Below are 142,890 nucleotides of genomic sequence, written 5' to 3'. Positions count from 1 at the left end.
GACCTACAGGCAGTAAAGATGTGCATCACGCATGTCATGACCTGAGGCTGCACTCATTTTAATATCAGTGTGTCCTCCCTCCCGCTCTGTTTCTCTCTCTCTCTCTCCCTCAGTTAAAGTCACCTGGCAGCTGTAGCTCACACGTGGCCAGCAGCGCCTGGCCAGAGTCAGCACATCCTCCAATCCTGCTACCATGGCATTTTCAGGAGAACCCTAGCAGGCTGGGAGCCTGCCTCATAAACCCAAGGGAGAGAGGGAGGGAAGGAGGGAGGAAGGGAGGGAGGGAGTGCTGTGCTGACCTGGCTGGTATAGTTTTATCAGCTGGAAGTAGTAGGGCTACATATGCCCACTGCAACACCGATAACCTCCCGCAGCCCTCCTAAACCCAAACACGTCAGTCTACAGCATCCATCTCTGATCCCATCTGTAGAGAGTTTTGTTTAAAAAAGAGCAGCTCAAACTGTGCAGTGTCTTTACTTTAGGATGATGGACATTTTCTTTCTGTTGACTAATAGTGCTGTACTGCCAGAATATAAAATTACGTCAATCACGCTCAAAGTGCACAAAAATCCCCCGCTGAGAACAGTGTGCGCATGCTATAACGGGAGACGGTGGCGATGTGTTCAAAGAGGACTTGTGGTTATTTCTGTCTAGCTGCAGTAAGCGTATGGACCGAGCCTCCCTCCAGCTGCAGTGAGGTCTGGAGACTGATCTGGGGGAGGCAGATCAATAAGGCCTGGCCACTGCCACTGCTCTCGATGGAAGCAAACCCTATTTATATCCTGCCGGGGGAGAAATGAAGGGAAGGGGGGAAACTGAGAAAGAGAAAGACAGGAGAGCGGCTGACAACCGGGATGAGAGAAAGTGATGAAGATGCGTCTCCCCACCCACCTTTAGATCTCGATAGACCACGTTCCTTTCAGCATGCAGGTAGTCCAGCGCTGACACTATCTCTGCACCGTAGAACCGTGCCCGCTCCTCTGAGAATACACGGTCCCTTGACAGATGGAAGAAAAGCTGAGGGGAAACAGGGGAGATTGACAGTAAGAGGGCAGAGGGAAGATGAAGAGAAAGTTGGTCAGTCCAAGAAAAACAGGAACACTAACAAGTATTCTTATTCACCTGCAGGTGCAGATTTTGTGATGGTTAAAATGGTTTACCTCACCACCGTTTGCATACTCCATGACAAAGCACAAGCGGTCATGTGTCTGGAAGGAGTATTTCAGTCCCTGCAGACAGAGAACAAGAACGCTCAAAGCAGAACTTGGTGATGTTTTTCAGCGAATTCAAGAGGAAGCTGGCCTTTAAACAGCTGATTGTAACATGAAACATCACAGTGCGTGTTGCAGCTTTGACCCCTCAGTTACATTTTTAAACACAAATGTAATGATAAAGGAATTTAAAAAAAAAACTACAGCATAGTGTTTCCAGTGTGTAAGGTCTTTTCATCGACTGTTGTGAGGCAAACATTGGTCCCATTCATTGCACAGAGCACATCACATTATGTGTTGCCTCCACCCACCACTCAGACCTCACATTTTGGAGGAGCTTTTCACTACAACCCACCTCAGACTTACAGAGAAAGAGTTAACTGATAAAAAAAAGAACGTCCAGTGTGGCTATAAAAGGCCCAACTCGACTGCTGCCTTTGTGCAAACAGCTCTTCAAAACATTCCTGGTACAACTGCGCCTTTTTTTCTGAATGGATGCTGCTGGGTTGGATTGAAGAGGCACCCGAGGATCTGTGTGAGTTAAAATAAGGTTTGGTTTAGGTATATGGAGGGGCTCCTTACTGTCAAGAACGGATGCTTTGAGTTCTGGAGGACTCTGTTCTCTGTGAGTGTGTGCGCCACTTCATCCTGAAAAAAAAAAAAAAGCCACAAAGACTGTTTGTGTAACTCTTACAATGGCTAACCATTTAGGTATCAGTCATTGCTGCACTGCCCTCCCACCAGTGTCTTCCCTCCCCTTCACTTGCTCATTGGCATCCACTCACTTTTGCTACGATCACCTCCTTCTTTAGGATCTTCATGGCGTAGTAGCGTCCTGTGGCCTTCTCCTTTACCAGGATAACTTTGCCAAAAGTGCCTTTTCCCAGGAGCTTGAGGTATTCAAAGTCGTGCATAGTCTGGAGAGCCAGAGGAGAGAAAGTGGCATCTGGTTACAAACAGAAGCATTAACAAACTCATGCTCTAACTAGCCAAGGCACACAATCCTGCTGACAACAACACAGAAGCATTTAAAGCACCATTTCACCCACCATGCAATTTCCACCCCTTTAATGGTTCGGCCTAAATGTGGTTGTGTCTCAGTTAACCTCTGACCCTGGCGCTAAGGAGAATGTTGAAAATGGTTGTGTGGGGGACATCCAATCCTGCAGCCTTGGACCTTTATGTCATGACACATGTGGGGGTTGTGAAACCTGGTAGACATACTATCTGGTGTTAAGCCACCCACGGCTGATGTTGGGAAAGCAGAAAGTAGCTGTGGAGAGGCGAAGGAAGGTGGGCTGAAGTGGTGCAAGTGCAAATAAGGCAGAGCTGGACGAAGGGGCAGAGTAATGGTCAGCGTGAAAGACTTAGGCTGTATTTGAATGCTCTTTTTTGCTTAAGAAGATTCTTAAGTAAGTGATATAACCCAGAAGTATCTAAGTGGCAGCCATGATAAGAGTGTGCAAATTCTCTAACTGCTAATGAAAGGTGCTTCAATGCTTCATTTCCTTCCTCCTTTAGCACAGAGTACACTGGACCATCCTTTACGAAAGGAAAGGAGATAATGCCGTCCCACATTTCCTTGTGGCAGCAACATTTAAAGCGAAGCACCATTCAGCTGTTCATGAAAACACTTCATGCCTATCTTGCATAAATTTAACAATTATTTTTATACAATTACACAAATTGGGATTCATGTGGATCAGCAGTTCTCAAACTTTTTCTGCCATCCTTCAGAAGCTGAAAAAGTTCACCTCCCTCCCCACAATTCTTTTTTAATCAATCATTAATAATAATTGGGGAACAACTTATAAAAAAGGATCCATGTTGAATTGCAGTGAAGTAAAGGTCAGTGTGACAGCATCAACAAACTCTTTTGTTTACTTTCCCTACATAAATCACATTCATTCAACTTTATTTCCAAATTTTTCCCATGGTCATCCATACCACACGTGCACAGGCTCTGTGTCCCCCCCACAGTATGAGAACCACTGATGTGAATTAATATCAGTGGGCAGGAGGGTAAGCATGAGCGACCATTCTCAATGTGACAACTATTTCATTTCACTTTTGTGACTGGTAGCCTATACCTAAACCTTAACCTTTGTAATGAAGTAATATTTTTCACTGGCTGGGTTGTCCACATTTATATAGTCTGAATGAAATGACGTCAAATTGCACAGGGCAAAGTATTTAAGATTATAGTAGTCTATCTTCAGAACATTGTAGTTTTACCACAGCAGACCCTCTTCAATAACCTCTACTGTTGCATAATTATGGAGCCTAGTGTAACTGTCAGTTTCTCATAGCACCACGGTTGTCTTTTTCTAAGTCCTTATGAATTCTCCTTCACATCTTTCTTTCATCACATTAGTTTTTCCATTGAGGTCAAGAGAAAGTGTTTAGGGAAAAGACCCAGGACAATTTTTTTGACGATTTGTCCAGGACATACTCAGGGTGGGGAGGAATAAAGGTGGTTGACTTAAAAGTCTGTGGTGATGGTCACAGAGAGGGACAGCAGAGAGCAGAAGACACAAAGCAGAGTGTACATGGGCCGTACCACTTTCTGTCTGGGTTTGGTCAGGTAGACCTCCATGTCCATGGGGTCCGGAGAGGAGTCCATCATCTCCTCCTCTTGTTTCTGCAGGCCTTCAGCCACTGCTTGGATGGCTTTAGTCCATTCTTCCCTGAGGGAGGCACAGGCAGCAGAAAGATTACATCAGCCCATTTACCATCATGCAAGCCCAGCAGCCCAATCATGTAATTGTCTTCTTATCAACAGGAAGGCAATTTGAAGTGTGAGTTCTGCCAATAGCCAGTGGACCTTGCGCGAGGGCATAACAATGATTGAATGTGTACGTTTGTGTGTGCTGCTACATGTTAGAAAAACAGAGCTGTTTAACTGCTTTCTAGCAACAGGGGCAAATTCTCTGCATGTAAATGATTTGTGTTTTACTGCTTTGTGAGCCGAGAGGTGTGTGCTTCTCGCTTGCCTCTCCTCGGGGGTCTCCACGTGGAAGGTGCGCTCGATGACAGTGGTCCACTGCAGGCAGCGGATGATAAATGTGTTGGGCTTGGGCCGTTCCGTCTTCATCAGCTGGCACTCTGACCACAGCCAGGGAGGGAGGGAGGGAGGGAGGGAGGGAGGGAAGGAGGGAGGGAGACAGCGAGAAGGGCCAGTGTATAGGGGAGCAGAGGGGAGAGACAGACCCACAGTTATAGCCATTTATCTTTATCGCCACCCTAACAGACACTGTCGGCCAATTTGGAAAAGAACAGGTGCACTTTGGTGGAGGAAAACAGCTCCGATCCGTAACTTGTCAGCGCCTTTAAAACTTAAAATTCGGCCCTAACCACTTGGCTATTGGACGACCCAATAGCCAAGTGGTTAGGGAACGTACCACGTGAGTGCTAATGCCCTGAGCAGCAAGTCCCCGGGATGATTCCCTGCTGGCTGGAATGTTTGCTGAATGTCATTCTCCTGCTCTTCCCCAACATTTCCTGTCTACCTCCATTATCACTTTCAAATAAAGGCATAAAAATGCCAAAAAACAATCTTGACAAACAAAATACAACTTACAGAAGTATTTTACTGTTGGGAAGATAGTCTTTTCATAAAGTTGTCTATGTAGTAGATACTTTTGATATTGGTTTTAAGTGACCAGAACAGTGACCAGTGAACAGAAAAAAGGGCTGTGAAATTTGCTTTTGCTCAAGAGGTAGAAAACCTACAACTGCCACAATGCACTGCACCACAGAGCAATAAACCCTTCTGCTGGTGGCCGACGTAAATCAAGCTTGGCCGTTTTGACACAGGAAACAATATGGCAGCCGGCTGGAAACAAACAACCTCAAATTACAGTCAAACAATTTTCCTAATATAGCACCTTTTACACTGCCAGATTTTTGGCGAATGTTGGGCCGTTTTGCCGGCAAGCTGCGAGTGTTTAGACACACAGAGTCGAATTGGTGAGTTGATCCGAGGTGCCCAATTTTCCGCCTCGTAGAGTAGTCATATTGGCGGAACCCTTTTAGTTTAAACAGACCAAGGCGGCCTTCAGTAATGGGAGGGTCTGTTGAAGACTTGTGGGAGGAGCTGTTGATGATGCCGCACGTGCGACCCACTGGTGGTGGAAAAACAGGAAACAGCTGATAGTAGGAATGAACGAGCAGCAAGTAGCAAGACGGAAACGCAAACCTGACAGACACTGTAAAGATGAGCAACTGGGGAGATAAAGAATTGCGCGCCCTCCTTGTCCTCGCAAACGAAGAGGCCATTAATTGTCAAGTGACGGGGACGGTGAAGAACGGGCCAACTTATGAGAAAATCGCAGAAGGACTGACCAGCCGCGGCTTCCCTCCCACGTCACTGTTTACGTCACACGCTGAGCCACACGTTTTGTTACTTGCTCACGCCCCCCATTGACCCGAAAAAGGCACATTCTGTATAAACAAAAGTAGGCAGGTGGCATTTTGCTGCACTCCCCGATTTTGCTTTTATACTGCCAATGCTGAAAGAAGACTGATTGGGCTTTCCTGCAAATTTGCACAATTCCTGTTTAAAAAGGGCTTATGTTTCTGAAAACATTTTAAGCGAGAAATAGGCACCGCAGTAACAGAATCTTGGTTTATATTTACTTAGCACTGCCTAGTTTTACAGTTTGATCAGAGCTTGAAAAAGAAACGCCATCCAGCGGATTCGAGTTGAGAGATGAGCAGGGAAATCTGGGTGCTGGTAAAATGTAGGGAAGTTTACCAAAGCTTCTTTAGACATATTACCCACATTGTTATGATACAAAGCTGGTTGAAAATTGGCAAAGTATCCCTTTAACATTTGGTAACATAGGGTCAGATAAAAATTGGAGTCTGTGTAGTATCACATAAAACCCTCAACTCACTAGCATTAATAAAGACATCAATAAATACAAATTCTAATATTAAATACAGTCAAGTATGTAATTCTACAATTGATCACTTGTTTTCCCCCAAAGATAAATAACGAGGAATGAAATCTTCAAAGTGTTCGTTTTTCTCAGACCAACATGTCAAAACCCAAATTTATTAAATCTACAGTGAACAGCTTAAGAGAGGCTGAAACCAGAAAATATTTGACGTGTACAAGTTTTACTTATTCTTATCATGGAGCTTTTAAAAAGCAAATCATCATCGCATCCTTTCCCTCTGTTTGCTCCATTCTCACACTTTTGCAGCAAATAGTTGTCTTGTAAGCAGTTTGCAAAACAATTACTCACAACAGTCTAATAACTGAATTTAGAAAGCAGAGATTTCCATCTGCACCTCCTTCACATTAACATCTGTTCCCAAATGAAACATGTCAGCAAATATGTCAGAACGTGACACAAAATGGCCTCTGTCTGATAGATGGAGGACAGGGGAGTGGACCACCACTGAGATCCAACATGGCTCCATCAGGCTGAATATGTAATCCAGCTGCAGCAGCCCCGTCAGCAGCAGCGCACCATGTGTCCTCTGTGGTGGGGTCGCAATGGTGACAAAAAGCAAAGCCACCGCTGATGGAGACAGAGCCTCAGAGCGGCGCCCAGATAAATACTTGAAATCAGGCGGCTAATAGCCACGATAACTCAAGAGTGTCGGAGAGGAAACATTTTGTTAAACAAACAGTATGCTGTCTAATTGCTGTGTTCAGTCATCTGCACAGCTTATCACAGCAACTTTCTCTGATGTGAAGATGGAGTGGGCTGGGCTGCTCTGGGCATTTTGTTGTTGTTGTGATTTTCTGTCACAGCATAAAAACCGAGAGTTTGGGGGGGAAACACACACAGAGAAGAAGAATGGCATCCGATGTATTAATGTCAAGAGCCAAACATCTTGCATGCACATTCAGTGACAGAGCTTGCTTTGCCCTGGAGCGGTGCCCCTATTGAACGAAACTTGCAGTGAAGCTGTTGCGATGACACTACAGCCAATTTGCTAATGTCTCTATTCATAATCATTTAGGATGACACACAATGATAAAGGGATACTTTGTTGTAATATAAGGGAGGACTCCCTTTCATACTTTTACCTCACATGCATTTGGGCATGCTTTTCTAAACAGTTTCTTCCTGTTAATGATTACTTTCCAGGGTGGATAGGAAAGACATGTAAAATCAAAACAAGTATGCGAACATATTTGTTACAACAATGCAAGTAAAAACAAGAAAGAAGCAAACAAAAAAAGGGGTAAAACAAGCTGCCAAGAAACAGAGGGGAAAAAATGCAGTGGTTTCTCTGAAGCAGATACTCACGTGCAACAGAGAAGTTATTTAAGGGGGTTTCCAGCTGGTCAACATCTTGCGGTCGCTCTTTGTAGCCAATGAATGTACCATCACTCTTCAGGAGAAAATACCTCGGCCTCCAGGTCTTGATGTATTCTCCTGATATGAGAAAGAGATTGAAAAGGACTGCTGAGTTACAGGAGATGAGATGAAAACAACTTAAAGCAATAGATATTTTCAGAGGGTTTCTGCTCACGCACAACCCCCTAAATGAAACATTCTCAAAATGCTGACCCACGCACAACCATTTTGTTTACATTGTGGTTTCATGATTAATGACAAAACAGTCCTTTCTCTCTCGGTTTTAATTCCCAGAGGTGCAACTCATTTCCTGCAATCTAATTACTATGCTGTTCACTAGTGCTCCCTAAAATGACCACCTTGTCACCGTCTTTCTTTTAGTGTAGGTCAGCTGCAGGACAAATGGTGGTTTTAGTAGGAGTCAGGACCCTTTCCCCCGCCCCGTCTGTCCTCTTTCCAGCAGTCACTTGCTATGGAGACTCTCAGGAAACATTCAAACTGTCCAAAAACTGTTCTATCCTCCTACTGTTTCCTCGAACTGGCAAGGTAGAGTTTAAGATCCAAGATGACAAACACTACCAGGAAGGAAAGAAATGCTCTCTTCCAAAAGAGTTATTGTCTACTTCAGACAAAACTCTTATTTACAGTTAATATTCTGTGTATTTAAAGATGCAGTGTGAGGGATATATAGGAATCTATTGGCAAAAATGGAATATATTTTTCATAACTGTGTGTAGTGTATAATCACTTGAAAATAAGAATTGTTGTTTATTCATTAGTTTAGAATGAGCCCTTCTAATCTATATAGGGAACAAGTCAGCCACGTTGCACCACCATGTTTCTCTAGATGCTCAGTGTGGACAAACCAAACACTGACTCTAGAGAGGGCATTTCATGTTTTTGCAGGACCTGAAGGCTACCATAGGTGGGACGGACGGCTTTCAGTTGGTTGGGATCTGCAACCTCACTGCTAGGTGCCACTAAATCCTACTGGTCTTTTACAAGAGTACTCCACCAGATAACATTGCACTTCTCGAACACTGTTACACTCAACATGAACAGTTTAAAACAAAAACTATCAAAATCAAAGCAGCAGAACCAGAGATTGTTGTTTTATTCTACACATTCTTCTTCCTTGTCAAAATTAAAGCTATTCAATGAAGGCTGGGAAACGCTCTTTGACTTAGAACTTTTTGGGTATGTTCGAATGGATGGCGGCCGATATACAATAGAACGTTTGCATACAGAAAGCATTTGTTTCAGGTCTATTATTAAACACGTTTTCAGTAATTGCAGAATTGTAATTGTCACCCATATCTTTTAAATATATACCAAACCAAGGCAGACTGTGGACGCATCAGTGAAACAAATCAATCATCCTCATGTTCTATGATAGTGCGCCAACTATTGAGCTTCTTGGCAACTGCAGGCCAAATTTTTCCGCACGTGTTACACCCTAATGATAAGACACAATATGATGCTGTGACTTCTCCTCTTTTTAACCATCTTGGTCAAAAATGGTAGTTAAAGATTTCCGCACACTTCCATATATGCAGTGTTTCACCCTATTGCTGAGCTTTCGGTCTATTTGACCTTCATCAGAACAAACATCTGATGAATGTATGCTCTGATGGACGTCAAATAGACTGAAAGCTCAGCAATAAAGTGAAACACTGCATAGGTGTAAGTGTGCGGAAATCTTTTTCTACCACTTTGGACTTATTGATGTTTCCAGCACCTTGCCAAGACCAAGCTGGGTGGAGCGGTGGTTGTTCTGCAACCATATTGGTCAAAACAGGGCACCAACATTAACCACAATGCAACTTGACCGTCAACAGTTCGATTGGAGATTTGCCTGTGTTATACTGGTAGTCGGGTGGGAATCACCAAAGGCTCCACAATACGATATTATCACCATACTTAAGGCACATTACAATATTACTGCGATTTTAAATGTGTTGCAATATGCTGAGTATTGCGATAAAATATATTGCAATATATCGTGATTTATTTCTTTTTTTGAACTGCAAATTTTGTCCCGAAAGGAAAACTTTGTCAACATCAGTTTTATCTAATTAGATAAAGTTTTCAGTCTGTTCATCTAATTTCAATGATTTTTATTGCAGCAAAATGTATCTAGTGGACTCTTATTTGCAATCTAAATAACTGATAGAATTTAAAAAAAAAATCAAAACTTGGTGTCCATTTGACAATAAGATATTGCCATACAAAAATATCACAGGACTATGCTGTATTGATTTTTCCCCCACCGGTCATTAGTAGCAGGTAATGTGGCCTCAATCTGCTATTTTTTATGATTTGATGTATCTGACATTATTAAACAAATACATACAAGGTCATACATACATTGCACCAAATTCATATCAACTTAAAATGCAGAGGATAACACAGTAAAGTTAAATTAATAACTTTTTCTATTGTGGTCCTTGCTTCAAGAAGATGAGGAGCAGCCTAAAGAGCTCACTTCTTTACATCTTCATACACCCAGGGTTTTTATATTATCAAACTTTTCAAACTTTTTTTTGGCCCTAACTAACCTTGCTTCATTTTCAAATTACATCAACTGAGGCAATTTATTAACTTTTGTACAGCTATCTCTGAAGCCACAAATATGTAGTAGTGCTCCCTAGGACCTGTAAAAAGGCATCAAAGCATTGGCATCTATATTTTAGGTTACTGTTTTATGAACCGCGGCCGCTCTTCTGTCTCTTCCCTATCAATCATTTTCTCACACCAGCCTCGTGTTTGCCAAAACCTCAATTTGATTTTCAAATAAAACTTTCCACAATTCCAATTTTCTGGACAACACCCATAACCTCAAGCCATGCGTGTGCATCCCATTCACTTAGACACACCAGCGTCGCACAAATGAATCTCTCGTAGGCAGACAAAACTCAATTTATTCCGGTGATGCTTCAGGAAATGTCGCGCCAGATGTTGTGCAGACGGGGAAAAAAATAGCTTACATACCATAACAAGGCAGTGGCACACAGTGGAGAGGGACTTGAATATTTATACAGGAAAAGTGTAATTTATTTTTAATTACGGAGCCGCATATTAACCCCATGCAGAGCTGTAGCAAGCTGTCCTTAATTGCCCCATTTCCGCTAACACAGAAGTGTGGCGTGTGTGTGTGAGAGAGGGGGTGTGTGTGTCTGTAAGGGAGAGGTAGAAGATCTGTCAATATGAGCTTCTGTTACTCTCCTTCAAACGCACGCTTATGAAACTGATATCAGATCATGCCTGAGACATCACAGACCAAACAACAGCTAGTGATGTCTCGTCTGTTTAGTGTACGTCCTAAAATATTTAAGGAGAGGACAAGAATTTGCAACACTGCCTGAATGTAACTTTAAGATTTGTCACTTTTGTCACCTCAAAATTATGAACTTCCTCTTCCTGCTTCTTATATAAATTTTTTTTGGAGAACGTGATGACATGAGCAGCAAAGTCATACGGGAGATTTTCCATTTGGCTTTTTTTCTGTCAACATTTAAGGTGGAGAGGAAAGGAAAAGGACACTTCAGTTGACCATATGCAGCTGGATGAAGCCTTGTACGGCTGAACCGAATATCATTTTTCTTTTTAAATTTTTTTTTTTTTAACATTCAAAGCTTCTATTGAAGTTTTCAAATGAAGCTTTGAATGTCTTTTGTAATATTTGACATCATCATCACCCCCCCAAAAAATGAAATAAAATTCTCAAACAAAATCCTCAATTTGAAAAAAATCATTCATCAAATAAAATGAGTTAGTCTTTTTATTAAATCAACTTTCTTAATGAATAAATGGAATTTAAGGTGCTGCTAGACCACCCTATTAATACGGGTGCATGCCTTCTTTTGTGTGAGATAAGCAAAGTTTTTTGACAGCAGGGAAAAATGAATTTTGGAAATAATTGCATCTTTTTTTTCCCAATAAATTTGGACTTTCAACACTCTGGAGTTATTGGAAATATTTGGATAATACAAGGCGATCACAAATCCTACGCAGCTGCCACTGGAATGTAGAATAATTCCGATATAATATAATATAATTATGGCCAAATCTTTTTCTGCAACTGTGCAGAGAAGGTTTAAACAGAATGAAAAGACTTGCAAAGAAAAAAAAAAGCTGTACAGCATTCACATGTTAATTTAGAATTTGAATGTCCACATTATGAATGAAGCTTCAAACTATTCGGTACAGCCTTACGCTGGCTGTCTGTACATCGCCTTCCAGCAGAGCATCACACCGTCCACCCCAAAGCAAACATCCAAGTGTAAAAACACCTGATTTACAGCGACTGGCAAGGTGGTGGCACCAATCACCACCACAGAGGAAACATCTGCCCCGGAGCACAACATACTTTAGTCCTTAATCCACAGCAGATGTCTAATATGTTATTACATTTTTCATCATGGCACAGGAGGAGATTTTTCATCTGGTTTTCTGCAGAGTAAGTGTTTTCACACCAAACGTAGCTCATTTAGAAATTAGCTAACTGTAGACTTTGTCAGCCGTCAGATTGCTGTGCTCCCACCTTCCGACAAAGTCACTTGTATTGGTTGTGCGGTCCTAATTAAAACACAAACCGGCAGGAATCCGATTGGTGGATTTACCTCATGTCTGTTTCAATGCAAGAAAATTACTGTGATGAGTCGTTTGTCTGTTTTAAACAAGTCCCACCAATCTACATTCACATCAGTCACCTACATGTGCACACTAGCCTCCAGGGAATCCACATGCACAGCGTTATTTATCACAGGCCTTCAGGAGTACCAGACTTCCTTACTTCAGCATAAAATCTAAATAATCAAAGCACAGAAAAGGTGTCGTTTAAGAGTACATGTAGCCATACAAGTATCAGCTGTTACTGTTCAACACAGAAAATAAGTTGCCCAAATCTTTCACACCGCGGCCAGAAAGTCTCCTGAGCCTTGCGTACCGATCCTTGCTTTCCTCAGCTGGGCCCCAGCTGGTGCCTCGTTCTGTGGTCAGGTTTTGGCTGACCCATATCCCCCAGCTATAGTCCATGCCAGCCCACAGTGAGGACAGTATGTGCACAATGCAGAGAGAGCATAATGAGCCCCCTACCTGACACCATGACACCAGATGAAGGTACATGCTTGTCTCTTCGGTGGAGACTAAAAGTTCTGCTTTGGCACCAGGAACGCAGCAAATCACTTCCAGACTGAGTGAAGACCTTCCATACATCATAGCGTTCAGATCCTAATGCTCAGAGACAGGTGTTTATGTGTACGCATGTATGTGCTTGTGTGTAAATACGTTTGTGTGTGTGTACACACTGCCCTGTGAGCAGTGAGAGGTATTTGTGTGTTAACAGATTAGAGCAACATCCAGTTTGGAAGGCTCCGAGCTTTTTCTGCCAGCTCCACTGACGCACAGCACCCACCAGAAGAAGCATGGGTGGTCATACGTGATGCAGCAGCGCATGGCACAGTGTGTGTCAGCTTGACATTCCCCCGCACTGAGGTGGCCTTGGTCACATGGATGTCGGGAAGATGACAATGCCAGCTCACCGTTCTCAGACGCCAGGCACTTCAAACAACTGTCACTTTCTTGAATTATACAGCTGTATTAAGGACGTTATGTCAAGTCTGCATGGTCACTGGGGCGAGGCCACACAAAACACACGAAGGGGTAAACAAGCTCACGAAGGAATGTGACACCCAAGGTCTAAACACTTCCTGAGATTAATGAAACAGCTACTGTGACAGTGTAACTGCAAAAACTGGAAAAAGGGACAGTTCACCCCAAAATCAAAACAGAGTGTTGGAGATGTTGGCCATAGAGATGTCTGCCTTCTCTTGAATATCATTGAACTCTGTGGAACTTGGCTTAAGGTGCCAAAAAATACATTTGAAAAACTTGACAGCAATGTCACTTCTTAGAAATCTTGTTAGTACAGATAATTCACAGACATTATTGTGAGCAGTTTCATGTAGGAACTATTTTATTTTTACCAAACTCAATGTCACTTCTTAGAAATCTTGTTAGTACAGATAATTCACAGACATTATTGTGAGCAGTTTCATGTAGGAACTATTTTATTTTTACCAAACTACACCCACCAACCGCACAGAAGGAAGTGTGCTTCACTGATGGACGTGAGGTTCGTGTTTGTGACAGTGCAAGATGAAAACATCAATGACATGCTCATCAGCTGAGCTGTAACCAGTTTGGGTTGTATGGTGAAGTATAACACAGTAGTAGTTACTTTTCAAAAGAGTAATGCATTACTTTGCTTAAATTACTCCCTGTAGGAAGTAATTTGTTACACTACTTGTTACATCTCTTTTGCATTATTCAACAACATAGCCTGAGATGCACTGCAAGACTTACATATGCCCACATATCAGCACAAATAAGAATCAGGAGAATCAAGATGGCAGTTGGCTATAACTGCCTCAAAATAAAATTATATCAAAAAATAAAAGGTTTGGCTCTTCTAAGACTGCATAGTACAAATCTTAATTGCAACAAAATAATATATCAATAGGCCTAAATAAAACAAGAGACTAGCCTTCCTAACAATAAAAGATGAGAGTCTTAAAAGGAAAAGAACACAATTAAATGATGTATTAAGGGTAATCAAAGGGACAAACACACTCCAACAAGCTCACCTGAGTCGCTCGGTCACCAAAACAATAGCTTTAGAGTAGACGAGTCAATTTGACGTGTTCAACACTAAAACAGTGGTTATACTTCATGAGGAGGTGATCGACAAATTGTTTTTCCTAGAAGAGCATCTCCACAGGCGCACTGGACAGCGTGCAGGTTTGATTATTTTTTTCTATCCACCCATTAAGCATATAATTGAAGAACTTGTGTAACGCTATAAAGGATGTAGGACAAAGGACTGTTTGATTAGTAACTGTAGTGTGATTACTAAATTTAGAACAGTACTGGTTACATTACTGCGTTACTGGCAAATATAATGTGATAACAGCATATTAAAGCCAAATCTGCCTGTAACCTTAGCTAGCTCAGTAGTGGTGAATGAGCTAGCAGTAACTGCACACTTCCTTCTGCGCAGTGATCCGCTTGGCTGCTGTAGTTCATCAGGAAGACAAAAGTTCCTTCATGAAACTTCTCAGAACAAGGTCTGTGGATTATCTTGTGTAAGCGGGTCATGATTTCTGGAAAGAGACTTTTCTGTTGAATTTTTCTTATGTATTTATTGAAGTACCACAGGCCAAGTGCCACCTAGTTCTGTTATGTGCAAGAAAAGCCGGACAACTCTATAGACGACATCTCAAACACTTGGCAACTCAAACCAAAGCAATCTAGCAGTGTTTTCACTGATGCTGGAATTTGTAACATCTATGCAATACCTTGAAAAATAAAAATATTTGACACCATTTTTGATACCACAGGGAAAACCTGACATTTAAATATAAATATAACACAGCTATAACATGACAACGACGACTTTTCTTTTCTTGGTGAGTAGCAGAGAAAAGCTGAATGACTGTAATAAGCATTAACAATAATGTCACACATTCTGAAAGTAATAAAGTTCAAGTAAAAAACAAAACAAAATTGTGCTGCAGAAGCCTCTATGCAACCAGAGTGAAGGTGACAAGTGACAAGAAGACAGCACTGCGCGTGAATGAGAGGAGGGGGGCTATGGGGGCACTGCAGCTGTGTGTGTGTCAACTCCCTGTCGAGAAAGTACAATTGATACTGCAGAAAATGAGCATTAACAGTTTCAAATGTTCAGAGTCAATATGTATTAATAAACTCTACAATTTATTCAGGACTGATAAATAGCACCACAGGTAGAGGAAAAATATGCATATTTGATTTTGAAGTGAACTGTCCCTTTAAATCACAGTTCCCACAGGTGAATGTAAAAAAGCAAAATTGTTTGTGTGAGTCTTTTGTCATCGTTTTCTACACTGACACACATCTTTCACAAAGACTGTCACAGAGATGCGGCACCAAAAAAAAAAAAAAAAAGAAGCTACTCCACATCTGCAATGCACATCCTTCACTTGCATCTGCTCTTTCTAGACAGGAGGACACTGCAACTTCCTCGTCTGAGACCACAAACCAGGTCACATGACAACAGTGGAAGCAGCTACATCCGGTTGTCTGTGTGTGTGTCTCCACCACTCTGCAGTGCAACCCCCCGCAAACAGTCTGCACTCAGAGAATAGACAACAAAGATGACCCTTGTCAGCTTCCTATTTACACCCATTTCCCCTTCTACTTTTATTCAGTTCTACTTTCCATACTGGGGCCTTTTTTTCAGCACTGACACAACAAGAAAGTGAAACTAACAGCTGTTGGGAGAGTAAATGTGGAACAGCATTAAATTATATTACACCTGTGATGTAGACCAGCAAATAAATCAACACTAATCACTATTAACTAACTAAATATTATCCCTGCCCTCGATATTTTATACAACTTGACTTCAATGCTTTGCAGAGTAGACCTCAAATACATCCTGTGTACAGACCGCTGACAAAAGACAATGGGGCTCATAACAACACAGGAGAGCCTTCTGCTTTTAACTCAGTTCATCAACACTGATGTAAACTAAAACCCGTTTGATGTCAACGTGTTCTCCAAAAACAGGAAACTGGCCAACAGACAGACCGACCACAACCTAGATAAGATAAAACCCCCCTCAAGTGTCAGGTCTGCCTGTAACTGCCGAGACACACAGACACACTTTGCTGCGAGGAAATCCTTCTAACGATCTGCGTCCCAGAATCAAAGCATTTCTAATAAAAGTCAAGTGTGACAGCAGACATGTGGCTGAACTCAAGCAAATTAGGGGAAGGATTTGACACCAGATGAGAGATGAGAGAACTAGAGGGGATGAGAAAGCTACGCAGTGTGCAAAGAGTTGTGCTGAGCGGAGTGGTAGTGAGACAGATCACTACATATGTTCCCCACATATGTAGGACTGTGAGTGGGGGTGTGAGCTCAACTGAAGTGTGTATGAGCCATGCGTACTGTGTATGTGTGTGTGTGTGCATGTGTGTGCATGGGAGGAGCTGTCAGGGCCTGATAGAGTGTCTTTACATGACAAGCAGCTGCTGAGGTCTGGGATGCGCGCTGGGCAAAGTGGAAAATAATGAACGGAGAACCGCTGCCAAACACAACAGAATTCATCTTTATTTGCCAACTGCTGCATGGCCCTGTGTGTGGACAGCTCCAGCCTGCCACCGCCACGCCCTCTATTCCCCAAACACACACACAATAAGGTAGGGCCACAGCTGTACATGCTGGAGCGTCATCTTGTTTGTTATGCATGTATGTAACAAATCTTAAGCACTGTGTGTCTCTGCATACTATTTTTTGATATCAGAAGATGTACCCTGACAGAGTTAGCCTTAACACAAGGTCAAACTTTATCAAGCCCATCTTTTAAACCTAAATCAAAGCGAATCTCTCTTTTCCAGATGCTGATATGATCACAAGACTCTGCAACTTCACAAATCTTAGGGTTTCACCTCCTCAAGGCCTCAAATAAAGCAACCAAAGAGATTAAAATTTAAATTCATGTTTTCTTTTGGCTCTGAGGCTATTTGCAAGTTAACTTGGCTTATGAGGCCCTAACAGAAAGGGCTGGCCAGGCAGGCTCATTGAGGGGTCAATAAATAAAAGGAAAAATATGGAAGGCTTTCAACAGAAGGGGGAGAGCGAGAGTGACAGAGGTTAGTGGCTGTTTCCGAGGAGCGTCCTGTTCTGTCCGTCTCTACGTGACAACGACAGGAATGTTGAGGTCCCAGCTGCTGTGGCTTGTTGGCTTTTAATAAGACACATCATGCAGCATTCATTGTGCAGCCCCCAAAAGGAGAGGCCACAGTGTCCTAACAATGTGTCCAAACTAACAGCTCTGTTGCACGTCATCCCCTGTTCTATTCTCTTTCTTTCTACTTTGAAGGATTTTAATAAAATTCCAAGCACAATAATTCAAACAGAGAGAGGCCCACCTTAGTCATCTGGCACTAGATAAACTATGCACACACACACACTCACACGACATGTGGCTGAATGTAAGCACACACACACAGTGAGAGGAACCAAGAGAGGGTCAGACAAAATGCGCCTCTCAGTGCCCACACCCAGTGGTTGGACTTCCTGAGGGGGCTGCTGTTGGGTTTTGTCCCCGTCTGGCCATTCATGGCTTGGGGATGGGAGGAAGGGAGCCAGTGGTAACTGCATGAACTGTGCATGTGTATGTGTTTGAGTGGTGAGAATCGGATGAGAAGGGGGGGTAGGCGGAGGTTGAGGATTAGGGAATTAGAACTCCAAAGCGAGGGAGGAGGGGGGAGCGGGCTGCGCCTTTTGTTGGTTTTTCCTCAGCCGCCCCCGCCATCCCTTCGGCCCTTTTCTGCCGGGGTTCTGCCTGTAGGCTGCAGCTGCGGCCTGCCACCCTGTGCCCTGCATCTCAATGAGCCACGGGCCGCCCGCTCCAGAGGAGAGGGGGCTCCCTGATGCTGGGGTCACCACTGAGCCCCAGCAACCACAAACTCCGCCCCACACCAGCCGCTGCTCTGAGCCGCACAGCTCTGAGCTGGGCTTCTCGTGCTGCCCGGGCACCCGTCTGCCCATTTGCCCCTCTTGCTGTGACCATATAAGGCAGCACCAGGCTCACATGCCATCCTAAACTGTCCAGGAGTTTGGGCTCTTACATTTTCCCCCCTTTTTCTTTATGTCTTCCTGACATCCCCCTCCTCTGCAAACCTCTTTTGTTCGCCCCTCTCTCTCCCATGCAGCTGGATGGGGGACTCCATTGCCAGGGCTTTGGCAGCAGCACCAACAGGTTGCGGGGAAGGGCCACCCTGGCCTCCAATGTAGCCCTCTCTGTCTCGTCCCCTTATCCCTCTCTCTTTCTCTCTGTCACTGCGGTTGCCGCTGCTACCCCAACAGGAAAAAAAAGCAAGGGGGATGGTGGTGGTGGTGGGGGGGTGTGGGGGGGGGGGGGGGTGCGATGGAGGCTGCCCCTCTTTCTACGCTCGTAAGAAAGCCCTCACTTCTTCTCCGTGGTGAGTGACACCTGCTGATTACCATAGAGACACTGTGGGAAGTTCCCCCCTGCCACACTGGGGCTGAGATTTGCCCCCTCTCCCTGGGTAAACAAGCAGTCCATGGATTAGTTAACTGGGTTACTGCATGGCAAACAAATAAACACACATTATTTCAAGCAAATTAGTGCCAATGAACTCTCAATGACCAGTGTAAGATCAAACACCCTCAAACAAGGGATCAGAGGATCTAGTTTTTCTGACAGGTCATCTCCAGCTGTGGAAAACTGTCAAGTCCAACTTCCTTCTCATAGTATGATGAACCTTCCTATATGGCCTCTGAATAACTTGTAAGATATATTCTGAGTAACACAATAAGCTGATGTGGAGAATATGTGGACATATTAGAGCATACAGTCAACTCTTAGTCTGCAGACAGCTGAGCATCCCCTTTATCTCTCTGTCTCCCCTACCCTCCCTAAACTGGAGAGAGGTGCCAGTGATGTGATTGATGTTGGAGACTGGGAGCTTTTCGCTGGTCCATAGCCGCTTCCGCCATGGGTCTGAGTTGTCAGCAGGGTCATTATCCTAGCAACAGGATGGTGGGGCTGTGGGTGAGGAGTGTGCGCTGGAAGTGGGAGTGTGGGGGGGGGGGCAAGAGNAAGGGGGGGGGGGGGGGGGGGGCAAGAGTGAGTGAGCTGGTGGGGTGGACAGAGGCAGAGAGAAAAGAGGGGAGTTAATAGCAACCAGAAGAGGAGGAAGAATGTGGGAGTAAGGAAGAGAACAAGAGGAAGGACACTTAGAAGGAAAGCGAGGAAACAACAGAGACAAAAAGGGGAAGAGAGTAACAGAGACGGAGTACGCTGTTGAGCACCACAGTTGTGGCGAGCAGGCGGACTCTGCACAGCAAAGTAAGCACGCAGCAGGCTTGCCGTGAGAGGAGGCAAGCGGTGGAGGTGCCACCTCCCTCAGCCTCCTGGTTCCCCCCACCATGCCAGCCAGCCTGTCTGCCGACAGCTGCACCCCAGTAATTTACTTCTCTCCACCACATTTAGCAGGAAGACTGCTTCCCATTACCCAGAGCAGGGGGTCCGCATTGGCGGCCAGACACCCGGCCAGTGCGCTGGCTTCCCGGTGTGACACCCTCTGCTGCTGGACTCTGCCTACAGGGACCCCATTCCTAGATCAGCCTGGCACTTCAACTTCAACTGCTGGTGATCAGCTGGGTAGTGTCTGAATATTAAATCACCAAAGTGGGAGTTTTCTGTTGCACAGTTGTGTGAGAAAAAAATTACAAAGAAATGCTTTCTACGTCTTCTTTGTTGTTATATATCTAGTTTCAGTCACACCACTAAATTACCTGTCATCTCAGAATTATTACTCACCGCTCTCGCCTAACAAAATCCCTTTATCTCTCAGCATCTATGGTTTGTTTTGCACACACATTGACCTTTCACAATTGTTCAATGGTTAAAAAAAACCCCAGACTGACCTTTCTGTTCCTAATTCCGAAGAAAAATGTGTGAATCATACATCTGCAAGGAACATTAAATATATTTTTCACCAAGTTTATATCTTTTTATAACATCTTGTAAAGTGTGTTTCAATTGAGAATTGCTGTATAAATGCTCAAAATCATTCCTCTGCTATAATCTGCAAATGCTGATTAAACCTTGGCTGAACAGTTGTATTACAGAAATCTTTCTTTAGTTTGTATTTCACAACAAATGAAGACAGATTTGATTATGTATTTAACATTACAACTGTCTATATAATGCAATCACATTACTAAAATTATGTAGCAAAACACTGAGTAACTTTGTTTATGATTAAAGTAACTTTATTACCGTCACATATCATCCACAAGCTCCCACATAAAAAGCATTTTGGGATCCACTTAAAAAGAATTTAGTACGTTTATGGCACTCGAGACGTGTGTTTGTTTTGCATAAAAGCCTCTCAACATAGGTGAAAATATCAGCAAATTGGATGAGCTATTGCTCCAGCTCTGCAGTACATAATGTGTGTGTTTGTGTGTGTGCTGCAGCAGCAGTGTGTGGCCCATGACAGCCATAATGAGGGGATGTGTAGGAGCCTGGGCGAGCCCAGCAGCAGAGCTGGCAGCAAGTCAAAGTCCTGAGACAGTCAGCATTGCAGCATCATGAGACATTCTTAATCAGGTGGGCCTGCTCCTTTGAAGAGCATTTAACTGTGCAGGAAACACCACATTGCTTTTCTGAGATCACTAACACAAAGAGAGAGAGCTAAAACAAATGTGGAAAATGCTGGCTGAATTGTTGGACGCCTGTTCACCAGATGCACGAGGCGCAGATATTCAAAAGATGAAAAAATGTTTCATCTACACTGACTACAATGTCTGGTGTTTCAAAAAACTAATGCACGCTCTCCTCCTCTCTCTCCCCCGCTTTCATTCCCACTCTGTGTCTCATGCACTTTCCTGGACCACCAACAAGGTCTCGCTTGGAGGAGCAGCTCATGGGTGTCCTTCAGCCGCATGACCAGCAAAGGAGCCAATCAGCTGATGAGCTCCAAACCAAACCGCGAGAGGGTCTCTGTGGCATGTCGCACACAACATCCATCCGCTCTCCTGAGGCCGCCTGGGTCACTGAGCAATGTTCTGGGAACATCACAAAGACGCTGCTCAACTTCTGTCTCTCTCTCTGTGCCTGCCCCTTTATGTTTCCCTCGCTATCTCTACTGGTGTGCCCCTCTGCCTTTCCTCCCACTCTCTCCCCACCCCTCCTCTCATGAGCCGGAGCCAGCTGAGCGTGCTACCCAAATCCAACAGTTGTTGCGGCCTTCGTTAGCCTAACGAAGGGGCCGGCTCTTTATACTTGTCAGGGAGCAAATGAGTCAAACAAACAAGGGCCAGGGAAGAGGGGAGGACAAGCGAGCGCTGTTCTGTTGAGCTTCACTGGGTTCTTGGCCGCAGCACTTCCCTGGAAACTAGGGAACCCACAATCTGCCTCTTTGATGTCTGATGATGCTCTGGCTTTGATGGAAACTTTGGAAAAACACACTTGCAAAAAGAAATAACATGCTGCTCGGTCTCTGTGGCCACTAGAGGCCGTAGGCACATTCAAAGTGTGTGGGTGCACTCTGTGAAGGATCTAAAAGGGAAGTACCATTTGGGGACGCATAACAACTGGTTATGATAGTAACAACAAAGTTACAGTGTTTTTGCAAGCCTGTACTTGCGATGCGGTCTGTGCATAAGGGCACTGGGTAATGTCCTGCTGGCAGTGTAACTTCTGAATAAATATGCTTCACACTGTCCATACACTCACTCACACATTTGCATATGCATGTCCAGACGTAAGTACACACTACGCCCGTCCTACTCGGCTGCTTTGTCTTGCATTCCAAAACTGTCCTTCCAAAACAGACGACCAAGATAACAGTCACAACAACACGTCCCGGGCAGCGTCCACAATCCAGACACATTACTGCAGCGCAAGGCTTAAGGAGAAAGTATGAAGGTGTGTCCTTCAGAATGAGATCATTTCACTGAGCGCAGCAGCCTGTCTGGAACAAATGTACAGAGCACTCCAAGGCTGAGAATCTGCTGCTCTAATGACAGATTAGCTCTACTGGGGGGTTTACAGGGAACTGAGGCACAATTGCAGCTTGCTCTACTTTCATCCAGGAGTCTCCACACAGTTTACACGTGCATGCCGAACATGACTAATCAGACAGGAATCAACAAGTGAGAGTGAGTGACGTGGATGTGTTCAGATGACCTGCCAGAGCTGCTGTGCTCTGTGCCATGTGACTAGGCCACCATGAAATCCGTTCATCATGTTAGCACCATTAAAGGGACATTACTGGAGGAAATGGCCGCACTTTAACTCTACCTGCTTTTGTTAAGTCCAGTGCGAATTTGGTGCTGGACCACGTTCACGGAACACACACAAAATGTTGATGGAAATATGGAGGGCTATCTTTTGTAAAACATTAAATTGGTGTTTTGAGTGCACACATGGGAGTAATGAGCATGCTGAACGCACTTGGAAGCGGTATAAGCCATTTATTATTACGCCCACATGGAGATGTGAGTCACTTGGGTGGCGCCACCACACACAAAAAAAAGCTCCACTCAAGGTGCAACACGGGATGATAGTGGTTGAGTGGGGGCTGCATGGCTGAGGTGATGGACAGCAAGACAGGGCTACTGCAGGTTCACCTTCTGTGCGGTGGCTCTGGGGCAACGACTGCATGACAGTGACGCGACACGAAAAGCCTTCCTGTCAAGGAGGCAGGTGGACGCCCTCCAATCAAAACACAGAGGCTCTGGGTGACATTTCACAGGGCACAGCTGCTGGGCTGCGACAGCATGCCAACTCACTATTCCTGAAGGGTGTTTGTTTAGTGTGTGTATGTGTGTGTGTGTGCAACAACTAGAAGGGTGTCACTGCTGTAACTGTGTGTGTGTGTGTGTATGAGTACACTGCGGCCACACAACCTGACTGTTTTTCTACCAGTCACTATTTGACTAATCTTATAGTTATATTTTACTGGCTCTCTGTCAGAATCTTCCGGCCTTATCAGCACTGCCGAAGGAGTGGAGAAATTGACCTGTGCCAGTTTTGCAGCACATATAATATACAGAGAAAGAAACAAACACCAGAAATAACTGAGTACACAAATTCACCGGTTGAATGACACTTCAGCCCAAATATTTGATTGTCATGCCTAACTTAAATAATTCTGCATGTTCACTTCCAAAGAAAGGATGTTCCTGTTCTTGTTTTTTGCCTAAAGAGAGACACAACAACACACTTTGCCCCTACAGCCTCTCGGAAATCTAATCAATTACATAAATTTGATTTAATGATTTTTATGAAGAACTGTAGAAAATCTAAGATTGTGGTTTAGATAAAACTTAACATTTTCTTTTAACTATTTCCAAACTTTACAGAGTTGTCTCTACTAAACAGAAGCTCTCCAAATGAAACCTTAATAGCACCCAAACGGTTTATCCTCTCACTCACTGAAAGGACCAGGGCGTGTCTGCCTGAGACCAACTGAGCCGGACCAGGCTGACCCTTTCCTAAAACAGCAGTCCGTTATGCTCTTAGCCCAAGCCTTGAGGAGGGGGGAGCGTGGGCTAACGCGCCACAGCGGCACACTGTTCCCCCCCAAGAGTCCCAGGAACTCTCCTAGTGACCTGCTCCCATCACCTTATCCCCTTAGTCAGAGTCTTGGTTTCCCCTTTTCCAGTAAAAAGCCTGGTTCCTTGGCACAGGGCCTGGGAGCCTTCAGTGGTTTTGGAGAAGTTCCTTATCCTATTTTGCCCCCGGTGGCGGTGGAGGCGGCGGTAGCGGAGTGGGCTCCGTGAGGCAGCCGCAGTTTGAAGGCAGAGTTAGTATGCACACATAAAGCTGCTCAAAGCCAGCAGGTATGTGAGGAATGCCTCTTCGTCCAAACAACAGGACTCACGCCCGACACAGAGCCATGCCACGCCGCACAGCACTGTCAGAGCAGCTAAATGGGGCCCGCTGGGGACTCTGGATGGCTCTGTACATTAGATCTGGCATACAGCTGGTTTACATACAATTACCCCGTGATCATTCACCTTGCACGTCATTTATGCAGCATTTAGAAAATTAACTGTTGATAGCATACTACAGCAAACTGCAATGCAGATTTGTGAAATATCTGAACAAATATCTGAGTAAAAATATACATTTTTAAACGTACAAAATTGATGCCCCAAAACACAAATTACTTAATGAGTACATGAAAACTGCCATGTGCATAGACTCCAAGAAACCAAGTACTTGTTTTGCATTTTAGATGCATTTCCATGTATCAACAAGGGATTTTTAAATATTTGCATAACTAACATATTTCAGGGTCTTTGCATATTTTGTGTTCTTTGCCTGCTTGGTTAACAGACAAATTTGCACAGTTAGTAAATGAGTTCATCATAAGTATGTTACATCTTAACTGAATTGTGAAAAAATCCAAACAAACAAACAAACCATCGCACATAAATAACGAGGTGCATACAGTGATTATCTTATTTGACTTTGGTTTCAAGCACAATTGCTGCAGTTACATTTGAAACAATCAGAAATCAGAAACTCTACACAACTGATATTAAATCAAACTTTATCTGTGCATTTACCTCTTTTATGCAGCCACCCCTCCTTGACAATCACCACATTGGTCATGTTGGTGGGCAGGGTGGAGGATCCAGGTTTCCCACAGGGAGAGACACAGCTTTGTTTCCCAAGTTTCCTTCACTCAGCTCTGTGCAGGAGCCTGGAGACGAGGTCCCGGGGTTTACAGCTGCCTTCTCAATGGTGGTTACCTATTAGTTGAAGAAGAGTAAAAATTAGCCCCATATTGAGGTGAGAGATTTTTTCCACTTGTCTGAATATTAACCCTCGGGTCAACACAGTCGAGGAGAGGCGGTTGAACTGAGAGAATCCAAGTGTTTTATGGCCCAGTCAGCGGAGGATATGCTGAAACCACAGTGTAGTCCCTTTCACATGTGGAACCTGCAACACTGCAAGGTTCAAATATCTGTGTAAGGCCGTGGTTTTTGGCATCCACAATGAAGTCTCCCCCCTGTTGGAAAATTCCATACAGTTCACACAATACCATTCCTGATAGTTTTTTCTACTCACAAGCAGAACAGCAGTGAATTAGAAAATAACGACATTAAAAATTCTCACACAGGCTACCTGAATAAAGGATTTGGAAACTTATTTTGAAGTTGCACGGGCTGTTCATCTGGATGATTTAGCCAACGATATGTTCTGGATCCTGTGTAATCTTGTGTGCCTGTGATTGTTACGTAACTTTATTCATTTTGCTGGATTTTTATTCTAAACGGGTCAATGTTTTTGTTTGTGCTAAGCATACTGTAGGTTGTGAATTTCGAAGGAGGGTGGCAGGGATTATTATCCCACTTGCAGATTTGCATTTTGGCTAAAACTTGGACTGGACTGGATGACGGACTTAAAGGGCCTCGAACTGAAATGGTTTTCCAATCACTCCTCAGGTGCTCCATTGCCTACCAAAGTGAAGTTTAACATAAACGGTAATGTGCCTGATAACCAGTTCTTTGAAAAAATATTAGACATTGGTCACTGAATTTACTAGATCATACATTTCTGGTCATTTTGAATCGTTACAGAAAAGAACTAGAAAACTTATAGGACTATAGCGAGTAGTTCAAAGCTTCATTCATGAGGCTGACATACAAATTCCAAATCAACATTCAAATTCATCACAGTTTTTTTGCATTTCTATTAAAATATTTTTAAACATGGTATTATTGCACAGTTGCAGTTTAAGATTAGGCTACGTGAATATTATAAGTATTATACTATTTGTAGAATTAGGTTGTTTCCGACTTGTTTTATCCAGAGATTTCCAAAAGCTCTAGAGCATTTTAAAGTCCAAGAGTCAAAATTTATTGGAAAAAAAATAGGTGTAATCATTTCCAAAATTCACAACATGTTTTTATCTAATGCAATATTCTGCTTCAATTCATTTTTGTTGCTGTTAAACCTTTCAAAAATAGCATTTTAAGTGCAGTTTGTGAGGCTCACATCTGCATAAACAGGTAGATGAAGACCATGCGATATGATCAAAAGCTCCAGAACAGCTACTGACTATGAAATAAGAGGGTCACAAAAACTGTAAAACAATTGTGTCGACTGTACATCACCAAACTGGAATATTCAGTGGCTACTGGGAAAAAAAGGACTTTCCCAACCACGCAATTCCATGACAATGAGGCAAACTCCATCCAATAATAAAAATCATGTGATATGATCCAAAAGCTCCAAAGCAGCCGCTACATTGGGCTCGAGCTGAGGTTGTTCTGTTAACAAAATAAACATGTTGTGAGGTGAAAGTGCACCGTATGTGTGAGCGCTGCTGTTTTTATTCGCACCTGATCTGTGGTGGAAGCATTGCGGAAATGTAACCAAGTAGTGGCAAGAAAAACTGCCAGATGTATGTTTATGACAACATGGGCTCCTATTCAAACAATTAACAAGCAAGAAAAAAATATAGTGTCATATTTCTGTACTAAAATATGTGAAAGGGATTCAAGAAAGTGCAGCTTAAAAAATAAATACAGATAAAAGATCACACTACAACAATAATCGGAGCTGTTCAAACTCAAGTCAGCATGTATGATAGGATAAGCACTGACAGTCAGATAAACCAAACAGGGCTGAATTTCATCACAGACTAATCGGTTATCCATCAAAGACACAAACTTAAATCCTGCAGGCTATCATAACCAAAACACTTGACCTTTTGATTCATTCAGTGCTTCTTTACGATATAAAGACAGCTTTGAATGCAGGTCAGAGGCAAAAGAATGATCAATTGCCATGCTTGTTCACACAAATGTCACATACTGCACCAGGCAATCTCTGACCATCAACAGAAATCAATTTGCCTGCTGCTGCTCCCTCAGAGTAAGGCCATCAAAAGAGAGCTCTGTTTGAGTGGCCTCATCCAGCTTACTGGTGGGGACAACAACAGGAAGTGGATGTGACTATTGACAGACTTCGAGTCATATCAGTACAGCCCCAGGCTCAAGTACGTCTGTCAGTGAATGTGCGATCAACACGCCTTTGACTGCCATTCTGCTTGCCTCCATCAATGAGCAAAAGCCAGTTTGTGAGAGCGCCGTTTATTTTTGCTCAGTGTTTTTGTTTATTGCACTGGGGTTGTGGTGCTTGTGTCACACAGTCGATGCTGGGAGGATCTTGGAGAGGGATTTGAAAAAGCACACTGAGTGCTATTCAAACTAGGGATCACACAAACCGTTGGATCTCTCCGGCATCTTGGTGTGTACTCTGTGACACAGGCACGCACACATTATATACACATTGGGATACATCACACAAACAAACTTGAGCGCACACACCACAGCCAAAAAAGCAACACATGCACAAGACCGGCTCTGGAGCCACAACAGAGCGCTGCTGTTTTAATGGGAGCGACCTGTTGCTACTGCGGCCTGTGTGGAAAAGCTGGGCTGCTGCCAGCGCTGCAGCCAGCAGCCACTGAATGAACCCAGTACCCTGACAGCGGGTCACATGGTCCTCAGGCCTCTGGGCCACCGCCTGCCTGCCTGCCTGCCTGCCTGCCTGCCTGCCTGCCTGCCTGCCTGCCTGCCTGCCCTGCTGTCAGTGCGGCTTTCAATCATTCATCTTTCTGGCTCCGGCACCAGGGGCCATCCCATTCAATGCAAATCACCCTCATGCTGCAAAGATGCCACACACTGAGCCTGTCACTGGGCCACGGAGGATAGTCCCATGTGTTTATGGCAGGAAGCAGAAAATCAGGCCGACATCACCACACCACTTCCTTCATCACAGATCGATAGATACAAGTCTGTTTTTGCTCTATTTTCTGCTGCCGCTTGAGTAAACAAAAGAGTCACCAGCTGGTTTAAGTTTACAGACACAGAGCGTTACACTCAAATACTCAAAACGAAACAATGAAATGAGCACGTCAAATACGCTCACCTGTTGCTGAAAAACAATCCCTGAGGCGACACTTGGTTTGCGTTCAAATGGCACAGTAGAACAAGTACTAGTGTGATCTACTGTGCCAAGTTCCTCTTTCAAGTTCCTGAAAACACATCACTAATGATAAGAATATTGTGGGTAGGTGTAGCCAAATACCAAACCACATCTACTCTAACCTTGGAAGCCAAGTACACTAACTTCTTTAATCCTGTGATGACACGAACAGCAACCCCTTTGTGACTCATGTTGAAAATGTATTCATTTTCATACTGTTCAGACAGGCTGTGAACTAATATAGATAGATCGCAAGGCTGGACTTATTCAAATACAGAATCTAGATAACACACAGAGTAACACCTAAAAGTCGTGGTGCCTTTGGTTCGCTGCACATCAAACCACCGGGCTGTAAAATGTGAGCAACTAGTAAACAAGTTGACTTGAGTAACAAGTATGTTAAGCTGCAGGGTGTCAGTTTCATGACGCAGACAAGAGTACCATCATGTGATGCTGACGGTGGGCGACCATCATTAGACGCGTATCCTTCTCAGTGATGATAATACATGTAAACTCCTGTGGCGCAGGCAGGGGGACGGGCACAATAAGTCTGCCTGTGTACAGGGGAAAATTTCAAACAACATTCCTCAGATTCTGCATGCAACTGGTGGCACATTTGCGTCAACGGGGCTGCGAGGGGATTGGGTGGGAGGTGACTGGTATTTTCTAAATAGAACAGGGACAAGTAGTCACTGGCTGCATCATTACACCAGCCTGTTGCGTCTTCCCCGGTCACATGCCAAGTCCCCCTGCGTATACACACTGGACAAACGTAGTCCCATGTCTCATGACTGGTAAAAACTGTTTTGACACTAAAGGCGGTACTGGTACCACCATGCCTGGGGACAATGTTCCAGACTGGACATGTGTGTGTAACCTCTGGGAAGGAAAGACAGTAGCATCAGTAAAGTGAGGTTTGTCTCAAGTTTTGCATCTTGCATGTCCAATGAACTGTGTGGCTGACGAAATCAGTCAGCTTCACGTAAACCATCTTGACAAAAATCCTGTAATCAACAATGATTTAGCGAAAGAAATGCAAAACTGTCATCATTGTAGGTGGGGTGATAACAGTGAGAACACTCAAACCTAACACATAAACAGCTACCCACATGCATTTTGCAATTGTGCTGATTACAAGGGGAAAGAAAATAAGAATATAACTCTATTATACCTTTCCTTTATGGCTCTCCAAGTGTGCAAACTGGGGACGTAAAGCTCCTTGGAGAGCCACTACAAGGTGGCATCCAGTCACAACAAAGATGTACTACTCTGTATCACTGAACGTGAATGCAGCAGTGTTACAACAGCACAGCAACAAGCTAGCAGAGCTAACGACTAACTGTACAATTTGTTGCCCCGGCCATAAATTCCTCCCTCAAACAAGTAAACAAACGCAGTGGTAGTTCATAACAATGAATGAGCTGCTCTCTTGTTGAGCTCATTTGTTTTCATTTGCCTCCCGGGCCGTAAAGTACAAGCGAAAACAACTTTCTCTCAGAGGTGAACCGTTTAAAGTAACATGACTGCAGATATTTTGGCCTGAGGGCTGTGTCTCAAAAGTGGTCATTGTCAAGAGGAGGAAAAAAATGAATGGTTAACTGAAGAGAGAGACTCGCTGTTGTTTGTAGAAAAATAACAACGCGTTGTTTACTACAGGACGTGAATAAGCGTTTGGCTATGCGGCTAAATAACTTGTGCGGCGACGTGAAGTCAGGAAAGTACCTCATTTCAGGTTTGCATTTAGCGATAGAAAGGATATGGGGCCTAGCAGGGCAGCTTGGGTGAGAATAACCGCATCCCATGTAAGTACAATGGGGACCTACCCTGTCTAGCTGTCGACCTCTTGTAGTTAACCATGCGAAGGAAACGCGGACATTTACCTGGGCAGGAATTCAACAATGTGTCCGTCTCATTCTAGTGAGCTGTTTCGGCGGTATATTAAGTTGATAAGTCCTTCAACAATCTGGACAAAAGTGCTCTCATTTACTCCGTTTCTTTGCCTTTCTTCCACTACACCTCCCAAACGCGCTGTCTGCAATGCCTCTGTGGCAGCCTGCTCTCCCGGGTCCTAGCGCCGCCCGCTTTTTGAGTCCCACTCATCGTGAGGAGTGGTAGGCTGTCAGCCGTCCCATTGAAAAAACCCTGCAGCCTGCACTGTTTCTATAGGGGCTTATTAGGGGCTGCACGGCCTCGATGAACTCGGAGATGTTTTATCTGGGCCGGGGGTTTCCAAAATAGGGTCCTGGGACCTACAGAGGCCCCTGCAAGCTTTCTAGGGGACCTTCAGTGTAGTGAAGGATATGTGTGTATCACTTCCTGAAACAAAGGCATGAGATAATAAAGTCGACAGATTTTTTTTTTGTTTTGTTATGGCTGTTCATTAGAGATTAAAGTGTCTGTACTTTGCCACCTGCTGTACAGTGGGCTGCATCAACTTTAGACTACTTTCTTGATTAGAATATCGTTTATTTGTCAAAAAGAAAATTAAAGTGCCACCTTGTCAGTGCATCAACTCATAAAACTTTATCATATAAAACCGGAAGCAGCATTAAAAAGAAGATAGCTAAAAAAAAAATGCAAACACACAACCACACATTATCTCCTCGGTCATTTGCTTATTATTCTTTAGTCAGTGAAATGTTGACTGTAAAAATGTAAAATGACAATTTTCAGGGCCCAAATTGCCATATGCTAGATTTATATTATAATTTATGATTTAAAAAAAAAATAAAAATCACTCCACTATCATAGCAGACCGAGAAAAACAGCAAATATTCACATTTCAGGAGCTGGAATCAGTAAATTTTGGACATTTTGGCTTAAAGTAATTATTAAAATTAATTTCCAATCAACAAACTAATCAATTATGACTAATAATTTCTGCTCAGAACTGTAGACAGTTGTTTACTACCCCTTAAAATCATAACAAAAACTTAGTAAAAGCTATTTTATTGTGTAAAATATAATTTAATCATGTAAAAGTTGCAAAAGAAGTTATATAAATATTCCAAACAACAAGAAAATTGCCTCAAATTGTACTAAAACATACACAGTGCACAAATAAAATACTCTAGGCTAGATTACATAAACAAACTAATAAAGATTACCACCATAAATAGTGTAGAAAACTGAAGTTATTGTTCTTGGCCCCAAACAACTCAGAGACTCTTTATCTGATGACATAGNAAATAAAATACTCTAGGCTAGATTACATAAACAAACTAATAAAGATTACCACCATAAATAGTGTAGAAAGGTGAAATATACATGTATATAGTATGTATAATATATATGGACTTTTACACTGAGCGAGCTGGCCAGTCGTTGGTTTTTTATCTTTAAGTGACTCTTTGCCCCATCCTTGAAGAGCACCTGCTTTGTTTTACAACTAAGTACACAGAGCCTTAACCCAGTGCACCACTCCCTATTTTTCCCATGTGTATATAGTATATGAGTGAAAGAAAAGTGGGCAGATACAGTTTCTATAGTTTGGGGAATGCCGCTGTGCAGACTGCATTATGTGCTTTTTGTTCTTTCTGCCTTCAAAGCTATAGAAATTAAAACTTAAAACTGAAAGTAAGGATGAAATGATGAAAATAACAAAGTATAAAGTGAAATATTCCAGATAAATACTAAGCTAAAAAGGTGACCTAAACTGAAATGCAAAGAAGCAGGCTGTTCAAACGGCCTGGGGAGAAGGTTTTTGTCTTGCAGTTTGAAAACACATACACCGCTGTTCCCACTGGACCTGACTTTGGTGCTTAAAAGCATGTCAGACATGTAGCGCTGTACACTCTTGTCAAATTATTTTAGAATTAAGTTGAATAACTTACTAGTAACCACTGTAAGCAGCAGACATGTGTGTGATGCTACTGTCCTCTTGTTGCTCATCAGCACTCAGGCAGCAGCCTTCTGGTCGTTAATTTATGCCTTACTTTTGGGGACACCTGATTTGATACAATTACAGTCGTCATTCTAAAAACACATTCTTTCACTTTGAGTTGCCGTGAGGTGGAAAAGGCCAATGACATTTCCGAAAAGAGGCACATCAGCCGTGAGGTAAAGATCAGATTCAAACATAACCTTTAGAATTCTGACTCTGTGGCCAGGGGTAAATCCTACTGAATGCATTTTAAAGTCATTATTTCTTTTCTGGCACCTCAGCACATCAGTTCTATCCTGGTGGAGATATGAACAAGTTTTTGTCTGGAGCTTTCAGCCACATCAGATCTTCATCAGTGGATGGAGTGATGTAATAACTGAGCTAATGTATAGACAGATCCATCAACATCATAAATGAGCAAACTTAATCCACTGTGTGGAAGCTCCAAAAAAACTAGTAAGGGGACCTTGAATTGACATTGTTTTGTTAAATTATTTTTTCAAGGGTCAAGACTGTGCTCTTGTGCTTAATACTTTAAAATGCCATCAGTTGTTTCAACAGGAGATGCACCAATTTAAACTACCTTAAACCTTGTGTCATTCAGATTATAATATATTCCCATGTTGTTTATCACACTACGCTATTCCCCAAAGAAATCTAATATCATTGAATAAATATTCTTCTGTTGGCCTTTATTCAAATCAGAGTATCGAATCTCATATTTACTTGACATGGGTGTGCTTGATTTGCAATACGAGCTGTCCAGGGGATTATGGGATGGATTCAAATGTAGCCTATTTGTCAGATAAACATTTGTTCTGGTAACTCTTCTGCAGCATAACAAAAATAGGTTTCAAGATTAGTCATGTTGTTTACGCCAGATTCCTACCCTACCTGTTGTGTAACTGATAACAGAAACATTTTTTCCCTTTTTTTTGATGGCAGAAATAAAAATTAGTCATCCTCGGTGTTGGTTGTGTTGAGGTTTCAGGGTGACGAAGAGTGTTTGAGAACAATGAAATATGTAACTATCATGCTTTTTCCCAGTGTTTTACAGATTATTATTTATTCTCTTATTTCAAATGGCCTTTAATAATTGCGCATATAGCTGCCATAAATCAGACAAACAAATCTGCCCGGGGGATCATGCCCCTGGACCCCATAGGTTAGAGCTGAGCCCCGAATATTTGCTCCGCATCTGTACATGGCATGGTCCTGATGAAGCTACAAAAATAAAACTTTTTGCATCAAAATTGATCGGTGATGTTATCCTACATTATTATTTTTTATCTAAACAGTCATTTACAGCCACGAAAAAAGACTACCTGCTGGAGAGGTTGGAGTTAAACCAGTTCGGGGCAGGTACAGACAGGCCAGTTCAGTCAGACTGAAAAAGAAGTCAGGGATCCTCTATATCAAATGAAGCCCTCATGACTTGGTCTATTATATCTTTAAATTCACATTAAATGTTCAGAAAACCTTATTATTGTCATATTCCAATAACCTTGCTCTGTATACAGTAGGATATTTTGAAGCCACTTTAAGTGTCTTTTTATCTGTGAGAACATCTTCTTTATCGGCTTTAGCACAAGTGCAGTGAACCACAAATGTCTGTGATTTAAGAAATGCAAGACAATGCTTTTGAAAGGTTGCGCAATGACTGATAAATACTGCCACAAGAACAGGATAGCAGGGACAGCTGCCAGCGTTCCCTCCGCGATGAAAAACTTATTGGCCTCTGCCCTCTGTCTCTCAGCCTCCTCTGTTGTCATTTCCCCTCTTTGTCACTTACACTGTAATGTGCTCCTCGCTGCTACTATGTGTCAGCCTTGCCAAGCTGTTCCTGTCATACAAACCGAGCTGAGTGAGGGTATCCCATATTTTCTGCTGCTGTTGTTGAGTGGTGCCCTCCTCCTCCTCCTCCTCCTCTCCCTCCTCCTCCTCCTCGGCTGTCTCTGGTCCAGTGATGGGAATGCCTACCCTGTTGTTTTGCAGGTTCAAAGCAAAAGTAGCGAGATCAAAGAGTCAAAGTGAGTTAATAACGTCTCTCCTGTCAGAGACTCATCTGATCTCTTTTCTTGTCTGCCTTGCAGGATCTGTTCAGAGCATAACAAACAGAACAGAACTTAATGGGCTGTTGAAGAAGAATAGATAACACGCGGCAGCAACAATTAGACACAGAGGGGCAGGAGGGCCATAATGGGGAGGAGGTGATGGGGGGTCTGACCAGTACGGCATCTCCCGGCAACTGCAGTGCAATGTTGCTACAACTGTCCCATTATTTTCTGGGATGTATTACCCACCTGTTACGCAGCTTTGCCTACAGCACCAAAGATTCAAAGATTTAATGTGCAAAGAGTTTGTTGCATTGTGTAATGGATTTCACAGCTTGCTTTACTTAAAGTTTGCCATACATAAAAGAAATAAAGTCAACTCAGGATAAGTCAGTTTTATTTATATGGCTCCAAATTGTTACAGTCTGCAGAACATATGCCATCTTCTACCCTGTTAGACCCTCAGTTCAGCATACGTAAATTAAGTGTGCAACAGTAGTATGAATACAGTACAGTACAATACAGTATATTTGTGTGACAGTGTGTGAAATACAAAAACACACCACAAACCAAAAGCAAATACAAAAATATTCTTAATTCTGGCTGATATTTAATACTCTATTGTTTCAAAAACTTGGCCCAGTGTGTGACCCTGACCCGAGGAATTCACTGGTTGTTCTGGTTGTTACGGGTTTGTGAATGTTAATCTTTGTTACTGTAATTTGAAGCATTCTCTTCCACAAGAATTTCCTTCAGGGTAAATAAAGTTCCACTGAATTGAATTAATTAAACTGGTAAAACAGCTGTTGTGATAATCAGTCTATCATTCTGAAGATTAAACCCCACTGACAGTCATTATAACTTCATGCTGTGCAGCCACATCGTTCAAACTCACAAAATGTATTTCAGATTCTTGCAAAGATCCTAACCTTTCATGGGTATCAACAATATTAGGCTACATTTAGTGGCGATGTGTATTAAACGAAAGATGCTTCCATTTGTTTCAGCTGGAGAGAAACACAAAAACAAGCAAAGCAGTAAGACAGTTTTGAATATTGTGACTTTTCCAACATAAAAGCTACTTAGGCGGAAACAAAAATGAGCGAGCTGTCTGTAAAGGGGTCTTAAGGATGCATTACATGTATCCTCAGACTGACATCTACAACACGACTCAAGCCCACCCCTATGGTGAGACTTTGGTCCAGCGGGGAGAGTGATGTGGTTTTACTGTGGCTGGATGGCTGGCTGGTTGGCCGGTCAGGCTACACTGGAATGCGGGGTCTTTTGTTTGTCTGAGAGAGGAGTGGGTCAGGGGGAGAATGCCATTGATGATTGCAGAGAGGAAGAATGAACCTCCAGGAAGTGTTCTCTCTCTCTCTCCGCTCCCCCACTCACCCACTCTCATTCTCTCTCCCTCTCCGTCTCTCTGTCTCTATCTTTTTCTGTGTGTGAGAACCTTCACCGTGCCGAGCCTCTCTCTCTGAGGCCACGGTCCCCAGGCACAACCACTGCTTTGTCTTGCCCCTGTGAACACACACCCCTCCTCTACTGGGAGCCTACGTTTGCCAGGGAAACCCAGGGCCACTGCTCCTATTCTTATCCACATCGCTGCTCCTGCATGGATGGTGTGTGTGTGTGTGTGTGTGTGTGTGTGTGTGAGTGCTGAATGGTAAATTGTTTCTCATTTGATGCTTCGGTATAAACATTTAGCTTACTGGTTTTGTCAGAAGTAAGATCACCATTTTGTTTCTTGTGTGAAGCTTTTAGACCAAATACAGAGAGTTTTTATTTAGAGAGCATGACACTGTTTCGCTTATGATCATCTGGACATGACCAGAGTGCAGATATCCACCCTCTGTAGCTGTAACAGCCAGACTAAAAATGGAATAAAGCAGTAAGTGGATAAGAATCTAGCCGGTGGGCCCCTTCCGACCAGTGGCTGCCGCCTCCCGTCACATTGCTCATTCCCCTCTGTGTCAGAAGGCTGTGAGGAGCTGCAAATGGCCCTTTCAAAACACACGGCAGCTGGAACACAGGGCAAAGGTGACCGAAGCAGTTGGGGGAGCACAGGGAGGGACAGGAGGGAGGGGGGGGGGGCACGAGATGAGCAGCTGCAACCTCGAGCCCTTGTTTCTCCGCTGTGCCACCATCTCTAGCTTTAACAATTACAGAGCAGACCCTGGAGACTGTGTTTTTTGATAGTCTTAACAATTTTCTTTTCATATGTAGCCCACAAAAATCAGCATCATTCCTATCTACACACAATTTAGGCTAAATAAGTCGCAGCCCGGACCTGGTGTGGTCTGAGAAAACAAAAGGCACTGGGTGGTGTGGTGCCAGGGAATTCCACAACCCAAAGCAGGATTAGAGAGAACAGCACTTAAAAGTCCCCAATAGTCCAGTGACCCTCCAAACTAACAAAGCATGACTTATAATTCTTTGTATCAGTTTAGATACTTTCACAGATACTTAAGTTTTGTGACGGAAGTGTTTTTTTTGCCCACAGCATACATAAAACAATAGGCAACATACTGGGAAGCTTGTAAATCAAATTTACATTCTGGATTTGAACTTTTTAAATTGTATTATTTTCAAACAGGTCTGGATAGAAACATGGATGAATTACTGAAAGAGCCTACCGGGCACAGGCTCAGGGGCCTAAAGTGCCAGTCCCCCATCACCTTCACCTGCAAAATGTCGCTCAAATTTGCATGTACTGACCAAGAAGAGACTACAAATGAGACAGAGATGCAAAAGAACTGCAAATAGATAAAAAAACAAAAAAACAAAAAGAGACACAAAATAACTATAGATAGACAAAAACGACAAAAAGAGACACAATGTTACCTCAAAGAGATAAAAAAAAGTCCACAAAAAGATGCAAAAGAACTGCAAAGAGACACAAAACAACCAAATGAGACACAAAATGCCTCAAAGAGACACAAAATGACTACAAATAGACAAAATGACAAAAAGAGACACAAAGTTTCCTCAAAAAGATGAAAAATGTCAAAGAGATGCAAAGGAACTGCGAAGAGACACAAAATAACCACACAAATGAGTAAAACAACCGCAAAGAAACACAAATTGACTACAAAGAGACACAAAACAACCAAAAAAGACACTTAATCACCTCAAAGACACACAAAATGACCATGAAGAGATGCAAAGGACTTGGAAAGAGACACAAAATAACTACAAAAATGGGCTAAACAACCACAAAACGACCAAAAGAGACACAAATCACCTCAAAGACATACATAATGAACACAAAGAGAAGTGAAGAAACCACATAAAGAGACAAAATAACTACAAAAAATGGGCAAAACAACCACAAAGAGACATAAAACAAAAATAAAGAGACACAAAATGATCAAAAAAGACACTGAATCACATCAAAGACACACAAAATGATCACAAAGAGACACAAAATAACCTCAGGCACATACAAAATGACCACAAACAGACAAAAATATACAAAAAGATGCACAACAATGACCAAGAGATTTAAAACAACAAAAAAGAGGCAACTTCACAAAGTCTGTGTGTCTCTTGAGCCTTTGTAGGAGAGGTGGTGGGGTCTTTTGCATATCCTTGCCCAGGGGCCCAATGTCTTATAATCCGCCCATGGATAGAGAAGGAAAAAGCAAACAGGGTTCAACACATTTTAACATCCAGCTTTAATGATGGGACTGTGAGGCTATATCTTACAAATAACAGATTTTCTTAAAAGTCTAAACTCCACGTGTTGTCAGTCATCAGTTGCTCTATTTGTCCATTCCTCCACGTTGCCATCCTTCCGGTTTTTCCACACTGAAAGCTCCCACCCCGCTCATGGGACAGGTGTTTTAATAAGACAGCCAATTGATGTTCCCAGTGTACTCTGCTACTTGCTGCCGCTGTGTGAATTCACGGAGTAGTACAGAACTTATTGTGGGCCGCGCGATATCGCGAGACTTGTGCCATTATCAACCTGCTTGACACACAGCAGCGCTGAGTGCAGCCTGCCTTGCCAGGGTCGGACTGAAGCTCAAGAAACGACAAGGAGAAGCGAACATCTGGCCGCACATCATGAAAGGACGTCGGGGCTTATAGGAGACAAGACGACGACGCGGGCGGAGATAAATGTAAGTGCAGTGTTTTGTGCTTTGGAAACGGAGGAAGCGAAAGTTAAAGAGTGTCCCCCTCGCCGCTTCGTTCAGCGCAGTTGCTGTGAGTTCCTCTGCTGTTTAAAAGGCTCCTAGCAATGCGTTTCCCAACACGGACATGGAGCTCGGTTTACTGCGCCCTTGGCTCTCCCGTATCCTCCTTACACTTTTCTTTCTCTTATTAAAAAACAACAACCGCGCGCTGAGTGATACTTATGCATATTCTTTTTGGCAGCATCAAACTTTAATATCCAATTCACTTGAGTTTTTCCCCTCACCATCTGCCTTTTCCGTTTTGAATTAACCCCTTTAAACAAATATATCATAGTTGTGCGCGTGTGTGATGCGTGCGTAAAAGGGCCACAAAGCGTTTTTATCTCCTCCTTCTTTGGTGAGGAATTAAAAAGATTTAAAAAAAAAAAAAGTTAGAAATTCAGTGTAATCTCGTGACACTCGTAAATTTACTCCTTATTTTATTTTACAAGTTGTGTGTGTGTGTGTAGTTTGGACTGCGTAGCCCAGAGTTAACATATGGCATAAAGGGGAGCACAGCTGGAGGTAGCGTTTCCATTGCGGTGATGTCAGAGCAGCTGACTCCACAGCTTGCAGTGTAATTAGCAAACAGAGCACCAGTTTACTCACTCTGCACTGGTCTTATTTTTTTCACGTTAGCCTCCTTCTTCCCACCCCCTTCCGATGTACGACTGCTATCATACCCGGTCCCGCTTGCTTGTTCTGTAAACACCGCTGTTTTCGTGTGCGATCGGAAACGCGCCGGTGCGTCACTTCTTTTCGCCAATTTTTGTGTGGAAGCTCAAGAAGTAGGCTGACTATACTGTAACACACCGGAATACTTCGGAGAATTTGGAGAGTGGATCCGTTTACAGCGGGATACATGGGTGGGTGAGCGCAGCGTAGCGTATCCTGCACCACTGGAAAGAATGTAGGATTTATGTTCTCAAGTTGGATAAAGTTATTGATGCACCCCTTTAGGTGGATTTAATCTGCCTGATTAAAGTTTTGTATTTGTGGCATGATTTTACATAAACTTGTATTTGACTTGGTTTTGCATGTTGCTCATACTTTTAAAATCATTTGGCTCAAGTTATCCCTCACATTTTCTCTGCTTTGGGTTACTTGGTGTGTGCCTCTGATACGCGACGGCAGCGCCGCTGTGCCCTCTAAATGGCTTCATTTCGTTTATCCAGTATCCTGTTTTTCCTGTTTTTCATCAGGTTATGAAGGAAGAATGGAGTTCCCAGACCATAGCCGCCAGTTGCTGCAGTGTCTGAGTCAGCAGCGTCACCAAGGTTTCCTCTGTGACTGCACTGTTCTTGTCGGGGAGGCTCGATTCAAAGCGCACAGAGCCGTGCTGGCCTCCTGCAGCATGTACTTCCATCTCTTCTACAGGGACCAGCTGGACAAAAGGGACGTTGTGCATCTCAACAGTGACATTGTGACAGCCCCGGCTTTCAGTCTGCTCCTTGAATTTATGTATGAGGGGAAGTTGGAATTCAGCTCTCTCCCGGTAGAGGATGTCCTGGCAGCAGCCAGTTACCTCCACATGTATGATATAGTGAAAGTGTGTAAAGGCAAGCTTAAAGATAAGGAACTCTCCTCTCTGGATGAAAAGATGAGTGAGGGTTTGGGACTCAGCTGTCTGGACAGGGAAAATTCCTCAGATGGCGAGCTGCACAGTAAGCAGCTCATCCGGCGACAGCCCCAGACACAGTCTCAGGGGCTTCACAGGGCCCCCCCGGCGGAAGAGTTTGACATGGACAACAGCGAAGTCAGGCTGGCTGTCACAGATTGTGATAGGTCTGCACGGACCAGGCAGAAGGCAAACGGTCACTCTGGCAGGTCCCCGGACCTTGTAGGTGTCAATTATTTGTCAGCAGAGGCCGAGCCCTGCGTCCAAACAGCTGGAAAAACAAAAGCTGATGTCAGTAGTTCCACCGTATCGCTGTCCCAGAGGTCCCGGGCTTCAGATGACATGGACTGTGCACTGGATTTGTCTTTCAAGCCTCTGTCTAGCAGAGATCCCTTACACCCCTCCTACGTCTCGGGACAGCTGGCCCTCGACAGCCAGCAGCAGGGCACTGAGCCACTTGTTAAAGACGAACACGACTTGCTGTCAGAGCAGGAGGACAGTGAGCCGATGAGCCCTGAGAGCCAGCGCTTTGGGAATAGTGCCAGGAGCTCAGTGGTGACAGGGTTCGCTGCCCTCTTCCCAGGCAACAACGGCTCCACAGCCGCCCTGCTCTCCCAGGAGGAGGACCTGATGGACGAGGAGGGGGAGGCCTGCAGAGGGAGGGAGGGCGCCCCAGGCAGGGAGGTAGAGGAGAGGAGGGGGAGGCTGCTGGGGGACAGCGAGGAGGAGGAGGAGGACGACCTGGCCTCTTCAGACATCTCCACCTCCAGCGGGGTGCTCCTGCCCCCGGGGCAACAGGTGTGCGTGTGCCCCCTCTGCAGCAAAGTTTTCCCCAGCCCCCATGTGCTGCAACTGCACCTCAGCTCACACTTCCGCGAGAAGGACGGTGCCCGCTCCAAGTTGTCCCCTGACGGCTCGGTCCCCACCTGCATGCAGTGCAACAAGACCTTCTCCTGCATGTACACCCTCAAGCGCCATGAGCGCACACACTCTGGCGAGAAGCCATACACCTGTGGCCAGTGTGGCAAGAGCTTCCAGTACTCCCATAACTTAAGTCGGCACGCTGTAGTTCACACACGTGAGAAGCCTCACGCTTGTAAGTGGTGTGAGCGGCGCTTCACCCAATCTGGGGACCTCTACCGCCACATCAGGAAGTTTCACTGTGGCCTTGTCAAGACTCTCGCCATTGGATAAAACACCTCTCACCAGTGCCATGACATAAAACAGAATGTCTCTTCATACACTGAATACTACTACTGAACACTTTGCCCATTAGTACACACATGTTGGCAGTTTGTCGGAGACTTATCTTTTTTGGATTCTACCCCATGTGGCATTTCTCAAGTTAAAGATGTAGCAACGTTAAAACTGGAGCTGCTCTCTGCACCGGACTGTGTCACAGGCATACATGATGGTCAGAGGGCGGACAGGTGAAGGTGCAGCAAAGGCTGTTAGGATAAACACGGGTGCTGTGAAACCCCAAGCTGGATCTGTGTCGACGAAGGTGAACAAATCAGATGATGCACTTGTTTGTTTCTGTCTCGTTTGTGTCAATCTGTTGAGTTTATTTGAGAAAGATATTTGCCGAAAGAAATGTTTGTACCCCGTGGGCAAATGGGTGATAGCTAATGCTAACATATGTTAATACAATCGTCAGAGTGAGACTTTTATTTGTGCACATGGGAGATCAGAACCGTCCGTGAGTAGCAATATATGATTTTTTTTTAACTCCTACATTATTATTATTTATTTTTTGGGATTTTGTTTAGTCCTTAACAAGTAAACTATCATAAGGCAGCAAAACTAATGAAGTTTGACTACTGGAAGTATAATTTCTTTTTTCATGGAAGTAGAATCTTTGGTTGAAATGAAGTTGGTTACAGTTTTATGTTGTTTGTAACAAGAGGCAAGCAGACCATCATATCATCATTTCTTTTTCTGCCTTGGAGTGAGTTAGCAGCTCTCACATATCGATGAGATGGCCTTCGAACTTGCTCCTTAAAAAGAAGCTGAGGAATCAGAGGAGGGATGGAGAGTAAGCTAATGCCTGTAACACTGGTGCCTACTGAAATTCGCAACACTTCACCTAGTGTACTTACTTAAACAAGTATGAGATAAATCACAATGCCTTCTTGTAAAATTCTGTCAGTTTTCAGGCCTTTAAAAGACAAAAGAAAATCTGGATTACACTCCACATACCAGGTGGTAACAACGGTACTCTGGAATGCCAATTAACCCACGTGTGTCCTTCATTAAATAATTCACAAGAATGTAATAAAAGCACCTTTTAAAAAGGTCTTGTCAATTAAATGTTTATCGACTCCTTTGGGTTAAGAGCAAACAGTTTCCAGTAAGTTACCTGGTTATTTCCTGGTATGGCATTAAGGTGACACTGACACGGTGTGAAGGGCCAACCCTAGCAGGCAGGCAGGCAGGGAGGGAGACAGGTGGATGTTCAGTACTTTGTTGACGTCTGTGCCATTCAGCTGAATCTACTGACTTTTCTTTCTTTGAATTAACCTTTCTCACATTATCATATCCTCTTACTGTACATGTGTATTGTTACTACTGATGAAGCTGGAGCCTTTAGTGGCGCTGTCCTTGAAAGAATCTCCGGGGGCAGGAAATGAACTCTTTCTGTCTGTTCACATAGATGCTATCTGGATTCCTAGCAGGGGGCGTAGCACTAAAAGTTTGTGATATTTGTCTAATCTGTCCTGAGAAGACTTGATCAGAATTTATTTATTAGTTTGACTTGGTTCAGGGTTTACTTTTAGGTGTACTTCTTATTTCTATAAGCTTGAAAGACGCCGCGTCTTGCCTAGCGATCTTGGTACTCATTAACCGGTATTGGGGCTGTCTGTTCATTTTTCCTTTTGTGCAAATCAAGTTACTGTAATTGTATTTTAATATACCGTGTTAGAAACCTCTGCGGAGTATTCAAGATTTGTCACATGGAACATAGAGAAGCACTTGTTTTTAGCATGCATATAGTTTCAACACTATTGTCTAGGCTGCTATTTCTTACTATATGTATATTTAATGTAAATATATATCCTATTTATCGAACTGTTTTTGTTTTTTCCGTGTTGCGACACATGTAAGGTGGAGAGAGTCAGGTGTCTTATTAAGGCTGCAGGTCTCTTAAAGTGTCACGTCTTCCCCCCGAGGGAGTTTGGTCCCTTCTCCATATTCAAGACTTGATTGGAGTCGCTACAAATCAGAACAGTTAATACCCCTCTGACTGCTGTTCCGCCACAGGAAACAGTTGTTCACAAGCACAGCCACACTGATACGGCATTGGCTACCTATAGAAACGAGACAATACAGGCATTGTCCCCCCCCCCCTCAGCCACCCACCCACCCACCACCACCCCACCCACCAAATCCCAGGTAGTTCTCAAGGGATCATTGTGTATCTCTCTCCTAGCTGTGGGGAGAAAAAGCAGCGCAAGTCTCTCTTTGCACTTTTCTGTATTGAATGGAGCCATTGGAATGTGAGAAATGTATTTAGCAAAGGGAGACCAAGGACACTGTAAACAGGTGTATTGTTTGGAGGCATCAAAGAACAGCACCCCCCCATCCCAGCATGCAGTAGATAAACGCTTCATTGTTCCTCAACGAGGAGGAGACACCATGGTGATTTGATTGCACATCTATCAAGAGAATATCAGAGTTATCAGAGTATTGTGTTCCAAGTGCTAGACGTAGAAAAATCTTCGAGACTGAAAATATGGTCTGGCAACTGTGACGATACAGGTCAAAAGTAGGTGCTGACTACTTATCCATTTCAGCAAATCACACCCTTAGGTGCTTTTCTTTCCGTTTTGTCTTTTTATGTTAATCACCAAGACTTCTTTCAGGACACAGAAATGAATTCACATGTGATTTCTCAGCATTTGCAACGGTCTGTCAGCATCTCTAATGGAGGAGCCCAAGTGGAGAACGAGTCAAAGCATTTCTCGCAGAATTACTGCAATCTGTTTTCATTCCCATCCCTGACCTGCAGTCAGCGCTGGGGCTTGAATGAACGAGGCTTGTGTGTGTAATTTTTTTTCCACGAGAAATGTGATTTGGCTCGCTGTTGACTTGCACAAACACTCCCGCCGTTCGAATGCCCTGAGAGTTTAAATCACTTCAGAAAGAACAATATATGCGTAGTGTTTTATAATGTACATTTCAATCAGAACACACAGGAATGTAGGTTTTTGTCACTTTCAGTTGTCTTTTAAAGGAACATTTCTTATGTGGTGCAAACGAAATTGCTCGATTCTCTAATGTACATGTGTACAGAGGTAGAAAAACTAACGATATGTGAAGATTTTTTGTTTTCTTTTTATTGTTTGCAGTCTTTATTTATACCTCCAGGATGATCACCAAATGTGCCTTGTAGACACACGGATAGGTGTTGCATCTGGAGAAGCCCTTTTTCTATATTGTACATTTTTGCCCTTGACTGCGGTGGTAAAGTTCACATCACAGCGACAGTAGCCCACACAACTGTTTGTCCTGTTTTTTTACCATGTCAAAACGCTAAATCAGACAAACTTAAAAAGATTCAAGTCCGTTTATTTTTGCTGCTTTGCGAGAGATTACAGTTGAGATTTATTTGACCGTTTTTATTTATGTGAATAAATCTGTTTTGGGCGTGTTAAACTGTAGACAAGCATTTTCTTTTCTTTTTTTTTGTGATTTGGCTTTTAGAAGCCAATACTACTGGGAACTAACAGTCTGTTCCTTTAGTTAATGTCACTGTTGAATGTGAAACACTGAGATTTTGATTGTTGACTTCTATGGAAACAGCGCTACTCTTGATCGAGGGCTATGTTTGCCTATAACTCATGCTGTATGATCTTTAAGTCTAAAAAAAAAAAAAAAAGACTTTACCAATACTGGAATTTTGTCCTCTGCAGGTTACAACTGTGAAATTGTGTATAATCATGAGAAATATTTATTATTGCATTTGCTTCTTGTGCAACATTTGACTGTCTCAGTTTTAATTTGGTAAGAAAAAAAAGCTTCTAAATGTCAAAACGAAAAATCTTTTTAATAGAATTTGTAGAAGTGCCATTAGAATTTAATATAATTTTTTAATAAGAAAGGTATATTTTATAGTAATCAACTGCTTCAGTGTTAGTGGTGTAGAGATTAGAGGACAATCTTTATGCAGAATTGACATTGCTTAGATATTGAGGCAATTTACTTTTGATCTATAACTGTATGTGCATTTTCTTTGTTTGCGCTTTTTGGAGTGTGCTTGTGTGCGTGTGCTGTGGAAATGTGACAATCTTGATTTAGGTCTTTCTTAAGATTATGCATAGAATTAAATGGAACAACTTTCTCTCCTTGTGTGGACTTGATTCATTTACTCATCACACCAGTCACTGTCTCGATTTAAGACGAAATACTCGGAGCTTTGAGTAAGAAAAGTCAAAGTGAGGCTCTGATACATTTACAACAAAAGAACATTGTGGTAGAGCCCTTGTCTGACACGCAGCAGCAACAATCAGCCAGATAGTGTGTGTGTGTGTGTGTGTGTGTGGGCAGCGCTGCAATGTGTACAGAGACAACAGAAAGTGATAATACTGCTGGTCTTACAGGCCCTATCCCTCTGAAACCATAAACTCAGCTCAAGGACGGAGCAATTTCAAGATGGGCTCCTATTGTTCCTGACCTGTTGCCAACACTCTACAAAAGAGATAAACCTGAGATAACTGTAATTATTAGTAAAAACACACACATGTGGAAGCAAAGGTGTAGGTTTTGTTGCAACATTTGAAGGGACACGAATAGAATTGGGAGGTTTTGGGGCTCCGTCAGAAAGTTCTGAGCGCCAAATACTTAATTTCCTGCATTCAGGTGAATTTTTATGCAACAGTTGTGCCATTTTGCATCAATTTGTGGTGTAAATGCCTTTAATTTTGTCAAAAGTCCTCTGCAATTTGAATGTTTTTTATTGGGGCGACAAATGCACATGCTCAAAATATTGAGGGGGACAAGTCTCCTGCATCCCCCCCTGAAATCAACGCCTATTTTGGATGTAAACAAATCAAATATATGTGTCTACTTGAGGGACTTCATGCCAATTCACTGGACACTTTCAATGGCGAGAACTTTTAATTATTTCCCGGCTGCTCCATGAAAGAAATCCAGCTGCTCTCCTACGTGATCCCAATGGGGATGTGCTCGGGTTCCCACCGCCCTCCCCCCAATCCCAGCTCACCCGTTCTGGGAACTCCATATAGACAAGGGCCGCATCCAACTGCCCCTGCCCCCATCTATCCTACCTCCACCCCCACGGCCCCCAAAACCACGGCCCCAAACCTCGGCCTCATCTCACCACTCTATTGTGTGCGTGGGTAGTAGCTCAGCCAGGCTATTGTCTGGCCCAGCTCCCCAGCACGTACTTTATGCACAAACAGACGACACAGCGGCGCTAGCCAGGCAGCTCCAACATAAAGAAAACAATGTCCTCCCAAGATCATTCATAAACACCCTGAACAGCCCCGGCCAGCTCACAGTAAATAAGGGCCCTCTGCAATGCTGCGGCCACCTCGCACTGTAAACATCCACAGCGGCGGGCCTCAGAGTGCTCGCTGGCACCAACATCTCACATCTGCCTAAGGGGACCCAGGGCTTTGGCTGCCTGGAGTGTGTGTGTGTGTGTGCTTTTCTTATAGACCCAAACCTTCACATGGAAAGTAGGGGCCATGTGATAGAGCTTAGCTGCAGGGTGACGAGCTCGGATATGTGCGGTGTAACTCGATGGTGTAATAAAACATTCCTCTCTGAGGCTCAAAGCCTGGCTCATTTGGCCGTGAGTGGTTTTGTGTGTGTGTGTGTGTGTGTGTGTTTAGAGGTACTTGAGAGAAGTTGAGAGGAAAGTTGTAAGTGTCCACCACCTCAACAAGGCCAGCGGTGGGAGCCCTTGACCTCTGAAGGGACGGACTGCCAGGGACAGCTGGTGTGGCCTGTGTTTATTTATTTATTTCTTAACAAAAGACAGGTGGTCACACTTGAAAAGGGCACACAAACACAGTCACACATGCGCTTGTGTACAGACAATGCACACACACACACACACACACACACACACACACACACATGCTTGGGTAGTTTTCTTTTTCTCTCTTTCCGTATGAACACACATGCATATGGTTATCATCCACTTAATTTTAGAGGAGCAATTCTTTTGACTTTCAGACGCCCAAGAAAAAGAATAATAATAGAAACCCCAATTAATAGTAAAATAGTCTGGTGTTCAAAAAAAAACCCTCAGTAAGTGACAATAGTTGCCCAGGTGTGAGGCAACAGCCACGTCTGAAGCAAAACAAGTGCTTGGTCACAATCTAAAGCTGCAATCTGAAATGTATATACCACACATCAGTTGCTACAAGTGCATAAATACATATCAACTAGTGCTCTCACACTGGGTTTGCCTTTTTTGGAGTGGCTCGCCCTGACGGTGCCAAGACAGTGTGTCCTTGGTCCACTGTACAGCTGTCACTTACTCACACTCGTTGACGCATATTTATAGCAGCAGCATCACTGGGCTCGACGCTCGCCACACTCAGACCACAGCTGGTCCCCACAAGAATGGGTGAAAGACAAAGCCACGTGCTCCCGCTGGCCGACTGCAGTTGGTCCTGTCTGGAGCGCCGTGGGTGATTATGTGGCCCCTCTTCTCCTCTCAGACACCCAGCCCCATACATGCACCCGGGAGGAAGATGAGGACCATTGCTGGAGGTTGTGGGGGAGCGCACCGTGACCTTTTTTTTTTTTTGTGTTTGAATATCACGAATGGGGATGTGCTGAAAACCTTGACAGCTGCACTCTGTTGTTTTGAAGGTACATAAACACATCATTATGGAGTTAACAGAGAGCAGGGAGGGGACAGCAGCATTAGCATCCTTCCCTCTAATAAGTCAACTATGAATATGGGAAATGTTTTGGATGACAGACAGGCGAGTCGTGCCTGAACCACTTTGTATTGTTCTATATCTGGAGTCCAAGTGAAATCAGGGTACTCATAATTTTTCAGCTTTGGGAGAGATACAAGGCAGACAATACTAGCAAGAGCACCAATACGATTTCTTCAAGTATGGAGGTATTAGATGAGATTAGGGTGGAAACAGACAACTTTCCAACTGGTATTCTTGTTGGCACAGCTTTTGCAAAGGCAACGGGATCCATAGACGTAGATATCGATGGGGACACTTTTGTCCGCCCAAAAATAAACATGAAATTAGTAGAGGACTTTTACTCCAATAAACATTTTCAGACAGAAGACCCCCAAACCCCTTGTTTCATATGTGTTCCCCCCAATGTTGAACCAAAACCAACACCCTTGATTGGATCGCTTTCCATTTTCCTCAGCGTCTATCATCTACCACCAACACAGGACACGCTACATTTTATTTCCCACAGCTACTTTGATTTCCAACGTCAACCATTTCTGCCAGTGGGGATAGTAACCGCAAAGAACTTTGTGCATTGATACTTTCTAGGGATAGCTACAGGGGGAAACAAAAGCACTATCCTCTTCTGTTTTGGCTGCACAGTGGTTGACGCACTTCCTTTGCGCCTTAAATCGAGCCTAAATTTTCCCAGGAGATTGTTCACGGTGGCAAAAAGACGAAGTGAGACTTGCAGAGAACCAATCTAAACACCAGTGGGGTTGTTCTAAAGCCAATACATTTTGCAATCAACATTTCAAGTTCAAGCAAACTAGAATTACCATCTCTCAGTTGTTTGCCTCCACGTGACCAGTCAAACTGCAATTAACATCCATGTCTGACCAGACTCATTTGTAGCATTATGATGTCACAGTGAAGCTGACCTTTGACCACCAAATTCTAACCAGTTCATTGTTTGGTTCCAAGTGGACAAGGTACTTCCTTGAGGTGTTCTTCAGATATCATGTTCACGAGAATGGGATGGACGAACAACCCAAACACATAACGCCTCCAACCATGGTTATCACTGGTGCAGAGAGATAAGAACTTTTCTATTTCCACTTTAAACTGAGGTAAATCATGAGACTGTGTCCTTTGCGGACAACACTATTTTCTCCACTGTCATGCATTAAATTACTTCCTTTCCTCTCGATACAAGGGTATGAAGGGAAGGTCTGATGCAGTGATGGATCGCATTAAATTGGCTGGAACAACAGGATAATGAAGTGACTTTTTGATGCTCCAAACAGGGCTTTGGATATTTAAATGTCCCTTTGACTCATTATTCCTGAGAGTGTTAATCTCTCTTTAAGACAAACTCATCTCCCGGATCAAAAAGGAGCAGGAGGATGCTCGCTCTGACATTGGAGGACAGAATACAGTGACTCGGAGTAGGTAGTAGTTTAAAAGTGGACATCTTAGCTCCATCTCAGCAAAGAAAGTAACTGGGTTTCACAGCTTTGAATTCTGGATTAGATCAGAGACAAGACGGATGGTTAGATATTTCAGCCTTTGACTAGTAAACTCAAAACATGACAATAAGTATAAAACACTTTGTTCTGGGTTACCTGTTGATTTGATATATTCTAACTAGAACGTATATTCTTTGAGAAGCAGGAAATAGAAAATATTTAGCATTTTTTTCTTGATATGTGACTTGCTCAGGAAATGTTTTTATCAAAAGTAGTTCACGATTAATATTCTGTCGATTGACAAGCGTCTCAGCCCTGTAACACACAAAATTATTAGTATTAATTGGCGCAAAACGTCCTCCAAGCTTTATACTTTTGGACGTCTAGGTTGATTTTCATGTTTTAACCTCAATAAAAGGAAAAAAAGAGTCTCCTGTACAAGTGTTTCATGTCCACCTCTGAGTTCCTTTGAGCCTTATCAAGAAATGTGCAGACAACTTGACGCCTTGCCTGCCAGCAGCTGTCTGTTCATTCAGCCAGAAATCAAGCGGTGCCCTCCAACACCAACTGCAGAGCTCCCCAAAGACTGGAGCCACAACTGGCCTGCTGAGCAGGGGATGTGACTCAACAGCTCATAGGCACACTTGCAGTAAGCTCCAGGAAGTGCAGTCATCCAAGCTAATATCTATAACATGTCATGTGATTGATTTCAATAAAGCAGTGTTCAGGACTTCTGCCACCAAGAACAATTACTCACAGTGTACAATACCTGACCCTGAAACCAGTCGTCATCAGCGACAAGCCTCAGCCAACAGAAAGTGATGACTGCACCTCAAGGTCACGTCCAGAGGGGATAATTGTAGCCAAACTGTCTGCTGCAGAAGCCCTGGTTCTGTTCAACTTCTGGGTCTCTTTGTTTTAATACATACATTTCAGAGCAGATTCTCAAGGTCAGTCTAGGACTTCTGGATTGGAATTTCATTTTCATTGCCAAGACAAAACTTCCAACTAAAAGGCTGAAAATGTGCTTCAGTAGCATCGTGAGATAAATGCGCTCATCCAGTGAGGAAGCAGGGTTTGTGTGTTACCCTGAATGTGGCCAAGTCTGAAAGGAACTCATCCCTCAGCTGAGTCCTTGAAGTGTGCTGCCACCTGCTGATATATCTGCAACACTTGAAGTAACCTTTAAGCTAATTGGCTGATTTTCGGTCAGACGTCCGATTCTGACTCCTGCATTATTCAGCAATTATCTTGCTGTGCTGCTTTAATTCCTCAAAATACAAACTATGACTTTATTAAAGATGCATCACAGAGAACATTTAACTGTATACAAAAGTGTTCAAGTTTATTTCAGTTACTTCGGGGATACAATACATATATACACACAAGAAAACATCTGGATCACATAAAAATAAAAAAAAATCACAGGTATAAAATGCAGTCTTAGTAATATCATGTGAGGCAACTACGTATGTTCAAGCATAATCTCCTGGTTCCTCAGACAGTCTTCCTTCACGTTGAGCAGCTGCAGCACAGTACTTCATCGTATTGCCCGCTGTAACTGTGGGACAAAAAGAAAATATTACAATTAAAAACTCGCCTGCTCTACCACCTCAGCTACAGCTGCAGAATGTGATGCTCAAAACAACTTCTACAACACAAACATGTTGCACTGATGAAAAAACCTACGTTCAGTGGAAAAGTGAACAAGGCTTACATTTTAAGCCACGATGATGGAAACTATCCTGCTCAGTCAGACATTAGTAACTGCAGGGAAACTATTCTTTAATAGATTGCTCGTTGGCTAAAAATAACTGTTGTGCCAAAGCCCCCACCAAAACTTGTGAGTTCTTTCTTTTTGATCATCAAATACTCACCCCGTCGATGTGAAAAGTGGCTGTAAAAATGCGTAGTTTGCTTCTTCATATTTCTAAAGATGAATAAGCAGCTTTCCTTCCTGCTTCCATTGCTTTTTGATGTCTTAACATCCAGCAAATTCACTTCTACAGCTCTGTTTGCTCACTGGCACTCCAGCCAAAACTGATTACAAGCCAACAAAAGTCAGGGCAGACTGGGGTCATGATTCTGGCCTGTCTACGAGTTATTCAAGTGCAGGTTTCTTTATGTCAAATACAATAAATCTACAGGACGTTTTTTTGGTCTGGTTACACTGATGCACACAGTCTGCAGCTCAGAGTGCACCCATGGTACAAGCACAGGAGGAATGCCTTTCACAGAACAGATGAGAAACAGCTTGCACCCAGCACCTCATATAAACATGTCTTTAATCCCGAAGCAAGTGATTTTCCAAGTGACACCTAATTAACCTCAACGTGCACAGTCTCCCAGTTTAAAGGGAACTAATGATACTTTGAAGCTGGCACGAACACGAGAAAAAAAGACAACACTGCAGCTGGATTCCAGCTAGGGATGCACTAAAATGTCTTTAAGGCCAATATTTTCCTGCCTAAATTAGCTGATACGGATATTGCATTTTAATGAGTCATAACACAAACGCATGTGCAGGAGAGGCAAAGCTTTACAGACATGCCTAGTTTAAAGAAAATTCTATAACTATATAATCTAAGCTGTATCAATTTAAATTGAAAAAAAAAAAAAGAAGAAAGACCCACGGTCACAACAAGGAATGGGGAGATTCATTAATGTAATTAACGTCATCCATGACGGAAACACGTTGATGTGCAAAACATGCGCCGGCGCATCGCAATACAGTAGGCTGCACCAGGTTAAAGCATGGATATCTCCAGAGTACAGGCTGTAGTGGAAAACCTCGCCTACAAAGTGAAAATGACTTCTAATGGGAGCAGCGCACAGACACTCGAAGCGAAAGTATCCCAGAGCCCCTTGTCAAGACGGCACTGTCCTGTTTACTTTTTGTTCCTACCCAAGCATGATATATAAGGATTATCAACATGCAGAGTGGGTTTCTGTTAGAAGCAGTCACTTAAAATTTTTGCACCGCTACTACTGTTTTTCTTCAGCTATTCTATTTTTTCTGTTTACTCAAATGGACAAGCACAAGTGAAAAAACTAACTACTACTAACTAACTAAAAAAAATAACATTTCAGTCTGTGGCTGCTGTTAAGTCTGTAAATTATTTTAGTGACCTTCCTCACCGCACACTGACGCAAAAATACATTTGCCAGTAATTATCTAAACTGCATATTACTCCAGCGATGACATAAAGATCATGTCATCACCATTTAACTTTTAAGTCAAGTACCCACTGATACGGATTCTTTAGTTCAGGGAAAACGATTGCTGTGATATACAGCAACCATTTTGAATTTGAGGTCCAGTACTTTCTGATCAGGTACCTGACACACAGGGCTCAATTTCATAATTATTATCATGATACAACAGTGACGTTGAAATTAGACTAATTTTAGGATCTGCTGCAACTGCAGTTTTTACGAGAAGATGACTGAATAAAAGATTCAAATATTTATGAGTCAATTTCTGTTTCTTATTTTAAGGTTGTTTGAGTGTTATGTAATCAGCAATAAAAAATAATCTTCAGTATAATTGAAAAATTTGTCCTTTAATTAGTCGACTTATCGGGAAAAACAAAAAACAAAACCTACATTTATCGGTAAAAAAAATAATTGCCCTAGTCACAACTAGCCATACATAATAATTACCAATAATACCAATGTAGATACTGCTTCTCAACTTAAAATGTGGACTTACTCTATGATTGTGCAGACAGAGCAGCAGTGGCTGGCGCAGCTGGAGCATTGGCGGGTGCAGGAGGAACAGGCGAGACGGTCACATTGGGAGCATGGTGTCCTGGATCCCTGGCTCTTCTGACACACACAGCAGCCTGTAGGAGCCACTGGTGCACCTAGACCTAAAGCACACATACATACTGGATGAGTATTTAAAAAAAAAAAAAAAGTAACCAGGCTGAGCCCACAAATTTGTGACAACACTGACATCTGCTGGTGAAAAGTATTAACTGAACTAACTGTCAAAGTGACTTCTTGTGCACTGGCCCATTTAAAAAAGGTGTTTCCTTGTGGACCTTTGTACTAAAAATACGTTGAGATGACACTTAATTTTTCTAAACTCAGACTGTTGAAGCCTCATATTAGCTTCCCCCATCACCTAAATTGAAATTGCTTTAGAAAGGGACCTCCTCTGAACACTATAGACAGGAGGACAGATTGCTACAACCAATAACTCTGTCAATGTACATCTGGGCTTGTGGGTATTGTGTTAAGGCAGATTTAAAAAAAATATATAAATCTGTATATAATCAAATCTGTCACATGGACTAGATCAAAGAATCACAGCAACATAAATAAATTGGAGATTTAGCCAGTTATCTGAAGGAAGCCTATGGGAAGTGAGAAAAAAGTTATTTATCGAGATAATCTGGAGATATCTGGTAGTTTTTCATGTGAACAGTTTACTTGGGATTTTGTTTTTAGCTTCTCTATCTTTTCCCACATGCTTTAAGTACGCAAGACCTGAAGACGTTTGTACAATAATGGTATCTTGTAATCCCGTGTGGGATGAATCAAATGATTTGGCAAGACACAAAAATAACTTATGACTGAACAAATGAATATGCAAGTATATTTGTGACGCTCTTGGTCCAATGTTTTCCATTACGTAAGAGAACAAATTGTACTTTAGGTGTAAGGGTATTTGTCTGCTGGGATTTCCACTCTGTCAGCTGTTTGAGGGCAAGTCCAAATTTTATTACATGGTCGATCATTTCCACAGTGTCATAACTTCATGATGACTGCTAAATGCACTCCTAGTTTTGGACTTTATGAAATCTTGTTTGGGGTGGAACAGGTTCAGTGAGTGAGTGCTTCAGGTGCTACAAAGGACACTTTCATGAGTTGTATAAGTATGCTTTGGAGGGCCAACCTACTGCTTTGCTTATATCAATAGATGTCACTGTTTTAACTTTTACTATTTTAGTGTCAATCCCATCAGGTTTTCTTTTTCAGTGACTACTGTGGGTCCTGTCATAAACTGTGGACCCTCACCCAAATGTGCTCTGGGGGACAGGGTAAGGTTGTGCACTGAGCACCAAGACAATAGATTTGTCATGCTGTCTTTTGGTGTTGCCATTTCTCGGTGTGACAACATATTCTGCTCAACATATCTGGAGTGTAGTCATCTTATCACCTGCCTGTCAGTTCAGGCTCACCTGCAGCGTTTGCTCTTGTCAGTCTCCCATCATGACCAATCAGTGTCTGTCCTTTCAGCAGTGTCTGGCTGCATGCAGGTGTCTCAGGTTGTCCAGTGGGCTGCGGGTCGATGCATCTCTCCTCCCCGGTCCATATTTTGCCCATCACAGCCTTGGCACCATTGAAAAGCAGGTTCTTTGTCTTTGCTAGGAGGACAAAAACACAGACTCAGTGAGATAACATGTGACTAACTCAGCTGACCGCCCCGGGGCGCCCAAGACACTGGTGTTTACAGCTCAGTGAAGCCAGTGGAACTGCATTGTAACAGCTTCAGAGGCCTGTTGCAAGTAATAGCAAACATAGCATGAATACACAACTTGTACAACAGCCATTATATACTTTATAATAACAATAAATACTGTAAAGTTGTTACTGTCAACAGGCCAAACTGCTGACATCACATTAAACGTTTGAGAACAAAGACGAAGGCACCAAAAGTGGCCAGCGTTATTATTTTATTATTGTACAAAAGGTGTTTTCAACGACTGCTAAACAAGTAGAGACAACTAACAAATGTGCGCAACAACCAAGCTAGCATTAGCTAACTGCTACACAGTGTTATATCCCCGAACAGGCACTTACCGTAGATTTCCTGCCTGTATTTGTTCCCAAACACGCCGTAGTTACTCAGCTCTTGTTGTCCGACGTGTATTTTATACTGGGAGGAGAAGGTTTCCGGGAAAGGACAAGCTCGTTTCGGCATTTTCGCTGCAAAAAATTCCCCGCCGTGTTACTGCGTATCTCCACACTTGCTTCTTGCGGGAAAATTGTACCGAGACAGCAACGAGCCAATCACATACGTCCTTTATTGTCACATGAGAGCTCTGAGCCAATCCGACAGCTGCTCTGCTGTCACATGATTTTTGTTTCCAGATTTAACTTCGCACTCACTGTGCTGCTTTCAGGGGCTGCAGGATTTTTGCATTTTATGTTTTTTTTATGCCAGTAAATATAGAGATTGGTTGACACTTGAGTAAAAGTACGCACAGTAACACATCATTACAACTAAGGACAAGAATAAGAACATTTTCAGATATCAAAAGTGTGAAATAATGCGTGCCACTCTTACCATCATGTTGATGATGACTTTAATGAATGGATTTTTGTTTCTCTTGATCGACAGACTTAAAGTAATCATCAACACACACACAACTCTACACAGTGTATGGTTTATGGACTACTGCATTAACTGATTGTATTTTCATGTATTTTTGAATTTTTATTTGAAAAAAATTCTGCTGGTTTAACTAGTGATACAACCATATATTGACACATACCTTATAATTAAATCTAATAATAAAAGAACAAGAATATTTGACTGCAACAAATCAAACATAGCCACCACTGCTCAAAGGTGACATGGATATTTTGTTTATTAACTAATGGAGGAAATCAGTTTAGATAATGAAAAGATGCCACGTCATCTGTGCTTCCATCAAGGGGAGATGAGGGTTTTCCTTTAGAACATCTGGATCATGCACTCTCTGGACTTTCCAACACCAACCCACTTGACTAAAGAGAGACAGAGAAAAAGAGAAAGATTAGAAAAGTTGGCAAAAACTGTAGAAGTCATCTTGGAAAGGGATATTTTTCACAAGTGTAACAGTGCCACCTAATGGCTATCATGTTGTTTCTGTATTACTATTTATTTGATTTTGAGGCCTTCAGTTGAAGTGTTGATACTTGTCTGCATTCTTACATAATCATTGTATGCACTGCAAAGTAAAAAGAAGATTATGTAAGTTTATTATGTGTCAGACATACTGGGAACTCCAATGTGGTTCTCAATGAAGCGGATGTAGTTTTGTGCCTTGGCTGGGAGGTCGTTCCACTTCCTGGCTGCAGATGTGTCCGTCTTCCAGCCAGGGAAAGTCTCATACTCAACCTCCACTTTGTGTAAAACGTCCATGTTAGCTATAATTGAAAGAAATCAGTTATTACCAATCAATTATCTGTCATCAAACAAAAAATGAGCTTCTGGTTTCTTCTGTTAAATTACCTGGGAAATGGGGAATTCTTTTTCCGTTGAGTTTGTACGCAACTCCAACTTTGATTTCATCCAGCACATCCAGAATGTCAAGTTTTGTCAAAGCAATGCTGTTGGATGGGTAACATGTCAGTTAAACATGTGCGTTTAAAATGTGATTTATGATGGTGCATGGAATGTATGCTTGTGGGATAAATGTTCTTTAGTGATCACACATAACAACAAAACATCTGATAATTTGCTTAGGCTGTTGCAGCCACTCACGCAGTGAAGCCATTAATCATATGAGCGTATCTGACGATGACAAGATCCAACCAGCCACAACGCCGCTTCCTTCCTGTGGTTACACCAACCTCATGACCCCTCGTCTGCAGCAGCTCTCCCACTGCCTACAATAAACAAGAAAAAAAGAAATGTATTATTACTGAACTTAAAGGGACAGTCCACCTCCAAATTAAAAATACATATTTTTCCTTTTGCCCATAGTGCTATTTATTGATTTAGATTATTTTGGTGTGAGTTGCAGAGTGTTGAAGGTATCTGATGTAGAGTCTGCCTTTTCTCCAATATGATGGATCTAGAAAGCTCTCAGCTTGTGGTGCTTAACCCTTTGAAACCTGGAGCGACATCACTTCTGTGAGCAAATTTGTGTGATTTCTTTCAAAAACATGGGGAAAAAAGGGCAGTGAGACAATTGGTCAGAAATGTCCCACAAATTGCAAATAAATATAATAAAATAAAATAAAATAATTTGATTTTTTTTTAGAAAAATATATAATAATAATAATAATGATCATTACTTTTTAAAATTATGTTACAGAATTATTATAATTAGCAAAGCACTCTTTCCAGGACATTTTCTTGATTGTTTCTTTTTTTTTAAAACTAATTTTCTTTTTCCTAATTTCTTGCTAAGTGTAGGGACTATTTTCTTTCTACCAAACCACACCTGCCAGTCGTATTAATGTGCAGAAGGAAGCATGCATCTACTGCTAGCTCACCTAGCACCACTGAGCTAGCTAACGTTGCAGATCAGCTGAGGAGGACACTATTAATGTTTACATCTCGCACTGTCATGAGCTTCTCATCCATGAGTAGATGCACACTTGCCTCTGCAAGTTGACATGGTTTGCAGGTCTACTATGGCAGAAAGAAAATAGTACCTACATGAAACTGCTCACAACAAGGTCTGTGGATTATCTCGAGTAACCAGGTCATGAATTCTGTAAAGATTCTGCAAAGACACATTGTTATTGAGTTTTTAAAATGTATTTTTTGGTGTGTTGAGCACCACAAGCCGAGCGCCATCTAGTGCCATTATATTCAAGAGAAGGCAGACATCTCCACAGCCGATATCCCCAACACTGCAACTCACACCAAAACAATCTAGACTGATAAATGGCACTACAGGTAAGAGGAAAAATGTGTATCTCAGATGTGGGGGTGACCTGTCCCTTTAAATGACCTCAGGCATTTAATAATTCTACAGGAACCTAAAAACATGCTATCAAGTTATAAACACAGCTGAGTACAATAAAATATCACATGGGCTGGAGGGGATTGAGTTTTAACATCTTGACCTGTGTCCCTATGCTCAGCTCCCGTGACAAGTAACATAACCCGGGCTCACACAGTAAATATATCCTGAACCCGTCTCTGGCCCTAAATTTATCCCTGTGAACATGTGACCTGCATAAGAGGTAAAGAGTGTTTGAGCCAGTCTCTCACAAAATTTGACAGCTGCACTGAGCCAGAGAACACCCACCACCCCCGCCTCCCCTCCGCCCGCCCCGCTGCCTGTGTGTCGGCCACATGATCATAAACAAACTGTACATGTCAAGCCCAGCATCAGTGAGTTACATAACGTGTCATGTGTCTCTTTTTCACACAATGCGAAGGCCACGAAAGCATATTATGACATTTACTCTACATGTTCCAGTAATCTTACTGGTTTCCTTGAGCAACATCAAGCTCTTACGTTGAGTTGTTCTGTGGGGAAGGCTCCGATTCCCACTCTGGTAGTGTAGGCCTTTGATACACCAAACACTTCACCAATATTCAGCGGAGGGATGCCGAGACCAGTGCACGCGCCGCCCACGGTGCAGTTTGACGATGTCACAAAAGGATATGTGCCTGAAGAGAAGATTTTATTATTTCACCATCGTACTAACTCCTTCCAGATCCACCTGAATCATGAAACAAAAAACTGTCTTATCGCTGCCGACCCTACCAAAGTCAATGTCGAGGAGAGCAGCGTTGGCCCCTTCAACCAAAATTTTCTTTGGAGATCCATGAAGAGCTTCATACATGTAATAGACCCCGTCTCTCACCATCGGCCGCAATCTCTCAGCGTATTCCTGCACGAAACAAGGAAAACAGAAATCTTTTAATGATGGAGAGAACGACAAGAACGATGCATCACTTTTATAATTTCAATCAGAAATCAGAGTCTACCTTGAGTTTTTTCAGTTGGTCCTCAGTGTCAACTGTCAAGGTTGGGTACATGGATTGATACTGGTGGACAAGGTTCTTGAATCTGAAAGGAAATTGTGAATTATGTCAAAACTGTATGTAATATTAAAGGTGTGTGGCATATTCCTACAATCCCTACCTCAAAGAAAAGTCCTTGAAGTCACCCAGGAGGTCACATACACGTAGGCCGGTGCGAGATGCTTTGCTGGAGTATGCCGGTCCGATGCCCTTCTTGGTTGTTCCAATGCTGTTATTATTAAACACAAAGGTCGTGATGTAAAATAACATACAGAATGAAACTAGATTTGTCGTGCCTCCTGTCCTTACTTCTTTCCTTCTTGTGCTTGTCTCTCAGTTTCCTGCAAGCCGTCGACAACCTGGTGGAAATCGAACACTGAGGAGAGACGGAGAGCAAATCAATACGGGGCAACCTTCACTCTCACACACATTATTTATGCTTAATTGAATAAAGTAAAGCTCTATAAAAATGACATATAGTGTACATACCAAGGTGAGCTCTGTCTGAGACAATTAGTCTCTTATCCCAGCCTTTCAGACCTGGTCAGAGAATAGAAATGACACTATGTGAGTATACACGAATGTTAATTTACACTAGTGCATTAAGTGTGAGAAAAGATACCTTTCTTTTCATTTTTATCGCCCTCTTCAAACAAGCCGGGTAGATGTATAACAACTCCATTGCCTACAAGAAGAGCAAAGGAAGACAAATATGTAGACTCAGTTGCACTAATATTCTTAACCATGCTGGCTCTGTAGCTCAAATCAGGATACTGAAGCCATTACCGATGAGTGATATGCTTTTGGAGTTGATGATTCCACTGGGGAGAAGGTGGAAGTCGTACTCCTTGCCATCCACGACCACTGTGTGTCCTGCATTGTTGCCGCCCTATAAATCAAAGCAGGGTACGTGTTATGATAGTGTCAATGCTTTGATGACAACACAACCACAGAAGTCTCAGCCACACACACACGTCTCATCTGATTTTCCTGAGACAGTGATAAGCCACCCTCTTCCCAATTCACAGATCTTTTCCAGCACCTATTTTAACAGACTTGGCTGGTGCTGGTGGACCCTCCGCTCTGTTCCCCCTGGCTAAGTCCTGGCCTTCTCACGTATCAAGCCACCCTGAGAATGTGACCTCTCTCTAGCCCAGTGGGTGGGGCTCTCAAGCCTCCAGAACACAGGGTGCTAGTCCTGTCAGTGAGAGCAAGTATAGGACAACAAGTGCAACACAGCAACTGCTGGCAGGTTTCACTGAGAGTCCTGGGTGTTTGAGTGACCTCTGATTTCTGACTGGAGGGTTATGTGTCCCATGTGAGTGGACAGAAACTGACCTTTCTGGAGTTATTTTTAATAAGAATTCAGAGCATCTCAGGTTCAATGTCTTTGTGATCTGCAGAGCAACTAAGCACGAATTCAATCAAGCTTGTAATTTGAACATGCATTTGCTACAATGATAGGCATTTGGCTTTTATAAAATGTTTTGAAATTTGAGTTTAATGGCCACAATTACCCTGTTGCAGCATTTAAATCATTGAGTGCACCGTTATGAAACCACAGTGCATGCCCAGTATGGATCATTATAACAGTTTCCCAGCTAATAAATAGGGTATTCAGTTAAGTATGACAGAGGTTAAGGGTTTTCACTCTGAGCACCTGTTGCGCTTTACCACGCTGCCAGTTACTGACAGATCCCATCATGATTTCAGAGGAAAAATGGCATTCAGCAGAAACACAAGGAGACGCCCCTGTGGAGGCTCATCTGAAATCACAAATCCAAACATTTACCTGACATCTGCAGACAATATCCGCTTCGGTCGCCAGCAAATCGACGACTTTCCCTTTGCCCTCGTCTCCCCACTGCGCGCCGAGCACCACTGTCACTTTGTTCCCCGCGTCGTTGCGCGATCGCTTCTGTCCGGCTACGGCGGGTTGATTCATGTTTTTTTGGTCTTTTGCCGACCAGGTGAGCGACATGACGGTGGTGGCTTTAGCCTGCCCGTCTCAAGAAGACTAAGCAGGCTCCCAAGAGTGGCATTGCCATATCTGTAACCTCATAGCCGATGATGTCAGAGCCAGACGCACAGAAGTGCGTGACTTGTCTCCAGGGCTGTTAAAGCAACGAGAATATAGCCTTTCCACAGCACTCACAGGGATCCACCTATTCAAAACCTATTATAACATTTATTATATGTAGCCTGCATAATTCTAATTGATTATGTTTGCCTCATTAACGCCATCTGCGTGACATGGCTGATTAAATACACACAGCTGAACAGTAAATTCACTTTTATTAAAATATATCTAACATTAAAAGTTACAATCAATTATGTAATGTCCTTATATTTCAGGGTTCATTTGGATAATATATAAAGAAATTAATACATGACATTCAAGCAGTTTTTTGATGAGTTAAATTAAATATCTTGTACCAACAACACTGCATCTTTCCTTCTGTAGGTGCTGTAAGGTAAATAGAGCTTATGGCAAAACACATTCACTGCATATTACAACAATTATACAAAACATATAAAGCACATTCAACTTTTTTTTTTTTTGGGAACAGTTTTTGGAATCCAACCACTCATATACACAAAAACTTCATTTACATAAAGTGACTGTGGGCATCCATGCTGTGAAGATCCCAGCCTTAGATGTGTTTATTCTTCTGGAACAAATCACTGCAAAAGGAAGACTTCTGCATCCTCTCCAAGGAGTCAGTGCTCATGTGGACTCTGAAAATAAAACAAGTCCTTCCGGTTCACAACTCTTGTGTTAAATTAACATGTCCTTCTTCCTCTCGATTTCCTTTTTCTGGAGTCACCTACGGAAACAGAGACTAAAATGAATGAAGGGAATCAAGATATATCTCAATAGAAATACTTTAATACCTTTAAAATTATTATATTTACAGTGGGTTAAGAATTTATTCACGATTGTCTTACAAACATGACTTTAAAAATCTTAAGATTTTTTTTAACTGTTAAACATTTTTAATGCATCACATACAGCATCTTTCATCAGCACAGTTTACAGGAAGCACACAAGACTGCATTAGTAGATTAGAAACGGTCCCGGCTGTAGATTCGGGGGGGGGGGATGGACAAGAAAATATGGAAGGAGAGACACAAAAGTGAAGGCTTTTATGAAATAAATCAAGTCCACGATGACTTCACAATGACTCCACAAACTGAAAGGCTGTTTGAGAATACAAAGCTGTGATATTACATCACTGAACCACTATTTAAAAAAGGATTAACTGCTGTACATGTTATTTTTAGGGTTAGTTTTCCCCAGGTTGAATGGACATTAGAATCACCTCAACACACATAAGTTAAGATTTGGGCCTGATGATAACTTGATTGGAAAAGTGTTAAAGAGTGCAAGTGTTAAAAGCCGGACAACAGAGACAAATGAAATCCAGATTCCAGTTAGACTGACAAATGACGTGTTATTTGGGACAAAGCTTCGACGGTGATTGAGCTAATTAGGATGATGTTCCTGCTTACAGTTTTGCCATCCCATCGATTTGACCTACCTCACTGCAACACACAGCCCTTTTTATGTTTACTGTGTCCTTTCCCACTGTTACCTTGTGTTTCAGAGAGTCAGAACGGAAAACAGAGCATTCAAACAAAACTGTCCATAGATTCAAATCCATTCAATATTAAATCTGCAAATCAAATGCTGCACACTGCATCCATACGCTTTAATAAAATGCATGCTGTCATGCTAATAAAAATACTTATGAACATACACTAAAATAGCCCATACATAAAATATAAAATGTTAAATGCAATAAAAACAAAGCAAATAAAGATCTCCCTTTAAGACAAGTCAAAAGACTAGCATTCCAAGCATGTGCTTTATTTAAGTTGATGAAAAGATTACCTTGGTTACTCTTCTTTTTGCTTCTTTTAAAGAGGCTGTGTTTCTTTGGTTCGGGCTTAAGGGATGGAGGCACTGCTTCAGACACTGATGGCAGATCATCTGATTCCAGTCCATCTGGAACGTCGCACCCCTTGCTGCCCTCCCTGACTGTGGTCACGTATGTTTTTACAATAATGCATTTCCGCTCTTGTCCTGCAGTCTCTGCTAAATGGCTTTTTTTATTGCTAGTTTCACCTTTCCCTTCTCCCGTTGTATTGCTTTCACTACTCTGTGTCACATTGTCTGTATTAGGTAAAGGGCATTCTTTGATCTGGACATTCACACTAATGTCCGCTGGCTCCACAGGTGTCACCCCCTCAGATGCCAGGCTGGGAGTACACTCTGACACAGCCTCTAGCAGGTCGGTATCTGAGAGGGAAGATGGGCTGAAGACGCTAGTCTCGGTGGAATCCACTGAAAAGCCATTTGTGGAGAGACATGGCTGATGTTCTGCTTCAACATGAGGCTGAGGTTGTGTTAAATCTAGCGGCGGCACTGCTGGTTTCTGTGGGTGTTGCCCCTCTGGCAGTGACGTAGGTCTTTCCAGGGGTGTCTGGATGGTCATGGCTGGTTCTCCTGTGGGGGCTTTGGGAGGAGGTGCAGCTGGTCCGTCTTGCACCGAACTCTGAGGAGCTGGCGGAGTCTCTTCTGATGGACTGATGAAGCCGTTCATTTCGCCTGTGCTGGCCTGGTGACCCTCTTTCTGGGGTTTGGTGGGAGCGGATATGGTGGCTAATTCTGCGGCTCCTTCGTCTACAGGCTTGACACTTGATTCTGAGGGGGAGAAGTAGGTAGTATTGATGGTTAGTGTATACACATTAAAAGGAATACTTCACCAGCAAAATGACCATTTGTATATCAATTACACACCCATGTTTCTCGCATGCTCCAGTAAACGGAAAAATGGAGAAAATTCTTGATGAATTTAAGTCATAGAGGCCCACGTTCGACAACAGCAACACTATATTCACACTGTGTTCTTCACAACACAGCATGAGTAACTGATATACAAATGGTCATCTGCGGGGTGAAGTATTCCTGTAAGGCCATTATCATAATTGAAATGGGGTGATGTTTCACAGTAAGCAAAGCTGCAAGAAAACAAATCGCTCTCCATGCAAACAAATGCTAATGAAGCTCTACCAAGCAACTAAGCACAGGAGCTAGCTTAGCAAGGTGGCAGCGGTGTTTAAGCACAAATAAAATAGCCTAGAGAAATCAGCAAGGCTGTGTTGTGGCTCGCAGTTAAGCAGCTCAGGAGCGGAGCTAGGAACTGCGGATGGAGGCCACAGTCTCTTGTCCTTACCAGATGGGCAGGTATCCCTATGCTTTTCACTAGAAGGGAGGCTTTCCGAATCGCACCTTGGCCTGGTCTTTCTTAGGCTGAAACCTTTCCTGATATCCGCCAGGAGGTGGTCGATGATGCAGCCATCGTTCTGTGGCACAAAGCCTTTCTTGACTGTTAAGAGATTTAAAAAAAAAAAAAAAAAGAGAGCTTGTAACACATGCTATTCAAATGGCATCTCAGTTAGGAATTTCTAGTTCACAGGGAAAAAAGCAGGGCTGTTCTCGACTTACTAATTTTTCCATTCTCTCCCTTCTGTCTCTTGGACTCCTCTTCTGCCAGCTGCTTCTTCCTCTTCTCAGCCTTGGCAGCCTGCTCTCTTCTGGTTTTGTTTTCCTGCATCATGAAAGTAAGGATGTCACTCACTGCCAAGTACAAAATGTACGTAGCAATTTGTCTTTGTATCATTTGTGCAGAGACATATCAACATTCCAGTTTCACCACGGTAAAATGATACTGATGTTCTAAAGAAAACTCTTCCCATTGACCCAAGTGGAAGACTTAACCATGCAGTACACACACACACACACACACACACACACACACACACACACACACCAACAANTGCAGTACACACACACACACACACACACACACACACACACACACACACACACACACACACAGTGTATTCACTAACTTACACAATATAAACCTACTGTGTAAAAAAGACTACAAACATATATCACAGTCATATCATGACTCAGGGCACTGACACACCATGCCGACGTTTTCCTGTTTCAATGACACAGACTACAGCCGCCTGCTGGTATGGAGTTTTCTTGGCTGTAGTCTTTGCGATGTGTCTGATGTGTCTAGCAAAGACACAGGCGATGTGAGGTGACGCAACAGTTGGCCTTCATTGCCACTAACTATTTGAAGTTGGCATGGTGTGTCTGGGCCTTAACACCCACACAGTATCCTCCCTGACCTTCAGCGCCCTGATGAAAAGTTCTCGGAAAGTCCTGATGGTTCCGAAGAGGTCCTCGAGCGACAGCTGATTGGAGTCTTCACATAAGTAGACAGCCAGCTCGCTCTTCTTCTTCTCCATCGCAGTAAACCTTTCACTTAAAGCCTGACATGCCTTCAGATTTTCCTGCAGCAGAGAAACATAAAGACACTTGGATCCAGCTTCCAAAAAACAGTACGAGTTATCCCATTTTGTCGCCATTTGTAGGCAAAGCAGAGAATATCATCTTACCTCAAGAACTTTTGCGTATTGCTCCTTCACCTCTTCGACAGAGTTGGAGACCTTTTTGGCCGTGTCATTCAGTCGTTTCAGTAAGGCACTGGCTTCCGACTGAACAGAGTCCAGATTAACTCTGAGGACAGAGTGTAAATCATTTTCTTATAAAGTGTGCCACTTAGGACCAATTAAAAAAAAAAGGAAGAATATGAGCTGAAGTATTTGTGAAAGGTTTGTATACCCTGCTGCTTTTTGACAGACTTCTATATCATCTGGCAGCGCCAACAGCTCCGGGTGGTTCGCCTCTGCTTCCTTTGCAAAACAAGCCAAGCAGTGGGTAATTAAACACATTCATAACTGAGAGAAAACAAAAGTTATGGCAGCTGTGAGCCACTTTGTGTACCTCCAGGATATGATGAAGCAGCGTGATGCGACTCTTGTTGGCCTTAGTCTCCGTAAGCTTGAGCAGAGAGCTGATCTTGAACCCCTCGGCGTTCCCTGTGTGACTTCCCTGGAAGTAGACCGATGATTAAAAATTCAAGCTCTGTCTAAATGTCAGCTTAAAGTAAAATATACATGAGACAGAAGAGGTGCTTACATAGTTGAGAAAATTCCCTACGTCAAGGATGAGCCTGCAGAAACTGGGCATGAGCGTGCTCGTTCTGAGAGCTGAGAGATTCATTACATGGCGTTAATTTGATGATTATCTTGAGAAACGATGACAACTGCGTGCATGCGTATACAGCTGAAGGCCTATGGTTTACTCACACTGGCAGGCCTCCTCCACTAGCTTGACTTTAGGTTTGAGCATTTCCAACACTGATGAAGTCTCCTCGCACAACAACATGCACTCGATCCTCAACTGATAACTGGGGGAAAACAGGCCAGAAGGCAAAGTAACTAAAGAGACAAGTATGAGAATCACAGCACTCACATAATTAACAGTTAAAACCAGAACTGAAGTACAAAAAAAAAAAAAAAAAAAGTCACCATGGCACAGTGAGAAGGGAGGTGTAGAAGCGGTCAACATTTGCCAACTTGTCTTTTTCTCCTTGGAAGGACTTCAAATTTTCTATCTACATGAAAGTACAAGACAGTGAGTCATACTTGCCATTAAAAAAATTGGACTCTTAAGAACAGATACGTGTGCAAACATGTCTCTAGGTAAAAATGGAGAATTGCTCAGGAGTACAAACCTCATGCTTCTCTGGTAGGAGCTTAAGGAGCTGTTTTAGCACCTCAACATCAAATTTACTACGGTCCCCATTCTGAATCATGGCTACAAACTCCTCATTTTTGCTGGACAGAGAAAATTTAAAATACTGAGATGAAAAATGGACCAAACTATATTCCAAAACCATCATCAAAATAATGAACAACATCTTACCATTTGAATTGCTTTAGGAATATGTTCAAATTCAAGTTTTTCTTTGGATCAATGAATGTAATCTGTACAAAAAAAGAGAAGTTAAAGAGGCATATTGATTTTTCAACTTTGATAATCAGGTGTGTTTGTTCTGAGTGCTGCAGCTCTGAGGAGCGGCGTCGTGTGTTGACCAAGCACACCTCTTTAGGCTCCTTCTTGACAGGAGCAGCTGCCCCCTTGTCTTTGTGCTCGGTCACCGGGAGACAGAACAGCTGCTCGATACTGCTGTAGTCCGGCTCCCGAGGAGGAGGCTCTTTCTGAACTGAGGCCCACATGGAGTGACCATCTGTGTGTGTGCAGGAAGAGAGGAACCTGTCATGAGCTCATGTGGCTCCATTTTGTATCAACATCCTACCATGGCCAAAATACAGGGTAATCCTCTGCAACACCCACATTAAATAACAGCCAAGCTTGGAATAATGGTTCTGTTAATATCAATGTTCTGTCCCCATCAACTATTCTCTGCACAGATGCCTTCTCTCTCATCTATTTGAACATAAAATAATGGCCTGAAGGGGCGTATAATATCTTGATGGATGAAGGCAAAACTTTCTAAACAAAAACAAGAAGAAAAATGATTTAGCTTATTCAAAATTGGCTTGACACTTTTGAAATTAGATTCAGCCAGAGTTTGCTGCCTCATGACGCAAGTGACAGATTGCAGTTGAAATAATTTGAGCCTTCACAAGAATGCTGTATCCACTCACCAGTAACTGTGCGGAGTTTTTGCCAGTTGAGCTTTTTCATCCTCAGGGTGGGGCATCGGTGTGCTTTTACAGGTGCAGCACACCCCAGGGCCTGGCTACTCTGAGCCACTATCATGCCTGGGGGAGGTGGAGGTGGAGGTGGCATGCCAGGTAAGGGAGGTGGTGGCGGTGGTCCGCCGCCCATCCCTGGTAGGGGTGGTGGAGGGGGTGGGGGAGGAATGCCTGGACCGCCGGGCAGTGGCGGTGGAGGTGGTGGTGGTGGTATTCCAGGCAAGGGAGGTGGTGGTGGAGGTCCACCAAACCCTCCAGGTAGCGGTGGAGGAGGAGGTGGTGGGGGTGGAGGTGGGCACTGCTTAGTAGTCATACTAGGGGGTAGAGGAGGAGGTGGGGGTGGAGGTGGAACAGAGGCACACAGTGGCTTCTGAGAGGATGTTATGTCTTTGTCCTGATGATCCAAATCAGTCTGCACGGCCTTATCCACTTTCACAAGCTGCCCGTCAACTTCATGATGACCTTCATAGCTCTTGCGTTTGGAGAACATCAGCCGCTGCATGATCCTCTCATTGGACTCCATCTGAGCTGGAGCACAAACCCAGACAAACGCACATATGAACTACAAAAAAACAAAAGTTTTCAGTGACCCTGTCAACAGCTTCCTCTATGATCTGCTTTCCCGGATAATCACTCCCCTTCACACATGAATCACAGAGAAGGCCATTAACTAGCCATTAGCCTCTCCAGAGAGTCTACCTAAAGTGAATGTATTGCTGCTTCAGTGCTGACTCACAGTCCTGGGCCAGCAGTATGGCTCTGTTAGTGATGGACTCCAGAGCCAGCCAGATATCAGAGCGGCCCGGCCCCAGCATCAACAGCGTCTGCAGGATGGACAGCAGCTGGAGAGAGGCTGGAGAGCTGCTCACCTGCACATGCAAAAGCATAAACAAAGAGGGCTCGTCATGCTTATTCCTAAGTCTAATAATGTGTACCAGCACCACAAAAAAGAAATCAAAGACTAACGACTAACGAAACGTCAATTCATTCATTCATTTTCTTGACTTCTTAATAGAGTGCTGCAGGAATGCCATTTTTTCTTTCATGATTATTGAAGCATAAATGCAATCACCAGGAGTAGAAGCTTCTGTTAGGCTAGCTACACTATGGTTGCATGACTTTATCGTTACCACCACCATGAGGTTGTAAAACCGTGTTTGGCCTGATGAGGTTTTGTAGATTCATTTAGCCACTTGTTAGCAACCACCTTTTGTTAAGACGCCTAAAGGCTTCAAAATTGACAAGTGGGGGTTCTTACTGACGTGCTTTATGTTGTAGAACAAAGCATGGAAGTCTCTTGAGCTTGTGTTAACCACAGACCCTATTTTAGGCTTCTAGACAGTCAGCTCTCACCTTGTTAAAGAGTGTAGTGAAAACCTCCAGGTGATCACTCATGTCAATGCCGCCATAGATCCGCAGCAGCTCCTCCTCATCTTCAGCCATTGCCTCTTCAAAAGCCTCACACTGAATAATCAAGTCTCCATCCTCCTGTTCCCTGCACACACCGCACACATCACTGGTGGGGACACTTCATAACATTTAAATGTCATTTTCAATTTTCAAAAAAGCAAAGACAAGGGCCTCAAATTACTGTCATTAATGGACGCAAATTGCAAATGTTCTTTTCTAAAAGCACCATTTTCCTTCCAATTATTACGGACTTTAAAATGACCTCTAAAACTGGAACTCAATTTGTTGCGTAAAATCTGCTTCAGAGACAAAATCAAATGTGAACAACAGAAGGAGTGCTCACCTTAACTTTGGCAGAATATCAAGCAACTGCAGCCCTGCAAGACAACAATAAAGCACAGCCCTGAGTATCACAGCACTTAATTATACCTTTCTTAAGAAAGTTTATCTCCAAAATATGTCACACATGTCTCCACAGTGGCATATAATAGTTTCTGGGGAATTTGGCAGGGAGTCACAGGTGAGCAATCACACGAGAGGAGTGGCCAAACAAATGGCTGATTGGTCCAAGGTGGTGGATGGCATTTTAAAGAATTTAGGAGTTTATATAGGTGGAAATATGACATATTTGTCAAAGTGCTTAACCCTGATGCCTCATACAAAAAGCCTGAGTCCAAGTTTAATCCTGTTTTTGTCCAGTGTATGCTTGGACAGACTCTACAGGACATAAAAAAGAATAATCCACTACAGAAAACAGATGGATTAATAGTGAGATACATTAAAATGATGTTATCAAAATCACATGAGGTCAATGTGATTTAAACTTTAAGAGTAATGATATTTTCTGCACACACATTTTTGGTGTAAAATGCATGAATACACAATGCTTTATACACTTGAGGTTTGCTTAGTTCTCAGGCGTTTTGTCAAAGTGAGAATGAGGCCATTCGACCTATTCTTAGACAGACCCAGTGACAGAGATATTTGTAATTGAGCTCCCACTGATGGCCCGCTTTCCCATCTGCAGTCACTTTCAGCACAGAGGGGACACGCTGTTGCAGTCTACCGCAGTTTGACCTTACTCATGATGAGACTCTAGACTCCTGATGAATCGCTAAAACAGCAGCCGAACGGAGAACCTACCAATAAACTGCTTTCTCATCTTATCTCTCTGCCTGAGGTCATCCGTCCCAAAGATGAGGGCGTTGATGACACTGAGAAGTGTGACCATGTAAGGGACGTTATCTGTGGCCTGCAGCTCGTTCATGATCACGCTGAAGCGATACTGTTGCATCTTCACGCCCTGTGGGGAAAAATCAAAGTCAGTGTAAGTCATCAACTTCAGGAGGAAGACTCCACAGGAGTGCAATGCTTGTGCATGCAACCCACCACTAGAGGGCATTGTTAAAGGGTTTATCATTCAGAGTGGTGATGTAAGATCATGTGAGGTAAATCCCACAACTAAACTTTTCCAAAAGACAGTATTTCTTTCCATATGTTCATCTACTTGCCTTATAGTGATCCAAGGCATCCAGTGCCAGGGAATGACCATCTGCAGAGAACACGCTGAGGGCAGCAAGTAGCTCAAACACCTGCTTCTTCACCATGGTATTGGAAGTGTCCAAAGCTGCGAAGCATAATGATCACACACATCAATTCAGGTTGAGTGCTCAGACTTTCCATTAATTTCTCTTAAAGCAAAATCCCCTGTCTCTTCTCTTTCCCCCATGTGTGTAGACCCAAGCAGGATGCTTTGTTTCACTGCCTTTTGGGAAGCTCAACTTGAACTTTGCCCTCTGAAGATGCCACGCTGTACTCAAGATAAACATGTGTTTGTGTCACAACTCACTGTGAGGCTACATTTTTAGGGATGTGTCCCAAAGCAACCCTTAATGACTCATCTCTGTACATAAAGCTGCGTACATGACTGGAAAATTCAGCTCTGCACAGTGAGTCACGGAGTGTTATGACCAATTTCACAAAACATTACAATTGTTACATAATAAGTAAAAAAACTCAGGTTGTTAAACATGGTTTTCTTTTGATTTATCTAACTGATTTTAATATCTTGACCAAATAGTTTGCATACTTAAAATATTTTCTGAAGTATCTGAAATGCTTTTTTAATGGGCTATGAGGCTATGCTGTAATATAGTCACACATGCACACTATGCGGAGAAATGAGTGCAGCGGATGTGATGATTTTTCACAAAATGAAAATAATAGTCAACCTTGGGAAAGCTTCCGGATGTATCCTTCGTTCTCTATAATGAAGTGGATCCCTGCAGAGGAGTTCATGACTGCTCGCACGCAGCTGACACAGGTGAGCTGCAGAAGGGCATCTGCAATGCGAGAGCATCCCCGCCCTGAGAGCCGGTCCAGGGCCTCCAGGAGGAGATCCAGTCCGCTCAGCTCCAGGAACTGGACCATCCATGTCTGGTCGCTGCCCTCCAGACGACGCTTCAGCCCCGAGTAGTTGACCACGGTGGGAACTTGCAGCAGTCTGATGCACAGCTCTGGGTCAGCACTCTCTAGGTTGGCCTCCTGCTGGGAATCTGAGTCCTGTGAGGAGCCCAGGCGATCCCTAACTGCAGCCCACTTCTTCTTCCCATCTGACTTCCCTGACATGATGGCTGCGGGGGACAGAAGGGAAACAAGTTCACAGTTTGTGTGTGCAGTTGACAAGAGACAATTTTCAGCTATTGTTTTTTCAAAGAAAATTTTCAGCTAGTTTTCGACGGCAGATGGCGTCTGTTTGCACCGATAGCCATTGATTTTGTCAAGTACACATTGTCGCCATTGCTATCGAGACAAGAGGAAACAGGCCAAAACAAGGCCTTATCAGAAAGAACAGCAGAATAGGAAATGATAGCTCTGCACTTTTGTGGATGAGCAAAAGATATGTCAGCAGTCCACTCACCACCAGCTCTGCCAAACATTCCTATTTAATCCTGCTTGAAAGAAGGGAGACTCGTTGTCAGCTCGTCAAAACTCTCTACAAAGCCTGGCTCAAAGCCTGGTGTGGACAGCAAGAGTCACAGTTTACTACATAAATAAATGTATTTTCGAGCTCATGGCTGGGATATAAACACTGAAAAATGTGCACAAGGTACACTTGTGAAAAGCTAGTACACAGAAACAACTGTGCAGGAGGAACATTCCTCAACATCATACTGGCATCTGACATTGACATGAATACACACATTGATCCCACAAGTGCCCTTTTCTGGCATAACCTCAGAGCAAAATCCTCTCTTTTTTACCATCCTGTCTCACCCCTGAGCTTCTAAAAACTCTGCACTGAAATGCATTTTACTAGTGTAAACACGTTCCCACATTCTAATAAAATCAACAGGATAAGGACTCAGACCAAAAAAGGGGAAATCTTTCTCCAGGGGTCTAAAAATACGTTCTCTCTCTGTGCTGGAGTTGTAATATTAGGTGGTTCAGAATAAAGGGACAAGCGTGTGTGGTTCCTCTGTGTCCTGTTGTTGATTTCACACTTGGCAAACATAAGATATACAGAAGAGACACTGAGTGATGAACATGAACAAACACAAAGCTCTGTAAAAAGATCGTTCACAGTGCCAGTCTGGAAGGAATTATAGCTTTCACAGGTCCTTTATTTTACCATCTAGACAATAGAAGGCCCTACTCTTGCTTTTTTTCTGCTTCATTTTAGGTTCTACATGTTGGGAGCTCTGTTAACTAAACGCAGTAAAATCCAATTTTGTATTTCTCTCTTTTCAAAAGGTAATTCACAGACGTAATGACTTGTGAAAAATCCAACAAATTGGATTTCTTTTCACTCAGCGGAGTCAAGGTGAAATGAGGCTTTATTTTTTTCTCACATATTCTGGTGAGGCATTTGTCAGCTCTGACTGCAGCATTTTAGTCCCACTGCCAGTGTGAGAGTGTTACCGTGGCAGCGAGCAGGCAGACAATGGTGTTTTACAAAAGGCTTTCTCAGTACTCTTCAAAGAGCTGTGTTCATTAGCCACAAAATGGATGGAATGATCCCTGCCTCCCTTTCAGACTGACAGGAGTTATGCCCAGGAAACCAGTTAAACACTTTCTGATTTGGGAGGACATTTGGCATTCATGTTCAGTGTGAGTAAGGAACAAAAGTTGCAAGTTGACGCTTGTAATCTGGAGAATTTTCACACAGTCATGGATGCTTGTGAAGATATTACAGTTTCATTGAGATCCATTAAAAGTTCTATTTTACTGTTTCACATCCTGCAAAGCTGGTATTATGACTAAAGACACTTCTGAGGAAATGCCTTGTGTATAAACGTGACTCCCCAGTATGGCGCAGGAACTTTTCATGAGGAAGGAAAGGACTTTCCCAGTACAGGAAACTTAGCCTGAGATAAACACGCGGGTGTGACAACTCATGTTCCTCTCTCACATTTTCAGTTTCGTTCCTAAGGATGATGACTTGATCCCATAAAGAGGGATATTCTGTTCTTGTGCAAACGTCTGTGTTGTATGTAAAGTGGCGTCAAAGAACGACTGCAATGGAAAAACATCTGCACATTCTTTCGGGCACTCCTCAAATATAAGCAACTTTCCTTTCTCCGACCTTGTCTGCCAGGTCTCCCACATGTACCGCTAATAGCAGGCTGAATCACTGCACACAGGACAAACCCACTCATCTGTCCTCTGGTTAAACCGCCCACGCAGCAGCCCACTGCCACTGTACAGCATCAACACTTCTGAATGCGCAGAAACATCTCCACTGAATTATTTCCTCTGAGACATATGCAAAGCTTGCTTGCATGATTAATTGGGTTTTTTTTTTATGGAAATGCTCTGTGCAAGTCAGCAATAACAAATGAGTCAATAAACTGTAATAGATTTAGAGGAAATTAGTTAAATCTCATGGACCAGTTCACACATTTGTCTCTCCTCTTATTCTGCTTCCTTCCACTGTAACACCACATATTATTTGGAGATAAAGGATGGGGATTATAAAATAGCGAATCTAATGTTACAACATATGTTTACACATAGCACACATGCTGCTTGGTGATTGCACAATCATAGATGATTATTTAAGTTTCATCAATGCCATAAAGTCTTTTACAGTAGGGTCATTATTACAACATAAAACATCTGGTAGTCATTTATTTGATATCCTACCCTCCTCTGTTCCACACTGCTATTTAAGGGAGTAACCAACATGACTGTAAAGTCTACAAAATGTTTCTTTTAGTTGCAGTGTCTCTTGTTCCCACTTGTCTGCAGATTTCTTCAGCAATAGTCAGACTGATTTCACATCTGCACATTATCAGAAAAACACTGACAGTGACAGCCCATGTGGTGCAACATACAGCCTTACAACAGAAATCCTCAGTTCAAGTTGATTTTGGCAACATAGTTTGTTTTCCCTCACCGCCGCCTTTCTCCTTTTTCTGTCCGAGGCAAGGAGCTGTAGAGGGAACAACCGATTACCACCTCCGGGATGTATCGACAAGACTGTGATGCCAGAATGCAATTGCCAGTTTGCGAATCTGCATTACGCATTTGCATTTGGCCCATTGTGATGAAAAACAGGAGCTGACATAGCGACATTAACGGTGTAACATCATTACTTTGCGTTTCGATTTATCCCCACATACCAGGGGACATAACGGGACTAGTCACCTTAACGTTACTATAGCGTGTAAAAGATACCAGAAAAATAAGATAATAACGCGTTACTTCAGCTACTACACATGTCACATCTTAATGCCCTGTTGCATCGTTATAGATCACCTATGAGTGTGACACCTTACCTGGTTTTATTCCATAGATATGAAGACACTTGAAGAACCGCCTCCTCTGGTGCTTCAGATGGAAGGGCACTCTGCAGTCATCCGGACAACCTTTTGTTCTGGCAAAACATGAAACAAAGACTCCTGAATATTTCGGCACTCAATGGCAGGTCAGACCCTGTGTGGTATGCTGATGGCACTGCGTTCAGATCGCTACGGCCCCTGAGCTTTCACTCACTTGTGAGAGACTGACAGTGTCAATACCATGGTGAAGACAGCAACATTACTGAACTAAGACATCCGGTCAAAACTTTCACAATAAAACCCATTACGGGTATGCCGCAGGTTTAACTGCTGATGCAGTTCCAATGTAGGATCAAGAAACGATATAGCCTTCAGAGTTTTTACCTAAAGAAGACTGTGATTAGCCAACTGCTGAACACAGAAGACTAGAAAGATTGTGGTTACGATACCCCCCCCCCCCCCCCCAAAAAAAAAAAAGACATATAACAGTAAGTTAAGGATTGGAGTAGCATTGTCAAGTTACCAAGGTTTTAAGAAAACTAGATGTAGCTACCATTAGTTAGCTTCGAAACTATAATCTAGCTAGGCTAGGCTAGGCTAACTGTCAAATTAGTTACATTGTCCCCTTATAATTCAAGAAATAAAACAAAAGTGCCATTAATGATCTATGAAGTAAACAGAAAATAACCTTTAGCCACAAAAAAGTTGTGGTTACAATGAAACTTCTCCTAAAATATAATTTAGAGCATCCTTATGAGGTTACCAAGGCTTCAAGAGAACCGGGTTAGCTAGTTAGTTTAGCTAGGTTAACTGTTAAATTTTAAATAAAAAAAAATAAAGCAAAAGTGCCACTAGTAATCTATCCAGTAAACATAGAAGTACGTTAGTCCACAAAAAGAAAAATTGTGGTTACAATGACACCCCTCCCTTATAGCGTTACCATGGTTTCAAGAGAACCAAGTTAACTAACGTTAGCTAGCTACAAACGTTTAGTCGAGCTAGGCTAACAGTAATGGTTACATTGTCCTTTTACAAATCAAGAAATAAAACAAAAGTGCCATTAATGATATGTCGAGTAAACATAAAGAACCTTAGTCCACAAAAGAAAAACTGTGGTTCAATGAAACTCCTCCCAAAATGTATTTTAGAGCATCCTTATGACATTACCATGGTTTCATGACAAACGGATTTAGCTAACGTTGTAACGTTAGCTGGGCAAACTGTCAAACTAGTTAATGTTACATTATCCCTTTACACAAGTAAGGTATAAAATAAACATAAAATAGTTAATTAAATAAATGTGTTTCCACACGACACCGAATTTAGCCCAAAATAAACTAATTAGCAATAACTTCAAATGTTGCAGTGTAGCAACACATAACGTTAGCTCCCAACAGCTAACATTTGTAACTGTTATGGCTAACTTAGCAGTAAACCCATCACAGAAAAACGTATTTAACAACTAAAATTATATACAAAGCACTGCTATAAATGAAGTACCCAAGGAAAATGCTCCAACCAGAGATTTTGGAATAAAGACCTTCCTGAAACTTACCTGTTTATAATGGCTTGCACATATCTTGCTAAACAAAGCTATAATAATGTCAGTTAAACTCCAACTGCTACCGAACTGCTACTAAGTTACTAGCAATAAGTCACTGAGCTGAATATAACGGCCGGGGGAACAACTAAAACCAAAGAAAATGTATTTTTTCATTGCATATTTACATGCAAAAGGCTTTCTATGGTCAGCATTTTATTTTGAAGGCATACTAATTGCCTAACTTCCGGTCTCAATGTGCCTGCTGTTTTGTAGCTTGAAGCTGTTTGTGATGCTGAATGCAGCCAGTGGTTGTGGGCCCTCCCCCCACACTCCCCATCCCATCAGCTGGATCTGACCTCAGGCGGATAGTCCCTGCAGGAGGGAAATTAACTTGGATTCCCTGATTCTCCAAGTCGACTCATTCAAGATATCTGACGCACTGACAGAGCACAGTCTATTGTAATCTTAAGTGAATTTGGTTTTATCTGCAGACACAATGTCCAACCTTCAGGCTGTGTATGGCTCTGACAGCCCCAAAGAGCCTTATGTGGTATTAGACAACAACATTTTTTTCAAAACATTAGATTTTTTAGTTCTCTCTAATCTAGACCAGCGCACCTTGTTTTTCTCAGTGGAATTGCACATATTTACTCTTAAATAATTGTCCTTTGAATGTTTTAAATCAGAATCCAGAAACCAGACATAATCCGGAGACACCCAGACATAAGCCTAAAGTTTCCGCTCTGATTTGTTTACATGGCTTCAAGGGGTTTGGATTGCAAAATCTTCCACAAAGCGCATTTTGATCCACTGCTTTAATGACACAAATAGGGAATAAAGGGGCATAACCCAAACTGTAGCTTATATAATACCAGCAGAGCATGGAGATAATAATTCAGCCATTTCTCAATAATCTTGGATTTAAGAGTGAAAATGTGCCTTAATTAAATGTTCCTGTGACTTACAAAATCCTTAAAACAACACAAAGTTCATGAAGTTCATAACTGCCTTGAGTGTGTTTACATTTCCCCTTATGCGATAGGGATAATGTTGTTATTGTGACTTTTAATTATTTAGCTTTTTTGAATATTTCTCTTAGGTGTAAGTGTATAGTTCTGCAAAATATAAAGTCATCTTCAACAGACTTTTTCTTTCTGTTTCTGAAACAGACAGCCTCTACTGTCAGAATGACAAGAGGGACTTTTGTTTGGCTGTCCAGCCTATTTTTCGTTGAGAATCTGTTTATCATTCCCCTTGTGACTTGGGGCCATTTAGCTTGCTATAGAGTTTCACCGCCTCAGAGAAGGAAAACTTTACTCTAATTGTATTGTTGCACTGTTTTACGTCCCCTGAGCCAAAAGAGGTTTTGTTAATCTATAGGAAAATGGGGCTTCTATGATGGGGATCACAGAGAAATCAGCAGCATGGATACTCAAGTTACAAAGCCAAAGAATATATACAGGGCTTGCTGTCTTCCCAGCCTGTCACAGTGAAAATAATGGCCACACATTAAACCGCTTTGTTTACACGGAGCAACAAAAGCTACTGAGCAAATACTACATCCTCATTTAAGTCCACAATTCTATTGCTGAGCTGGTTGAACAGGATCACGCAGCCCCGTTGAAATCAAGCTCCCAATATTTAAAAGCCAAAGTCAACATCATTTACGTTTATTTTTTTCTGTATACATGTATACGCAAGTGATTGTCAGCCCTTAACCTAGTGTGTCAGGCTTTAATACCTGACACACCCGCACAGCTTTTTATAAGGGGAAATGTTAAAAGACATGTCAGGGCTTGGTCTTGACTCTGCATCAGGATGGATCCCCACTGCCTACAGGAAATGCTGCAACAATGGCTTATCAGTCAGACACAAATACAGCCATATCCGGAAAGCAACAAACAGTTTATCCCTTTTTTGGAGGTTTCAGTAAGGGTATTAAATAAAATTGAATTCTATATAAATGCAATTTGTCCAGGGGAACCTTACGCGAGAGATTCCAGATGTTGATATGCTTTTCAGGCTAGCTTTTTCTCTGCCACTGCAGTGTAGTGGTAACAGTGGTGGAGAAAGATGCTCTGATCTGAACAGCTGATTCTTTAATATTTTGTTAATGTTCCTTTTTTCAAAGCAAAGAATGATCAGGCCTATTATTAGTAGTATTCAGTAGTGACCCACAGGTGCTTATCAAGAAACCTTCAGGAGTCCATGGAACCCAGTTTAAAGCAACCAAACCACCAGAATAAATGTTGGCATTGTATGTTTTTGTACATTTGTACATTTCATATGTAATGGATATGTTGAAATTTTACATTTCCTTATGTTGATTTGACACCACACAACCTGAAACTAGCCTAGAAACACTATAATAATCTATTCTAAAATACAACTAAAAACACAAATGAGTGCAGTACTGAGTTTTCTGTTTACATTTTACAATTTGTACAAGGTGTTTTCAGGTTAATTAAATAAAACTGAAGGCTTAAGCAGGCTTCACCATGAGTGAAAGCTAAACAAAGGTGGAGCCTGGCTGCCTAAAATATAAATAAAGTTGTAACAACAGCTGTTGTAACATTTCCTGTCTGATCCATCGACAGAAATATGTTATGGGCTGATATTGGTAAACACAGATGTGTAAGAATTTTTGCTGATGTTGACAGATTGGATTGGAATGAATAAATGTAATACATGAAATGCTGCAGGAGTTTAAGGTACTTTCTAGAGACAATATCGCTGTTACATAATTTGTCCACCAGAGAGCACCATGTACAACAATCTGATGCACCAGAGTTGGTAAATGCATTGCATCTCAACAGATAAGGAAATTATTTGAATATAAAATGTCACAGCATTTTAATATGTAGATCTGAGGGAACATGTGTTTATGTGAAAACAATAATGAGGTCAAGGACGATGCTGTAAAATGTTACATAACACATATAGGCCTAGTAACTGACGAATGGTTGACAAAGCAGATCTAAAAATGGATTTTTTTTAAACTATGGCCATTGATATTGCTCAGATTTATATGGTTAAAAAAATCTGAGTCGACCTTTGATGTCAGGGCTGAAACATACTGTAAAACCTTTCACACCAAAGATAACATTTGTAGATGAAACATGTAGCGAAACATGACATGCCTAATTTATTACATGTTAGAAGCCCACAAAGACATTACAAAGAGGTTAAAACGATTTTAAAAGGTTCAGACTTATAAAAAATATTTTTATATGTAAATATTATGGTAAAAAGTGCTCAAAATCTTTCTGAATTCAACCAACAGCAGCAGCAGCAGAGCGGAACAGCAGAACAAAAACTACACTTCCCAGGTTGCAGTGCACATCCTAGTTGAAAGGTCAACGACGTCACACGCATGCTGTCTGGGACCCGGGATAATAACAAACCACTGAATTAGCCGAACACTGCGTTTACGCTTGTCTCTTTTCTGTGTCGGAGCTGTAGCTGGCTGTTGGCAGACATGTCCGGAAAGGCCAAGGACATCCTACAGATGGACCTGTATGGTTTACTCGGTGTTGAAAGCACTGCAACGCCGAAAGAGGTGTGTAAACAAGCTAGCGGTTAAGCTAGCTAGCTAGGTAAATAGCCTTTAAATTACAGGCGCAGTGCAGGCTGGAGGTTGTGACTTTGGCAGAGAGTTTATCCGAGTGTTAGCTAATGTTAAATGTTAAAAAATAGTGGTATTTGCTTAAGGAGACTGTGCGTGAGTGTGTGTGACATGTTGAGCATTAATCAGGAGGCTACATTAGCTTGCTATCATGAAGCATATAGAAGTGTGTGTGCTTGTATCGTGTATGCGTGTATATATCATAACACAAGCTGCCTATTTTTCTGTGAAAAGAAAAGCCTGGTAAGTAAAGCAAAGCACTACAATTTTAGGTCCAGTTAATCAGTTACTAGGTAAGAAAAGACACTACTGCTAATGACTGAATGGCAATGGTGTGATTCACCGATAAGGCCACAGGATGGCAACGTTGCATCAGTTAAGTGTGTGGTTTTACTCTATAACACAAGAATGAGATGACATGGCCTTGAATAAGGATGGATATAAATTTAAGGGCTGCAACTAATTTCATAATTAATTCATTTGCCAGTTATTGTCCTGAATAACTCATTAATCCTTATGGACACTATGGACACTTTATAAACACCATTATAAGCATTACTGTCCCCCTTGTTTATTTGCACATACAATCACTTTGCACTAAATATGCTCACTTTAATCCATTGCTCATTATTATTATTATTATTATTATTATTATTATTATTATTATTTATTTCTGTTTCTTGTATTTTTTGTACTTTTTTTGCATGCCTAGTTTTTTAAGTTTATAAATTTTGAAATCTTGAATCTGACTCTTTCCCCTTGACTGCTGTAACACTGGAATTTCTCAATTGTGGGATCAATAAAGGTGTATCTTGTCCTATCTTAAATGTCAAAGTAAGTGAAAATATCAGATCAGTCACAATTTTTTAAAGCCCAAGGAGATGTCATAATATTGCTTTTTTTGTATGACCAATAACCCCTGACCCAAAGATATTCAACACAGAATATAAAAAAAGAGAGATAGCAGCAATTGATCATAATGTAGAAGCTGGAAATGTTGAATTTATGGCTTTTTCTTAAAATATTACTTAAAACAATTAATTGATTATGGTTGCCAAATATTTTTTTTGGGTCTATCAGCTAATATCAATAGACTAATTGTGTCCGCTCTAATAAATTCCAAATAGGATGGACCTGAAATTCATGTATGTTTTTTCTTTATCTACAACTAAACCACGTCTGATCACTTATAGGCCACAGACATATAGGGTTTCATCTGGTTGCGTACCTCTGCACGCTACAAACACAACTTTGCCTGAATGACATTTTGTCCCTGCGTGGATTTTGAATCAACTCCCCTTCATGTCATTCCCCAGCCCAGAGCGGTTCACCATGATGTCCTGAATCCTGTCTTTTCCCTATGACCACCTCTCCTCACAGTTTCCAGCATCCAGAATCCACAAGCCCGAAGGGAACTTAAAATTGTGGCCAAAACGAGGGAAGTTAATTTCTTAATTGGATTTCAAAGTCCTGTCCTCCCCAGAGGATTATCCCGGAGGAAGTATGCGGTTGTGGCTTGGGTGGAATTGAGACTCCAAAACGCAGAGGGCTGGTTCTGTGGGGTCTGCTGATGTTCGAGAGCGATAGCGGGGGTTTGTGTGTGTGTGTGTGTGTAATGCATTGAGTCTGGGGGGGCTCAAGAATCAATCAAGTGTGTGAAGGCAGATGTCATCAAATGGACTGCTTACCCACTGCTCCACCACTACCATCAGGCATGTTGTTTATCACGGAGGGAGGTGAAGAAGCTCATCCCAGAGCCTGTTTGTGTGGGCTTAGCCACAGCTTGTAAAACATTGCCTTGACGTAGGGGATTTGCCTTCTGCATCTCCTCCTGGTTCCATTTAGCATCTCTTTCTGTTATCACTGCTGTTGACCTTCTTCTGGGCTGGGCTGGCTGGTGAATGCCGGGGAAACTGGCATGTCAGAGTCTGTGATTTAATGACTATGGTCGACTGGGGTTTGCTTTATTCTTGTAATGCTGACGGAGGCTGTTGCTGAAGGCTAGCCACCATTTAAAGAGTTATGCTCATGCATATCAGCAGGGCTTTGGTAATAATTGCCCTAGCGTGTGTGTGTTTTACCTACCACAGATTGCTTGGTGAGACAGTGTCAACAGCTAAGACCACACAAAATATCTTGTGGTTTGTTCAGCTACTCAAATTGTAGTGTACCTGATGTGTTGCAGTGTGTACAGCAGCTACATGCCTGGATGATTTACTTCTAGATAGAGCATCCAATTGCAGGTGATTGCATTACACTGTAATAGCGCACTGTAAAGTCATTGCTCTCAATGATGAGTTTCTTATTTGAGTGTCTGCTTGGCCAGGGCAGGTAGAGGGAGATTATTATTGCATCCTATGGTGCACTGGGGTACATTCTCAGTGATGTCACTTGGGGTCATAGAGTGTTTAAGTCTGTCAACAGCAGGCAGCGTCAGCTGGGTGATTTGTGTCAGTGCATTGATATGTGTTCCACAGTTATACATATATCATATTACAGACAAACCATCTTGACATGTGAGGTAAACAAACACTTGAATAATGTATGTGTTAGTTTTCAATTACAGTCAGCTTGGAATCATTAATTTGGTCGACAGAAATCTGTGAAATGAAAACATAAAATCATCTAATCTTGTTAGCATTCCATTAGATGTTTACATAGTTTAACACTGAATTAATAAGTTTGACTGGATGTTCGGGCAGGTTCACAAGCAGTCGCACACATGGAAACTTCATCACAGTGTCTCACTGTTTCTCCTCATTACATCCAATTGTTCTCCATACTTCACGCTGTCCTTTTCTGTGTGTGGTCATATCCTTTTTGCCCCTGTCCTCGCTCCTCTTCTTCCTTTCCCCCGTTGCGCCTGTTATTATTTTCCTCCAGCTGATAATGTCCCGTAAATAGCAGAGCGTTGTAATTAAGGAGGATGGGCCCATGGCAGATCAGGCAGCTAATCAGCCACACAGGCTAGGGGCCCTACCAGGGCTGTGCCGAGGCTGCACTAGGACCAGTTTGTCAACTATAATTGGCACCAAAGAGTGGTTTAATGAGGACAAGATGTGGGCATGCAGTTAAGGCTGTGGCAGGCAGGAGCCGGGGAGGCACATAGAGTCTGTTTTTAGCCATGTACTAACCATTAGGCTACTGTTGGCCTGCTGCTGTGTGATCGGGGTCTTTCCTTGATTTCTTGGTCCATCCTTCCACAAACTGAAGCGTGTGAAATAGTTGAGATTTCTGCAATTCAGTTTATCTCGCGTGTGAGACGGGGAAAATGAGCATGTGATAATCTAGAATAATTTGAATCACAGGAGATGAAAGACAGCAACATTTAATACTAACACTTTTGCTCATCTGTAAGCACAGTGTACAGCAGTTGGTCAGGGCCCAGGAGTTCTTCTGGTTTTCTCTTCATATGGTCTCATAATTGATTCAGGAGCCAATCCTGAAAGGTCATGGTGGCCTGCACGAAGATAATTGCGACAGTAATTTACTGGGTTAGTCCTGTAGGAAGATGCCACTCTCGATCTGAGAGCTCTTATCCACACATGTGCTAACCTCTTCAAAAGTTGGCCCGCTTTGGCTTCTGGTTTGTAGGACCAAAGGGCTTCGGGGTCTTCCAGCATCAATTAAGGCTTGCGTGTCACGACATTGATGGGAGTAATCATGTATTATTTAACAAAACGGCACTGGAGGAGCAGTAGATACAGACAAGATATCGTGAAGGATGCCAGAGAGAGTGAATAAAGAAAAGAAATGCAGAGGAGATGGAGAGAAAAGGAGGGAGGATAATTAACTGAAACATAGAGGAGTATTTGTGTTATGTAGATCTTAAACTGAAGTCAGCGAGACAAAGGTGATGACGTGCCACATGGCCACTCTCCGCCAAAACAGTATCGATGATGACAGGTTGTACTTGTCAAGCAGCTCAGCTGGCCAAACGTTTGCCCTGACAATGTCAAACATCTGCTGTGTTTACAGCAGATGTGGAGATATGTTTATCTTGTCAGCTGGCTGTAGGTGACGACGAACATGAGAAGTAGTACAGAACGAGAAGAAGGAGAGTGAGTGTGAGCTGAGGACACGACATGAGCTCTTAAAGCACCATGGCGGTGATTTTGCGTGTTTTAGCTCCCTTTATTTCAAATTGCACATACTTAACTTCACAGCTGCAAACTGTTTTACGCAGTTTTGAAATCGTATTGTTTTTCTTTTTCTTACCATTCAAGGCATCCATTGTTTTAACCCTTTAGAAACTTGCGTGCCTGTGTAATGCGTTACAGTGAGCATCAAGGTGCAGGTTGTGTCATAATTGCATTACTGTTATATGAGTGTTTTTGCAGAGTTTTTGCATCAGTCTTCACTTAAACTGCATTACCACACTGACAACACTGACAAAAAGTATGTCAGACTTCTTCACTCTGACGAACTAAACAGCCCGGGCAAGATAATTTTCATATTATATGGAAATTAAGGGTAACCAGTAGCTGCTTGGCACAGTAGGAAAAAACTCTATCTGAGACTAAAGCCTGGGTTTGGAAATGATCATCAAAAATGTTCACAAAATTGTATTCGAGGAACTTAAACTGTGAGACGCACTTTCTTTCTCTCTGTTTTGTCAAAGCACTGACAGGGCTGTGTAAGGCAGGGAGTTCTCCAGCTGTTATCACTACCTACACATTACACAGGATGAAATGGCTTTTTATAATGGCAAGAGCTTAGGCAATTAATCTATTAGTTGTCAACTATTAAATTAATCGCCATCTAATTCGATAATCAATTAATTGGTTACAGTAATTGTTAATGAAAAGTCAAATCTCTAAATCCAGCTCCTTGAATGGGAATATTTTCTCGTCTATGACCGTTAACTGAATATCTTTGGGCTGTGGACAAGACATTTGAGTACATCATCTTAGGCTTTCAGAAACATTGATCGACATTGTTCTCCATTTTATAGACCAAATAAGCCGTTGATTAATCAAGAAAATAATCGACAGATAAATCCACTACGAAAACAATAGTTAGGAACAGCCTTGATAATGGCCTTCTTACCTTTCTGCTTCATCTTGGTCCCAGACAGGAACAGTATTTTGTCCAATTATATACCTGTAAAAAGATGAATAAAAATACATTGGAACGTGAGCTGGAGTCTTCATTTCCTTTCTTTTATCCTACCAAAAAGAGAAAACTGGACAAAGCTACGAAAGCGAGCACAGAGCAAAGAAACGTGAGAAACAGATGGAGGGAGGCTGAAAAGGAAAAGTAGGCTTAGGCCTTCAGTAAGCATATGTGTTTGGCTCTGGTCCAAAGCCCTGTGTGTCAGTCTCAATCTGTAGGAAGGCTCCGTGTGCCAGGCAGCGAGACTAAATATCTCTTAATGATGTGTAGTCTCTCGAAGCCCTCTCAATGAACCAAGCTCTCATTTACTATTGGAACTATAATGAGAAAAAATCTGATGTTGACCAAGAAAGAGAAGAAAGGACTTGTGACATTTAGGAGCTGTCTGAGCCACGATAAGCTCTGGAGGGTTCACTGGAGGCTCGTTGCTTTCATGTAATTGTGTGTCTTTGCTTTTGGACAATGGGCATCCAGCCTAATGTGCCTAAGTTGACTGTCATGGAGCCTCATTGGAGTTGCTGTTTAAAAAGGCCTGGACACTGATGGATTACACCATTCTGCTCAGTTCCCTCAGAGCTGAGTTTGGTTTCCCCCCCAGTAAAGTCAGCGCTGTATGTTTTGGCGTGCATTCTAGAGATAAAATTGTGCAAAACAACACACGGGGAAACATTGCATATGCCAGAGGACAAGGCGTCCAATGCAAACGTTTCCCAGACATGAAGAAAGGAGCTCCCAAATTCTGTGGCCCGTAGCATACTGGCAGGAGATTGATCTGTGCGAAGGAGGGAGGGGGGATATGTGAAAACATGCAGAACGTTGGCATGGCTGATTAGACTGGTGAGAAAGTGTATGTCAGTGTGTGTGCTTGTGTCAGAGCTTCGATAAAAGGGGTATTAATGTGCCAAGTCCTTAGCATGCAATGCATATATATTAGCTTGTGCTTTTGAGGTTGTGTGCCGAAAGCTTCAGCACCGCACTCGACAGCCCCCTCTGGTCTCCACGGAAAGTTTCCCTGCTTCCTTTCTTTCTCCAGAGGAGCAGAGATCTAATGAAAACCACCTTGTCATTAACTGGTCCCTAGAAGGACCAATGAATGGTTAACATTCCAAGCAGTGACCCAGAGTTAAAAAATCAGCTATAACTAAAACCTCATATGACATTACAATACTCCAAAGTATTGTTTCGTTTTTCCACTTTGGTTCTCTGAACCCCCCAAAAGTTTTGGCTACCTGCCTAAGATATTAATGGCGGGCTTCTCAGATTTGTTATAGACAATGGCACTCTGTTTGTGTATGTTATTGTAACGTTTTTTTTAAAAGTTTAAATAAAGATGGACTAATACTAGGCTGCAACTCAGGCCACATTTATCTTGCACACTGGCAACGGGCCTGAGAATAGTTTGGAATTCTTGTGCGGGTAATTCGCTGCGGAGTATGTGCCGAGGTGGTTAGATTCCATTAACAACATGTCAAAAGGACACGAAGCAGAGGATCAGCTCAGGTGTTGATTTGATCCAAACAATACAATCCCTGATTTTTATTTAAATGCAGACCACATTTCACCCCCAGTGCTTTCATGTCAGCCTGTTACCATTTGTGCCATTATTACAATGGGACCCTCATTTTTTTTTATCCAGAATTTGGTTTTCTGGGCCAAGGACGACAGGATAAAGATAATTGGTACTGAGAGTAAGAATTTAACTTTCACATGGCCAAAAATCTGTGCTTAAGTGGATGATTCTTTCTCTTTGTGTCCTAATCAACATTTTCCACTCTACATAACTCTAGGGGTTCTTCTGTTTTTCTCCTAGATCAAGAAAGCTTATCGGCAGAAAGCCTTGACATGCCATCCAGACAAGAACCCAGACAACCCAAAAGCAGGTGAGTGAGCCAGTTAATGTGTTTATCTGTCTTTGTTTCTGCTCACGTTCTCCCCATCCTGAGCAACAGACCTCTGTCAGTCGCCCATTGGAACTGGAACAAGATTTATTATTTGTTTATGCAATTTCTGCGTTGTTTTCTGAAGAATTAGAGGTAATTGTTTGACCGAGCGGCCATCAAGCTCCAGAACCAAAAATGAATGCTCTAATGTAGCACTCTCAGCAAGTTATACCCTGTCAAACAGCCTAGCCGCAGCACTCTGTAGGATGTCTAACCAGCGCCCGTCTCTCCCACTGGCCTTCTAGCCAGACAGGACCAGCCAAACACCAGCAGCACCACCATCGCCACCAGCGTTTCCACACTCCATCGCTCTTTGGCTTGACTCTGTTTGCGGCCTGTCGCCAGCCAGCATGTCAACAATTAGACCAGGAAATCTCAGTGTAGCTTTTTGTCGGGAGGGAGAAAAAAAAGGCACCTTGGACAAAAGACTGGTCATGAGGCATGTTTTCAAGTGAGGTTTATGTGGTTGCTGGATGGTTCAGACAATTCCTGATTATGTCAGGAAAAAAAAACTGGGAAATTGGTTGGGTTTGGGGGGTTGAGAGGGATAATACAAAAGCAGGGGGTCGGTTTCCCAGAAATGGAAAAGAAGTGGTTTGGAGGGCCTCAACACTTGAACCCGCACATGGACAGACTCTGTCTCTATCGCACGAGAGCGGAGCAAGTCTTGGGATTTGCTGCTCCTCAGGGAAAAGTTGTATGCATGTAAGAGGTGACGTGGGGGTCATGATTCCTCACTGACTGAAGACACCCCCCCCCCGCACTATTCCCTTTCCTCAACCCCCCATGTTGTGACACTCTGAGCTGCCTAGTGGGCATAGCAAGCCTCCCCCAGTTGGATTTCATTCCAGCCCATTATATGCGTGTAGGTAACCCGACCGCCTCCGCTGGCAGCATGATCTCCAGAGCCTCCTGTTAGTGTGCACTGCCAGTCCCCACAGGGAGTAACAGTATCGGTCCGTTAGGCCTCCCATCAGTGAATGATTAAGCCTGGCTAGTATAGTGCAGTAGTGTGGCGGTTGTATGACGGAGAGTGGGATTGTGGTCTCCCTCTGCATTTGTGTGTGTGTTAGATGACAACTGGGGAGGTGGAGTCTTGTGTGGTAGTGGTGATTGTGGCAGTGGCCCCTCGAGGTGCTCTAATGGAAGATATATGGAGAGGCCAGGGCTTTGTGTGGGAATGCACATCTGTGTCATAGGAGGAAACAGGTTTTGTGTGGCTTACAGCACCTTTTAAAGCATAAAATGTTGCAGATTGTTTCAGCTCTGTGTCCCAGCTTCAGCCTGAAGATGTCTTGTTGAACACGTTATGCTTTGTTTGGCATGAGCCCCCCTGTAGATGTCATGTTCTCTTAATTTTCTCTCTGTCACATCACTTTCTTTTCTGTCTCTTCTGTATTAACTGCATGCTGCACTATATGTTGTTTGGGATAATTCAGCAGCTAATGGGATATAACAGGTTTAATTGGCCACAGACTGTGCTAACCAACCACCTGATTGCCAGGTGCTATCAGGTGGTCGTGTATGGACTTCTGATTTCTTCGTCATAGAAATCTGGGATTTCAAGAAGTGTTACACACGACTGTTACTGCTCGATACAACTAACTCTACTTCACCTTTTAGCCTGCTGACAAACAGTGACACCTTGCACTATAGCCCAGGGAGCCACCTCACTAGCATTAGTTCAGTGTGCTTTCACATTAGTTATAGCGATTAGCAATAGAATATCACCACCATCACCATCACCTGTATTAATGTTTGAGGTTAACATTTTTTGCTGACAGTGAGCGTAATTACATAAACACTGTCGGAGCGCTTTTGTATGTCAACCAGCAGCTCCTTGTAGCCTATTTTTTTAGCAAAATAATAAAACTTAATAACAGCCATTTTTACACTTAAAATAGATAGAGACGGCAGTAGCTCAGTCCATTGGGATTTAGCTTGGAAACCGTAGGATCGCTGGTTCAAGTCTCCATACAGACCAAATATGGAGCATGGACTGGTAGCTGGAGAGATGCTAATTTGCCTCCTTGCCACTCCTGAGGGCCCTTGAGCAAGGCACTGAATCCTTAACTGCTTGGGGTGCCTGTCCAAGGCAGCCCCCTCACTCTGACTTCTCTCCATTTAATGCATGTATAGGTCCTGTTTGTGCATGTGTGTATATTTCAAGCCTGTGTGTATGACAACAGAGTGAAAAAAAAGACTTTCCCCTGGGGGATTGATAAAGTATATCTTCTTCTTCTGAAAGCTGGTGATGCTCAGCAAGGTGTTACAAAATAACTCAGTATGGAAGCACCCTAGTTCAGGCAGAGAGTAAGGTCAATAAGGTGCCAAACTGACAAAATTATCAGTGTTATATCCTTGTTAAATTTTATCCACATCTTTGTTTTTAAAGCTAATATTTCACATATTAAACTTTGATTCCTAAAGCTAAAAAAAAAGGGAAAAAGTGTTTCTTTGTGTACTCAGCAGCAGAAATTGTAGTGTTTTCACTTCCTCACATCCCTTTCTTCTAGCTGAGCTCTTCCACCAGTTGTCCCAGGCTCTCGAGGTGCTAACTGATGCTGCTGCCAAGGTAAGACGGCTGATGTCTGTCAGCCTATTATAAGTGCTGATACACACTCAAACAGGGACATGATTCATCATCCTGGTGTCTGATACTGTTTACAGGCTGCCTATGACAAGATTTGCGCTGCCAAGAAACAAGCCGAAGAAAGAAACCAGAAGTTAGATGACAGGAGAAAGAAAATTAAGCTTGGTGAGTCCCTTTACAAATTGTACAGCATCCTAACTCTTCTGATTTAGTGATTTTATTACAAGGTTCTCAGTATTGTTAAGGGTTTTATATAGATAATTGCTGCATTGATTGTCTAGCATAGACTTAAATGAGAGCAGCTGTTTGAAAATATTCTATGTGTTTAGCACGGTTTCTTGTCGAGAAAAGATTCAACATAAGTATATGAAGGACATACTGACGTTTAAATGTGTGTGCGTGTGTTGCTTTGACAGACTTGGAGACCAGAGAGCAACAAGCAGAAGCTCAGAGCCAGGAGGAGGTGCGAATCACTAGAACACTTGAAGAAGAGGTAAGAGAATTTATAGAAACCATATGAGAGGTGATACTGCGCCACACGTTGCCTGGAGAATAAAATTAAAAATAAAAATTTCACTACACTACAGACCTCGGCGGTGCACTGGGAACAAGGTATTCCAGTGCATCCAGGAAACTCTGAAACACACCCAGGTGCTTTTATTCTGTTTTTCGTCAAATACTCCCTTGTGATTGAGTTGAAATCTTCCAAAGACTTGGGTCAGGAACAAAGGCTCTATCTGAGAGAGGCCCTTTTTTTCACTGCCATGTCATAATTATCAGTAAACCTATTAGGTGATATTGCATGACTTGATGCACTTTGTTCAGAAAGCCAATGATAAATAAAAATGGTGTGCGTGCTTCCAAGGTGAGTCACGGCATGTGCTCAATGTGCTCAATGCATGTAAATACGTACATGGCCTTGGGGGGAGGAGGTAACCAGCAGGTGGCACTGTTCCATTTTCTGTCTCATCTCAAAGAGTTATTGCCTGAACGGAAGGAATAAGATGGTCTGCACACTCTCTGAAAAGAACAGGGTGTCTGAAGGGAGCGTCATACAGGATGATGAATTACATCAGTGCTTAATCAGAAGCAAAGATGCATAATGTGTTGTCACTCAAAACTAGTGTATCTGTTTGTTCACATTACTGTACTGCATGTGTCTGTCTCTGCCAGATAGCCCGTTTGAGAGAGGAGGGATCCAGGCAGCTTGAGGAGGAACAGAGGCTCATCAGAGAGCAGATCCAGAGAGAAAGAGAAGCACAGCAGCAGGAGCAAAGAGGAGGCTACACTCAGAGAGGTATGTCCACTTCAAAGATATAAACCAGTCCAGTCTGCTCCAGTCTAGGAGTCAAACTTCATACATTACTTTGCCAGTCCAAAAATATTAGTTCAACATGAAGAACTCTCTCACACATCCAAAAGCTAGAGTGCTAATTTGTGGTGTTGTCAAGTATGAAGTCTGGAATTTCTCCATAGACAATGAATTGGGAAAGATGTTATGGATGACGCTGAGAGCACCCTGGGGAATGTTCTGACATTTTTGGTTACAGAACTGTGAACACTACATTAGAATAAAACTAATGTGGGTATAAAAACATTCTGTGGGTCCATAGAGAAGCTCCAGACTTTGTGCTTAATGACATCACAAGTTAGAGACGTCTCTTGTTTCTGACATTGAGAAGGAGTCGCTCATGCTCACAAATATTGATTGAACCATAGAAAGAGAGTGATTGAATTTCCCAAAGCCATGACAATAAGATACTAGAGCTCTTAGTTAAGGTGTTTTTCCTCTTTAACCATACCATTTCAGTGCAGTCCTGCTCTGCCTGGATAAATCCAGTTTGATCCAGTGAAGTGCTTTTACTATCCCGAAAGCCTCAGCTGAGTGAACCCCCTGTGTTTCCCAACCATCGCACTGTCAGCCCAACCACAGCAGTCACCAGGCTCCCCTGTGGTTCACCAAATATTATTCACATAAAAAACAATAACAATAACTGAATGTATGCTTGAATTAATGTTTTGCACTTTGAAGAGAGTCTTTTTTTTAAGGTTTTTTGGCTGTGAGACAACTTGGCAAGGTAACATAGGAATGCGAAGCACCACGCACACACATACACATAGTTGTCAATCAGACTTTTAACCTCTTGATAATACTTTAAAGCTTTAGTGTCTCCGTTCTGGAGACATGCAAAAAAGTAAAGAGTCTTGTAAAGTAAGACTATAGAAGTGTGGGTATTTAAGGAAAGTAGTGATTCTTGGCCCTGGACTAGACCCCTTTTTGTGGCTGGACAATTACTCATGCATAGTCAGCACGTCGTTTGAGTCTCCCTCCATTTGCACGCAGTCAGGCCTTCCCAGCCCGCCACTGGATCATCAGCGCTCTGTCTGTTCCATCTTGAGAGTCACTCAGTGGACCATCAGACTGTAGCAGGAGCCATGCATTAACCATGTGACGGCCAGTTTCAAATTGCTGCCCATCTGCATGAGTCACCTCAGCTGCTATCTTGAGTGCCACATTTCCTTCCTCGACAAAACAATTGTTTCCCTGTCTTTGAACTTCACCGTCTCATCATCCCCCCCTCTTGTTTTTTCTTAGACTCAGGAGTGGAAAGATGTTCCAAGAGCAACGTGACCCCCAAATTGAAGGTAAGACTCGCAACTATTGGCTTTTAATCGGGACGGGCCGGGGAAGAGAGGTCAGGACGAGGGTTGCAGCTCTTGGAGAGTAAAGCAGGAAGAAGGAAAAGAGGAACTGCAACATCTGAGCGAAAGTGCAGGCAGACCCTCATTTGGGACTTTGATAGAACCGTAGACATTTGTAATTAATTATTCGGAGACCACATACGCTGTCTAACGCCCATTCCTCCAGAGTAGGCCCCGACGTCGTCAGGAGACCTGTAACTACGCCAAGAGAGAGCTTATTATATTTCCTCCTGGAAACTGCCTAGCCTGTGCATATTAACGGACACTGGGGATGTTAGCTAATGTGTTTAGACATTAAATCTGGTTTTTAAATTTGATAGCCATCTAGTGCAGCAGTGTATTCCCCGACATTTGTGTATTCAGTTGGAAAAACAAACAGCAGCCGTAAGACTGACAGCATCACAGGTCACGTTCAAGGACATGGGAACATGACTGCATGAATCTGTCTCAGAGACTGTTGGCGCTTGTCGTTTAGACGGTTAAAAATAAAAATTAAAAGTCACTGTTTTAGTGCATCCATTTAAAAAAAATAAATAATAATAATGTCTTGTGTTGTCTCAAGACTTGAATCGAGAACAGTGTTTATTCTTTGCTTTTCCTGTCCAGTAAAAGTAATATTATATCTTTAACCTGATTCAGAATGATCTTAGCATTCAAGATTAAATTTAATTTTTACATTAACCGATCTCTGGCTCTATTAGACAACCGATGTTCAGCAAAATTGTTGACTGTATTGTGGACTGTCGCATTGAATCTGACATCAATCATTCCCTCAAACAAGTTTAGTTCTTTGGGATTTCATTTTCATCTTGGACTTTACTCCTCTGAAATATTCTGATATCTACTTTTAGTGATTCATCAAATGCAGAGGGAGCCATTTGGTCCGGTTCCACTAATATCTTTCCTATCTGTATATTTGTTTAAACTAGGAGCAAGAGAACACAGCATTGTGTTAGTGTTGTGGGCTGGAACCGCAGACATCACATCATGCAAATACTTTTAACATCTTGTGGGAAGATTAATGGGTAAGAAGGTTATCAGTGGGTACAGAAGACTGCTCTTGGAAGGAGAATGTACATTTTCGACCGTAATTGTTGGTAAAAGAGGCCGTGTAGACATGGAAATTCCCAGAAATCCTGTTTCTCTGACAGGGAGCAGAATGCTGGAGCTGAATCAACACTTAGTGCTTGCCATTTATAATTCTACTTTAAGCAGTTAGTGCGATATTGGCTAGACTCCGCTGTGCTTTGAACATGGATATGAGAAGTTGCACAATATCTTTTTTTAGGAGTACGGGAACAGGGATGAGGGTTTAGCAGCAGGACTCCAAGCATGAGATAAATGATCTTGTGGATGCTGTTCCTTGGAGCTGTGAAGCTCTTATGTTGAAATAAGCTGTACGGTAATTTCTAGAACAGCATTCACACAGTGCAGTATGGCAATTATCAAGACTTAAAAACAGAAAACATTGTTACACAATCAAATAAGTTAACCACGATTAAAACAAAGACACATCGTTCTGCCCATAACAAAGTATATAGCGACCTGCTTTGCATTACTTACTCATCATTGTGTCTGGTGTTGTGCTTTATTCTGGGGGGCTATAGTTAAGCAGGTGAGTCACCATGTATTCTCCGGTCCAGGGCTCCATGTGTTACTTTTCACCCATTGTAGCTGCCCGACACCCTCGGTATGAATGGAAATTGACTGCAGGTCTCACAGGTGGTGCCAGGGTGATGTTCCAAGAGTTTAACAGTGTCTTTCTCTTGTAGCTCCGCTCTGCGCTCAGGGTTATGGTAATCTGTGTGTCATCATCGTCAAGCCTCCCTGGCATGCTTTGTCTTCTCATCAGCTGAGTTTAATCAATTGTGCTCTAATGATTAGACATTATCATGCACTGCTTTAATTCTAGAAAAGTCCTGATGACTAATATTGGTCTCTCCTTTCTGTCTTCTTTCTCATGCCAGTTAAAGTGGAAGTGTAAAAAAGACGACGAGACGAATGGAGGCTACTCTCAAGACATTCTTTTCAGACTTCTACAAAAGGTACACATCTGGAAATCAAAGTAGTTCCACAATATCGCAGTACTGTAACCATGTTACAGCAAAACTTAAAGGTGCAGTGTGTAGGATTTAGGGGGATCTATTGGCAGACATGGAATATAATATTCAGAACTATGTTTTCATTAGTGTATTATCACTTGAAACCAAGAATCATTGTGTTTTCATTATCGTGGAATGAGTCCTTCTACATAGGAAGCGTGCTCTCTTCCATGGAGATTACCATGTTACACTGCCATGTTTATACAGTAGCTCAAAACAGACAAACCACACACTGGCTGTAGAGAGGGTTTTCTGCTTTTTATGTTACTTGAAGGCCGCCATAGTTTCTTGACATGCGGGTCAAGCGAAGGGGGTATCAGTTGGTTGCAGTCTGCAACCTCACTGCTAGATGCCACTAGATCCTGCATACTGCTTCTGTAAAAGCATTTCTATGGTCTCAGACAGTCGAAAAACTCAAGTATACATGAACAACCCTCTCTCAAATCCAAAAGCTAGAGTGTTAATACTCAGATTTGTGATGTCATAGTCTGGAGCTGTTTCATAGACAATTCGGAAAGATGTTCTAGATGACATTGGGAGCATCCGGGCGAATGTTCTGAGTATATGGTTACGTTTTCTGTTTCAGAACTCAGAGCAGTACAATAGAGTAAAGCTCATTTGGGTATAATAAAGAAAACACTCTATGGGTCCAAAAAATCAAACTCCCATTCATTGTCTATGGAGCAGCTCCAGACTTTATACTTGATGACATCACAAAGTTTGAGACTTACTTCTCTGCTTTCTGGCTTTGAGAGAGAGTAGCTCATGTTCACAGATATTAACTGAACTTTTCTCAGCCATGGCAGTAACATATTGGAATTCTTAATTTGGGTGGTGTTCCCCTTTAACTTGGCTCGCCTTTAGGACTCCTGTCTTTTCACACGACAGTAACAGTAAGGCACCACTTTGGGCTGGGTAATATAATGAAATATTCCTTGAGGCTACCAAGGTAGCTTTCCCTTTAATATGCCTGTATTAGGACATTGCAGGCAATGTTGTAAATTACAGCGCGGGGCTGCTTTACAGGAATTTTGCATCAATGTGATGATTTAATATGTGAGGTATTTAATTGACTGGATTAACCAGAAACAGACATTCCCATCTGAGCATTTAATCAGTGAATTATTTTGCAATGGAATCTTCAGAAGATTCAGAATATGATGATATATTACTACTAATGACATATATTGTATAACAATAACAAAACAATCTTGCTGTCCCACAGCAGAGCTCCACTGTAACAAACTTGCCTGCAGAGTCCGGCCATATTTGAGGTCTGCATGACATCAGCGTTGTAGATTGTTTTATTCTTCCCCTTAAACAAGGCCCATTAAGTTTTGTTGCAGTGAAAGTGCTGAGGGCAATGTTGTAGTGCCCTTTTAAAGCCATGCACGCCATTGTTTGTGGCCCTCTTACCAGGTGATTAAGCAGTGCCAAGGGAGGCATTAGGAAATGTGCTCTTCTCATGCAACCCAGTACCACTGTATGCTATGATCCGTCACAAGGGCTTTTGGTGGGGCATAGGTTGGCCTGAAACGAGGCTAGGGCAAGTGTCACTGACGTCAAGCCCACCGGAAAAAGGCGTATGAATTTCTCCTCTGCACGAACTCAATCAATATGGCTCCAGGCAGGAGGGCTGTGTCATACTAAAGACCATGGAAAAAAATTGTTGTTCCTCCTTTTAAAATTCTTCAGCAAAGGGAATAAATTTTAGGAAAGGATTTTGTTTGAGATGGCAAGCTCCAATGAGTGACAGTTAATGGTTTGGGCAAGTTGAAATAGCCACCGCTGTGTGGGAAAGTATGGTATGTGTATACTTGCGTACGTGTGCAGACTTGTGTACTTTGGCCGCTTAAAATAATACATCTTCATTTAAGGGGGGAAAAAACATGTTAAGATATTTATATTCTATGAAACAGAGGCCTTTTGAGAGTCTCCTTTGTCACTGTTGGCTTGCTCCACAATGTCCTTCGTAGACATTAGCATTCCTGGACTTCCCCGTTCCCAGAAAGCTACATTTTCACAGGATGAGATTCTCTGAGGTCACGTCCATCCTTCTCGGGGAGAGGTTAATGACAAAAGGCCTCAGTTATACATAAAAACCCTTAGGAATTAAAAAAAAAAACCTTTGCTCTGCTAATGGCTGCCTTTAAAAAGGGATCAGGTTTTTATCTCCCCTGCTAAGACGTGTTTGTGACCGTTCTCTTCTCTCCATCTCCTTCGGACAGAAATCAAGGAATGTCTGAGACGCTCTTTGCCCTGCTCCCCCTTTGGCCAGCCTTTCCTCCCTGCGCTGATTTGTGGCAGGGAGTTGGATGAAAGCCACATCTAATTTCAGCTTTTGTGCCAAAAATATTGTTTATCAAATGCTGTCATTGCACAAGGAGTAGCTAAAACGTTCCAATACTGCCTCTTGTCTCCTCTTGTCTTTTGAGAAGCCACAGAGGTCTCACTTTTGTACATGATGTTCTTTGCAGTATTACTGGCTCAGGCCCAAACATACGAACCCTATCATTAGAGATTAGGTTTAATAACCAAACACATATTGAATCCTAACTTTTATTCCAGAAGTCTGTTATATTCACCCGTGTTTTCAGTTCTTCAGTCTGCATATGCTTTGTGTTTTCATGGTTATGGTTTGTGCTGTGAAAGGAAATACTAATTTGAATGTTCTGCATTTCACGTCTTCCTCAATATGACTTTTCTTCTGTTCTCCCATTTCTTACCTTTAGTACGGGGATGTTTCGAATGTGATTGTATCAGCGAAGAAGAGAGGAAGTGCTGTGGTCGAATTTGCAACCGTGAGAGCAGCTGTAAGTACCTAACTCTGCCCCGGCCGGTGTCCTCAAAATCTTCTCCGCAGCAGACATTTGCATAGAACCACATTTGTTTACCACTCACTTGCCTCGAAGTCTCCGGTCACCTGCTGAGTTTGATTATTACTAAGAATGACACCTGTCATAGACTTCCCAGCCTCGGGACAATTTGTGCAACCTAAACCGACGTTTTAGTCGTTCTGTAGCGTGGAGATCTCCGAGCTGATGGGAACCATTGGACGGAAGGACTTTAGCCGCTTCATTGTTCCACATTGTCTGGATCCTCAGGCCCTTTGTCGTGATGGTGTACTTTATTTTGTTGTGGTTTCCTCACCACAACGTGTGGTTTCCCTCTAGAGCAAATGTCTGCCAGTCTACAGGGATCTGGGCACAGGTCCTGTGGTCTCTGCCTGCCCATCTCTAGCTCCCAGCCTTGCTCTGGGAGTTGGCCCTGTTACAATCCACCTTTGTCCTTGTCTACATGTGTTTTTCATATTTATATAATACCCAGGTGTAAGATAAATACAACACAAATTTTACAGCTTTCAGGACAAGGCAGAATGTGTTTTGTTTGGCTCAGAAAATAATGATAGAAAATCCACTCACAGACTATTTTGTGTTTTTAGGAGCTGGCAGTTAAGAATGAAAGTGGCCTGAGTGAAAACCCTCTGAAGATTTCGTGGCTTGAAGGACAGCCCGAGGTCATTGCTCCAGCATCTCAACCTGGCCTGTTCATGTCTTCACAGGTACGGGTATAACCTGAAAACGCATTTTTGTAATTCCCTCCCTCTCTCATAAAGCACGTCGACCCTATGTTACAGAATCTTCGCACGTACACAGCTTCCAACACAAATACGATTGCCTAAACTCTGTCCCACAAAAAGAAGTATGTAAACCTTCGGAGGTTTTATTTTCATATCAGTGGTGCAAATATTCCCCCAGTGCTTGCACTCCCCTCGTTTGGTCTAGAACAATGTGTTTGGTTAAATGGACCCTGGTTTATTTGCTTTGGAGTGGTGAGGCGCTGGCCCGACACTGGCCCGAAGTCCCTGGTCAGCCCCTCATTAACAGGCCTGACCTGGTGGACCCCAGGAATGCTAGCAGAAGAAGCAGTGTGCGATAATGGTAGTCTGGCACGTGAGACTGACCAAATGGCTGCACTGGTGCCAAGTGAGCCGGTCTCTATATTGCTATTGCTATTGCAAATAATGCTTTCTTTTTGATTATTGAGAATTTAATATATTTTTTGGGGGGCAGGGAATGTGGTTTCTTTGATTTATTTTCTGCAGCCCAAAGATTTGCTGCACAAAACCAAAATGCTTTATTGAGAAAAACCATCTCAAAACATTCTCTGATGTGTTGCCCCTTGTGATTTGGAAATCACAGTAGTCTGCACAGCAACCTTTTTTTTCTGCACGCCTAATATTTAGTCTTTCCCTGCCAGCCCACATGCAGATACCAAAGGCACATTAACTCTTTTCCTGTCCAAGGATAATCTCATTTCAGCTACATCCTCTGAGGATCTTGAAAGTGTTTCTCTCTTGTCATTAGATTAGCATGAAGTAATGTTTTTTTTCGCTCCGCTGTGTCCATTTTACTTCTCTTATGTTGTCATCTTTACCTGTGAGGGATCACAGATCAGTTGGCTTTCCAGGTCTACTTATCTGTGTCTCCAGAGCTGCTGCTGAACTGGGTTTCAACCCAGTGTGGTGTCTGAAGACCCCCTTGTCAAGGCTAGCATGTGAGGCTCATTCTGCACACTGGGACTTGTCATACTAATCTCTTTAAATGTTATTATGGTAACCCGGTTTGCCTCACAGATATCCATAGCTGATTGCTTCATCTTTTTTTTTTGTCCTGCACCCTAGAATGAAAACATTACTATGTCTGAGTAATTTTCGCATTAGCCCTCAGCGTGAATACTTCTCGCTGAAGAGGCCCCACATGACATAATGGGTGAACTGGTGTAGATATTAGTAATGTTATTCCACATCTGGCCTGGGGTCAGCTGGACATGGGGGGCGTGTGAGAAAGAGAGATAGAGGTAAAAAGAAGCCAGAGCCTTGGAGGTCCTTCTCCCGGACTCTATCTGAAATCTTAAAATCAGAGTCCTCTTCTGTCATCTAGCCCTCCACTGCAACCCCACACCAGCCAGCTGCAATCACATAGGAGCAGCTTGGGTGAGGATTTGCTTCTTTAACCTCATCAATCCAAACACAGTGCTCAGAGAGTCAGGGTCTCGCTACAGGGAGCTCAGAGACACAGACATATGACTTCAGCCTCAGCTTCAGTTCCAGCTCTTCTGGGCTTACTAAATGAATCTGGGGCCAATGTAAAGGCCTAATGGATGAAAAGGGGGGGGGGGGGGGGGGGGGGCCCGGACACAAATTCCCCTTGAAGACCCCCCTTCAGGGTCCAGAGACCTTGAACATTACTAACTATACCATGATGTGTTAGATTTTCACTGCTCTCACAGAGAGACACCGAGGAGACGTGTTTAACTGTTGGCTCTGTTTTCGTTCTGCTTGTCCAGAGAGCAGATATGACATGATTTATAACAGCGCTGCATTCACCTAGTTTTACTCACCATGGATATTAAAAATTTCAAAATAAGGAAGGGCCACATCTTCCGCACTGTGTGGAATTGCTCCCCATGCTCCTGACTTAATTCAGACTCCTCTTCCGGGAAAGGATCTAGTTTCATCTCCAGACTATTCTTTGTTGTGTCTTTGCCCTTTGACATAATACTATTTCACTGTGAGAGATTATGAAAGGAGCATGTTTATGAAAGAAATGCTTAAGTCATTCTCATTAGCGCAGACATTTCTTTTAGCATTTTATCATACACAGTTGCAGATCACAGTGAATTCTAAGTGCAGTGTTTAATAAGAGCTGTAAATGGCTGTTGCACCATGTGTGGCCATCTAATGATTCATATCTCTCCTTCCAGACTGTCTCGGATATGGAATCACTATCTAACCATTTGCCTGGTCTTTCCCGGATGTATGTTCGTGTCTCCGGAGATGTGATGCCATCGTTAATCACTGTGTCCTGATTCGTGGTTTATTGCGTAGTTGAGCATACCATACTATTTAACATGAATCCATCGTAATGGATTTGAATTTGAGCTTTCTACGCCTGCTTCTTCCATCTAGAGTTGGAGAGTCATCGCAGGCTTGTCACGACACAAACCAGATGCAGCAGATCAGCTATTCTGGGATTGTTTTTCCAGCCCGCCGGTTTGCTAGTGCTCGAAAAGTGCACTCTCACCTAAAATAGCCCCTGAATCTGGAAGAGATGTATGTGGCTGTGCAGTTGGCACATTCAACCCCGGCCTGACCCCCTCTGTGACTGAAGATAAGGAACTTCTCGGAGGTAGACTAGTGGGCTTCTTTTTTTCTATGAACAGACCCAAAAGAGGGAAATTGTATTATTAATATTGGTTAGTGCAAGATATTAATATTGTGTACCAGGTTTGAATGGATGTAGTAGAGACAGACAGGCAGTATACCTCCTAATATATGAGGTTGGACTTGTTGGTTATGCATCATCAATGTACAGCGGGACCCTGATGGAACAAAAGACCACACAGTATATAGAAACACTGGTTTAGGGTTGCATGAAAAATATACACGTGTTTTTGCGTTGTCTCATCAGACACGGAACAGATCGCCTGCTGTGATTATGGTGTGGTCAGAATTTCATAATTATTGTGTTACGCCCCAAATACGCCCAGTTCATCACGCGTATCATGAGAGGGGATAGCTGTTGTGGATTGGCTCGGCCCTCACCATCTATAGCTTGATAATATGTTCTGACATGATACAGACAGCATAAACAATATCAGTTTCACAAAAATCCCCTTTTGTGTGTGAAACTGTGCAGCATATTTCAGTAGCGTCAAGTCACGCCGGCCCGGGAGACGCAATTACACGAGATGGACACATCTCCTGTTTGCCAAAACAATATTTTTAGCTTTTTAGTTAGTACCTGACAAAATAAATAACTCATAAGCGCTACTCTTTAGTGAGATGACAGGGTTTCCTGGTATTCCGTATGACAGCGAGTTTAGATTTTTGGAGCAAGAGAAGTGGTACCAGATGTGATTGGGATACTTCACAGTTTGGGCCAGTTTGTGCTGCGCAGACAAGATAATTTGTCTTCAATTACAGGCTCTTTCTTCTCACATCAGTCATGCGGCTGAACACTTGTTGAGCGTAAGTTTATGTGATTCTTCACACTGAGAGCTCTTGTGTGGACGACAGAGTCATAGCAGGAAGTCCTACTCCGTAAAAAGTAGGCAGGAAATGTTAATTTTTGAATGTTATAGAGAATGATTGTGGGTTTTTATAAAATGTGTTTGTGGCTTTTTTGATGAAGAATAGCTGAAGTGCATGAAATACCAAAATTTGTTATTGGTCTTTTGCATATTGTTTTTTTTTTTACTGTTACTTATTAGGCAATAATTTGTTTTCACAGTGTCTGTCTGACATTGCACAATCCTCTTTCTCTTGGGAATAAATAGGGCTTTGATTGTTTAGGGCCTTTGCAGCAGACATGGGAACACTATCCAATATAAAGCCTGTGTGAGTGAATAGCTCTTTCACCTGCTTATCTGGAAAAGGTATAGAGAAGTCTGACAAATTGCAGACACACCCTGGTTAGCTATTGAATATCACCTCTTTATGATACAGGTGTGCCTCAGAGCAGGGCACGTCTAACAGCTCAGTTGCTGCTTCAAAGTCCACTTCACTGTAATACAGTATTTGGGCCTCCACATAAAATCCTGCTTGACATCCCCGTCTAATTTAGGCTTGTGTGTTTCTCCACCTTGAAATAATGTTGTGCTGCATGTTGTGGTGGATAATCCAAGGCTATAATTTCTCGAGAAACTGTTATGCAAGGCTTGTTGCCTCCACAGTGGCTTCTGACAGTTGTAAAGCCAAATAAATGTCCGTCTGTCAGGGTGTGTAAACAATCTCATATGAGCCCTCTTAAAATGTTGACACGAGGACCTCTATCCACAAACCACCAATCTTGGAATATGAAAGATATTTTTCTTTACTTCCCCAAAATACATAACAGTACATCTTTCAATGCAAAAAATGTTTCACAATGTGTTATTGTCATAACATACACAAGAAAAATGGCCAGTGATATCCACTTTAAAATGAGGGATGGCAGAACAGATATACAGTGCAGACGTACCCACAAACATTGCTGTTTCTGTTTGGACATACATAGAATTCTAAATCTATTGCTAGAAGTGGGACATTTGTGGTTGGTATATTTTGCAGAATGACCCATGGGGAAGTTAGGAATTCGCCTGCCCCACAGCCTTTCCTGGCAACCCCCCACTAAGGCGCAGACCGAGGCTCCTGTCCCCACTCTCCTCTCCAGACCTGAGGGAAGTGGACCTAGATTGTCTGCAGAAATCTCAGTTTACCGACGTGTGCTTACATATACATACAGTACATGTGTGTTCCTCCCCCCGTGTATGTGAGATTCAAGTGTGCTTTTTTCATGTATTGCGGGTCTGTTTGGTCAGAAGGTAGTGTTTAAACCCTCATCAGGACTTCTGCAGCAGTAATGGATGTCTCTGGGCCTCCTCCCTCGACACCCCCTGCATATGTGGAAGTATCACGTTACCCTTTACCACTTTCCTTCTCGTGCGCCACTCACCAGAGCATCGCACTCTGATTTGCAGCTAAGAAAACAGCCTGCTTTTTCTTTTTTTTTTTTCGTCTGAGGTCTTGGACCTGTGGCCTGGTTTGGTCTGCTGCCCAACTTGCCACCACTGGCTGGCTTTTATTGGAAGCAGAGCTAAGTGTTTGTTTTCACTGCATTGTTGGGAATGAGAGATGGGGGGTACCTTGGTCTACCTTTTGAGTGGGGCCTCTGGGATGCGTGCGGAACAAAAATTGCCCTCTGCACACAATGGATTGGCAAGCACGCCAAGAGCCAAGACATCACAGCTCGAGGACCTTGGATTCCAGCCGCGGCTTTTCTTTTCTTAAACACAACACTCTTAAGTCTTAACAGCCGTCTTCAGTGCTGTGCCGTGTGGTTTGGGGGGGATTACAATAGCAAAAGAGGAAAGTAAAAGAAGGTGAAAATGTCCAGCTTGGTGTTTGACATCCGACAGAGTTTAAATATTAACTTAAAGATTGTATCCACCCCTGCAAGGGCCAGTTTCTAAGGAGAACATTAACTTTGTGTAGTTGGCTTTTTTTGGTTTAACCTCTCAAACAAGATGTTTACTTAGGACAAATGTTGTGGACCACAGCTAGCAATAGACACAATATGTGGTGCTTTATAAAAAGGTAAGAGTTATATATATAAATATATAATATAAATAAAGTTGAATTGAATTGTGAGCTCTGTTTCCTAGAAAGGTGCTGTGATATCAGATGCATTAAGTAACGTGTTTTACTGAAACTCAGTCTTTTCAGTGTCGTAGTTTAACTCCATTAAAACTTTTGTTGAGACAAGCTCTCACTAAAAGTTGTTTGTCTATACTTGGTACCCAGGGATCATAAAATCACATATCTCCAGATTTATTTCTGTGATAACCATTGCTTTAGGATATTGGTCTGTCCATAAACTCAGGAGAGTCCCAAAGAAGGGTGTTGAATTAGTCCAACCTTGTAGTAAAGCCTGGCTGCTACGTTGTCTAATCGTGGAGTTTGTCCATCACCTGGAGAACATCATCCAGGATTGAAGGGCCCAGGTCGAGGCTGAATGAAAAGCCACTGTCCTCCTCCTTATGCTGTCTGACAGTTTTGTCACAGATCTCTGCGGAGTCTTCATCCCTGTCTGAATTCAAGCTGCCCCGTCCAAGCCTGCCAGCCTGATTGGTAGCAACATTATTCCCTCTCTGGTACCCATCTTCCTTTTCCATCTCCACTTCTCTGTCCTCGCTGTCCAGCAGAGGCATAGAGCTGCATTTCTTTCTCTTCTGAGACGTGTTGTGCAGGTGGCCTGCACGCCAGTCAGGGCTCTCTGAGCCGTCCGCCTCGTCCAGGTTCAGACGAGGGGGCTTTGGTGGCGGAGAGCAGGCCATGAAGAGATTCTGCTCGCTCTGGGAGCTTTGTAGAAGCAGATTGTGGCCCATCTTTAAGAAGGACAGGTCTCCAAAGCTGTCTCTCTGAGCATCGTTGCCAATATGTGAGATGTGGCGGAAATCAGCCAGTGGTAGGCTAATCATGTTGACGGACAACACCTCCCTGCGCTTGGAGTTCCTGCCGGGCCAACGACCAGAGGATGGCTTTCTGTACAACGATGTTCTCAGTGGCATCTTGGCAGATCTGGTTGAGATAGACCTAAATGTTTTTATTTATCCTTTAAATATATCCTCAGTCTTTGTATCCTTTTGTATTTCCTTCTTTGTTTGACAGTGGATCCTCAGCAAGTGTTGAAGCTCATGAGCATGATTCCATCTGAATTAAAACACAAGAAAATAGAAATTATAATTGAATAAATCTGCATCTAATATCATGTTTGTAACACTGCATCATAAATCTAGGCTTCCCTCACATCATGCTAGAATATGAAGCATGTTTGTGCTTGTACTTGTAATGTAGCACCAGATGTAAGTATTGGACTGAATCATTTGGCTGGATGTGAATCGGCAGCCATTGTTTTGAGATTGCACCTGCTCCACTCCATTTTGATTTAATGAAATTCAGTATTATTTGGCAGCAGCGGGATGTTCCAACAATGCTTTGAAGCTTTCATTTCTAAATATTTACTTTTCAAATCCCTGTTTTTTTCCCATGAATGCAGGTGTGGTCTGGAGCCTCTCCTCTAAAGGAAGGCTGTCAGCCCAGTTAAGACTTCCAGTAACAAAAGCAACAAAAAAAATCTGATTCCCAAACGGTAATTGTTGTCCTGCATGTAAGTAAATCATATCTGTCAACATTTTGTTTCGGGAGAACACGAGGCTTTACCGTAACTCCTGTCAGAAATAATGATAACTTCACTTCGGAACACATGTTTCTGATTTTGTGAAAAATTAAAATAGCTGGGATGCAGTCTGTTTATTTTGCTGTAGTGTGAGAGTTATGCTGTGACTCTGGGAGAGGATGTGGAAGTTAATAAAATGAGATATTTTTATTCCATAAATAACATCACACTTTGGGCATTACATTTCAAAATAAGTTATCCTTTTTGAAATGTAGTGTGGGGATTTCATATTTACATCCACTAGCAAAACTTAAAAGGAAACATTCTTGGTCAAAATGAAATAATAACACTTAAAATGAAAGCCTAACTTGAATGTAATTTTGCGTTTCGTGACCTGTAATCATTTTATTGACTAAAACAGAACTCAGTTCATCAACGCAGGCATGTCGATTAGATAATCTGCTTAGTGTCTGTGATTTTACGGTCTCCCAAACAGCTTTGCCCACATTAGACCTGTGTTCGTGACTTGAAACACTCACTCTGTAAATTTGTAAGCCACTACAGCAAACAGGTTTTGTTGGCCTGTAAAGGTTTTATCGGCACTTTAGTAGCAGCGGGAGATTGGAGAGCGTGGACACAACAGCATTCCTTTCCAAACATGTCAGTTTGGCCAAGGAGGAGTCTTAGGATTTCAGCCATGAGTATCATGTCCAGGAAACACTTCATGGCCAAGTAAAAATTAAAGACGCCCATTAAAACAGATTGGCCAAGAAGCAATTTTTGAATTATCTTCTTCAATGCTGCCATACGTGATCCATCTTTAAGACAGATCAGGAATCTGGCTGATGAAATCCTTAAGCACAAGTTAAAAGAAATTGATTTTGAAGGTTTTTCTTTTGTGCAGTTGTTTGTCTGGTAGGATAACTAACAGCAGATTAGATAAAGATTGATTAGTTCTTACCTGTCTTGCTGAGCAAATGCAGGACATTTGAATCCAACACATGCACACACGTCTCTGTCAGGAAACAAGGCAGCGTCTACCTGCACACCCTGACAAACTCTTCCTTGACATGATCGGGCTTGTTCCAGCGGTTACAGAGGAGATCTCATTGCGCAGCTCTAAGGCAGAGATACAGAGTGGGGGACTTTTCCACGGTGACACAAGCAAGTCAAGTTTTACATTAAATTGTAGCACTTAATTGTCAAGAGAGTGTCTCTTACCTTTGTCCGTACTGCTGCTTAGGGGAGTGTTTTCAGTCCTTGGACATTTGATCCTTTCTTCTTCTTTTTTTTTTTGCTAATCCTTCCCAGTGTAAACTCCCTCCTGCATTGCAGAGCCCTCCAGGTGTGTTACCGGTGAAAGTCTTCTTTGCCTAAGAGATAAGCCAGGTGAGGTCAGAGTACAAGAGTGTTAAGGAATCCAGGTGGAGTCTTTTTAAGGCTTTTATTAGCTTATATTTGCAGTCTTCCCACTTTAGAATGGTTGCCAGCCGTCAGATGATATCATCCCGGTTGTGGTGTGAGTTGGCCCTTTAGTCACAAGTCCTGCTTGTTGATTGGCTGCACCCATTACCTGCGAGAGAAGGGTTGCAAAATGGGTGCTGCTGATTTAATTCCTGTGAAATTGAGAAAGATGGAAATGTGGGAGAAACTGCGGCGCACAGCTCCATTCAAGAGGTGATTGTGTGGAAGAGAGGCTGAGTTTGAGTCGGTTGTGTTTGAAAGTGTGTGTGCTTGTGTCTGAAAGGAAGTCATAGTCAGTGAGCAAACAGGTCAGTCACTCAGAGGAGGGGGGGTTAACTGATCTCTAATCTCCATGTCATTGTCCCTCTGCTCTGCCGATTTCCTGATTTCCTGCCCGCTGTTGGCATGTCTAAAGCCCTGGAGTCAGGCCCTTCTGCCTGACTGGAGGCCTATAGCTTCTCAATGTAATCAAAGCGCGCTATCGCACACAGACATGTATGTACAGGCACGCCGGGTTGCACAAGAAAAAGATAACCAACTGTGTTTCCAATTCTCACGCCTCCAGCATGTTGTCTTTGCCTTTGGAATGCTATAGCAACACAGGAATGGAAATTGTGTCAGAGCAGCAAACTTTTTTTTTCCGCTCTATGGAATTTGTTTGTGTTAAAAATGGCAGGGTTGAAGCATTCTGTTGTGCTCTCGCAGGCGATAATTGGTAGTTGTGTTGATCGTGCCCTTTTGGTTGTGTTATGGTTTGGAAAGATTCTTTTTTTGAACTATATAATCTTCAACCTGTTATTTTTAAAACCAACATGCCATACTGCTCTGATATCCCAACCAGCGCTGGGTGTATGTTCAGATACTTCCGTTGGTACACTTCCACACTGTACACGGTGCACTTTGTTCTTGTGAAGCGTGTGAGTTTTGACAGGGTAGTGTTGTCTCAGATCTGCACTTATCGGATATGACAATCTCAACGTTTGACTGCTTCTTCTTCCTCTTATTTTTAATGGCAAATTGCAGCTGGACAGAGCATAACGCCAGCATTTGACCACAATTGTGTCCTGCTAAAATATCTGCCGGCTTGTTTGTCTGTTCACTGGAGAGACCTTAACTGCAGCTTCCTCGTCCGCCATTTTCACAAGTTTGGTGGTCCCTCCCCTTTGGCTACGTAGCCAAAATGGTAACCGCTGATACCTCTTCCTTGCTTCATGCGTCAACGAACGCTGTTGCTTGTTTGACAAACTGCTCGCCCTCCAACCTGTTTTCCAAGCCTTGTAGTATATCTGGACACTTTTTTGTGCTGTGTCTGCCAGAGTTCACTCACTCTCTGTGTGTTAGGAAGAGGTGTGAGGGTGAGAAGTGTCCAGCGTTCCGCATGCAACTTTTGACCATTATGAGTACACCATCCAGGTACTTGTAGTGCACTCTATTTTGCCGTATTTCTGAGTGTGAACGCACTTATGCATTTGAAACGGCAAGTGTAAGTAGGGAAGTACGCAAATTGAGACACAGTCCAAGACTTATAATGAACATTGTGTTCCAGCAGGAAGGAGGACACGGCTGCGTACTGTTTTGTCCAGAGTCTCAATGCTTCTCCTTGTTCACTAAGCTTTAACATGCAGGGTGAAAAGGAAATGGACAAATTGTATCTTTCACTGCTCCTCCAGTCCTTTCAAATTGATCCAATAAACAAAAGGCGTGCCGCTTGATCCTCTCTTGTTCTCCCGCTCTGCACACCAGTGCCAGAGCAGTCTGCAAGACCAGACACAATTACTCACGCAAATGAAATTATCATAACATTTACTCAAGACTGAAACAGAGCATTTTTGAATATTTCTCTTCTTAGAAACCCCTCCCTCCACCTACAACCACACTCAAACTGCTTTCATGCTAGAAGACAATCAGGGTGAAGCGCTGGCGTTATCTGCGGTATTGGAATGACCTCACAAGACCTTCTGTCTGACCAAGGTTGGGCTCACGCTTTGAGTTGTGTTGTCATGCTATGTAGCCCTTTGGGCTGATGCGTTTAGCCCGAGCTGGATTTCTGTATAAGCCTCTTTTCTAAGGCCTGACCATAGCGGGCAGTGTGGTTTGATGCAGCTATGCTGGGCCTGAAATCTGGGATGCTGCGTGTTTTTGTTGTTGCAGGATAAAAAGTGTTTCCAGATATTGCTTTGACTGGCGCTAGAAGCCCAAACTGAGGCTTTGGTGGATATTCTTCTGTCCCTTTGTTGTGTGTTCTCCAGCTTCCGCTGCATCAAGGCCCTCAGACAGCCAGCATTTAGACTCGATTTACAGCAAGGACCGTCTGATTCTTTTATATGAAAAACATTTTTCGATAATGTAATAATAGGACAATAACACAGGACATACTGTACTTTGAAATTCAGCTTGTAGTACATCCACAAATTACCCAGAGTATGAAAGGAATGAAACCAGTGAATTCCTTGCTTGAAATTGGGCGCTCCAGGATGTTATGTGTCTCTAAAACAGTTTCTAGTGGCTACTCTTTGTAATTGTCTTTCATCAATTCTGAGAACATCCAAGTTTGCATTTGTCATCATCCTAACCATTGTCGTCACTGTTTGTCTCCAAAGTTATGACTCAGTGATGAGCTTTTTGAAGGCGCTCCCACAGACACTTGGCAGTCTGGCTGCTTAAAGGAAGTGCATGATTGCCACATGACCGAGATCTGACACCAGTCAAAGTCCAGGTGTTGTGTTATTCATTACAGACTCATTAACACATGACAAAGCTTACAGTAGCCTCTAATCAACGAGATAAGGTCACGCCAGGTCCCGCACAGTAAGGAGGTGGATAGGCTGGATAGTTAATGGAGAAACATACATTTCTGATGAGGTCATGTATACTGATGACATACTGCAACGACATGTAGGTCTTAGACATAAAGGTGTTGTCATGCCTGCTTTTGCCACCTAGCACCATCCATTCATTCATTCATTGTTAAAGGGACAGTTCACCCCACAATCACCAGTATGTGTTTTTCCCTCCTACCTGTGCTGTTATTTATCAATCTAGATTGTTTTTGTGTGAGTTGCCGAGTGTTTGAGATGTTGGCTGTAGAGATGTCTGCCTTCCCTCAAATATAATGGGACTAGATGGTCCTTGGCTTACGGTGACTCAAGGCGCCCAAAAAACCCAAAACAAAACATCTGAAAAACAGCTTTCTCTTTACAGAACTACAGGGGAAGCGTTTATGTACTCACGGACAAGAGGCTCATGCCCATGAAATAGTGAGATGTATTTATTGATGGCTGTAACGTTAGCTAGCTCAGTGGCACTAGGTGAGCTAGCCGTAGATGCCACTTCCTTCTGCGTAGTGATCCGGTTGGCGGGTATAGTTCGGTAGAAAGAAAATAGTTCCCACATGAACTGCTCACAACAAGGTCTGTGGATTATCTGGTCATGATTTCTGAAATGAGATATTGCTGTTGAGTTTTTTTAAATCTATTTTTTTTGCGCTTTGAGCACCACAAACCGATTGCCATCTAGAGGGCTGCCATCTCTACGGCCAATATCTCCAACACTTAGAAACTCCATCTAAAACAATCTAGACTGATAGATAGCACAACAGGTAAGAGGACAAATATGTGCTTTTGATTTTGGGATGAACTGTCACTAAGTATTCACAAATAAGCTTTGTTCTACAACAGAGTTAAATCAGAGCATTAGAGATTAGGGATTTTAGGGGAATCTCAATGGACTGTGGGTGTCAAATACTGTAATGCTGCAGTGTCTTTTATTTGAAGCTGGTCTTTCTCTCGTGTCAGCTGTCCATTAAAGACAAAATTTCACTCTCCAGAAAACCTGTTATATAATGGTTATTTTGCTCTTATATGGAGGAATCTTGCACTTGTTTTGATCTTTTTGTTGCGCCCACAGACTTGTAAAATGTCTTTTGTGTTTAGAGCGGAAGGAGATGAAAAAAAAAATGTAATGTACATATGCACAACTCATAACATACTATTTCTTTCCAGTAAATGTGGGCGGTCGGGGTAGGCTGGGAATGTACTGCTGTGTCTCCTGGCACTGAATCATTAGTAATTATAAAATCATGGCTGGGATATTTAGATTACTTTGAAGACTGGAGATATGATGTAAACAGTATACAGCAGGATATATTCCACTCGCTGTTTGTTCTGCACAGATAAGGACTAATATGGGAAATCATATGTACATATGTAGAGAGCACAGACATTTTAAATTTTATGTTTGGAACCTTGATTTCATTTTTTTTCTCCCCTCATCATGCCTGAGTTCTTTTTGACATCTCCAAGGTTCAGACTGCATTCTTACCAGTCCTGTGGCCACTTTTGTTTTAATGGGAAATCTGTTGCAATCAGAGGGCTTTTCCCGGAAGGCCAGAATGTGAAAGACATAATTTCGCTTTTACAACGCTGTATTGTTGGATATTAAAGAGGCCAAACCCCCACATCTCCCTATTCTAGGATCCCTGAGCTCATCCATCATAAAGAGAAATGCCAGGGCACCAGGAGTTCAGGTCTCTGCTGCCATTTCTCTTTTCACTGTTTATTTCCTTAACTTTAACAGTTTCCAAAGGCGCTCTCCATCTCCGTCCAACAGGCTTCCATTCTGTCCAATACCGTGACCACGTACAACCACATGGCGTCCACGTCCACACATACACACACCAACTTCCATGGCACCTCGCTTGCACTGCTGCCTTTTTTCCTTCACTTCACCTTTGAGTGTTATTGGCTGAATCTGCAGTCTACACGCAACTAGCACTACCTGTACATAGCCTTGAATCAGGTGCTGTGCTGCCTTTGAACCTGATAATGTGAAAGATCTGCATTTTTTATTCTGTTGATAAGACATCAGCTTTGTCTTTATATCAGAAGTTTTTCTGACCTTTATATGAGAAAATAAGGAAATATGCACTCTCTTTTCTATTACTGCTTGATTTATTTTTGAAATAGCTGTATTTTACATACACTAAATATCTTTCTCAGTGCAGTTTGAAGGACGTCTGTAAATTCTGCAGCTTGCATACACAAATATTGTCAGAATCAATGATTTGTATCTGTAGATGTATTTACTGAGACTACATCTGCAGATATTATTTGGCTTTTGCAGTCAAATAAAAAGACGTCTTGTCTCGGAGTTCCACTCAAAATCCAGATGTTCGCCGTACATGTGCATTTGAAGGGTTAAATACAGGAAGTAGATTTGGGCCTTAATCTCTATGTAGTGTTTGTCCTTCACTAACAAAAACAGTATAATAGACCAGACCTTTGGGGCTTTACGTCTGCCGAGTCTTATAATGAATGATGACTAATCCCCCACCATTTACAAAGCTTGAGTTTTGTCTGCAGAGGAATTTCACCTTGGCTCCAGTGTTGCATGTGCAGTACCTCTGCCCGCTGCCTGTTTGTTTGAGTTAGCGGGAGTGCTCGACGGGCACCCCCCGACTCACCCACCCACACACACACACACACACATACACAAATGATTTCTAAATATGTGTTCGCCTCTCATAAATCACCTACTGCATAGATCCATGACACACATATAGGAAAACACACCACGCCACCACACACGCTCCAGATAAATAGTTCCTTGATTAACTTCAGCACAGTGCGTTAGAGGCAGAAATGTTAGCCGCCACCACAGAGCAGGCTTGTTAAGAAGAAGCCATTTCTCCTCTTGGCAGAAAAGTCTGTGAAGTCTCATCTTGGCCTGGTGACCTTCTTGTTGGAGATATTTGATGGCTCGTGGTGTTAATGAGCAATCCAGTTATCAAACGCAAATTGGTAACCTCTTAGCCTGCAATGTCAAGACACAATAAGCATGAGAGATAGTATGGAAGTATATCAACCAAAAAAGGTTTAAAGGTCACTACAGAGCCTGTTTTATACCCGGTAATATGCATCTTGAATGAAGAGATCACAAGTCTGTGTTGACACCTGACATCAGAATGCGTCTCTACATGTGTCTTACTGATCGCTTGTGATTGCATCTCACTTCCCCAAACTTTATATGCAATAAACAACCTTAGCCTACATCATTTCATTCACTAACATTGGGAGACTACTGCTGGAGGAGTGTGAACTCTGTCTTGGTGAAAGTCCGCCCGCGCACACACAGTGACAGGGCTAAGTTAATTGTTAGCATCACACGGTTAACGTTACCTATTTAAGGGTTTAACAACAAGTTGTTAAGGTGTCAGAATGAGTTTGTTGGAACTGTTTAACAGCCACTGCTGTGTTAGCTCTTGCTAACTGAGCTGAACTGACCATTCGCTGGGAGGACAGTGGCTCTGAAGACGTTCCTTTAGCACTGCGTCTAACCTGTGTGAGGGCAGCAACAGGCGAATAAGCAAGGGGGTCAGCTGATTAGATGGTCCTTCAATTAAGTGTACATGCTGCTAAAAGAACGTGGTCACATGCAGCCCAGACCACCTCCGAATGTGATCTAAACGATTGGATCTCAAGACATATTGAGGATGCACTGGGTGCATTTATATCAGTACTAAGAGCTATCCATTTGTGACCCGGTTCCCCAGGATGCATGTTGCTTTCAGGTGTAAATCGGCCACAGTGTGGTTTTAGTTTCTGAAGTAATTAAATCGGCCAAGAGGCATTGTTAAACCCAATGTTCTCAGGGAGGTGTTAAAGCTTTTAATCTTCAGTTAAGTGCTTTGGTTGCTTCTTTGTTTATCAGGTTGCTGCGTGAGCATGATTGTGTGAGTCTCTCCCTCTCTCTGTTTCTTGTTGTGTTCATGTACATTTACATTTTAGGCACAGGACAGATGCTCCTGGCCAGGCTGAGACAGAGTTTTAAGGGACAGCATCAACAGCACTGTTACCGACAACACATGACAAAATAATTATGTGCTTTGTGCTTTCTGATTCTAATTAGTTAGAGGACAAGTATAGAAATGGAAAGTAAGCAGAAAGGCAGAATAAGGTCTTGTTTTGTTTTCTTGCTTTTTAGTGTGTCTCCTTTTTCTGGATGGCACTGGAATTGTGCGGTTTCCTGTTTAGCAGCATCAATGGATCACAGTAACAGAAGACAGGGACGTCAGCTGTAGCGGTCTTTGTGTGGATGCAACAAATTAACTCGGTTGACATCTTTTGACTGTTTAAGTTTATTTATACTCCCTTTACTTACGAAAATAGATATGTCCATTTCAAACATTGTAACTGCCACTGGCCGCATAATTCCATGCATCCTTTACGTTGGCACAAATACATCCACTAGAGGGCAGCAGTCTTGCAAGGACCTCCACTTTTCTTTCACTACCATCCAAGGGTATGGCGCTATTTGTTTAAGTACCAGAGTGCAATTGTGACAAGCGTGCATGGACGCACACTAGGCTATATAACCAGTGTTCCTGCAGCATCTGTTCCCTAACCCTAGCCATGTCCGTACTCTACACGTCAACTTGATGAGTAGCCAATCACAGAACAGTAGGGCAGGACTTGCCAAGAAAGTATTAGGATCTATAAAAACCTGGTACTGCTCTGTTTCATGTATATCCGCAATTTTTTAGAAAACATGAACAAATACAGACAACATGAGCGCAGAGTACGGACAGACGGCGTCGTCCATGTTCATATACATGTGTCTAATGGACATAAATGAACCTTTAAGGCCATAGCGTAATCTTCACGTAATTTTCATACCATTCAGTGTCATGTTTCCCCTTCATTTATTCAGGGTTTCTTTTTAATAACCTATTTTTTTAATTCATGAAAGAGTCATTTTGCTTGTGATAGTTTACTGGAAAAAGGTTGTTTCTTATTTAACAGTGATAGTGGCATCTAGTGTGTGGCCCTAGTCCACACTCTTTCTTCTCCATTGCATAAAACACACAGTTATTTCCTCACGCACTTAATCACTCATGCTCATGTGCTTATACACTCACACACTTCTCACACAAACACACAAAGAAATGGTGTAATGTGCAGCTGATCTGACAACTTGTGCCAGGGGAACACAGTGGCCACCTGCGCTTCGTGATGCCTCCTGCTGTGTGTGGGAAGGAGTGTGAGAGTGTGTGTGTGTGTGTGTGCCTGACTCACAGCACTGGTGGTATTCATGATGTCATAACTGGCCCGAGGTCAGGCTGGGGTGTGCTGGTTGGAGGCCTAGCCATGTGCTGATGTCACATAGCAAATCCTCAGCTTGTTTGTGTGTGTGTGCGTGTGTGTGTGTTTTACTACCATCCTACCTCTGCGGTGGCCTTGTGCCCTCCTCTCTTGGCTTTGTACGGGGGCCCGTTGTTTGTGTTCTGTGGTTTCCTACTCACCCTGGGCCCCAGTCTCAGTGCAGCACGCACGCACGCATACATACACAACTGAGTGTTTGGTTACAGAGTGATGCACTGGCTAAACATGTACATTGGAAGTTAACACCCAAGGCAAGGAAACATTCCTCATCCTGACAAGAAATGCGTCACACTGCTCATAAAGCACCTGTTAATGGTCAGAATTCCCCTTCATTATTAGCCTGGTACAGTCCACCCATGACCACACCGGCTACAGAATAAGTCAGACCAACTCTAATTTGAGATTTTTCAGGTGCATGTCTGTGAAGTGGCCAGTAGAGGGCAGGGCAGAGTGGAGATCTATTTGCTGAGGAAGAGGGAGCATTTTCACCAGCCTGCTTGTATACTTGCTTGTATTTTGTTTAATTTGAAGATGCAAGGGTTGTTTATTTACCTAATGGCGTTCGCGTGATATTTCAGAGTTACGTGTCAGACAAGGGCTTGAGCTCACATTACTGGAATGATAATAGCAGCTTTCCTCAATCCAGGGGTGGGGGGGTGGAGGGTTAAACTTCCCCTCACCGACCCTCTCCTCTCTTCTTCCTCCATACTTACCCTCTTTCTTTCAGCACATGGATGCTGGAGTCCCCGTGATGTTTTCCAGATGCCTTAGCTCAGTGAGCGCATTGACAAAAACCTACCTCTCCTCCTCGGATCGCTCTCACTCGCCCAGTCCTTCATGCACACACTCACTCGCTCTCTCTCCTGCAGCTCACTGTCTTGTTAAAGAGACACTTCTTTGGCCCAGCAGACTTCCTGGATATAATCCTATAAAACAATGGCTTACTCTTTGGACACATGGCCTCCCTCCGCTTCAGAATGGGATGACGGTCTCTGTGAGTGCATATGTGTGCGTTATATGCATTTAAATATGCACACACAAGCGTCATCCTCTGTGTATTTTAAAAAATGTCTCCACGCGTCTTTAGAGTCCCTCTTCTTGTGTCTGTGCTGGCCTGTGTGTGGCATATGTGACCGCACAGATCGTGACCCGTGTATGTAAGACGTCTGGCCTGTGTTCCACCCTGCTTGATTAGCCATTAGCCAGTGGCTGCCCTCTCCGATTCCCCCCGCAGTAAGAGAATCTCTCGCCATCGTCGTCCAAGCCCAGGGCCTTCAAAGAAATCACTCACACACAGTGAGAGGCCGTGCGACTGCCAGGCTTAATCCCAGCCCTCATTTTGGGGTTTAATGACCTCAGGCAGCGGAATTACCCTGTCACAGTTGCTCTGTGGGCTGCTGTCTCATACATGTTCACCCCGCCGTCACGCTGATGGTAACTGAGATGAGAGCGTCTGTAGGAGTCCGCCTGTCCTCGGCTGTGCACCCACAGGCCCTGTCGTGAAAGCAAACACACAGTGGACGGTGACAGTGGTGTCATTCGCTCCGTGTGCTGCCCTGAGACAATGTTGTCATGATTTAAAATACAGGCATGTTTGACTTCTCCGTGATTCCCCTCCAGTGAAACGGCTCACTAGAAATTTTCCTTGAATATTAATTGAAGGGCCACTCCACTGATTTTGCACATTGAGATCACTTCACTCGTGGGGTGTGCTTCACATCCTGTGAACACAGTAAATATGATGTCATCAGGGTTATCTCAGCTTGGAGACTAGGAATGTATACTTACGCAACCAACTGAAGAGGAGGTGTGTAGTCTGAAGGCATGAGACATTTACCAGACAGAGTGACTAACAAAAAGGTGCCAGTGGTTGCCTTATCCAGGGGTCTTGGAGCTTGACACCTACATGGGAATAAACGTTGGGATATCCTGGCCTGTTCTGCTTAGATTTTGACTTTTTTTGTGTGTGTGTGTGTGTTTTCATGGAAGTGCCATGATTAATTGCTGGAGTGTCCGTTCAAGAAAAGGCCAATTTTACATAGACAGATATTAGGGTTCAACAACTGGCGATTGCCTTTACATTCAAGTGTGTGTGTGCCACACCCTACTCCTCAGTTTCAGCTTGGAGATATGTTCAAGTGGTCAGTTTGCAATGTTCCACAAGCTCTCTTAGCTTTTTTAGCCTAATAATTTAACTCCGTAAACTCACAAAAATGTCAACAAACACACATTTTCCTCATTAAACTGAAAAATCCAACTGAACACATTCTGAATTCACGTTTCTTTCCTTCGCCAAACTAAGACGAGTTTAATTGCCTTGTAAACTCATCGTTAAACACACGTAATTCAGCTCACGGCTGTAACTCATTCTTTGGAGGCTTAATTAGCAAAATAAAATGACAGAAATCACCTCCTCAAAAAACCAAGTCACGATATACTCAGCCCATAGCCATTACATTTGCCCAATCCTAAATAACAACAACAAAAAAAGAATATATATTTTATTTTATTTTATTATTTGTGTGTGTCTGTGATTTGTTGGTCCATAAAATGTCAGAAAATAAAAAAATGGCCCCTTTAACCCAAGCTCATGTTTTCAATTGTTTGTTTTGTCCAGCCAAAAAATATTCAGTTTCCAATTATGTAAAATGTATTTTGATTAAAAACTGACCTGCATGATCAATCGATTCTCAAAACTCAAAAATGTAGAAAATATTCTGCTGCTCTGATGATTAATCTTTTTTTTTTGTGAATCTTTTTTTTAGAAAATGTATGAATCCTTGGGCTTTAATACTAACATTACTGCCTCGTTTTGTTTGTATTAACAGACAGAAATCACACAGATTGGGATTAAAGATTATAATATGTGCTTTCAGATCAGACTTTGTAACATTTTCCATGTTTCAATAACCTCTTTGTCTTTCCCTCTCTCTTACAGGGCTCCCTGTCAAACGAGCGCGACTATGAGAGTGTGGTGATGATGAGGATGAGGCAGGCCGCCGAGCGACAGAGGCTCATAGAACAAATGCAGAGAGAGGACGACGAGGAGGCTTCCAGGTCATAGCACAGTGGGACTCTGCTCGGTACCCGCCTGCAGTTATTAAATGAATACCTGTCTCAGGCTTTAGTTTCATAAAGCCTATTATGTGTTTTGTTATTACTTTTTGTATGTTATACACCATGTGGCAAAATAAATCTTTTTAATAACTACAGAGAAACTTTTTTTTTTTCATTTCTGTGGTTTTAATCAGTGTGTTATGTCTTTTCCCTTTATAAAGAATGTAGGATGACTGAGGGAGAGACAGAGTAGAGAAGAAGTGAGGGCTGCTGCAGTGTGGATGGAGAGGTAGGAGTCCTGACACTCAGGCTGCAGGGAGGAATCATTACTGTAACCATGTTGTATCAATGTGTGTACATCAATGATATTTTGGTAGCATATTATTGATCAATATTTTAATTGCAGATTGGACCTTTTGCTTATATAAAGAGTGCATGCCTTCAGCGTGTTGGCAGTCCCCTCTGGTTCAGATGGATACATAATATAGCCTGTGGATTATTTAGTTTGCTGCAATGAACTGAGATGAACAGACGTAAAAATATTGTTTCCTAGTAGATGCATCATAATAGTACCTCTAATCAATACACCAGGCCTGAGCACTAATAAAACAGTTGGTGAATTGTTCAAGCTCTAAGTCATCCAGTGAGTTTTTACTCATCATGTTGTCAAGGAGCCAGAGCAGATTGGCCGGCCGTGCAGCACCACACGTTATCAAACCTTTGAATGATGATGTAATTTGCATCTGTCTGGTTAAATGTGACAACTCATTACTTCACTGTTACAGCCAACGGTGTGTAATCCTCCTCTTTTGTTGTCTGCGTACACGTCCAGTAACGCTGTAAAGTGAGTCGAGTGTTGCAGCGATCCAAACCGCAGACCGCACGATGTGACTACGTGCATGTCGAACTAGTAATCAGGCTGAGATAGGAACACTAGGTAGGTTTTTGTGGGAATACTTGTGGCCTCATGTGATGAAGAGTGAACATACTCTGACGACCCGGTGGTTGAGATGATTGTTCTCTGGGCTTTGTATACAACATATCTAACACCCTACTCCAGTGTAAAGAGACTTTGTAGATTGCACAACTCAGAACTGCACAATGTTATTCAATCAGCTCTGGGGTTTGTGTTCTGAGGTTTGTATGTAATCTCTGTGCAAACTACTTATTTTACTGTTCAAAATCATGTAGATTAGTGGTTCTCAATCTGGGGGTCCCAGAATAAATCTAAAGGGTCAGCTAATTATTAAATGGATAAGAAGGAAAATATATTTGTACAAAATTTTTTTATTTCTGACTTTTTTTCCTCTTTTTTTCTTGTGAAATACTGGATGCTGCAACTTTAGTACAGCATTCTTTGGTTTAACTGCTCATAACGGATGACCACGCTAATCACATACTCTGTCATTAGAGGGTAGCAAGTAGGCATGGCTTCATTTTAAGGAGTCGCAAGCCAAACTTTTTGGGAGCCCCTGTAGTAGATCATGAATATCTGACAGAGAAAAGGCTCTTTTAGTGACTAAATATTGTCACGTGTAACATTTTTTAAATTAAGATAAGCTAAAACTTTAGTTATTCCGAGGCGAACTGTTGTGCAAAACTTTCTGCAAATATGTTTACTTAAAGGTATAATATGCAGGATTGTTGGTTACTGTTTTATGAACCTGCTCGCCAGTGAATTTAAAGTAAAAGCCAACATCAGATTCACTTTCGTTTAGGGTTTCGCTTCACTATATTAGTGTCTCTTGGATGCCTGCTGCTTATGGTCTGGCACGTGGTTGCTGATTTTTTTATAAAGCCCTGACCTCATCTGAGCACTTTCAGGGTACATGCTCATGAACATCCTCGAACACAGATGATGATGATGATGATGGGATGATTTACCTCTGTATGAATCTATACATTGTTTTTTTTAGGATAATCCTGCACAATATATATTTAAAGGAATAGTTTGGCATGTTTGGAAACTTGCTTATTCACTTCATTGCTGAGAGTGAGACGAGAAGATGGATACCACTCTTGTGTTATCTAGCTTGGCTCTGTCCGAGGGTTAAAAAACAAATCCACCTTCAGTACCAGCAACTTTACAGATCACTAATTAATACGTCTTGTCTGGTTTGTTTAATCTGTTAAACAACCAAACTATAAAAACAACACGTTGTGGTTTGACGGGGGTGAGGTACTGAACTTTTCCTTGGCAAGGAGAGGAGACTTACTGGAGTCTTGTTGTCACCGTAAAGTTGCCAGGCAACCGGCGTAGACTCCTGGAAGTCACTGCTGCCGGCCAAGAAATTGTCTGGCACACAACCCCTCCATACAACTGCATCTGGCTGCAGCTTAAAATTGAACGGACACACATAAGAGTAGTATCGATCCTCTCATCTGACTCTCAGCAATTCAGCAAAGAACTATTGCTTTAATCACAAAGTAAAGGGAGTTCATTGAGGAGCCATGAAATTGTTTTTTGAACAATAGATACTGTGTGATAACTGCTACACAAAGCATGAACAATACATCCATTTTTCCTTCACGCATGATATTGCCAGAATATGAAAAGCCAAGATTTTGCAGCATTAGATGTGCTTATTTTTGGGGGAATTTTCACACTTCACTCTCGGACCTGATGGATCATGCAACATCTTAAATTTAAGAAGATGCCACTTGCTTCAAAAATTGTCTGTGTCCTGTCCACTGATACTGACTTCAACATGTCTTTCTAAGTTAAGCTATTATTGTTCTAAGCTGTTTCACAATCGGCTTATGTAACAAATACCTAGGAGAAACTCTGTATTCCTTATGTACGTTCTCTGAAGTGACACGCTACCGCTCTGTGACCCACATTAAGTCAGATGTTAGAGTGCCAAACTTTTGCGGTCACCCTGAGTTTTGTAACAAGGTCTTATGCCCGTGGAACATCTATCCATCCAAACAGTCTTATTTCCCCGTCCCAAGGGGGACTATGGCGTAATGCTGTGTCTGTATTTGTGGGCCTGTGTGGCGGCGCTTTCTCCTGTCATTGTGTTATTTAGGAGCCACATGGCAGCTTCGCAACATCCAGCGCAGTCATCCATCTCTCTACCACTCCTGCGCCGCCTCGCCGTGGCTCTGTTACACAATGTCCAGCTGCGGAGCGGAGTGGTGTGGTGGGAGACATCTGCTCCTCTCCTCCTGCAAAATCCCCTCATCACATGGTTTTGTTTATGCGTAGCCTTTTTCATATCCCGGCAATGTGAAAAAAAAGCCCAGAAACACACAAACTCTGTCCAAATGACAACAGAGGAAATACAATTACAGGAAACTCATTCACCACCAACTCTGCCCTGAGCCCACAGTGGCTTGTGCTGCATGCGAACCAGGATGGGAAGATGAGCCTGTTCAATGCTCTGTCCTATCAACAATTACAGCACAGCCTTGGAATCCTCATAGTATCTTCTTCCGCCCCGTTTTCCTTATATTGTCCGAGGCGAAGCTGTCACATTGGTGTATGCAAACAGCATGTGGAATCTCCGCGGTCACAGAACTGGGAAGCACCAACATCTTTTGATCTTTGGTGCGGAGGTGGAAGCTAAGTCATGTGTGAGACAGCAGGACTGGTAAGAGTTTGGCTGTGAGCTGGCTGGCAAAGTTTCTGGTTTGCGGGTTAGTGATCCGGGCTAGCCAGACATGTGCTGGCAGACCTGGGGCTGCGCTGAAACCACCCAGCGTTTTTTGGCTCTCGCAGGCTGACTGCTGCACTCTGTGTGCCTGCGGTGCTAGTGCCTCATCTTGGGACATGCAGCATCCCCATAAGATGCCACAGAGCTGCAGGGGTCACACTAATTTCATTTATTTATATATCGATGTTTGATAAGTGTCTGTTTTATGGATTATCAGAAGGATACATCCTCCCAGAAGTATTGCCATTTTGTCTTTTATTAATAAGTACACAATAAATCCACATTACATCATTTAATCATGAGCATATGATACACTTAGAAAAACATCTTTACACAGTGCTGTAGGAACAAACCTATCGAGCATCATGTTTTATTTATTGGACGGAAGAGGTGAAGAACTGGGTGAGGCCTTTTGCACAGGCTGAATTTACAGACATGCCTTTAATTAAGTTTTACTGCCATTGCTGATATATTAACAGTAAAACTAGCCCTCACTCCCTGCACTCCCACTTGGTCACCAGTAGTAAATAGCAAACAATACGGGCCTTATAAAATCTCTGGAATGTAGTTCAGTATTCCCCTGAAATTAGTGACCTGTCACCTATTGAAGGTAATCTGAAACCTTATGTCTGGGATAATCTCAAAGTGGATTCTGTAGCTGTCAGTGTGTTGAATGTAGAGTGGAGAACTTAAGTTTCTACAAGTTCTTCAGCAGGATTCATTCATGCTTTCAAAGGCTTGCAGAGGCGTCTTGCTACAGTCTACACTCCGTGATCGATCACTCCGTCTCTTTGTGGAGGCACCACACGAGCGTCTGTCCCACCCCCGTCATCGTCAGCACGCGGAAGCCAATCTTCTCCAGCTTGTCCAGCACCAGGCGCGGCGGGTCGTCCACATGGTACTCGGAACTGCATGAGCATAAACAACAAAGTCATCCTCCCTTTTCCACAGATGTGGGATTTCTCTCTCTTTCAGTAAACTTTGCTTGGAGAGTAGAATGCTGTTAATTGTTCTGGTGCTTGTTCACTTCCTTCCACACCTTGGTTCATTTCCCAGCAGCATTTGAATTAGATTGCCAATGACAACACTTCCCTGATCTGTATTCCATCAGCTTGAATGGTTTATTCTAAATCTGCAAAGCAGCAGCCTTCCTCGACCACATTGGGAGGGTTTTTTTTCTCCCCTCCATGTGACCTGATCTCAGCTCTGTCGTCAATATGTACACGTTAACTGCCAGAATGAAAGAAACACCAGTGTTAAGTGCCTAAATATGGAAATACGGCCCGGTGTGAGCACATTTACAGTACACCTGGGAGTCCATTCTGCATGTGTGTGCATTTGAGCTAGTACAGTATACCTTTCCCTGGTTTTGAGAAGGTGATGGATATGCTTACATGAAAAATATCAATTCAGGAGGGACATTTAAGTCTTGGTGCTTTTGTGGCCAAAACTGTGCCTACAAATCTCTCTGTTTACTTCCTATCCTCAGATATCACCCAGTCACCTGCCACGTTTACTTTGTGTCCACCCTCTAAAACAACTGACAGTGCCCACTTTCAATACTCACAAATTGTTTCCCAGCATGGTTGTTTTCCTTGCTCCCAGGTAATTCATCACAGCTGGATCCGAATATTCATCTCCCACATTTGTTGGACCGTTCTCCTGTAAGGAATCAAGCACATTAACTATACAACTGATAGTCTGCACAGGATTGATTGAGGAATGCTTTTCTACAACTGTTATTGGTGCAGCTCTGGCTGCATTGCGCTGGCTACACCTGCATCCCTCTGGCAGGTGCGGATCATAATCTCTAATAACTGGGCAGACTATAAATAGATCATCAGATACTCAGAGGCTATAGAATTAGGTTGCTCGAGTCGTGCAGACAACAAAGTGAACATACGCAACATGTGTTTTTCATTTAGGGCACCGTGGCACAAAAACAACCATACGCACGTTGCTTGCTCCGCTTGTAGCCTTGACTGTTTGTTGTTTTCCAGCATGCAGAATATTACAGGCCACTGCATGACTCTAATCTGCAAGTGGCGACCCTGATTGATTAGTCGTATGCGCTGTGTTGCTCTGCCAAATAAACAAATCCCCAAACTCGAGCGCATCTTTTTTTCTTCTAAAAGCACGACACGAGTCATTTTCACAGATGCGAGATACACACCAGTCGGATCTGCGTGCTGATGAACATGTAAGGCATCCCTGCTCCCCTGGCGACGGGCTGCTATTCCTCTGGGATTGAATAAGGACGTCTCTGCTCTGCACAGACGCGACGGTCCCCCCTCTCCAACTCGCGCTTCGGCTGACAGCTCTCTGCGGAATGCGGAAACACCCACCGCGGCGGACCAATCACAGCGCTGCTCTCTCAGCATCTGTAAGCCGCGGTGCCTGCTCTGTGCATGAGGTCTTGCTCAACTCGTGTGACCGTTTGTTTGTTGACAGTGAGAAATGTTGGCCAATGTGCACGAGGAAATGCCTTTTACGCAGAGTTCACAGACTTGGTTAATCATTCAGAATTATGCGTCCTCAGTACAGAGGTCCCCAGTGAAAACTCACCACTCTGTGGCTGGGGAAAGTGGACATATTTGTGTAGTATTTTCACCTGCATGGGTTTTAACTGAGGCAAGACTCATAGACTTGAGTTTACAAACTGATGTAGCACATATTTACTTCATTCCAGGCCACATTTTCTCACTTTTTGCAGAGAAGCACACATTTTTGAAGCTTTACAGTTACAGTCAAGTTCCATTCACACAATACATTTGCAAAAAAAAAAAAAAAGACAGTTGTGTGCATGCATGTATGACACCGAACCCACACAGTCTGGAACTCTAATTTCCTCCTTAGAGATTTATTAATTTCCTCCTCAGCGCAACAATAATAATTTGGATCAGTCTTGTGACCGAGGGGGGAAATGAAAGACATAGACCCAAGGCAAACAACAATGGCGTGGACTTTGATAAAATCAGCAATATGAATGTAATGTCTCACTGATGCCAGAGGAGCCCAACGGACTTTCAGTTAGGCTTTGCATGTCATGCTTAGTGGGAAGGGGTGATTTAAAGCCTGATTGCAGCCTGATATTGTGATGGTAGGCAGACATGAATCCCAGCAAGCCGGAGCTCATTCAGAAATGCCCCGTACCACATGTTGGACACATAATCCTCGCCAAAGTGTTTTGCCATCTGATAAGATGTGTTTTTTTGTTGAGATTTTTATCATAGATTTGATACAGCTCTGTACTGTGAGACAGCATGGACACTGTTTGTTTACAGTGGCGTGTGTCTGCCACAACAGTTTCATTACCACCTCCCTGAAATTATCCACAGCCTGTAATCTGTGGCCCCTTCATTCAGCGGGACACAGGTGCTTGGGGAGGATTGGTGAGAAGATTGCCACCTACTGGCTTCCAATATCATTGTCATTCACTTGGTGTGGCATGTCTCTTTGAATTTTTCCATGACATCTTTCACAATGGTCAGAAATGTTCACACACTGGATAGTTAAATGAATAAAATCTGTCACATTGGTTTCCCCCTGTGGAAAACAGCCACTGGTTATTGTTTTCAGTAGTCTATGAGATGAATGAGCTTCCATCTGAGTCCTTCGTGGTGTGAAAAAAGAAAGGGGTGTTCCTCTGGAATGTCTTTCTTCTCCTGTTTTATCTGTCCCCGCCAACCTGAGACGTACTTCAGGAAAGAAAACAGGAAAGCAGCAGGGTTGTCGCCAAGGCCCCAAAAATAAACCAAAGACCCCCCCTCTCTTGCCAAAAGAACACTCTCTCCAAACATGTTCCTTCCCGAGTCACTTCCTGGACCCCCGCGGTGTCTTCCTGCGCCAGCTCATCTGCTGCTGGTTATTGGAGTGCAAGGTCACCTCTTCTTTGACCTGTGGTGACAGTGGAGCACATCCCTGGTGGGTCCACAGGAAGCAGTTTGATGTTTTGATGAGGCCTTTGCCTTCACCCTCTCAGCTAAAGTGTGACGGCCTGTTGCAGGAACGCTTCCGTCAAATCAGCTACCAGTGTCATATAAAGAATCATGTGCAACTGAGGCAATAAAACCTCACAGAGTTAGATTGCTGGAGTAAACTTTATTGTCCCAGAGGGGAGATTAATCTTGTGCACTGTCCACTGCTTCACATAAAAAAACATCACAGAAAAACAACATGAAAACATTTTAAACACAAGAGACATCATACACTTAACAACACAGTGGCTTAAAAAACTGTGTGTGTGTGTGTGTACCTGCCCAGGGACTGCAGATGGAAATTAGCTAATAGCGAAATCTGTCTCAAAAGATCTCTTCTCATTTTTTTTTTTTTTTTTAAGATTAATAGGGTTTTCTTGTTTTGGGAGCAAGGTCCTTGGTCAGTGTTAGACTTATCACATTTGTCAATTATTGAATAAAACACACCCACAGCTGATTAGAAACTGCCCCACCCATTTCACAGATGTGCACAGGTGTGAGAGAATCCACCAGCTGTGGGTGTGTTTCTCAATAACTGACAACAGCCTGTGCACCACATGTCACATATCCCACAAACAAGGGACCAAAAAAACATAGGAAAAATAATTAGAAAACTGAAGCTCCTTACACAGTAAATGTTATTTACAAGATTATTTACAAAAAAAAAATGTTGAGCTTAAGACTGAACACATCAGCCTAGCAGAAACACACCAACAGCTGATTAATTCCCTCGCACCTGGACACACCTGTAAAATGGGTGGAGCAGTTTCTGTTTAACCCTTTGAAACCAGAGCCAGTTGGCTTGATTTCTTTTAAAAACATGGAAAGAAGGTATAGAGCGACCATAGAAAAAATGACCCAAAAAATTAGCAAGATATTTGTAAAAAAAAACAAAAAACAAAACAAGAAAATTAGTAAAAAGAAAATAAAGAAAGTTACAAACAAACAAACAAACAAATGACATGGAAAGAGTGCTTAAAAATCATAAAGATTCTATAACATGATTTTGAAATATAATGATAATAATAATAATAATAATGACCTAGATTTTTTCTTAAAAAACAAACAAACTTTTCTTAATCTTTTTTTTTTTGCAATTAGAAAAACCAACATAAAATATTTTTAAAAATTTAGTTTTTTTTTTTTTTTTTTTTTTACAGTTTGAGGGACATGTATTACCAAGTTGCTCATTGCCCCTTTTCCCATGTTTTTGAAAGAAATCGCGCCGCTTTGCTCAGGGTTTTAAGGCTTAAACACTTGCAAAAGGCATCTGAAAGCAGCATGAGAAAAATGATGTCGCTCCAACTTTCAAAGGGTTAAGCTCAATGTTGGAAATAACGGTGTTAAACAATCTTGATGAACATTGAGGAGGACAGAAATGTTACTGTTACTAATAAATTGTGAAGCTGAGTAACAGCAATTTGCAGGATTTTCTGTTCAAAGACTTAAGTGATACTTTCAAACGCACCTGCATTTGAGACATGGATGTGCGAATACCTTTCTTTAAACAAATAAATACATAAATAGTTGGAGGGCAGCACCATAACAGCTGTTAATCTGTCTCTACGATGCAGAGCCCTTAAAAATGAACAAATAAAAAGCAATATCAACTGAAAAAACTGCAGAATTCTTCATTTATCATGATATAATTATTCAAATAAAAGCTATAAGTAGAGTTGCAACAGGTTCTGGAGTGAATGAGGTTCAGTTTTTGTTTTACTGTCTGGTCTGTGAGGGCATAGGGAATTTACTTATTTAGTAAAATGACATCCATTTATGTAGATTTTTCTTGGCTGAGGAATACGAAAACTTGTAGGGGAACCTTTTTTGTAGCAGATTTTATTTGCCAAGCTTCGGAGAGAATGCAGAATATTTTGTTTGAGGCCAAGTTGTAAAATAACTTGTAATTTTGTAATGACATGATTGACCACTGCAACTATAATTACTGGTGTCTTGTAAACCCATGATGGTTGGGCACATTGTGTGCATGACATGAAAATAAAGAATCAAATCAAATCATAATGCTTGTAACTGCACAGTCAGTTAAGTCAATGATTTTACTATACTGCACACAGGGTAACCTATGTAACATGTGATATTTAAACAGACACACAAATCATTTTCAAATCAACTCAAAAAATGAACTTTACGTCTGATGCCCAGCGTCTCAGACATCCCACACACAACACCGAGCTGTCTGATGGATTTACTTGCTGTGAATGTGTGTGGGTGAAGACCTGTGCTGGATAGCTGCGCTGCTAAAGCAATCGCTTTAAATCACAGAGTGGAGACTGAATGGGAATGAATTGTACAGCAGGCAGTGTGTGTATATGATGATTTACTGTAGGTGTATGTTAGAGTAATATTCCATTATTCAGTGGAGAGATTTAAACTGTGGGAGAGTGGAGACAACAGGCAGCTCTCTGATCGATTGGGTGTTAGGGTTACACTCTGTATAGGTTTACATCTGCTTAATTGTGATGAATCGCTGCATTGTTGAGCTATGTGTTTCTTCGTGAGACTTTTGCACTTATACGTGTGTGTGTGTGTGTGTGTCCCCTCTGAGGAGCTGCACAGTCCCTTCTCTGCAAGGAGATACATCACTGACCTCCTTTTCCTTTGCTGTTTTCCAGATTACACCCCGCTGCTTACATAAAGTGTCTCCAAGCTGCAGAGATATTACCCAGCAGCCTTAGCAAGGTTAAATTCTCCTTTCCTCCTCCTGTCTTTGTCTCTTCTTTTCACCCTACCTCACCTCTCTTCCTACTTCTTCATGCTGAGCTCACCGTTAGATGATACCACCGGCTCTGGGAATTACACAACACAGCATAGCTACGCGTACAACATCGCTGTGAAGCATTTCGAGCGCTGTCACCAGGTTAACATTTTGTTGAGAAACACCAGGATGAGGTTTCAGCGGTCGTGCATACTGGAAGGGTTTGTTTAGGGAGACTTTCTCTCAGTGATTAAGAATAATGTCATCAGAAATTTGGAACGACACATTCTTACACACTGTGTCTTTTCTCTCATCACCTCGGCTCAGAGCTTGATTTTGTGCAGGGAGCGTGTCTCTGTGGGCTACCACAAATGGGATCGATTGGACTATTAGTAACAGGAAACAACATGATGCGTAATAAACACAGAGGAACAGAGGAGAGATTTAAGACAGCTTGAATGTCTTCGCTATATAGCCCAGTTTGTTGGTCAGCATTCCTTGTTCTCGTCTATGTTACATCCAAGTTTGACCACAGTAATGTGCATTTAGTAAGACGAATTATCACTGCTCCGACAGAACTGACTCTGGATGCTTTAGTTAGACAGAGAAAAACAGACACAGCAATTATCTTCTTTGTTAAATGTGAATTATTTAGACCTGGGAGTCATTTGTGTTCAAAGCTCCGGGAGCAGCTGTTTAACATAGAAATGTCTTGAGATTTATTAGCGAACTTAAAAATGGAAAAATATGGTGCATCCGTACAAAACAACCATACACGTTTTCACAACATGATTAATTATATCGTCAGAGGTTGAATCAACTTATGATTCAAATGTACAAACTCTGGCAGGAAGGAGTTCCTCCATCGACTGAAAGTAATCAGGTAGACTTTCTAAAAATCTGAGCTTCTTAAGGTCCCCAGCCCAATCACCAGTTTTCGGCTCATTCATTAACTTTTACTTCCTCTAATTACCAGATCATAAAAGCGTTTATTGGGATTTTTTCCCCAAAATCAAGCATGTGTTTGAACATCCTGAAATTACAGAAGAATTCAGAGAGAACTAGGTGAACAATGAGGATACTGGTTAGCAGTTACTGCCTTTAGAGCTGCAATGATTAATCGATTAGTTTTCAACAATTAAACCAATCACCAACTAATTTGATAAAGGATTGGTTGATAAGTGATTTTTAAAGAAAAAAAAGCCTAACTTCTCTTCTAGCTTCATAAATGTGAATATTTCTTGGTTTGTTTACTCCTCTGTAACAGTAAACTGAATATCAAGACATTTGATGCTGTCATCTTAGGCTTTGGGAAGCACTGACTGACATTTTTCACCATTTTTTGACGTTTTGTAGACCAAACAACTATCAATTAATTTTTTGCCTTTAATGGACAGGACAAGTGTGAAAGGGGGAGAGGGAGGGAATGACATGCAGCAAGGGGCCACAGGCTGGAGTCGAACGGGGGCCGCTGTGGCAACAGCCTTGTACATGGGGCTCCTGCTCTATCCACTAAGCCACTGACGCCCCCAGAGCTTCTGTTTTAATCTATCTCAGTGCCTTGCTAAGTCCTAATTTCAAAGAACTGTCAGTTTATCAATCATCACAGCATGTCAGTATCTCTGCAGAGTAGGGATGTGAAGATACATCGATCTGGACTGATGTATTGATTCTATAATCAACGATTGAAATGAGCGATGCAGAGTAAGAACACTGATGCATATCGTCATCTTTAAGATAAACCTTTATTTTGAAATTCCCATGGCACGTCTGTGTCACTATTTCCATCTCAGCATACCTCCTTCCTAAACATTGAAAGTGGTTTCGGCAAGCAGCCAAGAAAAGGACGATGAGAATATTGCTGATCTTATATCAATCGCAGGCCCCTGAATTGAATCATGTCAAAGATTGCAGACTTTGTGATATCAGCAAATATTGTTGTCCTGGTATTGTTGTATAATATTGTACTGTGATGAAACCTGTGATTTACACCACTAAAGTGTAGTATATAAGGACAGGGAGATGGATGAAAAGTCTGAAAGAGATGGATAATTGTATGACAACATGGATGCATACCGCGAGGACTGACTCACAGCATGATTCCCATCAGGCCTGTGGTTATTATCATGTTTTTTATTATATGTTGCAGCATGTGGTTGTTGTTTATGAACAAGTCCAGCAGAGGTAATCTGCTCAGTGTATCACTGCAGCTTCACTACACGAGGAATGGCTGCTCCTAGAAAAACAACTACGACAACGAGCTTGGCAGGAGCGAGGGGACAGCTTGACTTTGTTTAACACGTAACAACAACAGCAAGACTGCACAATAGCCGCCCTGGCAGTTGCCCTCTATCATAGGAGCAGCTCTGAGAAGTTGGTTTACACTGAAACATGTCTTCGCAGCTGTACAGTGTCGTGCGTTGTGATGACATTTTGAAAAGCAGCTGCTTAGCGTACCAGTTTATATGGACGTGGCTTCAGGTCTTTTTCATCACCCACTTACTGTTAATGACTTCTGGTGATCACTTGTTGCCATAGTTACTCTGCTGTCTGAGGCTAAACTCGACCTAGTGTGAGGGCTGAAGTGTTTGTGATTTATTAGGACTGTTAAATCCTAAAAAGAGCGTGCGTCAGCTACAGAAGCAGACATTACATTGTCCAATTCAAAGCCCTAACATGATTTTCCATTAATAAATCAGGATATCCTTGAAATGAAGAGCCCGACTGTCTGCTAAATATCCGGTCGGGAAAGACGTGTATGAACAGAATATCCAGATGCATAGTGGTCTTTTAATATCGCAGCCCGCAGTCAACAGTATAAGCACGTGATAGAGGAAAACTTCAATAGCTGCGGCCTTCACTTGCCCTGACAACAAAGGAGGAAAGAGAGCGACAGACTATAAGAGTCAATTACGTGGCAATGATGTCATGGTAGTACTGGCTCTGATCAGGGCCATGTGTCTTATGGGGTTCCCTTGCTTCGTGCCACGCATCCCTCACATCACAAATTGAATGTTCAGACTGAGAGAAGTACAGGTGACTCATACAAATCAAGCACAGGCAGTGCTGCAAACCCCAGACGTGTCAGTACAAACCAGTTATATTAGAAGCAAGCTATGACCGCAATCATGCTAAACACCACTTCAACACAGGACGATAATAAATAACCATCTGGCCGTGTGAATTCATTGTCTTGTTGTGACAGATAACAAGCAAATTGCCATCTTGGGTCTGACTCCATGAAGGGAATGCATCCGGAATCTGACCATTCGACACGATTTCGAGGGTTTGAGGTACATTGAGACCGGCCCGGCTATCGTGAGTAACTCAGTGGAAAGTGGAAATGTTATGGTTTTACAAGATGATAGATGGCGCTGAGGGCAGAGAGTCACATTCTTAAATGTAGTGTGGTTGGGATGGTTGCTGTGTTCCCAGACCAATAGCTCACTGACACTTATCTAATTCATAATTTGCTGCTTTATTGTAAGCTTTAACCAAGGCACGAGGTCACGGGGGAGACAGGGACACCCACACTGCTACACACATGCACACACACACTCATGAAATTATATGCTGTGTGCAATTTATGTTTGCATTTTCACTCCACTTCTCCGTCCGTCTCTAACGCTCACTGCATTAAACTGAGTGGGAGGTTGAGTAATGAGGCTTAACATGTAATCCAGACCTCCTGTTCTTATCTTTGCTTGTTCTCTTCTTCGTTTTCACTCTCTCCTCTGTCCTCCTACCTCTAACCGCTTCTCGGAAAAGTCTGGGTTATCTGCAGCACTCCTCTTTTCATCTTAAACCAAAATTGCATTCCACATAAGTCAGATCCTCCTTATCTCCCATCAGCACTCATGTTGGTAGGTCACTTTGCGATGTTGGGGTGTCCCAGATGGAGCAATCTGCTGCGTTGCATATGTCTGCACTCGTAGATGGGTTCTTGCTTTCAAGTCAAGAGCTGTAAATTAGGTGACAGTTGGAACGGCTTTAGCGATTTCCTCGATTTGGCTTCCCAGAGCTGTAAAATGACCCTGTGGTTCAGGACACTCAGACAGATAATCCCACTACTTGGAGTCTAAAATCATAGATGTTGCATTAGGGATGGGATGACAAACGATTTTATCACAGATTGCGGTAAAAAACACTCACAATAAGGGTGTTCTTACATTAGGTCCAACTGATTCATACGTGCCCGAGTGTGATTGTCCCATCCTTTCCACTCCCCCGCTGCTTTGCTTAGTAATGTTGTTCCATACCCGAGTACACTTGCGTCAACATCTACGTGACATCTTTATTGTACTACAGTGTAGAAAAGGGCTACACATGTGGACATTGCTGCCCCAAGGACCATCATCAGTGGGGACTGTATGAGCAATGAGATGAAGTGGAGGAGGCGTCGCTGCTGTTGGGCACAAAGCTCTTCGCCTTCCGACTGTAGGTGGAAGGTGGCAGTGAAGCCAGATCTGAGTCTGTATGGGGAAGGCTGCACTGCCATCTGATATAGAAGCCTCAGTTAAAAACTCTTCATTGTCACCTTCAATAGCAGTCCCCTTCTCTGGTTTGGTGCAGTTGGTGTTTACACCTGATGTGTACTGTACTGGTGTGAACATGAATCGTATGAGTTGATGTACTGTGCCCGGATATGGCACACAGTGTTGGCACTAAACAAACGAACTGGACTTTGGGGTCAAGTGCACTCTTATCCAGGGCTGGGTCTCTGATGTGAAAGCTCCCTCAGTTGGTCATGGTATATTTCCATTATTGGATAATCATGAATATCGTGTCCAGCAGAGACTACTGAGCAACCAACGACAAAAGAGACTCTGAAAAAACAGGCTTCATTCGAACCAACTTTGTGTGTGGAGTTTTCATGTTCTCACCTTGTCAGTGTGGGTTTTCTCCAGGTACTCCAGCTTCCTCCCACAATCCAAAGACATGCAAGTTAATTGGTGACTCTAACTTTTCAGTAGGTGTGAATGTGAGCATGAATGGTTGCTTGTCTCTGTGTGTCAGCCTTGTGATAGTCTGGCGACCTGTCCAGGGTGTACCCTGCCTCTCGCCCAATGTCAGCTGGGATAGGCTCCAGCACACCCCTAACAGGATAAGCGATTACGGAAAATGAATGAATGAACATGATGTCATTTCAAATAGTCACTTAAAAGGATGTGCACCAAAAAGTGTGTCCTGTCTGTGATGCAATAAAAATATTTCTCTCATAACAAACTACGGTAAAATGATTCCAGTATGTTTTAGAGCCATTTTAAGAATTTTAAGCATATTTTTGATTTTGATGATTATTGGGATAATACCGCACATTGGAATTATTTTGGCCACAGTCAGTAAATTGCATCACTTTAGAGTAATGTAGCCTTTAAAACCAGGAAAAGACAACACTTAATAACATTACAATATCCAAAATGCAAGACAATATCTTGTCTCATGTCACAATATCAATATTATATTGATATATTGCCCAGTCTTAATACAGCATTCTCCCCATCTGCTCGTTTTTCTTGAGGTTTAAGTGTTATGTTTTGGTCATGTTTGTTGACAAAGTTTTGGAAGGGTTTCCTTTTCCTCCAGCTGTCTGTCATGTTGGATTTGGTGTTTACATAAGTATGTAAAAAGTTGATCACTCACACAAAAAGCCCAACACACACACAGTGGCACACAGAGCCGAGGACTCTAGCAATAGCAACAAGTGGTTTTAAGCTATTGAAATGTATTGTTTAGCTAAATTTGTGGCATGATAATGAAAACTACACACTGTTTTATGTGGGTTATTCATCAAACTTAGATATTACCTTGGTTAGGCAGCGCAGCTGTTCAACATCGCATGGGTGTTGCTTTTACGCCCGCACACTGGGGATCACAGAGGTTAAGAAGTCAGAAATTTCAGCAAGGAACTTCCGATGTCGGACTTTAAATGGAACGCAGTTTAATATTTGAGATTCTTATTAGTACTGTCATGCTAAAAGGTCACACTGTGGAGTTTTATTGAGTTTAATTATGAGTTTCTAGGTATGTGGAATGTAATGAAAATTCAAGTTAGACTAAGTAAAATCAGCTGATATATGATTAACTCAACAAGACAAAGGGAGGAAATGGAAAAGAAAAGCTATCAATGCAAAGTATAACCATCTTATTGCAGTCAGTGGCTGCTTTTCTGTTTAGTATTTTCTGATGTAATCCACAATATACCCATCTGGAGTACACTGTGTTGGCATGAGTTTTCCAAATGCTGCAGTGCAGAGACAGGATACTAAAACAATTGACAAAGATGTGTGTAAGATGACCTCAGAAAGATTAGTACAAGGCATTATTCTCTTTCGTGCTGAGTGCTCCTGTGGTGTTCCAGGAAAGACGAGCTTGTCTGGGAGCTGTTGTACTGTTGACTCAAAGCCACAGAGGCTCCCCTTTCCCCCTCTCCTCTGTCCCTCCATCTCTATCTCCTTCATTCCAACCTCCCTTTCCTCCAGCTCTGCCTTTCCAGACCTCTGCTTGCATCCATCCCTGCCATTTTAACTCCCCCACCCTGCCGTCACGGCCTTCACGGGCTGCTTCCCATCTTCTCCTTCGTCTCGGTGCACACTCCAAGTGCACCAGCCCGGGGTGAATGGCTGCTTCTTATTCCATGTCAGAGCCATCCCAACTGGGCCACAGCCTAATGAATCATTTCCTCCAAGATACGGTGAGAAAATCACTTTCAGAGTTCGGAGCGAGCAATCGATGCAGCATGACGCTCATATGCCCTCTCCTCTCTGTGGTGGAGCCAGGCACAGTTTGTATACACGTGTGCACACAACCGGTCACACACGCACACAGACCAACACAGAGAGGACTGATGTTGTGTGCCTCTTGTTGTATTCTTTATTTCACAGTCAGCTACTTAGGCTCCATGAAGCCACAAACTTGATTAAAATGGTTTTAGCCAAATGAGCATATGGATATCAGATGTTGTGCCCTCTGTCTTACTGTACCGTCTTCACTCTCCTCTCTCTTCCACAAAAACAAATTCCATCATTTATATATGTATACCTTCATGCAAGCGTGCGCAGACTTTTTCGAGAGCGTTCACTAAATATCAACTTTGGCTCCTCCAACCCGACGCACACACACCAACATACACAGCCTGCTCTCTGTCACGTACCATCTCCCTCAGGGTTTCTGGACCTCCCTGCAGCTCAAGCTGTGTGACTTGGCTGTACATACCGTGGCGCAGAAAACACAGCACCCAGGAGGTCATCGGGTGTGTGTGTGTGTGTGTGTGTGTGTGTGTGTGTGAGTGAGAATGAGGGTAAAAGGCAGCAGTAGAGATACTGCATGCTCTGTGCAGTACACAGTATGTTTTCACATGAGGGCAAGTGCATTCGTGTGTGCAGCACGTTTGTGTTTGCGCATGTTAAGCACCATTAAACAGGTGGCTCCGTATCGCTGCGCAACCAGACCCCGAGCCCCTCCTCAGAGGAAACGCTCCTACAAATCCCAGGCTCCCTCCTGGCTCTTTTCATTTCTGCACTGTAATGGCATTTGTCTCGCCTCGTCCCGTCCACCCTCCATATACTTTATTTGAACCCCACCCCCCTCCTGGCTATGGCTTCCCCTTTGCCCCCCTCGGGCTGTTTGGCTTGGCCGCCTGCCTAGATTAGTACACATTCTGTCCCCCAGTCATCATGGTCACTTGGGAGGACTATTTTCCTTCATGCATGTTCAGCGTTACCCCTGAAGTTCCTCCATTTACTCCCCCCTGTCCTCCTTGTACCACTCCATTAAACTCTATTCTCTGGCAGTCGGGCAAAGGAATGAGCCAGAAAAAGAACATGCCACATGGAAAGCTTTATCTGTTTCCTCCCAACACTCATCTGAAAGAGATGTCACAAGCTTATCCAGAAAATTGGGTAAGAGTTGCTGCTCCCCTTCCCACATCAGTGAGGCTTAGATAAAGCAATTTTCTAAAGATATGGTTCTGTTTTGTTATGCCTCAAAATACCCTATAAAACACAAGCTAATGTCAGATAATCACACACAATATTTTCATCGCGGGCTGTTTAACCACATAAGATGGCATGTAAGAGAGGTATCCAAGGGATTTGGAATTTCAGTCCAAATGCAAAGAAAATGCCAGCAAAAGCCTTGTTGGTCTTGTTGCCAGATTCTTTAAAACCATGCATATTTCCTCTGCTGGTTCACCATTCTTATATTACCAAGGTGAGGACCTGCCAAAGTGGAATATGCCTCAAGATTTTTTCTTCTCTTTACCCTTTCAAGTGAGTAACCTCCCTGTCCTGTTCCACGAATCCCTGCCTGCTCAATCAGCTGCTTTGGCCACAGAGATTCTCGCGCTGGCATCAAGCTGCTCTTGTGTTTAGCTGTTTCTACATCCAGTGATAAATGTCCGCGGCCTTTATGGAATTCCATCAATCCAGCTTGGTCATTTCCTCACTGCGAGAGCACCGTTTCCCATGTGTGTTATGGTTGGCATGCTGAGCAACAAGGTCTGCTTACATCTAATTAGCGCTCTGACAAATTAACACTCCTTGTGCTAAACAAATGTCTGCCTTATTTTCCAATCACAGCATGCGTGAGCGCAATTCCCAGAAATGTGCTGAGCTATGGATGGTGCTGGCTCTCCTCATGCTGCGCTCTTTTCCTGGCGTTGTTGTCTGTTATTTGGATTCCTCTTTTCAGCCTGCTCAATAAATCCGCCATTTCTGGAGCAATTTGAAGACAGAAACAATGATTATTATCTCAGAATTGACCTTTCGCTAAGCCCCGCCCCTTTGTGATGGTCCAACAAGCTGTCAGAGTAAGCACGGAGCTCACACTGTAACTAACTGCACCCCCTGAAGAGATATTATCATATTTTTGGAAAAATGAAACAGTGATTCCAGAGAGAAGCAGACAGAGGGGTCTACAGTCTGTGTTTGAAGGATATATCCAGGATGTCAAACTGACTCAGCAGCAACAACAGTTTAGAAAGACAAAGACAGTTAGAAGCTAAAGCCGAACTATAGGCTACAGATCACAGTGTAAAAGTGAACCACCACATCACTGCTGATCGCCACAGAAGACAATGAATATAAAGGGAGACTTTGCCCATATTGAACCAGCTGTGTGGCATCGCAGTGTGTGCGGATGAGCGGTGTTTGGCTTCGCCCCCCGTGCCATCAAACAATGTTCATCTGCGCACACTGCGATGACACACAGCTGGTTCAATATCAGCAAAGTTTCCCTGCTTCCCTTCACTGGTTCCTGTACAGCAGGGCTGATATTTTTTCACTGTTATAATAATTAAAAAGCAAAAGCAGCATGTGTTACATTCAGTAGGCTATATCTTCAGTAGCTAGCTAGCTAACGCTACACTTTTCAGGGTTTGATTTTGGTTTGGAACAGGAACAGAAACGTATATCTTTTTCCAACCTCTCCAGGTAATGGGTATCATTCATACATGACGTGCCCCAGACACAACATTTAGCTCCAAATCCACACAACCAGCCTGAAAATGAGGGAAATCTGAAACGATTGCATTAGAGTCAATGGAGCACAGCTGTGTTGCTGTAGGACCCTGGTCTGATCTGGCCTGATGCTACGTTATGATTGGTCAATTCTAAGAAAAGTTTAATAGTAAACAATTTTGCTCTTGTTTCTCTAAATCAACAAGATTATTATCTAGCAGCTTCTCACTTTTAAATAACAAGATTATTATCTCAGGATTCTGAGAAAAGTTTTAATGGAAGAAAATGTTTGTTTTTCTGAATTAACCACATTATTGTCTTTTTAATTCAGAAAAACTTTTCTCAGAATTCTGAGATAATAATCTTGTTAATTCAGAAAAACACTTTTTAAGCGTGGAAAGCAAAAATCAGTTCTGTTAAACTTGTTTCATTGAGCGCTGGTCTCTTAATGCCCTGCCCACAGTATAGCTACGGTCAAGACGTAACAAGGGTGAGTCACGGAGATGCCTTTGCTCTCTCTCCAGCTGTTCTGTACTATATCACTCCCATTTAGCCACTAATCTTTCCTAAATAGGCTGAATTGACACAAGTCTAAACATTCGACTGTTAGAGAACTAAACAATCTGTGACAATCCTACCCGAGGCAACTGAAGCCCTATATTTTGAATGATTTAAACTTGTTGTTGAGTCTACGGCATTTGTCGTTGCTATATTGTTTACATTGTTTGTAGTTGCTGTAAGTATGTTTTTTTCTTTTGTTCATTGAATTTAAAATGTCTGGAGGGATTTTAAAGTAAGTGATTAGACTTGTTCCTAATCAGCCTGCACTTCTTAAACTGCATGCGTGTGTGTTAGAGAACATGATTGAGTGTTTCATAAAAGCTAATAATCATCAAATCATGCCTGTTTTTTAATAAGGCCGCAGGATAATGGTTAACATCACTGTCATGCTATTAAAACCACTGTGTGACCACACAAGCTTTATGAGTGGGGACATGGTCGCACAAGTCACCACAGCCATTAGGAAAACAGATGCATTGTGGGATGAAAGCCAGGGGACTAGTGTTAGTGGTGATTAACATATGCAGTTCTCTTAAGGATGATTGCAGCATGTTGATTCGGATGCAAGATTTGAGCTCAACTTTATCGTATTTTCCATTTTACTACAGTGATAAATCTCAGGTATGAATAGCCAGCTCTGTAGCAGCAGTGTCATGGTTACAATAGTGTAATCCCATCCCCAAGTAATGTAATTGCTTTGTATTGGCAAGAGCTTAATATATTTAGAAATGCCTGAAGCTCCAGCATGTTTCATCAGGACTCAGTCAAAGTCATATAATCAAATATCCACCCAGCTATAAGCTCCAGGGGGCATCCTGCAGCTCGCCCTGACACTGGAGCGCCCTGGACTGGAGGAGTGGAAAAAGAATTTACATGTGATAATTCTGCCTGATTTGAATATCTCTGGTCTTTGACCTCAGCTCTTTTAGGAACACTGTGTATATCCTGTAATTACAGGTTCTATTTTACTATTTTGTTTAATGTTTTTTGCTAAATAAGGCTTTTTGTTAGTGAATTAATCGAAAAGTTCCCAGACTTTTTTGGCTCACAACCCAACTCTTAGGCCTGAAACTTATTCATGACTCAAGCTATTTAACTTTTTTTTTTTGTTGCTATTAGATACTTAAAAAATCGAGCATGAATTTCCAATAGCTGTGACCACTGACGACTGGTTCATCATTTGTGGTCAGTTATGAGAGGGGATGTGGCAAAATGCTGTGTGTACAGTATGTGTGTGTATCTTTTTATTGTGTGTATGTGTGTGACTCTTAAAGATTGGTCATGTTACACGCAATCTCGGAGCCAATTGGCTAACACTATTAGTCTGACGGCCAATATTTGGGGAGATCTGATGTAGCCAGGCAAGACTTTCTCTTCCGTTTGTGGTTTCATTTCAGCAAACAGATATCTGCAAATGAATGCAGATAAATTAAAAAAAAAAAAATGATAACAGTTGGATTCAGAGATAGCATTTTGGCCAATGCGTTCCGCCTCTCCACATGCACTGTTTACCCGCCATTCAAACATGATTAGTCAACACTACTTGGACTACGCACGGACTACTGATGGAAACCAGAATGCTTCCGATACCACGAACTTGCACAGTTGCCTACAGATTCTTCATTCATATTCAGATATCTGTTTGTGCCTGAATGGTTAATTGACTGTCCTTTGAGGTCATAACCAATATTTCCATAGTATATCGTGCAAGTCGGTGAATCCATTTCGAAGTATGCACCTTTTTGCTATAGGCCTTTGCACATGCTCATCTCTCACATCTATCCTGGACTGGACTCTCTGATTTTGTGCAGCTTCACACAACTAAATGCTCGCAAAGGAAAGCATATGTTTCATTGCACGCTGTTTCACCTGGTTAACCGCCTCTTGCCCCACACCAACACTCGTCCACTGACACAGGTATATGCAGCCCTTGTAGGGTTCAACCACACAGCAGCTCAGTCATGTATTTGATGGTGCTGGATGACAGATCCACAGAGATTACTTCACAGTTGAATTGGTTGATCACACAGTCAATCTTTTTGCTATTTTAATGTACTTCATAGTAAGGCTTTGCTTCCATTAATAAAGTTCAGTGGTCATGCAACATAATCCAAGCTATTTTTTAAAACATTGCAAAGCAACATGTGAATTATCTGTAGGATTATTACTGTGAGCGACCCCATTCACATGAAAAATTTGATTCATTGTTAGTATGGAAGTGCAGCTTTAATATTTGCTTGTTAGGAAATGTGAACCATTTCAGATGCAATAATGTCCCTAAGGTTGGGAAAGAATGAATTAGCCATTGGGGCGGTAATAGATTTTCCGAGTTTCTTCTGTCATGTGTTCCCTGAGTTTCCAAAAAAAAAAAACGTGCTGGTTGTACTGCAGTTTCCCATGTCATCCACTCTACATGATGGAATTGGATATGACTGAACTACAGTGTTAAGTATACTTTTTCCTGCTTATCTCACTCAAAGGCTCAAACGCTGCAGCAGAGTCGGTACTACCTTTTATGACTCGCCATAAATCAACCCGTGATGTACTGCATGTTAAACTCTTCCCTTACAGTGTGTTATGAAATGACAAGTAGGTGTGATGTCAGCTCTGGGCCAAACCAAATGGGTGCCGTGGGACGTGAACGATGGAATTTAAAGTTTTTTGTGTTGCACAGTGTGTAGCGAGGAGTGTTTTCTCAGCTGGTTCGCTCAGGAGGACACAGGCAGCCGTCCCTTTGCACTCAAACGTCCACATGTTTACACTGGACCTAAAATACAGATGTGTCCATTACGTCAGTGAACATTTACGCTTCAGTACATTCAAGTCGGTCGGCCTCAATATTGGTGACCTACCACAAGCACAAAGACAGATGTCAAATACGCATGCACGTCGGTTTGCTCGTACCGATTTGATATGTAGGCGCTTTTAGATCTTTTATTGGAAACTTACTCACTGGATGTAAAAGTCTATAAAATTTGCAGACATTAAAAGACATGATGCTGAACTAATCACATACGCTGGCGCTGGCTGTTGAGATCATTGAAAGGCAAAAGTGATGAACCGTTGAGGTTGCAAGACGTCCGGATTTCTCCTTACAACAAATGCTTAAGATCATAATGACATTTAAGCGTTGTTTTTCTTCTTTTTCAATCCGTGCGGCGATCACATTTCCCCCCCAAATAATATAACTAATATCCTCTAAAATTAGAAAGTCTTGTCATTATTTTGAAAAGGGGCTGCTCTGGGATTAGGGGTTTGGAACAGAGTTATAATTAGACTCGGGTTAAAGTTGGGGTAAGGATTACTGTAGAGCATGTCATTGTTACGGTTAGGATTAATGCCTGGGGTTACAGCATGACCACAGGTCAATTACATGTCTGCACAACTGAGTGTGCGTGTGTGCAAGTCCATTTCAAAGTGTATCTGCATGCCAGTATTTGTTTGCATTTAACCTATAACTGTGTTTTTTTTAAAGGGCAACCTTGAACTGCCGCTTTCTGTTTCCAAACATGACCAAGTCCAGACAGTCTACTGTCCATGTAATTCCCTATTTCCAACCTAACAACACATGCAACAAGTGCTCCTGTGTACATAGTAACATATCTCAGGGAGCACACACTGGCAGGCACCTATCTACATAAATTCTCTTTGTAAGTAAATTTCTCTCAGAACCAGAGGGGGAGAAAGGGGGGGGCAAATCAGAGTGTAGCTGTTGGCTGCAGCTTCTGGCAGCCCTCTGACCACTGTGATGCGGAGGGACTTGTGTTGCTGAGACGGGAGGGAGAGAAGGCGAGAGAGCACAATGTCTTATTTTTGCTGGCAGAGGAGAGAAGTGCTACCTTGGAGGCGGTTCTCTGCAGAGGCCCATACATCTTAGTTCCTGGCACCCAAACCAGCGGGGGGTGGGAGTGTGCGTGGGAGGAGTAAAAGGGGAGAGAGTAGGAGGGTTGGGAGGGGGGGGTTATGATGAGGGGCCTATGCTGCTGGGGAGTCAGCCAAAGTCCAGGACTCGCTTAATGGGTTCTCCTCTGCTATGTGATCCCAGTTTGGAGAATTGGAGCAGACACCCCGACTCCTGTCTCCCCCAGCTCTGCCTACTGCGATGAGGCTTGGCATGTGGATGGTGGCGGGGGGTGAGATGAGGGGTGAGATGAGGGATAGTGGATGTCTCTCCCTTGTCTGGTGTGTCCTAGTCACAGGAAAGGCACTGGTTGACAAAACCAAAGCCACCTGTGTGCGTGTGCAGCAATCTGAGTCACTGGCTGTCATTCATACCAGAGCCCCCCCTTCCTCTGAGTCATCAAATGGCACTTTACTGATGTGAGCTATACACCTCCCCAGTGAAACTGCACTTTCACACTTCTTTTTTAGATACACTGAGCCAGTGACTAAATCACTGCTTGCACATTGTTTCAGATGTTGTTTCTGGGTTGGGATACAGAGCTACACAAAGAAGCAGGCAAATGATGAAGCAGTTTTGATCATATATTTCCTGTCAATTGTTTCCACTCTTGGTCTAACAGCTTCTTGGACTCCTGTCTGAATGTGCTCATGTGTAAGGTTTCTCAGTGTCACCAGATGCCTCTACACTCTAGTAAAGTTATGTAGGTTAGGCTTAGGCAAGTTAAGTAAAGTAGGTTAATGCTTTGGGAAATGAAACATGGTAGGGCGTCTTTACAGTATGTAATGTTCTTAATGTAAAGTTATGTACTTAACTTAAAG

The 142,890-nt window shown here is 42.7% G+C and overlaps 8 protein-coding genes across 16 annotated transcripts in view; 2 read left to right on the top strand and 6 right to left on the bottom strand.

The window, feature by feature from the left end:
• The window catches only part of akt1 (v-akt murine thymoma viral oncogene homolog 1), a 39,213-nt gene extending 9,028 nt beyond the window's left edge, over positions 1–30,185 (bottom strand). The window contains exons 1-9 of one of the 2 annotated variants that reach the window (XM_050061480.1): positions 29,951–30,185; positions 24,695–24,880; positions 7,481–7,609; positions 4,205–4,316; positions 3,772–3,898; positions 1,997–2,128; positions 1,794–1,859; positions 1,161–1,229; positions 892–1,017 (exon numbers count right to left, since the gene is read on the bottom strand). In XM_050061480.1, coding sequence (XP_049917437.1) covers positions 892–1,017; positions 1,161–1,229; positions 1,794–1,859; positions 1,997–2,128; positions 3,772–3,898; positions 4,205–4,316; positions 7,481–7,609; positions 24,695–24,740 — 807 coding nt within the window. In that variant the 5' untranslated portion in view covers positions 24,741–24,880; positions 29,951–30,185. The remainder of the gene's footprint in view (positions 1–891; positions 1,018–1,160; positions 1,230–1,793; positions 1,860–1,996; positions 2,129–3,771; positions 3,899–4,204; positions 4,317–7,480; positions 7,610–24,694; positions 24,881–29,950) is intronic. The other variant, XM_050061479.1, reaches the window with a different exon arrangement.
• Positions 30,186–37,469: 7,284 nt separating this feature from the next.
• zbtb42 (zinc finger and BTB domain containing 42) lies at positions 37,470–45,223 on the top strand. Of its 2 annotated transcripts, none has more exons than XM_050062387.1 (2): positions 37,470–38,191; positions 39,448–45,223. In XM_050062387.1, exon 2 carries the CDS (start codon positions 39,462–39,464, stop codon positions 41,055–41,057), a length of 1,596 nt encoding a protein of 531 aa, XP_049918344.1. In that variant the 5' UTR covers positions 37,470–38,191; positions 39,448–39,461; the 3' UTR covers positions 41,058–45,223. The 2 variants fall into 2 exon arrangements, with proteins under 2 accessions (XP_049918344.1, XP_049918343.1); XM_050062386.1 differs by lacking the exon at positions 37,470–38,191 and adding an exon at positions 38,199–39,111.
• Positions 45,224–50,548: 5,325 nt separating this feature from the next.
• siva1 (SIVA1, apoptosis-inducing factor) lies at positions 50,549–55,248 on the bottom strand. The gene is made up of 4 exons (XM_050061530.1): positions 55,042–55,248; positions 54,420–54,605; positions 52,943–53,102; positions 50,549–50,791 (listed from the first exon to the last, which is right to left on the bottom strand). The coding sequence occupies exons 1-4, from the start codon at positions 55,160–55,162 to the stop codon at positions 50,743–50,745; spliced, it is 516 nt and encodes a 171-aa protein (XP_049917487.1). The 5' UTR covers positions 55,163–55,248; the 3' UTR covers positions 50,549–50,742.
• Positions 55,249–55,807: 559 nt separating this feature from the next.
• Positions 55,808–60,955, bottom strand: adss1 (adenylosuccinate synthase 1). Its single transcript, XM_050061524.1, has 13 exons — positions 60,729–60,955; positions 59,723–59,825; positions 59,559–59,621; positions 59,426–59,476; positions 59,246–59,312; positions 59,058–59,165; positions 58,901–58,982; positions 58,677–58,803; positions 58,425–58,579; positions 56,711–56,835; positions 56,459–56,556; positions 56,224–56,373; positions 55,808–55,971 (listed from the first exon to the last, which is right to left on the bottom strand). Exons 1-13 carry the CDS (start codon positions 60,915–60,917, stop codon positions 55,919–55,921), a joined length of 1,371 nt encoding a protein of 456 aa, XP_049917481.1. The 5' UTR covers positions 60,918–60,955; the 3' UTR covers positions 55,808–55,918.
• A 259-nt stretch (positions 60,956–61,214) lies between these two features.
• inf2 (inverted formin 2) lies at positions 61,215–75,007 on the bottom strand. 5 transcript variants are annotated; one of them, XM_050061516.1, is made up of 23 exons: positions 74,776–75,001; positions 71,227–71,628; positions 70,507–70,622; positions 70,139–70,298; positions 69,339–69,372; positions 68,939–69,080; positions 68,322–68,454; positions 67,535–68,113; positions 66,968–67,113; positions 66,789–66,850; positions 66,598–66,700; positions 66,392–66,477; positions 66,170–66,270; positions 66,000–66,070; positions 65,805–65,912; positions 65,643–65,713; positions 65,417–65,537; positions 65,147–65,311; positions 64,449–64,551; positions 64,177–64,329; positions 62,832–63,644; positions 62,479–62,532; positions 61,215–61,764 (listed from the first exon to the last, which is right to left on the bottom strand). In XM_050061516.1, exons 2-22 carry the CDS (start codon positions 71,621–71,623, stop codon positions 62,480–62,482), a joined length of 3,717 nt encoding a protein of 1,238 aa, XP_049917473.1. In that variant the 5' UTR covers positions 71,624–71,628; positions 74,776–75,001; the 3' UTR covers positions 61,215–61,764; position 62,479. The 5 variants fall into 5 exon arrangements, with proteins under 5 accessions (XP_049917473.1, XP_049917474.1, XP_049917475.1 ...); XM_050061517.1 differs by lacking the exon at positions 62,479–62,532; XM_050061518.1 differs by lacking the exons at positions 68,939–69,080; positions 69,339–69,372; positions 70,139–70,298; ... (1 more) ...; positions 71,227–71,628; positions 74,776–75,001 and having other exon boundaries at positions 67,535–68,108; positions 68,322–68,444.
• Positions 75,008–79,655: 4,648 nt separating this feature from the next.
• On the top strand, positions 79,656–117,961 carry dnajc17 (DnaJ (Hsp40) homolog, subfamily C, member 17). Its single transcript, XM_050061526.1, has 11 exons — positions 79,656–79,880; positions 86,872–86,941; positions 89,518–89,576; positions 89,672–89,759; positions 90,011–90,087; positions 90,768–90,891; positions 92,191–92,240; positions 94,265–94,342; positions 97,132–97,212; positions 97,842–97,961; positions 117,682–117,961. Exons 1-11 carry the CDS (start codon positions 79,800–79,802, stop codon positions 117,805–117,807), a joined length of 954 nt encoding a protein of 317 aa, XP_049917483.1. The 5' UTR covers positions 79,656–79,799; the 3' UTR covers positions 117,808–117,961.
• LOC126400650 (cdc42 effector protein 3) lies at positions 102,253–107,107 on the bottom strand. Of its 2 annotated transcripts, none has more exons than XM_050061529.1 (4): positions 106,694–107,107; positions 106,342–106,493; positions 106,082–106,239; positions 102,253–104,654 (listed from the first exon to the last, which is right to left on the bottom strand). In XM_050061529.1, exon 4 carries the CDS (start codon positions 104,510–104,512, stop codon positions 103,889–103,891), a length of 624 nt encoding a protein of 207 aa, XP_049917486.1. In that variant the 5' UTR covers positions 104,513–104,654; positions 106,082–106,239; positions 106,342–106,493; positions 106,694–107,107; the 3' UTR covers positions 102,253–103,888. The 2 variants fall into 2 exon arrangements, with proteins under 2 accessions (XP_049917486.1, XP_049917485.1); XM_050061528.1 differs by lacking the exon at positions 106,694–107,107 and adding an exon at positions 106,594–106,652.
• Positions 117,962–121,694: 3,733 nt separating the features above from the next.
• On the bottom strand, positions 121,695–123,789 carry gchfr (GTP cyclohydrolase I feedback regulator). Of its 2 annotated transcripts, none has more exons than XM_050061532.1 (3): positions 123,630–123,789; positions 123,024–123,118; positions 121,695–122,364 (listed from the first exon to the last, which is right to left on the bottom strand). In XM_050061532.1, exons 1-3 carry the CDS (start codon positions 123,663–123,665, stop codon positions 122,235–122,237), a joined length of 261 nt encoding a protein of 86 aa, XP_049917489.1. In that variant the 5' UTR covers positions 123,666–123,789; the 3' UTR covers positions 121,695–122,234. The 2 variants fall into 2 exon arrangements, with proteins under 2 accessions (XP_049917489.1, XP_049917490.1); XM_050061533.1 differs by having other exon boundaries at positions 123,024–123,115; positions 123,630–123,786.
• Between the last annotated feature and the right edge of the window lie 19,101 nt (positions 123,790–142,890).

The sequence above is a fragment of the Epinephelus moara genome, chromosome 14 (assembly GCF_006386435.1).
Source record: "Epinephelus moara isolate mb chromosome 14, YSFRI_EMoa_1.0, whole genome shotgun sequence".
Lineage (NCBI taxonomy): Eukaryota > Metazoa > Chordata > Actinopteri > Perciformes > Serranidae > Epinephelus > Epinephelus moara.
Note: the sequence above shows the minus strand (reverse complement) of the source record. Positions and strands in the feature narration are given on the sequence as shown.

Bases quoted from the DNA above. Each gene is read 5' to 3' on its own strand.
- siva1 (XM_050061530.1), bottom strand. From the start codon at position 55,162: ATGCCGAAACGAGCTTGTCCTTTCCCGGAAACCTTCTCCTCCCAGTAT. The intron at 53,103-54,419 runs GTGAGCCTGAAC...TGTGTGCTTTAG, and splicing joins GACAAGAGCAAACGCTGCAG to GTCTAGGTGCACCAGTGGCT. The intron at 50,792-52,942 runs GTAAGTCCACAT...TTTGTCCCACAG, and splicing joins TCTGTCTGCACAATCATAGA to TTACAGCGGGCAATACGATG.
- adss1 (XM_050061524.1), bottom strand. From the start codon at position 60,917: ATGTCGCTCACCTGGTCGGCAAAAGACCAAAAAAACATGAATCAACCC. The intron at 58,983-59,057 runs GTAGGGATTGTA...ATTTCCTTTCAG, and splicing joins TTCAAGGACTTTTCTTTGAG to ATTCAAGAACCTTGTCCACC. The intron at 55,972-56,223 runs GTATGTCTGACA...GTCTCTCTTTAG, and splicing joins GAACCACATTGGAGTTCCCA to TCAAGTGGGTTGGTGTTGGA.
- inf2 (XM_050061516.1), bottom strand. From the start codon at position 71,623: ATGTCAGGGAAGTCAGATGGGAAGAAGAAGTGGGCTGCAGTTAGGGAT. The intron at 66,701-66,788 runs GTAAGATGTTGT...TTCTCTGTCCAG, and splicing joins TTCCTAAAGCAATTCAAATG to CAAAAATGAGGAGTTTGTAG. The intron at 66,478-66,597 runs GTTTGTACTCCT...ACTTTCATGTAG, and splicing joins TCCTACCAGAGAAGCATGAG to ATAGAAAATTTGAAGTCCTT.
- dnajc17 (XM_050061526.1), top strand. From the start codon at position 79,800: ATGTCCGGAAAGGCCAAGGACATCCTACAGATGGACCTGTATGGTTTA. The intron at 89,577-89,671 runs GTAAGACGGCTG...TACTGTTTACAG, and splicing joins TAACTGATGCTGCTGCCAAG to GCTGCCTATGACAAGATTTG. The intron at 97,962-117,681 runs GTACGGGTATAA...TCTCTCTTACAG, and splicing joins GCCTGTTCATGTCTTCACAG to GGCTCCCTGTCAAACGAGCG.
- LOC126400650 (XM_050061529.1), bottom strand. From the start codon at position 104,512: ATGCCACTGAGAACATCGTTGTACAGAAAGCCATCCTCTGGTCGTTGG.
- gchfr (XM_050061532.1), bottom strand. From the start codon at position 123,665: ATGCCTTACATGTTCATCAGCACGCAGATCCGACTG. The intron at 123,119-123,629 runs GTGTGTATCTCG...GATTCCTTACAG, and splicing joins TCAGCACGCAGATCCGACTG to GAGAACGGTCCAACAAATGT. The intron at 122,365-123,023 runs GTGAGTATTGAA...ATGCTCATGCAG, and splicing joins ACCATGCTGGGAAACAATTT to TTCCGAGTACCATGTGGACG.